The sequence below is a fragment of the Acomys russatus genome, chromosome 7 (assembly GCF_903995435.1).
Source record: "Acomys russatus chromosome 7, mAcoRus1.1, whole genome shotgun sequence".
Lineage (NCBI taxonomy): Eukaryota > Metazoa > Chordata > Mammalia > Rodentia > Muridae > Acomys > Acomys russatus.
The window spans coordinates 12,081,598-12,225,776 of NC_067143.1; positions in this window are offsets into that span (position 1 = coordinate 12,081,598).

The following is a 144,179-nucleotide window of genomic DNA, read 5'->3' on the forward strand; positions in this document are numbered from 1 at the left end:
CATATTACTGTTGAAGCCATGAGCACTCCTTGTCTGTAGTACTAGTTACTCAAGACGATGGCCAATGACTGCTATAGTTCATATTCAAGGATGTAGTGTCCCTCTAGGAACTGGAGCTGCTGAGAAGCATGCTGTTGGTAAGGATTTACTTTATAGGCAAAATATGTTCTTTAGAAAGTCTCAATTCTATTGACTCTAAGACATCTAATTGAAAAAAAGTTTTTCTTCTTTGTAATTAGGAGCTCAAACACCTTAGAAGAAGTATACACAAAACCATCCACCCTTTACCTCACCCAGTGACACAGAAGCATGGGTTTCCTGAATCGGGAGTATAGATGATACCATCAACCTAAAGTCTGTGACATAGAATCATGATTCTCCTGAATCAGGAGCTGTACTGTTCAGAATTCAGAGGATGGCTTCTTTTGTATCTCTTAGCTTGGAATCTGCAGTGAAGCAACCAATAGTAGAGTTAAAAGAGAGTAGAATATCCTGTAATTATGAGATGGATGATGACAGTTAAAAGTATAGTGGATGGGTAAGGAGCTAGGTCAATTAGAAATGAGAGGATGATCCAGTTTGAGCACCATGCAACCTTTGTACCATTCTGAAACTGAATGTGTTTGATCGAAACTGTGTGTGTGTGTGTGTGTGTATGTGTGTAGCCTGTGGTTAACATGGCTTATTTTAGGGGCCAAGAGTTGTGGGACATACACAGGGCAACTGTCCCTGAGGAACTGGCATCTTTTCTGTTGTCTTTAAAGACGCTTCCTCTACTTGTGTTTACAATCTGTACCTATGTCTTCTCTGCTAGAAAATTGTGCTAGACAGGAGCTTCCAAGACGCTTTTCCACTCACATTCCATGTGGTTGGTTCACTGTGGTAATGATGTCATTTCAGGCCTATGTAAATGTGGGTTGGCAATCATCTGCTGTGGTCCCTAGCCGTGTTGTCTTCCTTCAGTAACCCAACAACTACACTGACTTTTGCTTCATTTATTTTATGACTTAGTGTCTCAGCTAGATGAACACAAACATGACACATATTTAAGTACACATGCATAGACATCTCTGTATCAAGCAACTATACTGTTCTCTATCACTGAGACAAGAACCTTGCTTTATACAAGTTTCAAGAGATAGTAGAAGACAATGTGATAAAAATAAGTTTACTATTATCCTAAGAAAGGAATGTTTCATCTGAGAGTGATGGTGACCTCTGTAGTTCCAGAAGTTTGGATGTTGACAGAAAGCTTTTAAGCTCCATGGCATCCTGGGCTATATAATGGAATCCTAATTGAATATAACAGCAAAAATAAATAGTACATTTACTTATGTCTTTGTAATTCTCAAAGGTAACTACATTTGAAGTACCAGTCACTGATAATACTAATACATAAATGTTGACATAATGTTTTTGCGGACTGTTGTAACGTTACCTGTGCTCATTCAAAGGCTGATTTCTCTATCCCCACCATCTGGTTTCAATCTGGACATGGCACTGTGATGTTTCACGATTCTTCTTGCTGTAGGTAGTTTATTGTATATATGTGTAATAATATGAATGTATGTGTAAAAAATAAAATAAAAAATAAATAAAATTACATAATGTTTAAAAAAAATCAAAGTGGGAGGAGGCAGGGACTTTCCAAGCATATCAGGTATACTAGCAGTATGCCGGCCAGTTCTCTGTTAGGAAACAGAAGCCTAACTGGTTTTATCATGATGTGCTCTTTGTCTCTAGGGGGTTGAGAAAGCCCAAGCCTGATTTGCTAGGGAGCAGCCCCACACCTGCTGTGCTCTCTGAGAACTATGCTGGGTATGAGTAGCAGTCCCACATCTGGCTTAGGAACCTAGAGTGATGGATGGTAAGTAAGTACAGAAAGACACTCAGTATGGTTATTCATCAAGGAAGCATAACTGACAGCACTGCACACCACTCAGAAGAAATAAAATGACACAGAGCAAAGCCACTCGCTGGGAAAGGTACAGGGAAACTAGATCATGTGCCCATCACTAATATGAATATTAAGTGCCACAACTCATGCATATAGATTTTCATTTCTTAAAAAAATTATCTGTGCAGTTGTTATTTTTGCTATAACTCAGAAATTCTACCAGTGTGTCCTGAGCATATTGCACACAATTTAGGACTCCTAGGAACAAAAGCCCTGTGCATATTTGCTAATAGAAGCTTAATATGAAATAGCCTCAAGTTAAAATAATCTTCAATGATTACTGAATAAATGAAAAGAGAAAAGCAACGCGCTGGAACAGGAAGGATCTAAGGTGGACACTTGTGGACAGTTGTGGAGACTTGAGTGCCTCTCCAGGAAGTTATGAGGGTTGAAATGTGTCATCTTCTTCGGGATTTATATTCAGTGATAGATGGGTTTCATAACAATAGGAATGGTTTTTTTGTTTGTTTTTGTTTTGTTTTTAAGGAAAGCATAGGGAGATAAACGGTATAGGCTTGACTTGCAAATGGACCTCAGCTGAAGAAAAAAAGGAAAAGAAAAGGGAAACTTCAGAAGTGTTCATACTCCATACCCATCATTTGCATTGTTTTTATTTTTACTGGCGTGTCCTAGTCAGTAGCCCGAAATATTTCTGTTCTTTCTCCCTCCCCAATCTCGCTGTCTATACCTTTCTATTCCTGGAGGACAAATGTCATTTAAGATCTGTCAAACATTGTCTTTGAGTTGGTCTACTTATTTTGATTTCCTAAGGCAATTGTTTTGCTATGGATCCTTCACTTCCTTGAGGGCTCTAAAGTTACTAAATCAATTAACACCAATTATGTAGCTGTTGACACTGAGAGGGAAGGTAGCTCACAAGCACTTATTGTATTGTACTTAAATAGCATCCTCTGCTCCAGCTTAATTCATTCAATTTTTATTCAGATGTTTCTCCTGGGCTCAGAAAAACTGGTTTTAGATAATGTTTAAAAGGGTTATTTCATGGTTAATCAAAATTTAGTTTCCTAATCAAATGCTCTTGAATGAAAACACTATGGAAAGACAATATATGAAGGATTAATTATAGCTCTTTGTTTCTTATTTTGATGTTGGTTACATTTTATAAACAGCTTTACACTTTCCTCCTTATTTGTCTTTTTTGTATATGATTTTCTTGGAGCTTATCGTGCTTAAAGAACATTCAAGAAGATAATCTTATTTTGTGATGGTAACTGTAAGGAATTAGATGTGTGGGATAAACCTGGGCTTCATCAATGACAGAGGCAGTGTGTCACTGCAGGTGGATTTTGAGGTTTCAAAAGCCCAGACCAGGCCCAGCCTCCCCATCCCACCCCATCTGCAGAGCAGAATGTAGCTCTCATCGACTTCTTCAGCAGCATCCCTGCCGTGTCTGCTGCCATGCTCTCCACCATGATGGTAATGGACTAACTTCTGAAGCTGTAAGCAAGCCCTCACACAGATGATTTGTTTCATAATAGCTGCTTTGGCCATAGTGTCTCTTTGCATCAATAGAACACTGACTATAATAGGTGCCAATTATGAGACATGTTCAATGGCTGCATTATATGTCACTAGGTGACATTTTTTCTTATTTTATGTAAGAAATTAACAAAATCAAAAACAATCCCTGGACTTGGGATCCACAAAGTTCAAGCTTATTTTTTATCAGAAATAATAAAAATAAACTAGTTAAATTGCCATAAAAAAGAAGTGAGAAATATAGTCTGAAAGTTTTTTAAAAATATATTTTATTAATTTATTCATATTACATCTCAATTGTTATCCCATCCCTTGTATCCTCTTCCTTCATGTGTCTTATGTTCTTGAGAAATTGTTAGAAAAACATACAGGCAATAGTCCAACTTCATTAATGTTTCCATAATAATATAAAGCCTTAAGACTTAACAAATGGGAGGTAAAAAAGCATTATGTATTAGTTAAATTACTGTTACTTATAAAGTATTTCCAGTTTTCAAAGTTCAAGCATAAAAGTACATAATCAATTATGACATATTTTATGGTTTTAAGAGAAAAGTCATGTTTGTCTGTGCATGTGTGCATGCACTTGTGTGCACACTCCTGAGTGTGAGTTCATGTGCTTGAGGAAAGAGTCAGATGGCCCAGAGTGGGAATTAGAAGCAGCTGCGCACAACCAAACAAGGGTGCTCAGAACTGAACTTCAGTTCACTACAAGAAGAGCTCTTAACCCCTGAGCCATCTTTCCAGACCTGTATTTGAGAACAATCTGAGTATTTGACTGTATAATTGGTCAGTTCTCACGGTGATTTTCTACTACTGAATTAGAGTATATGTGTATCTGTGTGTGTCTTTTCCTTCTGCTGATGGAAGATCTACCTACATGACTATTTCTCCCACGTTCCAATTCCTAGGAATCTTCTAGAGTGTCTGGGTTATTGGACAGACCCTGTGTTATGGTTCTGCCTTCCTTCCCACACACAAATGCACACAAACCACAGAGCTTTGAGAAATACGGACATTATCAGGACATGTCTGCCTTTCCTTGGGAATTGGGCTGTTCAGCAGTTTTGCCTTGGGGCCACCACTTCATTTCTGCCACAAATACATCATCTCCTGGAAATTTTCCCAGAGAAGAGTCTTAAAAAAAACTTTCAGACACAAACCTGTGAGTACAAATGTAGCTAAGTACAGGGTGATTTATTATTTGTCAGCAGTGGAGGTTTAGGCTTCTGTCTATAGAGAACCACAACAGGATTTCACAGATTGACCTGGCTGGGCTCCCATTCCTGGATGCATGTCTTAGCTGAGGTCTATTTGACTGTGATTGAGGACATAGCTCAGCCTGCACTTCCTCCTAGGTGCAGGATCCTTGTGTTTGTTAATGAAATAAAAAAAAAAAAGCTCCCTCTCATAAAATATCAAGTCTAATTTGAATGTAAATAATAAAAAGAAAAAAGAAACAACAACAAAACACCAAAAATAATAATTCCTTACAGTCAAAGCCATTTTTCTCAGTTCATTCCAAGTCGATACTATTTTCTTTGAGAACATGAATTGACATATGAGTGAAGTAATTCTTATGAGGTCATTCTTGACTGAGACAAGAAATTATTCACATGAAGACAAACCCATTCTTCATCAATCCTCATTAGAATGATGCACTGAATTGTGTCCACTACAGCTGCCGCTTGGGAAGTGTCTACTACAAGGCAGCTTGGACAATCTACTTCCTGGAAAGACAAACTAAAGTGCACTGCAATTTTCACTAATAGTTCCCCTGCTGACATAGACCAGTACCTCACAAAGCCTCTCTGCTGATATTGTCATATCTGCACAAAAGCTGTCAGTAAACCCCAACTGCCATAAGGACATATGCAGAAACAGCCTCTTTGCAGGATGTGCATCTGCTGCCTATTGAGGTTAACTTTGCTCTTGTGTCATCTAAAGTGTTCCTGGAAGGCCTCTCTGTTAAAAGTTACTTCCCTAGGATTGTATGGAGGGGAAGCTGTGGGGCCTGTAAGGTGTGGAGCCTTCAGATTTAGCCTTGAAATGACATAGTGAAACCCACCCTCTCACTCTTCTCTGTTCCTGGCCATCAAGTGAGAGTATTTGCTTCTCCCTGGGATTTCTAAGAACCTGCTGTACATAAGCCACAGGGACATGTGATTCCAGGCTCAGACTTCTGAAAGTCTAAATCAAAACCACCCCTATCTTCCATAAGTTACCAAGCTATTTGTTCAGTAACAGAATAATGACAAGCATTGATCATTAACATTTACATACTCACTGAAAAGTTCCCAGAATTCCAAATCTCATACAATGGCAGAAACTATCTGTAGCTGGCCAAAATCATGCCCCTGCCAGAGCACTAGGCAAAAGATAATTGGTGGCTACGAAACAGCTCCATATTTTCATAGCTGGGATTAAAATGAAAACATTCTTATAATATTCCTGTATTTGTAAAGAAACCAAAATTCTAAAATTTTCACTACATTGTACCATTTAATTGATTAAGTCAAAAGTACTCTGACTGTAATATGCAGGTATTAAAACTTTCAAGTGCAACATATATGCTGTTAATTTACCATGAAACATCTCATCCCTTTGGAAACGCACAAGTTAAATGTCAGTTCTCAGCATTAGCATACAGTGACCTTTTTCTGCTTTGATACTTGCTGCAATGTCAGGCAAAACTGTGGTTTTTGTTTTGACTAAATTATCACTAATGTAGGAAAACACAAGCTTACTACATTTTATCTCAATCTGTCTGTCCATCTGTATATGCAGATGTATATTTACATATATTTCTTAAACATGCATCTCTACACACATATGCAGATATGAAATAGAAGCGTACTGCATTTTTTTGTATTAATTTATTCTTGTTACATCTCAATGTTTATCCCATCCCTTGTATCCTCCCATTCCTCCCCCTCCCATTTTCCCCTTATTCCCCTCCCCTATGACTGTTCCTGAGGGGGAATACCTCCCCCTGTATATGCTCATAGGGTATCAAGTCTCTTCTTGGCAACCTGCTGTCCTTCCTCTGAGTGCCACCAGGTCTCCCCCTCCAGGGGACGTGGTCAAATATGAGGCACCAGAGTACGTGAGAAAGTCATATCCCACTCTCTACTCAACTGTGGAGAATGTTCTGACCATTGGCTAGATCTGGGTAGGGGCTTAAAGTTTACCACCTGTATTGTCCTTGGCTGGTGCCTTAGTTTCAGCGGGACCCCTGGGCCCAAATCTGCATATTGTATTTTAAATATAAGCACATAGTATTTACAAATGCTATGTTTGGGTCTTAGATTCTAGCTTAGGCTCCATTTAATCATATTTTATGAGACATTTATGAAAAGAAGTTTCTCTATTTGGTTTTCAAACAATTTCCATTCTCTGCTGAGTCTGGGAAGGGGTTTCCCTCCATGGTCAGGTTCTATACAACTGGGACTCTGGCTGTGTCATCACCACATTGTTAAGGATCACCGTTGTTTCAGTGCACTGAGTCTCCGCAGCAGCTGATCTGTAAGAACAGGTTGGAAACCCCATCTCTCTGTCCCCTCCTGTCTCCTCTGGAGCTTTTCTGACACCAGATGTCCTCACTTGCTTTGTGCTGGCAGATTCTTGTTCATCATGATTCACTGGTGTTTCTCTTTCAGTGATTGCTCTTGGTATCTTGGCAGTTTGGTTTAATTAATCCAATCTATACTTAGCTTACATAGAATCTATGTTCTAGATGCTTCCACAGTCAATTTTCCATGACTCTCTCTTTGTCCACATGATGACTTATCATCTTAACCTCCTAAAACTCCAATTTGGATGCTCTTTAGGAATTCCCAACATCACTTCACCCAAACATGCTGCCATTTATAGAAATTACACCGGCAAGGACTTAGGTTGTTAAGATAAAACCCTTAGTCATCACAGGTATCTCCTTGATACATGCCAAATTCTTGTTCAGTGCATTAGTCAGCATCTTCAAAAAGGCTCCCCAAAGTAACCCCAAAACGCACAGTCCCATTCTGACTACTACCAAGATAATCAAGACACAAACTTGGAGTCTTAATGATGAGTATTAACACTATGACATTCAGAACCTAAGATGACGTCAATGTATAATGGCATTTGTCAATGGTCTCCAGAGGTACAGATGCAGTAAGTAGACGAGCGAGAAGAAGATAGAGGAACTGGCTCAAATCGGCTGATTATTTGCAAGTCAGGCACTACAATCTTAAGAATGTCACACAGCCAAGTTCATGGCTTCAAGACCAAGGAAGCTGATCTTGCAACTTATTAGCTCACAAGAGTGCCCAAAAGCATGCGGTTAATATATTAACTTCAATAACTACCTATAATTTACAAGTTTTAACTATATTCATAAGTTTTCCACATGCACTGCCCCTTTAAAATCTTCTGTGATATTTAATGGCAATTTCTAGGTGTTAAATGTGATTCATAAATATTCATGAGCTTTAAAATACACAATGCAAGTGTTAACAGCAGTGCTTTCATATTATTAAACATATAATCTCAATTTCAGGCCTTGAAGATGAAGATATGGAAAGCATGTATATTGATGTGTTAGTCAGATTCAAATATTACACTTGCTTGTTATTTATTAAATACTTTTTAAAAACTATAGTAGCTCTCACACATCTAATTTTATATCCATATGATGATTATATTGTTTTATTTATGAAAACACCTATATCACCTAACTGAGCTAATCCTTAATGTTGATAAGAATGTATTTCTTCTAATGAAACTTATAAAAAGATAAAATGTTGTAACCTATTATAGGCAAGGTTTTTTTCTGGTGTCTGGGCTGTATTTCCTGAAGTCATGTCTTGTACTATTTCTTGGATGTAATCATTTGTCAATGGATTTTTAGATGATCAGATTAACATATTCATTGTGTTTTTCTGTAAACGTTATCACAATTGAATCTTCTTGGATCAGCTGTTTCTTTAGGAATAAAAAATGATGGTCTTTCAAGTAAGTTCATGGAGAGGTTTATGAGGATTTTCTTTAATTTAATTATTTGTTTTATAATCAAAAAATGGAGGATGAATTATTGATTCTCTGTCATTGTATTAGTTTTTTTCCTAAATTATTTTGATTCCCAAGCTTCTAAAATGTTCCAACGAGGATAGTATAAAGACTATAGTAAGGGTACCAGTCACCACTTGTTCAGTAGGTTTTCATGTGACAAAATGATTGTAGTTTTGCTACTGTAACTTGTACCCTGCCATTGGGCAGTTTTAACAAGTATCAAATTGTTATATGAGTTTCTTAATCATAATCATTACATCCTTAGTAATACTATAACAGTGGGTGTATGCTTTATTCATCTTTCTATTAAACAATTACCTTTCACTTTCATTCAATTGCTATTATGCTGCTTTGACATTGACATTTTTCTGTTCATTTATTTTTAAATACTTACCTACAGTTCTTATCCTATGCTTTATTTAAAAAGAAATCTATACAATGTTCATCCTACCAAAACCAATTTACATATTGAGTGTAATCACTATCAAAATGCAAACATAATTCTTTACAGACCTTTAAATGACAAATCTGAATTTCATAGAAAGAAAACAAACAAATCCCAGGATAGATAAAAATATTCTGAACCTTAAAAGAACTGCTAGATTTCCCTCCATTCCCAATTTCAAGTTGTACTACAAAGCTATGCTGTAAAAATTGCATGATTTTGCCATAAAATCATACACACTGATCAATGGAATCAAGCTGAAGGTCGAGACATAAATCCTCACATATATGATTTTTTTTTTATAAAGAAGCCAGAACTACACTGGAACAAAATACAGCAACTTCAACCAATGGTATTGAGCAAAGTAGATGGCTGCATGTAGAAGAATGCATATTTATCCATATTTAATACACTCCACAAAACCCTCAGATACTGTAAGGCAGAGTAAAAAGTTAAATAGAGCCAACAACTCTAAATACATCACTGAAAAACTTCACATTACATGCTATAACCAGTCTGTTCCTGTTTATCTAAGAAGCAAACACATCAATTTGTTTAGATGATCACATTAAAAATTCCTGCTACCAACAACCCATAATAGCTGCCAACCCAATGAGGCCTTTGAGACACATGAGAAGCATTGGGCTTGGATCTCTCTCTGCCTGCTCCTTACCTGCTTGGCCCATTTGGGACACAGAGTGATCTAGGAAAGATGAGTTCGGCATAGGCCACAAACCACATTAGCTGCCATTCTGAGAAGGACTGAGGGACACTACTGACTGCTTATGTGCATGGCCCATCTGGGTCATAGAGTGTTAACAACAGAGGTGACAGGTGCTGGCCACAACTCACATTGTCCACCATTAACAAAGAGGGTTGAGGGACACTCTAGCAGCTTTAAGCTTGGACTCTCTAAAACCACTGCTCTCCTGCCTGACCCATATGGGACACAGACTGGGAACCCAGAAGAACTGAGCTTGGTGCAAGCTCCAACATCCATTGTCCACCATCCTGAGAAGTCTCTAGCAAACAGCCTTTGTTTTGGAGATCTCTTTGCCTGCTCCCAACCTGCTTGGCACACATGGGGCACAGGTAGCAACCTCACTGGAAGAACCACAAGGCCTGCTAACACCAGAGACAGCCTGATAGCTAGAAGCCGGTACAAGAACACAAGCAACAAAACTAAAAGCCATATAACACCACCAGAACTGAGAGATCGAACCTCAATACTGCTAGTAATATAAATTAGTACAGACACTACAGAGTTTACTGAAAATGCTAAGAATAGAAATACTACAAGACCCAGCTATACCACATCTGAGAAAATACCAAAAGACTCTCAACCTTACCGTAGAGAATTGCACGTCCATTCGCATATGTAGCAGGATGAGTATGAATGGCACCAATTTGATTGTTGACCAACAGAAGAATGGGTAAATAAACACTAACTGCACATAAACATAATGGATTTGTATGCACCTTTAAAGAAAAACAAAACCATGACATATTCAGCACACGGAAAAGAACTTGAAATCATTGTAATTAAAAAATAAGCCAGACTAAGAAAGGTATAGCCTACTTAATTCCTCTTATACAAAGCACACATATATATTTAACACAAGTTTAAAAAACTATATGTAGGGTCGGGCGTGGTGGTGCACACCTTTAATCCCTGCACTCAGGAGGCAGAGGCTGGTTGATCGCTCTGAGCTCAAGGCCAGCCTAGTCTACAAAGTGAGTCCAGGACACCCAAGGCTACACAGAGAGACCCTGTCTCAAAAAACAAAACAAGAAATAAAAAAAATAAATAATAAACAAATGAAAACTATATGTACGAATATACATATAGTTTTTCAACTTGCATGCATATACATTGTAGGGGATATGGTTCTTTAAAAACAAAGGATGCTGTGAGAGGGAAGAGAGAGACCTTATTGGAGGCAGAAGAGGCATAGAGATCAAATAACATTGATGTCACTTACACAGAAAGAGGAAGCTACCAAGGAAAAGGAAGAAACCAATAGAAGGGTGTCATACAGATGAGAGGAAAGAAGAAACAATAAAACAAGATAACAAAATGCACCGTAAACCCCAAATTACTTTGTGTGTGAATTTTAAAAGAAGTTTTGATGTTTACTTTGCTCAGATAACTCATTCTCCTGAGTGACAACTTTCCTTTGCTCTCTGGGAAAAATGAGGGAAAATGCCATTTTCATGAGCATCTATCTGCTCTCCTGGGACTTGAAATGTTTATCATTTCAATTCTGACAAAGAAAGTTCGTTCAAAAAGGAAACTGTTTGATTCTGGCTGTTTTGTTGTTGTTGCTTTTTCTTTTTTATGCTTTTCAGTGACTGGGGCTTTGTTATTTTTGTCTCTTTGTACTTGTGCTGATGTGTGTGGTAAGGCTGAGTTTTGAATCCTATGTGCAGCAGAAGGTACAAAGAGAAATGATTCAAATATATTGCAAGAGAAGATTTATATCTTAGAGGAAGATAGAAGCTTATTTGCTATTATGTTGTGTTATCCTTTAATATTCTAAGCATATATGTATAGAATATGGTGCTAAATATTTTCTGTGGAGAACAATGCCAAATAAAGAAAATACTACTTTCCTTTCAGAATACAGAATAAAGTTTAACAATTATCATATGGAATTAAATTACATTCTTAGTTTCTAAGTATATAAATAAATACATATTATGTGATTTTTCTGATATGTTAAACCTGAATTATGTATGGTTTTTCTCTCACATTTGATGTAGGTGCTTAAAAATAAAATGTATCCTCAGATATTTAAAACTACTGACAGAAGTTCCAGACTTAAAATTCTCAATCATAAATAAATAATGATGATTGATTACATGAAAAAATTAAGAAATTCATGGTTGTATTACACAAGTCATTATACGTATCCCTAAATGTTTAGAATGCTTTAAATTAAGGGCTATCAGAATATAAGTCAAGAATATATACAGAAAGCTACAGTGAAAAACGAAACAATTTGAAGTCATTCCTGGAATTCATTTTAGTTTAGTACTCAATTGATATGTAAGTTATTTAGAAAACTGGTGAGAAGCGCCTTGTAATAGAAAGTCACTGATAAAATCTTTAACTATAGCCATAAATGTAGTAAGACATTTAAGTAACCTGGACTTTTGGAAAATCCTGGTGTAATTATGAGACATGGGGAGCTGTGTTCAAAGTAAACTCAATGGCAGACACACTTGTCCTTTAAGCTGTCACTGGTGTGATGTGTGGATCTGAGCAAAGCTTATGTGCCTATAGAGGAAGGCTGGGGAATCCTCATTCATGTATGTAAGGCTTGCCAGTAGATATTTGAAGAGTATAGGTGAAGAGATACTTAATATATAAAATGTCATTCTAGATAGAAGAAACAACACCTACCGATAAAAGATCTTTGTTACCAACTTTTCTTGGAGAAGGTACTGAAATAAGTGGAATGGAAAATAACACCCACTCAGTAAAATGAACATTTACTGAGACTTAGATTGTATCACTATCGTTATCTGTCAATAAATATTTTTAACATCAAAATGATCATATAGCTGGAAGAAGCATTAATTTCGAGAATAAACAGTACCACAAAAACAAAGACAGACAATCCCAACAGGGAAACAAACCTAACAGCTATTTCATTATAAACTAGTTCAACAGTCAATGCTCTAATTTCCTACATGTGAAGAACTATGTGTTAAAAGTCATCCTATCTGCTGGAGGAGACCCCAGCAAACTGAGATGCTATAATATGTTAAAGGTGAAAAGTAATAGATATAATTTTATAGCTAATGAAATAACTCATAGACGAAGTGACAATTTTATGATCAAAATGCATCCGAATAAGAAAAGATTAGCTGATACCTGCTACTTAAGAGCTAAAATATCGAATAATGGACTATATTATATTATATGGAATTAAAGAAAATATACGGCCCAGTTTAAGCATATAAAGTCAGCTAGAAAAACTTTTCTTAAAATGGGGACAAAATATTGGATTTAAAGGTCAATGAATTTCATATCAAAAGTTACACTATAAAAATAGTAAATGTAGGTTCTGGGTATGAAATACCAAGAAAATAAAAATTGCTATGTTGATTGAACAATGCCTTTGCAAAATCAACCAGAAAATATGGATACGGAGTAGTAGATATTACTAAATATTAATAACAGGGAAGAAATAAGATTAAGAAAAAAAGGTAGACAACACCAGTCATCATACCAGCAATCAAATGGTACCAGGAGCAAAGAATTAAACAAGATTAAAAAAAATACCTGCAATCTTAAAATTTGGATGAAAATATTCAGTGATGAGTAATGTTAATGTGCAGGTGGAGAATAAATCCACTTTCCTCTGCATCCAGGCACATAATCTGAGTGCTAACAGCCACAGATAAAACGTGAATCCTGGAAGGTAAAAAAGTAACTCAACACATAGTTCACATATGTCAATAAGGTAAGAAATACTTTCACCAAACGTAGTTGTGAAGGTTAGTGCTAACTGCCAACCTGACAGGATCTAGCATCACCTGGGAGACAAGCTTATGTGTTTACCTGTGAGGGATTACCTAAATTAGGTCAACACCTGGGCGTGCTCACAAGGGATGTTCTTGACTAGGCTAACGTAGGTGCAGAGACCTGCCCACTATGGGCAGTGCCATTTCCTGTACTGGGTCCCTGGACTCTATCAACAGAAGGAAATAGCTAGAGCACACAGCCTGCACCCATTGACATTCTGATTGTGGATGCAGTGTGGCAGCTGCTCTGGACTCCAGCTCCTCAACAATCCATCTCTAGGCCAAAGTAAACAGTTTGTCGATGTTTTATCACAGAAACAAGACGAGAAATTAACATGATAAATAATGACAGAAAATACTCTAGCATTGAGAGTATAGATTGAGAATAGATTTTTCCATAAAATATATTCTGACTATAATTCTTCCTCCCAGATCCTTCCCACTTCCTCATCCATACTCTTTCATTCTTTTTTTTTCTTTATTAGGAAACAAGCATGAATCTGATGATGATGATGATGATGATGATGGGTGTGGTGGTGGTAGGAGGGGTGGTGGTGACTATGATGAAAATAATAACAAAATAAAAACAAAAAAGCAGAATAGGACAAAACAAGAAAAGAGAAAAATGGAGCCAAGAAAAGCAGAAAAAAATACATATAGACACAGAAACACACATTTGCACACATAAAAATCTTATAAAAACATAAGTTAGAAACCAAAACATATAATAAAAACACTTATAAGGTAATAAGAAAAAATCCCCAGACAAAAGCAGTAGGAGAAAAAGAATCTCTAAAGATGACTGGGTTCATTTCCCGCTGACCATCCACTGCTGTGCGTGGGGTCTGGACTTAAGTGTGGTTTGTATTCCCACAGTGATGCTGTTGGAGAAATTAAGTTTCCTTTGTGGTTGATTGTCAGTTGGAGATAGCTTCTGGGTTAGGCATGAGGGCTTGTTTTCACTTCTTCTTTCAGCACCGGAACTCCATCTGACATAGACCTACGGAAGCCATGTGCATGCTGCCACAGCCTCTATCAGTCCTATTGTTTCTTGAAGGCCTGTCTCCTTGGTGTTATCTAGCCTTCTGGCTCTTGTAAACTTTCCACCTTCTCTTCTGCAGAGTTTCATAAGCCCTAAAGGAAAAGAGAATGTGAGACCATGAAACACTCTTACATATTAGAGTTATTGTAAAACAAACTTAATTATGAGCATATACAGGGGGAGGTGATCCCCCTCAGGAACAGTCATAGGGGAGGGGAATAATGGGAAAATGGGGGGGAAGGAAGAAAGGGAGGATACAAGGGATGGGATAAACATTGAGATGTAACAAGAATAAATTAATAAAAAAATTTAAAAAAATAAAATAAAATATGAATCAGAAAAAAAAAGAATTTGTTTCAACAAAACTCTTTAAAAAAAAAAAAAACTTTCAAAATGAAGGCAAAATAAGAACATTCTGTGAAGAGACCCCGTGAGGTCTTTATCACCAAATCTGCCTTTAAGAATTCCTGAGGTGTGGCTGCAGAGTCTGCTTTTCATTACCAGCAGAGAGCACACTGGTCCAGTACCTTCCAGGAAACATCAGCTAAGCTTAGCAGGTAATCTGACATTCATTCAATTTCTCTAATCATCAGGCTAGAATGACAAAGGATGTGGTGAGATGAAGGATTCTCTTTTATAGTAAATATGGTTTATACCATTTTTTGCTATCTTCAATATAAGTATGTTTCACACTTGGACTATAGTTTGTCTCCAGAAAGAATGTGCTGTAATATCCATTCCAAGGCTCATGACATCTACATCAAGCCTTAATGTGGGAGTTCATTTCAGTTTTGCACTGCTAAAAATTCTCATATAGATTCTAGTATTTTTGTGTATTCTGATAACAGATTCATTATAATTGATATTGTAAGTCAAAATAGTAGATTAATTCTATTAAATTAACAATGTTTAGTTGTTGACATTGCATATAGTCTCTTGTGATGAAGGATGAAAAGAAAAAGGAGGAGGAGGAAGAGGAGGAGGAAGAGGAGGAAGAAGAGGAGGAGGAAGAGGAGGGGGATTCCCCTTCCCTCTAGGGTCTTTTATCTTCCCTGGCACCAAGTTTATAGTATCAGACTTGAGTTCATTCCTGTGGAGATCACTGCAAACCCACACCTGCTTTAATGATACATATTTTCAGACAAAGGCAAACACATCATGTCAAAAATGATGTAGATAACCAAATTAATATTAATTACATAATAAGTGAAGTTTCTAATTATTGATGAGTCTGATATTAACTTGATGAAAGCCCTTATGTATATGCATTTTTTTCTTATATTAGAAGATAATGGCTGAACTGTCTGTTTGACTTAGTTACTTTAACTTTGCTCTGGGAAAATGATTAAATATTGATTTCTTTCATATCATCTACCCCAAGCTTATATTTGTATTATTGCTAGTTCAAGCGTAACTTTGTTTACACCTTAAGCATTGATCTCTTTTGGAATGTGACAAGAAAAAAAATTATCCAAGTTTTGATTAATCATCTCATTCTGCAATGCCTGAGATACTTTAGCATTGAGAAACATCTACATGGCAGGAAGTGATGAAAGCTATCCCTAAGGAGAGTCACTGATGAGCCCTAAATAAGCTTCTGATGGTGTCTCTGTGTTTCCAGACCCAATCCCCAGGGTTACCCCTAGAGGTGCAATAGAATACCATTTTCAGTCTCCCTTGCTTCTACCCACACCTCCTGCAGATCCCAGATAACACAGCTCCCTGCCCTTCCCTCCATTCGTACTCCCTGTGTTCCATAACCCAAATTGGAAGGATTCACCTCTCAACCACAGGCAATGCCTGCCAGATGACAAGATACATTGATAGCAGACCTTCTATTCTCTCTCTCTCTCTCTCTCTCTCTCTCTCTCTCTCTCTCTCTCTCTCTCTCTCTCTCTCTCTCTCTCTCTCTCTGTTTTCCCAGACCCAATTCTCAGACCCAAACTGCTACAACAAACCTTTGCAGCTTGGCCCCTTCCTTTTCTCTAGTCTCCAACACCATCAGTTATTCCCTGTAAACATTCCATCCAAGAAATACAGTGAAAGGGGCAAAATACTCTCTAAACATCCAGAAAGGACTCAGAAATCAAGGAATAAACAAAACAGAGATATGCACCTAGAACAATTACCATCCCAAACCAACGTACTTAGATGCCAGCATAATAACACAATCAACAACAGACAGGGCCATAGTTCTCCAGCACAGCACAACTATCCTACCACAACAACAACCCTTGAATAGTCAAAAATAGCTGAATCACAAGAAAAAGACCTTAAAACCAGCTATATGAAGATGATAGAGGTCTTTAAAGAGGAAATGAATAATACATTAAAGATGTCTCTCAATATCAATGGTCCAATAAAAATCAATATCGATTACCCAGTAAAAAGATACAGAGTAATAGAATGGATGTAAAATCATGATCGATCCTGCTGCTGCATCCACAAAACACATCTCAACATCAAAGATAGATATAACTTCAGAATAAATTGTTGGAAAAACGTATTCTGTGCAAATAGACCTATGAAGCAAGCTGGTATATACATTTTTGATATCTAGAAAGTAGACATCAAATCAAAATTAATCAAAAGAGATAGAAAAGGACATTAGAGTTGCATGAAAGGAAAAATATATTCCAAGATGACATTTCCTTATTTTTTTCCTTTTTTTTTTAGCTTATTGTAACTTATTCACATTACACTCTAATGGTTATCCCCTGCTCATACATTCATATTCCCACCCCTCTCTGTCTCTCCCTATTCCCCTCCCCTAGACCTCTGACAGATGAGCCCTCCTCTCTCACCTTCTAACCACAGTCTATTAGGTCGCATCAGGACATCCTGCATCCCCTTCCAAAGTATGCCCTCACGTCCCCCTTCCAAGGGGAAGTGATGGAATCACAGGCACCAGAGTTTGTGACAGTGGCAGTCCCAGCTCTCCCCTCAAACCATGAAGAATGAGCTGTTCATTAGTTATATCTGAATAGGGGATCTAAGTTCTATGCACTCATTGTCCTTGGTTATTGCATCTGTTGGTGCCCCCCTGGGTCCAGATCCACTTGCCTTAATAGTCTCCCTGTGAGGCTCCTGATACTTCCAGGGCTTTCCATCCTCCTATTGTTCCACACAACTCTCAGTGTTCACCCAGAATCTGGTAGCAAATGCCAGCATCTGCTCCAAACTCCTGCTGGGTGTAGTCTCACAGAGGACATCTATGTTGAGCTAATATCCACTTATAAGTGAGTATATACCATGTGTGTCTTTCTGGGTCTGGGTTACCTCACTCAGGATGATCTTCTCTAGTTCCATCCATTTGTCTGCTATATTTCAAGATTCCTGTGTTTTTAACAGCTGAGTAGTATTCCATTGTGAAAATATACCACAGTTTCTTTATCCATTTTTCAGCTGAAATACATCTAGGATATTTTTTCTAGATTCTGACTATTATGAACAGAGCTGCTTTGACCATAGTTCAGCAAATGCCCTTATTGTATGGTGGAGTATCTTTCGGGTATATGACCAGGAGTATTATGGCTGGGTCTTCCTGTAGCACTATTCCAATTTTTCTGAGAAAGTGCCAGATTGATTTACAAAGTGATTGTACAAGAATGCGCTCCTACCAGCAATTGAGGAGTGTTCACCTTTCTCCACATACTCGCCAGCTTGTGCTATAACTTAAGCTTTTGTTCTTAGCCATTGTGATGGATGTAACATGGAATCTCAGAGTCATTTTGATTTGCGTTTCCATGATGACTAAGGACTTTGAGCATTTCTTTAAATGTTTCTCACCCATTCAATATTTATCTCTTAAGAATTCTCTGTTGAGCTCTGCACCCCATATTTAATTGCATAATTTTGTTTGGTGGCGTATAATTTCTTGAGTTCTTTTTATATTTTGGATATCAGCCCTTTGTCAGATGTAGGGCTGGTGATCTTTTCCCAGTCTGTAGGCTGTTGTTTTGTTCTGACGACCCGGTCCTTTGCCTTACAGACCCTTTTCAGTTTCATGAGGTCCCATTTATTAATTGTTGACCTTAGAGCCCGAGCTATTAGGATTCTGTTTAGGAAGTTGTCTCTTGTGCCATTATGTTCAAGGCTCACCCCCCCACTTTCTTCTAACAGATTTAGTGTGTCTGGTTAATTCACTTGGACTTTAGTCTTGTGCAGGGTGATAAGTATGGATACTTGCATTTTTCTACATGTAGACAACCAGCTAGACCAGCACCACTTGTAGAAGATTCTATCCTTTTTCCAAAGTATGGTTTTGATTCTTTGTCAAAAATCAAATGTTCACAAGTATGTGGATTCATTTCTTGTTCTTCAATTCTATTCCATTGAAAAAGCAAACAATTTCTGTAGCAGTATTATGCAGTTTTTATTACTCTTGCCCTATAGTACAACTTGAGATCAGGGATGGAGATTCCTCTGGAAGATCTTAATTATTTGTACAGGATTGTTTTAGCTATTTTGAGATTTTGTTTCAATATGAAGTTGAAAATTGATCTTTCAAGGTCTGTAAAGAATTGTGTAGGTATTTTGATAGGGATACCATTGATTCTGTTTATTGCTTTTGGAAAGATGGTCATTTTTACTATACTGATACTCCTGACCCATGAGCATGGGAGATATTTCCATCTTAATATCTTCAATTTCTTTCTTAATACTTGAAGTTATTTTCATACAAGTCTTTCACTTGCTTGGTTAGAGTTACACCAAAATACTTTATATTATTTGTGGCTATTGTGAGGAATGTAGTTTCTATAATTTCTTTCTCAGCACATTCGTCATTTGTATACAGGACAGCTAATATTTCTTTATATTAATCTTGTATCTGGCCCCTGTGCTAAAGACTTTTATCAGCTGTAGGAGTTCTCTGGTGGAATTTTGTGGTCACTTATGAATCCTATAATATTATCTGCATATAGTGATACTTTGATGTTTTTCTTTCCAATGTGGATTCCCCTGATCACCTTTTGTTGTCTTATTGCTCTAGCTAGAACTTCTATGACTATATTGAAAAGATATGGAGAGAGTGGATAGCCTTCTCTAGTCCCTGATTTTAGTGGAATTTCTTTGAGTTTCTCACAATTTTTTTTTTTAATTTTGGCCATCAACTTGCTATATATTGCTTTTACTTTGTTTAGGCATGTGTTTTATATCTCTGAACTCTTCCAGACTTTTAACATAAATTTTAGACTTTGTCAAATGCTTCTTCACCATCTAGGAGATGATTATGTGTCTTTTCTTTCAGTTTGCTTATATGATGGAATATATTGGTGGATTTCCATATATTGAACCATCCCTGCATGCCTGAGGTGAAGCCTACTTGATCATGGTAAATGATATTTTTGACTTGTTTGTTGATTTGGTTTGTGAGTATTTTATTGAATATTTTTTGACTCAATGTTCATAACAAAAATTAGTCTGAAATATTCTTTGTGTGGTTTAGGTATCAACGTGGTTGTGGCCCCAAAGAATGAGCTTGGTAATTAATGTTTCTTCCACTTTTATTCTGTGGAATAGTTTGAATAATATTGATATGAGCTCTTTTTTGAAAGTCTGGTAGAATTCTGTGCTGAAACTATCTACCCTGGACTTTTTTTCTTTTTCTATTTTTTTTCTTTTTTTTTGAGACGTTGATGATTTCCTCTATTCCTTAGGAGTTATAGAACTATTAAATTTCCTTATCTGATCTTGATTCAACTTTGGTAAGTGGAATATATGAAGAAAATTGTCTATTTCATTTAGATTTTCAAATTTTGAATTGTATAGGCTTTTGAAGTAAGACCTAATGATTCTTTGGATTTCCTCAGTGTCTCCCTTTTCATTTCTGATTTTGTTGACTTGGATAGTATCTCTCTGACTTTTAGTTATCTTGGCAAAGGATTTGTCTATCTTGTTTATTTTCTCAAGGAACATGATCTTGGTTTAATTGATTCTTTGAATTTTTCTTTGTTTCTAATTCATTTCTTTCAGCCCTGAGTTTAATTATTGCCAGGCATCTACTCCTCTTGGGTGTGTCTGCTTCATTTATTTTCTAGGGCTTCCATGTGTGCTGTTAAGATGCTTATATGATGTGTTTCCAATCTTATTTTGAAGGCACTTAATGCCAAAAACTTTTCTCTTAGCACTGTTTTCATTGTATCCCGTAAGTTTGGATATGCTGTACCTTCATTTTCATTGAATTTTAGGAACTCTCTAATTTCTTTATTTCTTTCCTCACCCAGTTGTCATTGAGCTGTTCAGTTTCCATGCGTGTGAAGGTTTTTTGTTGTTGTTGTTGTTGTTGTTATTTCTGTTCAGGTCCAGCTTTAGTGCCTGGTGTTCTGATAGAATATAAGGTCTTCTTTTAGTCTTCTTGCATCTGTTGAAGCTTGCTTTGTGACCTACTTTATTTTCAAATTTGGGAAAGGTTCCATGAGGTGCTGAGAAAAATATGTAATATTTTGTATTTTGTTGAAATATTCGGTAGATATCTGTTAAGTGTATTTGATTCATGACTTCTATTAGTGTCATTATTTCTTACATTTCAATGACCTATCCTTTGGTGAGAAGGGGTTTGAAGTCTCCACAATTAATGCATAAGGATCGACAGGACCAGATTGAGAGCCATCCCATGAGAAGGACCTGACCCCTGGCACTATAAATGATATTCTACTATACTTGCAGACAGGCTCATAGCATCAATACTATCAGAGAAACTTCACCTAGCAACTGATGGAAAGTGATGCGAGATCTATGGAGAAACACTAAGTGGAGTCTGGGGAATACTGTGGAAGAGGGGAAGGGAAGATTGAAGGAGACAGTAGGGTCAACACCACCACAAGAAAACCTACAGAAGCAACTAACCTAGGTCAATAATGTCTCATAGAAACTGGCACCAAAGAGCACAAATGGGATGGACGTAGGCCTTCTGTACATAGGTAACTTTTGCACAGCTGGGTCTCTTTGAGACTCCTGAAGAGGGAGCATGGGCTGAATCTGACTACACTGCCTGCTGCTGGATCTCTTTTTTTTAACTGTGTTGCTTGTTTAGACTCAAAAGAAGATGTGCCTTATCTTACTGCCTTGGTTTCGTGTCACCTGCAGTGTGAGTATTGCAGGTCAGGGTCCCTGCAGTTGGGCAGTTTTGCCGGTCAAGGCAGCAGGAGGTGAATGTTAACCAGGGAGTCTGGGCAAGACTCAGTCTCAGCAAGTGCTTTCCCAGAAGCGTGTACCTTAAGGACAGAGCCCTGTTCCCTCCCTCTCCAGACGAGTTGCACAATGAGTGTCACAGTCATCTCACTGACAGTCAGGGTAGATTCACTCTCCATGAATGCTTCTCTAGCAGTTGGCTTTGGGCAAGCCCCAATGGAATGGCTACGTTGAGCGTCCATGAGCAGATAGAAGCCCTAGGAGCCTGATGAGTTTCAGGAGCCCTTCAGGAAATCACATACTTGAGTCAGGCATATGAATTGAGGAGTCTAAGGCCATCGGCATACAGTGATACAGTGCAATAGTAACATGGGCCTTTATTACAGGAAGGAAGAGGGAACTTAATTGTCCTAAGTGTAAGGGGGTGTAATTAGAGGCTGGAGGCTGGAGACTAAGATCTCAGCACAGGGTGGAGCACTTTCTGGAATTCTCTGGGCTTGTTATCAGAAAAAAAATCAGGCCTTCGTTTTTTATATGACACTCCTTACAAACTTATGGGGTCATCAGATCATCATGGGTGAGAGGCTGCACTGAGAAAGGGAGTCAAGCTTCATGGTGCAAGTGTGAGGATTGGCTATCCAAAGAAAACCCAACTTCTACCCTGATCAGCAGAGTCCCACATACTTCCACTTGATATATCAAGGTTGGCTGATATCCATAGTATGTCGCCCCTTTTCTGAGAAGAAGCAAAGGAGTTGTCACTCTCCAAAAACATAGGAAAACCTCATTGCAGAGGACAACATCACTTAAAGTATTGTATGTAGAGAGGGCAAGCTGATATCTGCATAGACTCTTTACCCTTAAGTTCTAGTTGCTTTGGCATGGGAAGGTACTATTCAGGCCTTGCAAAGAGTATCCTGGACACTTACACAGTCACAAAGCACCCAACCTACAATATGTCCTACCTACAAGAAGTTCTGGGACAATAGTGGCATAGAACTTGTGAGAATAACCTACAAATTTATGGATCAACATGAGGCCAACTCAATGAGAGCAAGCCCATACTGCACAGTGGTGTATGGCAAGGAAGCTGAGAGACCTATGGTAAAATCAACATGACTGGACAAAGAATTAAGATATTTTAATCAATAAAATGATTTCTAATGAAATTCTGCTATACACATCATCATAAAAGATGTTTCCGCCAGCAGCAGATGAAGAAACTCAGAATCATAGACAGAAATTATTCAGAGATAAATAAAGGAAGAGGAGAAGGAGGAAGGAGGAGGAGGAGGATGAGGAGGAGAAAGAGGAGAAGAAAAAGAAAAGAAGAAGAAAAAGAAGAAGAAGAAGAAAAAGAAGAAGAAGAAGAAGAAGAAGAAGAAGAAGAAAAAGAAGAAGAAGAAACTGTCATTTTGTCTCTGATGGAATCAGTGGGCTTTGAGAAGGGAGGTTCAGCTCTGAAATTCTTTGTAAAGAATTCTTTTCTAAATTTTATTAATTTATTCATATTACATCTCAATGGTTATCCCCTCTCTTGTATCCTCCCATTCCTCCCTCCCTCCCATTTTCCCCTTACTCCCCTCCCTTATGACTGTGACTGAGGGAGACTTCCTCCCCCTGTATATGCTCATAGGGTATCAAGTCTCTTCTTGGTAGCCTGCTATCCTTCCTCTGAGTGCCACCAGGTCTCCCCATTCAGGGGACTTGGTCAAATATGAGGTACCAGAGTATGTGTGAAAGTCAGACCACAGTCTCCACTCAACTGTGGAGAATGTCCTGTCCACTGTCACAGCAACAGGCTGGTTGAACAGTGCAATCGAATTGAAGACCCAGATATGAATCCACACACATACGGTCACTTGATTTTTGACAAAGAAGCCAAATCTATTCAATGGAAAAAGGATAGCATCTTCAACAAATGGTGCTGGTCTAACTGGACGTCTATGTGTAAAAAAATGCAACTGGACCCATATTTGTCACCCTGCACAAAACTTAAATCCAAGTGGATCAAAAACCTCAACATAAAACCAGAGACAATAAGTCAGATAGAAGAAAAAGTGGGGAAGAGCCTGCAACACACTGGCACAGGAGACAACTTCCTGAACGGAGCACCAACAGCCCAGGCCTTGAGGTAACAATTAATAAATGGGACCTCATGAGGGTGAGAAGCTTCTGTAAGGCAGGAGACACTGTCAAGAGAGTAAAGAATTCTTATGATAGAAATAAGCATAAAATTATTCATATCAAGCTTAATTAATGAGGAGCTGAACCATGCTGTAAAGACTTTATGCTGGAACTGAAATGAACAGGTGCTGATGCATCCAAAAGTGTGATGACAGAATAGATCCACAAAGGCAAGAGCCCTTATTTTCCAAATGTGTTTATGATGCATGTTTAACATTATTAACTGCTACACAAAAACTCCTTTTTTGTTTGTTTGTTTTTTGAGATATGATTTCTCTGTCTAACCTTGTCTTTCCTGGACTCACTTTTCTTTTTATCAGTCTGGCCAAGTGTTTAAATGGGGGAAACAATAGCACCACTTACTAGGGTGTTGATCAGATTTGAATGATTTAAAATGTTTTGATGGTGCTTGGTACAGAGTGAACTTTATGTAAATATTAAATGTTACTGTTGGAAACAACTTTAGTGACAATACGAATCACATTTTAGCATATAAATTCACATACAAGAATCAGAGAGTTGGGAATGCCAACAAGAACCACTTACCTTAGAACACAGAGAAATGAGCAAAATCCAGTCCCCAGCTCCAATTCCATGAATAAAGCTGAACAAATATGAATCTTGAGCTTAATAATGAAGGTATTATTAGATACCATGTGATAGAACTACTACCAGCAATGAGTGAAGTTATAATAGCAAAATTGAAATCACTATACCTAGTGCCAATTATTGTTATGAAACTCAATAAAACAACAATCTCGATATTCTCCACAAAGTCGTGAGTGCATGGTTAGTGTCGACACCTTGATTTTTATATATTTTAAAATATTTATTTATTTTTAGTTATGTGTCTGAGTGTGGATATGTATACATAAGTGCAAGTGCCTTGGATAGAAGTCTGATGCCCCTGTAGCTAGAGTTACAGGAAGTTGTAAGACCCCTCAGTTACATTGAGGGGACTTTGAGTACTCTGCAAGTGCAGTGTGTGCTTTTGAGCTATATCTCCAGCCCTTATCTTTATTTTTTAATGTAATGATAATGGATGAAAGTATTAGCTGTGAGCTGCTAGAAGAAAGATTATACCATTTGTGTTGTTGACCTATTCTCAAACACATTCACAAAAAGCACACACACACACACACACACACACACACGCGCGCACACACACACTCATGCACACACTCAAACACACACAAGCACACACACACACAAATACAATAAAATTATTGAAGCAATGTATAGTATAAAATAGACATGAATTAAGAGCAAACCAGATTCATCTCTTGGAAGATTGAATAAGATTCCAATTAGACAGTGCTATCAAAAAATGGGAACAAGAGAAAAATAAGAAGTCTGAAAGACTTCTGGGAAGAATTAAAGTTTCAATGTAGAAGGTCAGTAGACTGAACACATCTTCTAGGAATTGTAATAGTTATTTCATTGTGTATAAAAATTCTTGCTTGAGAGCTGCAAAATACACTCAGATTCAAACAACTTCTGTGTTTGTCTCTGTTTGTCATTGCCAAATTCTTATTCACCTAATCTTCAAGGACCCTCATCTCAGAAACCCCCCACACCAGGCTGTGGTCATCTGTGCCAAAAGATCCAATCTGAGTGAGAGAAACTTCCACATGAAAGGTACAACTCAAGGAAAAGAAGGATAAAGAGAGCAATAAGTATGATGTAGGAAGTTGATCCCCTCTGCAAGGGATCTCTGAACAAACCAGCTGAAGAAAGATAGACTGTTCCAAAGACTGGCAAACTGATAATCTTTATACAGAACCTAGTTGAAGGACAGACAAACATGACTGCAATTATGAAGGATCATTGCATCAGTGGATCTTCATAAGGACATTCAGACTGTTAATAATAAGGATCATTGCATCAACCAATCTACATAAGGACATTTGAACTGTTAGGTTTATGGGATTGATAATTGTTTCCATGTAATAATTAAACTGTGTAAAAATTTTGAGCTGAAACAGAAATGGAGAAGATGTAAAAAAATTTTAATTGAGCATGTAGGCTGCTCTGGCAAGGGAATCATGTCCAAAGTCGGTCTAGATCTATGTGATCTGGCTGGAATACACACCTTTAATCCCTTTGGTTGGAATAAACAATGGTGTTTAACTGAGTAACAGACAAAATGAGAAATCAGAGAAAGATTTGACAAAATGAGTCACAGAAAGGATATGCCCAACTCTCACAAGAAAAGACAGGAGAGGCAACTTAAGAGAGCAGCAAGGGGAGAGAAAGAAAGAAGAGAGAGAGAGAGAGAGAGAGAGAGAGAGAGAGAGAGAGAGAGAGAGAGAGAGAGGAGAAGAGAAGAGAAGAGAAGAGAAGAGAAGAGAAGAGAAGAAGAAAGACTTGAATCATTTCAATCAGTTCTGGCAGTTCTGCTGAGTAGTCAGTTAAGTTGTGGGCAGTCAGTGAGGAGTAAGTGCAGTGGCAGTTTAGTTCCTGGGAATTCAGATTAGTTTAGTCAAGTTGAGTTCACTTGAGTTTAGAGCAGTTCAGCTGAATGAGTACAGTGCAGCTGAACTGAGTTTCTCCTTGAGTTTGTATAGAGGTATATGAAGCTAGTGAATAAAAAGAAGCAAGATTAGAAAAATTGCCAGCGTTAGTTTGAGGCCAAGCAGAGAAATTCAATGAGAAGCCAAGAGAAGCCAATTTGAATCAGTCAGCTTAGAGAAAAGATAGGGCCAGAATGGTTGAGTTGAACCAGCTAGTCAGAATTCAGAGGGAGCTAGAAAGGGTGAGCTTATTCACTCATAAATCTCAAAGGCTGAAACAATCTAGGCCTAGATTAGATTGTAAGTACACTAGAGGCTTCTAGGACGAGATGTAGGTTAGCAGATTAAGGTTTGAAGATTAGATTGTATGGAGACTAGAAGCTTCCAGGACTAGGCATCATGATAGAACAGAGATAGAAATGCTCTGGACTCAGATCAAGCTGTGTTTCACATAACTAGGGTACTGTTCTCATCTCATCCCATCATCTGAAGAAGTAAAAATGACAATTCTATCTGGCAAGTAAAAGTTACTTATACATGTACCCCTTTCATGGATAACAGTACTCTATCTTCTGTTTACATTCCACATGGCCTTCTCCTCTGAATGTGGCTAGTGTTTACTACAAGATGTGATAAATAACTTTATTAGTGTGAAGAGTGAGGTTTGTGTAAATATCACCAAAATATCTGACTGTATCTTTCAGTTTCTACTGTTTTTTTTTTTTTGTCCTACAAGATCATTGATTTTTCTTTCATATTGCTTTTTCTCCCACTGTACAGCTCTTCCTATTCTTATTCCTCCTTCCCTCCCTATACCCCTCCTTCCCCACCTCTCTTCTGTTTTTGCACTTAATGTCAAATGGAAACATATGCTTATATTGTTGATCAGCAATATTTTTCTTGAATGTATTATAATCTAGGTACCATCTGATCATTAGTAAGAGACAGTAATGGTTCCTTATTGTGGCAAAAACCATGATGTAAAAGGGTGGTTATTGCTTACCATCCTCAAGTTGTGAGGAGCAAGGTGTGTGTACAGGACCATGCAGCTTGTCTATCAGAAAGCTCAGGCAGTAGACAACAAGGAGGATGACACGACACAGGTATGTTTGTTTGACTTTTATATAAGTTGGAACATTTAAGGAGAGAGAATGTACTAGCATTCCTATTTTATATTTATAAAATTCATTAAATCCTTACACTGGAGAATCAGATAGAAACAGTTTTATTATGACTCATCTATGTGATTTGTGAAGTCTCTGAACATTTTCAATGTTACTTCTTTTCCTTTCCATAATGTTTGGATCTGAAAATTTTCAGTCTTATTTCTTTCCTTTTCTAGAATGTTTGGATTTGATTGGTTGGACTAGCTGTGAGATTCAATTTATGAGCTTGCGACTAGGATGTTCAAAGTCCACTTTCAAAATGGATATATGGTAACTGTAATAAAACATAATTTTTATAAGAGTTTCTTTGTATGCCAAGGTAACTTGACCTTGTGTGATTGTCTTTTCTTCCTTAATTTTTGAGATGGACCTTAGTATTTTGACTCTTATTCTTTGTATAATATTGCTTTCCTCTGAGCTAATATTGATTTTTCTTTGAGGTTATATTTTGTGTAAAACTGAAAGAATGTCTTTTCAGAGCAAATGAACTATTGCTATTTGCTATTACTAAACTTTATGAATAAGATGGATTGCTAACATGATGAAATGTCTCATAAAAGTTATGATCTATAGCTCCATCTCTGTAGCCCTATCATGATTTTGTGGAAATTCATTTCCATTGTCAGATTTCACATTTATCATTTATTTGTTGAAACAGTGAAAATTAAAAATCACTAAATTCCTTCACATATATGGGTGGCTACAAAAATTACTAGTAGCATCCACTATAGTTTGAATGTATCTCGTCTAAACACCTATGTGGGAAACTGAAAGAAAGTATTTCAAAAATGAGACAACTGTTAATTTATCAAATCATAAGAGCATAATTCTCATTTGTACCATTGATGTGCAATCAGTTCTTTGGAGGCATTGTGGATGTCATAGCTTTCTTTCTGTAGCTGTAGTAAAACACTACAACTAAACCCATCTGGGATAAGAAAGAGTTTATTTGGCTTATTCATCCATGTCACAAGCCACTCTTTAGGAGAATCAGGAATCAAGGCGAGAGCTTGAAGCAACAGTCATGGAGGAATGTTGCATTCTGGCTCCATCACTAATTTTCATTTAACTCATGTTTGGTTGGTTTTCTTATATAGCCAGAACTACTTCCCTGTGGATGGCAACACATACCACAGTGGTCTGGGCCTTCCTACATCAATTAAACCACACACCCTCTCACAAACATGCCCATAGATCAACCAGATAATGGTAATTACTAGATTGTGCTTTCTTCTCAATAACCAAGCCTAGAGAAGATAACAACCATGCTATGAAGCAATGGCCGGTCTGAATGATAGTTGCATATGGTTCTGAAAGTGAGAGGGCATGGTTCCCAGGTGTTAGTAAGGGACCTATGACGCACAAAGCTCAGAGGGAACTCCTCTTCTTTGAGTCTGAAGGAGAAACTGTACTGGCATCAGCTTCATATCTATTCACCAAGGCTTAGCAGTGTTCACCTGCTGCAAGTTTGCACTCTGCCAGTTTTCCTTCAGTAAACTGCACTGTGAGCTTGGATGAAGGCATTCATTTCGTTATATCCCTCAGTCCCCACATCAGAAAATGGGACATTATCATTCTTGCCTCTGGGAGTTATCGTGAAACCTAAACAAGTTAATATATTGAAAGTGCAGGATGGATTTTAATAACCGATAAGCATTGCTTGTTGAAATAGAAAATGAAATACCTTCTTCACGTGGAAAAATGAAGATAATAACAAGTTTGACTTTAAGATTGATGCATTGAATACACAATACAAATAAATGCTTTATTATATAAAAAGACATATACTTGAGTGTGTCAGTTCTAGTAGCTGCTAACAGTAAATGGACCCAAGTGTTAAGTGTTAAAGGAAATGGTGAAAACTAGAGCAGTTGGTCAGAAAGTTTTCTGTGAACACATGAGCATCAGAGTTCAAATCCCTAGCACTGATGTAAAAACCCAGACATGTGTGTGCATGCCTGTAAACACGACATAGCAAATACAGAGAGTCAGATTCTGAGAGTCTGCTGGCCAGATAGCCAAGCCCAAAATGAAAACTTCCTGTGCAATAAGAGACCTTTTCTCAGGATCAGAAGGCAGAGAATGACAGAGGAGGGCAGCACGCTGGATGTTCTGCTCTGTTTTTTGTATTCACAGATACACTACTCACATGGATACAGGATATATGCACAGGTATACCTCCCACATACATGCATACATGCACACACACACACATACACACATGCATACAAGGAATAAGAATATCTGTCTAGAAAAATGGAAAAAAGTGAATTGATTGTATTTATTAATTTTCAGTATTTTATATTATGTATGCTGATACTCTTTCTTTGACAATTAAAATTAAGTTTGTTTAATTTTGGATAAAAATTAAAAATAAGAACATGCCCATTTTGTAAGATTGACACAGTTATAAGCCTCATTTTATTCATTTAGTTGGGGTTAATCCATTCGGTTTGTGGATACTTTTTAGATCCATCCTCCAATGAGTGCTGTGAGTTCTGCTTCACAGAGAAACACAGTGATATAGGAAGTCTTGTCCAGGAAAGCACTGGCTCAGAACCATGGTTCTTAACGTAACCTTTCACCCAGTGAGTCAGATGCCCAAGACACACATTCTTCCCTATGGAAGGACTGACCATGCAGATTAAAGGATGCTAGGAAAACATGAAATCTTGTCCCTTAGTAAGCTGTAACTTGATTTACACATGAATATGAAAGTTGATCATTTTATTGCCATTAATCATTGCATTTTCTCAATGTTAAGAAATAGCAAATACTGCAAGATGTTCTCTGAGGAGGACTTCTCCTTTCTGAGGACAGGGGAAGATGAAGGGGAATGTTTGAGAGAGGGTGGGATTGGGAGGCAATGAGGGAAGGGGCTACAGTCAGGATGTAAAGTGGGCAAGTTAAAATCATAATAACACTTTAAAAGGAAAAAAGAAATAGCAAGTAATGGTAGATTTCTTTTCTTTCTTTCTTTTTTTTTGAGACAGGTTAGTAATATGCAACCCTAGCTGGCCTGTCACTCACTATATAGACTAGGCTGTGTTAAAATCACAGAGATTTGTCTTCTTCTGTCTCTGTCTCCTGAGAATTAGGATTTAAGATGTACACCATAACACCTGAGAGCAGACGATTTTAAATAGTGAAACTTTCAACTGTGTTTTCCAACTTTCTAGCATATTCTTTAAAATGTGTATATACAATAATATTTCATGGAATTGCATAGCCTTAAAATATTTCTTTACTATTGATAAATTAAAGTTACAATATAATTTTACTTATGTATTTATCCATTCAGCATTTATTTTCCAGACAGTATCATTTATCTCAGATTGCCTTGAAATTACTATGTAGCTGAGACTGTCCTCCAGAGACTATTTTTTTTTTTTTTTGAGTGCTAAGATGACATGCAAACGCCATGCCCAACTCTCATTTACAAGTTCTAATATGAATGACACAGTTACTGTGTCATTTTTAGAACCACTTTTATGGAAAAACCAGCCATTGAAGTGAATTTTGCAGCCATGCAATACATAGTGGCATGTTTGACTCAAATTTTCAGCCTTGGAGATTATTGGTACAGAAATTTTGAATTATTCATTAGACACATGCATATATACCCACAATGGTCTTTATGCATTGTGTTGTTGCTTTAGATGTTTTCTGAAGACAGTCACCTCTCTGTTATCGGAGTGTATGTATTTAAACAGGGACCCAGCTTCTTTGGAATCCCTCTGTTCAGAGGACATGTGTACAGGTCATTGAGAACCAGAGGTCTATAAAATTAGAATAGATTTGTTTGTGAATTTCTCATTCCAAGGAATGGACTGAATCCTATATGTGAAAGGCTGATATTTCAGAGACTCATAAAACATTTGCAGATGTTTCTTTGCTGTTTACCTTTTGGCTCTTTTGAGACTTAAACATTTCCCAATGTCAGATTTATTGCACAAAATATCCAATAAACCATGGTATCCTTCATTCGAGTTGGAGAACTAACTGCCCTCATTTGTAATAATTCACACTCAAAAGATGTGAGGAGCATGTCCCATGTTAATTCAGTCATCTGTACCTGAAATATGGCTGGGTGCATATGTAATCTTCTCCACTGTATGGAGCCTGCCCATCTCTTTCCATACAGTTCAGGACCAAGGTTCCATTAGCCAAGAGAGGAGACTATTTTCTGTTTGAAATGAAGTATTGATTTTCAGCGATCATATGTGTGGGTTACAGTATGACGGCTGGATGCATGTACACCCTGTCCAAAGCAAATCATGAGAATTAGCACTGCTGTTTGTGAACAGGTTAACAAAGACACCAGCACTCAAATATTGTGCATATTTATTAAAGATTGGGGGGGTGAATATTCTGATGGGCACAGAGTATGTATGAGGTGCTATACTTGAGGTAAATACTGGTTTATTTTCATAACAGCTTTTTAATATATGGAGATTTTGTGTGCTTCTCTTTTTAAGTGGATAGCAGGTAGGCATCTGTGGACCGCTGTCGTAGAGAAAAAAAAGGGAGATCCCGCCTGATTTCCAATGCATCCATTCACTCTCCCTAGAGCCTGGGTGAGTAAATGCCTTGAATATTCCTTAATCACCACCATCAAAAAGAAACTTGTGGAGGGGGAGACCTGGTGGCACTCAGAGGAAGGATAGCAAGTTGCCAAGAAGAGATTTGATCCCCCTCAGGAACAGTCATAAGGGAGGGGAATAATGGGAAAACGGGAGGGAGGAAAGAATGGGAGGATACAAGGGATGGGATAAACATTGAGATGTAACAAGAATAAATTAAAAAAAAAAAAGAAAAAGAAAAAGAAACTTGCGCTTACTTTATACAGTGATCCATGATGGCTGGTTTTCCCTACTCTGTGCATTTGCTGTTCTTTCTGAAGGACTTACTGTTAGAGCCTTGTGCTTAAAACTCCAATATTTCACATTCACCATGCTACTGTAGTGGAGTATTCAGCCCATTCCCAATACCCCTTCCAACAAACCACAATAACTACTGAGTAATTATGTTTTGCCTTGACCACTGAATATCACCCTTATATTTAGAGTTCTCTTTTGCAGTCTTAGTTTTTAACTATACCTATTTCTCTACCCTAAGTTCCATAGCTCAGGAAGCCGTTACAGAAGGAAGTTATAGTCTCCCAGAACCTTTTCTACAATATGTGCTCAGCATGAGAAAACTAGGGAGAAAGGTGAAAATCAAACTTTTCTGCTCTTTTTTGGCCCAGTTTTCATAAGTTAGCCAATTGATCTTGTGTATGCATTTCACCGAGGCTTCTTTTAAATTTCTTTTATAAAGAACTTGTCAATATTTTTCACTGCTATTCTTTTTTAATTAAATTCAAATTTTCATTTTTTCAGACACTCCTCCTTTCAATGCTGGTTCTTCCTACTTGTCTGGAAGACATTCCACCCACAGAGCCATACCAACACTCCCATTTGTATCTAAATCAGAGAAGTGTAGATGAGTCCTATTAGAAAAGATGTGATATGGTGGTGACCTTAAAACACCGATACATTAACTTTGTGTTTCCATGACTAGAGGTGTGTGAAAGTTAGATGAGCCAACTAGAACAGATTGTATATATCAAAAATATTTTACACAATTCCAAACAGTACAATATGTCAGGAGAAAGGAACACGTTGTTAGTATAAATATTTAGTATTTTACCAGGGAGCTTGCTCTCTGATCCAATTCATGCTACTGGCAGCCCATAGGGAAGCAGAAGATTCCCAGCCTTCCCTAGTCCATTATGGAATATTTAAAAAGTGTATCAAGATCAGAAGGAGTGATGGTGGATGCTGCCCCTCACTTAAATTCTTCCTGTCTGAATACGGAAGTGGTCTTGACCTCCATACTGACAGAAATATATCACATTAGATTAACCAACACAATCAGTGTGAAATCCATTAAATACCTTGTGCAAATCCAGAAACACAGGTTATCTCTTCAGTTTTCCAAAGTAAATACAAAAACAAAACAACAAATAGCAACTCCAGTGGTAAGAAACCTGAGAATGTTGCCTCTTGAACTGATTATAAATAATCAATAGCAGAGGTTTCCAATGATTTCTACTTTAATACTTCTCTCTACTACATAGGTGGGTGAGCTGGGTTCTGTGTGGGTGTCATTTAGTCTAAGGCTTCATTCTCTTGACTTGGAGATGTGTTAACCTTACTCCTTCACACTTCCCTTGTCGTTGCTGAGCCTGTTCTCAGACATGGAAGGCCCTAATTATATTCAACATCAGCCCAGAAAACCCCTGCTGTAACAGTACCATGATGAATATTACTTTAATACAGCAAGATCAGGCATAGCAATAGTAAGTGTGGGACAGGAATAACTACACGAGCACATAAAAAAAAAAAAAAACCCACATTCCTAGGCTCACCAGAGTGTGAAGATACACTTGACGAAATGTAACTCATACTTTTAAAAATTATTAAGGTGGCATATTATCTAATAAGAGGATAGTTTTCTGGAGAAATTTAATATTAATAAAGATGCCTGCCCATTGATTTCAAACAGTGAGTCCTAAAACTCAGGGAGCCTGTGTTGTCATTACAGGGACTCACGTTTCTGCCCGCAGTTGTCTGATGCTGTCACTACATAAGGTGCTTATGGGACAGATCTTAAACATCCAGGCGAGTTAATTGCTCACAATATTGGATCAATGCACACTGAAGCCAAAATGAGAAGTCCCTGGGAAACATGACTTCTTCCTCTATGCTTCAACGTTGCTGCATTACACATGTTGTCTTTATTTTAGTCTGAAGGCTCACGTTTTTAAACTTATTTTTTTTTTTGAGTTATATTTTTATCACAGTTTTTTCTCTCTCCTAACTTCCTTTTTGTTTGGTGTAAATTTTTTTTTGTATTATTGGAGGTTTATTTTGTACTCTCTAGTTCCAGTGGGAAGGAAAAATCTTTCTGAGAACTGAAAACAACTAGTGAGTGACTGGGGGATTCTAGCACGCGGTCTTTACCTCCATGCAGCTATGGAGGAGAGAAAACCCATGGGGTGTTCCAGGCAAGCCTTGGATGCAATGCATATGTAGGTGTGCTGTGCTCACTAAGACTTTTGAAGCTACTAATGTCGGAGTTGACTCTTTCCCCATAGTGTCCCTTCTTTTCTTAATGAACACATCTTTCTTTTGAAAGCTGAAGAAACAGAAAACATCAATGCTGAGTTCTAGAATTCTGCATGTAACCTATGATCCCATTACAAACCACAAAAAAATCATCAAAGTCTCCCAGTATAAAGTATAAAAAAACTAATTCCTGAGGTAAAAGGGGAGAAGCAAGGGCAAAGAGCGGAAAGTGTTTTCTTTTGATAGTTTAATAGGGTTCTTATGGAAGGACGGTGCACAAGTCACAAGAGATGGAGAAAAGACTCTTTATGATAACATCTTGTGTGTTTGAAAAATAAGATAGTGAGAGAGGTCATCTATAGTTTTGTGATCATCTATAGTGGAAGCAAGACAAGGTGAAAAAGCAAGAAAGTGTCAGAGAAAGCAAGAGAGAAAGTGAGAGACTGAGTGATGGGATTAAATACAAAGACAGTACATCTGAAATAAAAAAAAAAACTCCTAGAATACAATACAAAGGCGATGTTGCAGGATACTTCAAGGAAGCGATGATAATGATGGTGATGATTATCATTATTGTTATTTTAAGTTTAAACCCAGAAAGCTCAAGTCACAAAAGCAGAATGCATTGAAATCAAAATGTGAAAGACACCTTTGCTCCCCAGGTTCACTCCAGCAGCAAGCTATGGATGAGAAAGCTTTTACATACATACAAACACATAGATATTTGTGTATCTGAGTCCTGGCCAAGGAGAATTAGTTACGTATGCACAACTAGATAAGTTGCAGCCACCATAGTTTCAGTTATTTGCACAAAATGAGTAGACTTGGAGCATAATGCATGAAGTAAACTGAGGCACACATAGAAAGGGAAGGGCTGCGTGGAGTGAGGAGATGTTCGTAGAGTACAAAGTGCATGCAGTCCTGTGTGTGTGTGTGTGTGTGTGTGTGTGTGTGTGTGTGTGTGTGTGTGTGTATACAGTAAAGTCCTTCACACTGGTGAAGTTAGCAATGCTATGCCATGGGTGTTTTTATAATCACCAAAAACAAACAAACAAACCAGTATTACCTTCTACCCTAAAATATAAATAACTGTATAACTTGTCAATTTATTATAAAGGTACAATTAAGCTGGAATAATAAGCATGTTGCCCTCATTCAACAAAGAATTCCATCCTTGGAGAATATGCATTCTAGATGTTTTCCTTAAAGCGGCAAGCCTAAAAATGCAACATTTATGTGACCTATGGTTTACCAACTCTGCTAAGTAAATTGCCTTTCACATAGCAGGCACTGGTAATGAGTTCTTCAAAAAGATTTCAGGTTCTTCCAAAAGTGTATCTTGTAGGGATTTAACTATGACTTAAAGAACACATTTTTAAAGTATTTATTCCCACTTTCACCTCTCTCCTGGCCTCATTTTTCTGTGTTAATTAATAATTTGTTTCTTTTTACCTCTTGGAACTGGTAAGGGAAATGGGAATAGCATTCATACTTTTGGAAGAGATGTTCCATTCATCCGCAGAGACAAGGCACACTCTTTACGAGGGTGTGAAGTATTGGTCAGGTAAAAACAGAGTCAGCTGATACCTCAAACTGGAAGCTACCATCCAGTCTGGTGACACACACAAAATGAGGAAGTGTGGGCTCTTATCAGAATGCAGAGAGACACAATGACTGCAGAAATGCTAGGACATCATGCTTACTTCTTATGCCTTGCTCTTTAGATAGTTTCTGTACTCCAAACCTCAGTCATTCGACCACATACACTTAAATATAAACTTTAGAGGGGCCGCTGAGACACTGTGCTTGTGATCTGTGGCATACTTTCACTGAGAACATGAGAGAAAATATTTTCAGTGGCATCTTATACAGACTCAGATCCAGTCACACTACAATGGCCTGCTGTAGTCCCTTGTCAGAGCTTTCTTTTCTGCATTGTTTTAATACACAAAATAATCCAAAGTGACTAAGAGCCGGGGTTGCAGCTAAATGCTTCCAGTTTCATGTGATTCTTTTGAACCAGAGAGTGAACACTGTATTAAAGAAAAGATGTTTCATTCTTCATGTGTCCATGTTTCTCCTCAGGCTTTCTAAGCAGTCCCTCTTCTACAACGCATATCTTCTTGCCAGGTTCTACAACTAATAAATTAGCACACTTAATTAGTAGTATAAGTTGTGATCCAGTGGTATATGGATGAGTATGTACATCCATGTACATCACTCTGTAAGCACTTTTAGTGCTAGCAAAGATTAATTAACTAAACCTGAATCAAGAGGTCACTTGTCTGGGATTCATCCATATCTGCATTATCATGCTTTTAACACACAAACACATTTATGCATGATAAAAGTTGAGTGTTTTCAGTTGGTATTGATAACGTATTGAATGAAAGACACACGGACTAGAATAACTAATCAAATTCAAGAACATCAAATACATTTTCCTTGATACTTTTCATAATTTTTGTTTGTGACTATAAAACTCCCCTTTTATATATTGACCACATACCATCTGAGCCAGAAAAACAGTTCAAGACTAATGCATTTCTGTCATATTTTCCCACATGACTAGTTATTAACATCATCTGAAGGCTATTAGCCACAATTTCGATGTTTAGAATCCTATCATTAACTTCACTCTTATTTTGTTTTAATTCCTACCAAAACTAGGTCTTGCTAGGACGTTGATCCTTTTAATTACATGGAAACTGAAGATGCAGATCAACAAAGAAACAGACAAGTGGAAATCAAAGAATTTCCCTGTTACTGTGGGGCCCATTGATCAAAACCTTCAATGAGCTCAAAGTTTTAGGAAGGCTACAGATACCTTTTATACCTCCCTATGCCAAGTCAATTTAAGTTTATCCACAAAAAGAATTTTAAGTATATTATTCCCTTGGTAATATAATAGTAGTATACAAAACTCAATGTTTATTTGCTAAAAGCACACGATTATAACTTGTTATGGAACCAGTTTTATCAAATAAAGAAAAATAGGATTTATGTTCATTTAATTGGTCTTGAGAAAAGGATGAGGAATTAATTTCCTTATTGCTGATCACCAATGGTTTAAATATGTCTGACACAGTATCTTGACAACTTGGATATGTGCTGTGTTATCACAGAAAATGATAACTCATTTATAGCACCAGTAATTTTGCCAGAAAAATATTGAGAAATTTTACTTCCTTCTATAGGTTAAGTTATAGTCCATGAATTCTAAAAAGAAAGTGCACTTGATTCTTTAAACCTCTCTAAATTTTGTAATGCAATACTTTTAACATATATTATTATCATGTTCCTTTGATAAAGTATTTAGCTATAAGTTTTAATAATTTAGTAAAAATGAATACTCTTCATTTCCTCTGTATCAGTAATATGTTTGCTAAAGGAAACCCACAGTGGAAGTCTAGTTTTGTGTCAAATATTTCAAGAAATTGAGATTGTGCTCTGAAATATTAAGGAATCATACAAATAACTATCTGGTTAAAAATACTATAAAACATGTAAGTCTGTGCATAAACCCATACACATCTGTACATATACAAGAAGCATCCCTAATTCTTTCTTTCTGTCATTTTATTTTATTTTATTATTTTATTTTTTTTATTAATTTATTCTTGTTACATCTCAATGTTATCCCATCCCTGTATCCTCCCATTCCTCCCCCCCCCCATTTTCCCATTATTCCCCTCCCCTATGACTGTTCCTGGGGGGGATTACCTCCCCCTGCATATTCTCATAGGGTATCAAGTCTCTTCTTGGCTACCAGCTGTCCTTCCTCTGAGTGCCACCAGGTCTCCCCCTCCAGGGGACATGGTCAAATGTGAGGCACCAGAGTACGTGAGATGCATGGGAGAATAGCAAAATAAAAGGATACAGAGGGTCCTAGAAATCTACAAGTAGAACAATATGATAGGCAGATTTGGGCCCAGGGGTCCCGCTCAAACTAAGGCACCAGCCAAGGACAATACAGGAGGTAAACTTTAAACCCCTTCCCAGATCTAGCCAATGGTCAGAATATTCTCCACAGTTGAGTGGAGAGTGTGATATGACTTTCTGTCATTTTAAACAGACGTATTATGATAATGATAAAAACTAGAGTTGGGAGCACATATGCCTTAGCTCATATTTGGAGGTTGGAAAAGTGATTTCTTTCTCCCTATGCACCTCTATGTGGGTTCTGGGGATTGAGCACAGGTTAACAGGTTTGAAAATGTCTCTACCTGCTGAGCCAACCTGCTGGCCTTCATTCCTGTGTATCCAAAATCTCCCACATCATTGTGTGGCTCCCCCTGCTCATATTTCAGTCCTCAGTCCTAGTCATATTTCCTTAAATGAGGTTCTCAAACTCCATTTTGTAATTTACCCTATACTCACTTCTTTGTAGTTTTTGGAGGACTCAGTTTCTTTATGAATTTATTTGCTGATGTTGGACCTGACCCTTCATCACTACAGATCTTTCTGATAACAACTCTAATAAATATTGTATTGAACTTTAGAATCTGATAGCATGCATTTATAATTTTTGTACTTCTTTTTACATATAAGTATGTAAATAGCAATTTATTCCTATTACATCCCTATTGTTATCCCCTCATTTGTATCTTCCCGTTCCCACCCTTTCTCCTTCTTCCACCCTATCCCCCTCCCCTAGATAGCATGTTCTTTATATAAATGTTTAAATATATGACTCTGGGTTTAAAACAACTTTGATAAACACTATATTCAAACTAGAAAATAGTTTATTTTATAAATGTCTTTATACACAGTGCACAATTGGGAGTATCCTGGGGTCTGAAGCCTTGCTTTTCTCCCTTGTTTTTGCTATCTGAGAGTATAACATTGCTCCAAGTGCAGAGGATCACATTCGTTCACAGGTGTCCATCTCCCAGTCCATTATCAGCTCATCATCACTAAATTTTGAAACTTGATGGGCCCTTGAAAGTGATTCTCTTAGCAATATATTATAAGCCTGGAATGTTCTTAATTGGTCTGAACCATTGACTTATTTCAATTTCCTTTGTCACTGACAAATTCAAAACATTAAATAGAATAATAATAATTAGAAAAAGAGATGCATTGAAAAAATATCTAATGTCATTTAGAGCATGTCAAATACTTCCTGAACTTTTATATTGCTAATGACAGATGTGACTACTGACTATTTGATTATTTTCTGCCCCAGCTATGTTTGTGTATTCCCTCCAAGACTCAATGCTCAAATTTAATTTTCACTGTAACTCTTTGAAGAAAAAGACACTCCCTGAGGTCATGAAGTCCTGAGAGTGCCTTCCTTAGGAATAGAATCAGCCTACTGTTATTGGAGAAAGTCTGATTTGGTAAAGGGAAAGGGATTTCATTCTCTGTCTCAAGGGCACCTCTCTGCCACACGACACTGTCAACAAATCTATTATAGGCAAGGGTCTTTGTCAGCTGCTTGTGTTACTCTCTTGGACGTTTCACCTGCCTTAGCTGTAAGAAATAAACATATGATCTTTATAAATTAATCAGTATCAAAAAATGTATTATTTCTATAATGAAGTAGTAAGTTGTTTCCCAATGTTGAAAGTATAACTTCCACAACTGAAAACAGAAGCAGGAAAATATGCTTATATGCTTGACTCTGAAAATATTAAAATGGAAGTTTTATCAAAATAAATCTAACTTTAAATTTAATAATTTATTTGTAGTAGAATGACAAGCTTCTCAGCAGGAGAGAATAAGAATGTGTCATCTCACAGACACATTTTTTTTTATCTCCATTCTAAAATGATCCCTTCGGGTTTATTCTTTTAAATCCCTACAATACACCAAAGTCAAAATTGCTGTTTCAAGAGATAATGCACTGTGACTATCACAGCCCTAACCCATGAGCATTTTAGGAGCGATTTGCATTCAGTAACACATTAATGTCACCATTTGTAGAAAAATCTGCCATTAGATGAGAACATAAGCTGTAACCAACATCCACTTTGCACACAGATGACAGAACTACAGACATGAAGACACAATGATGGCTTCCTCACTGACTGCTTGAGATGCTTGGGAGTCTTGTGGCCTCTTGCCGGAGTGGTCCTTACCAACATGATTTAGAGACAGTAAAAGTTTTTGGCACAGGGAGAGATATGTGGATACCATGCTTCTGTTGTGCTGACTCAATTATCCAAGAGACAATATTTCTCTAAACTATTTTCTCTTGAAAAAATAAATGACTCCATCCAGGCAGGACATCTATGAGCTTCTGTGAGACCTTGGCTGATCTCATCATATTGGAAGGATATATCCATTTATATCCAGAATCTACAAGAATTCACCAGAACAAGAGGCTTGTATTCCTCTGAATTACCTCTGAAATACCAATTATAGGACCACAATTGCAACCTAGGTCTCTGTATAAATTAATGGACACTAAGATATCAGTAGGGAAAGAGCTTGCTCACAAGGTTTGGATAAAGGAAATGATTCTTTGGTCTCTTCCATTCTAGAACCTGCCATTCCCAGTCACTGGAAATCATGACCATCCTGACAAGGTCACCCAAGTCTTTCTGCTTAAACATTACTTGCAGCAACTTAAATTCTCAAAGGGAAAATATGTCATATACAGATTTTTTTTCAAATAATTATTGCATAATTCTCTTTATGTTTTTACTGTTATAGACAAACCATTTTCAAAATTGAGTGTACTAGTTAATTCAGCTCTTTTATCTGTTGTAATTTCAGTGCATCAGTGCAGTAACTAACAAGCAGCTCAACAAGAACTTGGTGTGATTTTGCTATTGGATTTACTTTTGCATGAAGACATATCAGGCCTTTTCTGATTGTGGAGTTACTGTATTTTTCAAATGGGATTGGTCCATGAAGCATGAAAAGAATTCTGGGTCTAATCTAGTGGTAAGCAAACTGCAGATCACCTGTATTTTTTGTAATTTCTCACCACATAAGAAATCTTACTGCAAATGTAAATATGCGTTCATGTAAAAAATCAAAGAGACATTAAAACATGCAACAAAGAACCCTGTGGCAGCTTCATGTTGTCCAAACAAGGGAATTCAGGGGAATCCTCTGGGTATCCAGCATTTCAAATACACTCCTAAGGTTAGCTGTGCTTATCCTAACCCTAATTCCCTTAACTGAATATGAAAACATCTTCTTTAGTAACTCATTATAGACAGATTCCTTGTGTGCGTTTTCTTGTGTTTTTATTTTATAAATAAAACAGCAAACCTTTTTTTACCTAAAAACTTGAGATAATATTACTTTCCATATAGCAGTGTTAGAAGGATGATATATCAAAAGATGTTGGTGGGGTATTATCAGTATTGTCAGGTTTAAAATATTTTCCCATTTCTATGCAGACGTGTCCACACTTATATAGACACAATAAACACTTGACACTTTACTAGGTTTGTTTTTTTATTGATTGCAGATAGTTTTATTTAATATGTTTACCATTGCTGTTTTTCCTAAGGAGTTTCTTGTATTGCAAGCTGGATTTAAACTCACTGAGTAGGCAAGTATGACCTTAAGCACTTGATCCTCCCATTTTTACCTGCTGGGTGCTATGATTATAGCGGTGTACAATCACACTGGCCCCAGAGATGCACTGTTATTTAGAGAACATGGTATAGTCCTAGTGGAACAAGGAGGACAAGTTTTATCAATGTATATAGATACCTTCATATTTGTTGGTTTAATTTGCTGTAATATCTCTCTGCTGAGTTTGATATTTGACATATGGCAGTTCCTCAATAGATATGTTGGACATTAAAAACTGGATGATTAGCAAGTTTTATACCCCATTGTATAATAAGTCCATTGGCTACCCCCTAAAATGGGGCAAACACTCTCCTTGGAGGTCCCTGTAGGCTTCCCTGGGTCCAGATCTGTCAGCCTTGATAGTCTCCTTGAGGAGCTCAAGACAAACCCCACCCCAACTCCCTTTCCTTCCAACACTTCCATACAACTCTTAGCTCTTAATCCAGAGTCCTGCTATAAGTTCAAGTATCTGTCCCAATCTCACTCTGGCTACAGTCACTCAGAGGACATCTATTTTGGGCTAATATCCACATATAAGTGAGTATGTACTTCTATATTGAAAGAGCTCAAACACAGAAAACACAAAGAGCCCTTAGTTGTTGAGAGAAATGTAAATGCATTAGTCACACATGACGGTACTCTGGATTATAAATAAAATATTTCATCTTTACAGAATTGAGACTTTCTGAGTTGTTTTTCCTGAAAACTTGAAATACTAGGCTAAGTGCAAGCTTTTCATATTTAATTTTCAGCTACCAAGACAGTGTAAGACCACTCAGAGACTCACCTGACTCTTGGGTTGTGCATTTGCATCTCAAAGTAGAATACTGATGTAGAGCTTGGAGACATCTCCAGGCCTTACAACCTGGAACATCACAGATGCTCTCACGCTGAGAGAGATTATTTACACCTTAAAGGCTGAGCTGGAACTGAGGAGTTTTACTTTCTAGTGGAAGATTATTTCTCAGACAAAATAAACATCAGACATTTCTGTCAGGGACCTAGAGAAAGAAAAGAGAAGGTGGGAGAAAGTTTATTCCTGGAGGGAAGAGAGAGGTTGGCTGAAGCCACAAAGAAGCAAAGAAGACAAAGAAGTATAGAGGGAACAAAAGAAAGGAGACCCAGAGGAAATTGACCGGTGTTACACAAGGTTTCATCAGAATTAAAAATGCACTCAATTGCAATTTATTAGTATAAATATGCAGAGCAAAAACTAAGTAAATAAATACATAAATAAATACTAAGTAGATAAAATTAATGTTAAAATTCCTGGAAAAGCAGATGGCAGGGGGTTGATGGAAGAAGGCGTGCCCTTCCCAGGAAGGTACCAATGTGGTGCAAACAGAGACAGTTTCTTCATCAATGATCAGAAGAGACCCAGACCCAGGAGACCAAAGAGCAGGAGGGACTCCACAGAGCTGAAGCCCAGATCAGGCTCCACGTGCACTCACTGCTGAACTCAGGCTGAAACTGATTGTGCAACACTGTCACTAGTCCAACGTGTAGCTTTTCAGTCTCTACATGGACCCAATCCCTTCCTTGGGTCAAACACAGACTTCTTAACTTTTACCATCATATTTCCTATTCCTAACTTGGAGTTTGATGGAAGATTAAAAATTACACATACAGGTGTCACTGAATGTGTTAGTGCACGTCTAAAACCCCAGAATACAAAAAGTTGAAGTAGAAAGATGGCTGTGGGTTCTAGGACAGGCCACATAGTGAGTCCCAGACTATATTGGGCTGTAGGTCATGAGTCAGACTCAAAGGTGACAAAACAAACAAAATCTACAAGTTCAAAATAGAAGAAGAAAAGAAAAAGGAGGTTGATAAAAGACATTCCATTTATCTTTCAGTGGCATTATAGGCAATCATGTGCAAAGGGCACATTTGCATGTCTCACTCCATAACCTCAAGCATCCCAGCCTTCACAAAGTTATTCAGACTAAAACATCAACAGCAAGTAGCCAAGAAGAGACTTGATACCCTATGAGAATATATAGGGGGATGTAATCCCCCTCAAGAACAGTCATAGGGGAGGGGAATAATGGGAAAATGGGGGGGGGGAGGAATGGGAGGATACAAGGGATGGGATAAACATTGAGATGTAACAAGAATAAATTAATAAAAAACAAGAAAAAAAAAAAGAAAAAAAAAAAAACATCCCTGTGACCATTTATCGTATTGTTAGAAACTGCAAGGAATGGTTAGTTGGTTTCACAAATATCATCAAATATCAAACATCCAAGTCTTCTATGCAGTAACCCCCTCAAGTGGGATTCATTTGTTTGTATTTTTGTAATAATGTTGTTTTTAATTAATATTTTTATTGAATGTCACGCCATAACCTTCTAGGTAATAGCACAGTAATGTACCAATGAATACAAACTAGCCTAAGTCAGTCGCTGCTGGCCACTTGCTGTGAAATATCAGTTAGTTGTTTCATATTCACTCATTCCAAGTTCTTTAAAGCAGGTCAGCACACAGGTGGCACCAGATACAACAGCTGTCTTTTATACATTGATGTTTGGATTTTAAAATATACTTTTGGATATCTGCAATCTTTTTTATTTTATGTGTGGAGGTCAGAAAAGGGGATAGCATCCCTTGGAGCAGGAGTGACTGATGATACTCAGCTACAATGTGCGTCCTGAGAATCAAACCCAGGTCCTCTGCAAGAGCAGAAAATACTCTTAAACACTGAACTATCTCTGTTCCCTATTTGTTAATTTCACTCAAATGGTTGGTAGGCTGTTTTGTAATCCAGATCCTCAGCCTTTCTTACATCAGCCATCACCACCCGCATATCCTACAGAGTCACAAAAACAGTCCTGACTTTCTGTTACTATATGGCTGAGAATGAGCCATTCCTTTGTGAGTAAAACTTGCAATAACTGTTTGTCTTTGGAAATTTTATAATAGCTTTTCACATCAGGAAGGAGACCGGATGCCACTTCCTAGCTGGCCAAATAGCACTTTTCATTTTCAAACCAACCTTAAAAGGCCTTTAGGGGAATCTGTTCTATTTGCTGAAGCTGCTTCAGTAAGGGCCTTAGTAACCTTTTGACAAATCTATCACAACATCAGAAAAAAAAATATATGCATCCAAACATCAGGTAATAACGGATGCAAGCCTAGGGAACCATGAGAGAAATTTATTGCAAATAAAGTCCTGTGTAATTTATTTCCCAGCAAATATCAAATTCACCTATCAGAAATGGAAAACCGAAAATTAGTCATGTAAGCAACAGCCACGGGTTCCATCATTTGTGCCCTTCACATTTCCTACTAAAAGTTTAATAAGATTTATTGAAATATCAAAGATATCAAACTATATGATTTTATTTGCCTCTTAGATCAGCCCACATACTGCTGTGAGTGCTAACAGTAGAGACAGAATGAGGCCTCTATCTCACTTGTAGATTTAACTAAGGGCCTTTTAGATGTTTAGGCTGGGGTGTTGAGGATGAAACCCAGGGCCAGGTGCATGCTAGATAAGTGCTCTGCAACTATGCTACATCCCAGTTTGACACGTCATTTCTTAAACACTAAAATATATCTCCTTAGTGGAATTTATAAAAACCATCCCCACTTTGAACTAAGCCACCTTGAGCTAATAATACCATGTTCCATTTGGATTCCCATTTTGGATTAAGCCACTCGGAGTTATTAATATCATGTGCTTACAAGTTAAGATTCCAGTGTGCTCATCTTGCAGTCTCCATATACTTCCTATCACAGATAACTGAACAAAAAAGAGAAATTTTGTGCAAAGAAAAGGGACAGGAAGCTCAAAAGAAACTATATCAGGGGTAGAATGAAATGAGAACAAACTCAGAAACTTCACAACTTAAAGTAAGACAGTGATTGAAACTGCAAGCCTTCGGGTGGAGAACAAGAGATAGCGAAAGTCCCGGAAGACACCTTTTCTTAGTGGAATATCCATGAAGTCCTCACACCACTGATTGGTAGGTGACACTGGATTCCTTAAGTTCTTCCAGTCAGAAACCTAGATCTTGGTACAGTGCTCTTGGGGTTTTAGGATAGTATTTGAGACCTTCTAGATTTTAGCAAGTATATATATATATATAATTTATTCATGTTACGTCTCAATTGTTATCTCATCCCTTGTATCCTCCCATTCCTCCGTCTCTCCCACTTTCCCCCTACTCCCCTCCCCTATGACTATGACTGAGGGGGACATCCTCCCCGGGTATATCAGGAAATTTTAAAAATAAAAATAAATCCAGATAAGTTGGAGTTTGTTAAAATATTTCTGTCTCTGTCTCTCTGTCTCTGTCTCCATCTCTCTCCCTCACTCTGTCTCTGTCTCTGTCCCCACCCCGTGTATTTGTGTGTGTGTGTGTGTGTATGTGTGTGTGTGTGTGATTTTATTTTTATGAGAGATCCCATTCTTGTCTAAAATGTCTTCTGTGAACATGAAGGTCAATAACAGTTATATGCTATCTATATTTACTAATCCCCTTCTTGTTGTTACAAAAGCTGCCTTAAAAGGGTAGTGTTAATTTTGCCTCATAATTTGAGAGCATAGGTCATCATGGTGAGGAAGATGTAATGGTGGATCATGAGATGGCTTGTTGATCTGCAGATGTTTTAAGGAAGAACAGAGAAACAAATGTTGATGGTGATAAACATCTCTCAGATACGAAAATGTTTAAAATGTGTGGGAAAATGAGACTCAGACATATTTGGGCTTTTGGCTAGAGTAGATATAAAGAAACATTACCACATGTTTTCAAACAAGAAGTGCAAATATAGATAAAATTGATGTCCATAACTCCACTGTGTACTAGCTAAATGTTTTCAGTAAACTAAAATAAGAATCTGACACCTATTCTTTATGCCTATAAGATGAAAATGATGCATCATTTCCATGGAATTTTAGAGACGGCATTCAATCCAAAATAATTAATATGCCATAAAAAAATCTTACAGGCTGAGTAGTTGGGATACAAAATAAATGACAGATACTTTTAAACTTAAATTTATTTTTTAATTTATTCACTTTACATCCAGATTGTAGCCCCTCTCCTGTCTTCTCCCAGTCCCACAGTCTTTCCCTCTTCCCTCCTATACCTCTCCTGTAGTCCTCAGAGAGGAGGAGCCCTTCTATCCTACCAACTGACACCAACCTATCAAGTTTCATCAGGATTGTCTGTATCCTCTTCCTCTGTGGCCTGGTAAGGCACTCTACAAGGGAGAAGTGATCAAAGAGCAAACAACAGAGTTCATGGCAGAGAGAGACCTTGCTCCCCTTACTAGAGGATCCATATGGAGACTGAGCTGCTTATCTGAGCAGGGGGCCTAAGGTACTCTTCATGTATCCTTGTTTGGTGCATCAGTCTCTGCAGTCCTGTACCCCACCCTGGGTCCAGATTTTTTGGCTCTGTTGGTCTTCTTGTAAAGCTCCTATCTCCTCCAGGTCTTATTATCCTCCAGTTCTTCCATTCTTCCAGAAGACTCTCTGCATTCTTGCTAAAGTTTGGCTGTGAGATGAAACATTAGCTTCAATCCCCTTGAGGGTAGAGAGTCTTTCAATGGACATTGATAGTCATCTCCCATCATATTCCCTCTCTACAACTGCTTCCTGTGCCTATACTATTTGATCTTTGGAATGAGAACTAAGTATCCTCTCTAGAGTCTTCCTTGTTACTTAGCTTCTTTAGGTCTGTAATATGTTTCTCCTGTATTATATGGATAATATCTGCTTATAAGTGCATATATTCCATACACATCCTTCTGGTCCTCGGCTACCTCACTTAGGGTGAATGACAGATTTTTACTAATATTAAATACAGAAAAATGTGTGCATGAATGAGACAGTTTTAACTCCTTCCTCAACAGAGTATCATCCAGCCCTAGCTGACTTGTTATCAACCTTGACACAAAGAAGAATAGAAGATAAGACAATTTGAGCTGAATATATTCCTCCAAAGTAGCTAAGCTCTTTAAAGATGAACACATGGCAAGAATCCCAAGACCTTTTCTATTTTCTCTCTTCTAAATGAAGGAGAGAGGCAGGATGAGAGGACAGAAAGAAGAGAAAGAAAGGGGAAATTAAAACTGGAGCTATAGAAATAAATGAGAAAGTGGGGAAGGAGAAAAAGTAAGAAAGAAAGTAGAGAAAGGGAGAGGAAAAGAGAGAGAAGAGGGAAAAGAAAGTAAAGCAAAAATAGATCATTATTTAGCATTTATTTTATTTACCTTCTCCTTCCTAATCCCCAATTATGTCTTTAGTCTTGTTAACTCCAGGAGAGGGCTTTGGAGTCAGTTGAGGAAAGAGAAACATTGACATTTGAAGTGGAACGATTTTCATTCTGCTTTCCAAAGCACTAAAGAATCTCTCTAAATTCACTGCTTATGATGAATACCTCTCACTGCTTGAGCCAAATCAAGAAATGCTCACAACTAATAATGAGTAACTCTTTCACTTCTAAACAACTCAAACTTCAAGGAGCAGTGGTAAACCCAAGCACATAGACATCTACTGATTTTTTTTTGTAGATGTTATCAACAAATCATCCAATGTCCACTTGATCCAAAATTAAATTTTTGCCCTTCTACTATCTGTGAAGCATCTGAGTAATCATCAGCTTCTTTGCACTGTTACTATATTGAGACATTCTACTGAGGACTGCCACAATAACTTTTTAATGAAGACATAATTTATTAGGTTTTATATCAAGCTGGGTGGCCACAAGCATTCATTACAGGAAAGCTGACTGGTAAGGAATGGGGCAGTTAGGGAAAGTGCAGGCTGATTACTGGTGAAAACCTCAGTTTCACATCACGTAGTCAGTTAGAATGCTTGCAATGGAAGTTTAGGGGTGGCATTGTGGAAAAAGAAAACAGTAGATGGTGTGTAGGGACTGGAAGTCAATACGCTCTGAGAAAGAAGGTCCTTAGATAAATGAACACATTGAAGGAAGCTATACTCTGAGCAAGAGAGAAGAGAGGAGGCAATTTCATATCTTTAGTCATACCAAGAATGTGATTCCAAGCAGGGTCACCAGGATTTATAAACATATTGGAATAGAGAAACAGAGGAAATACAGTGACTCTTAGAAACAGGACTAACCAACTAGGTGGGCAATGGTGTCATTTGTTCATAAACTAAAGACAAACACAAAGTGAGGTTTAAACAACACAGAGGCCACTCCCAGAAATTAAACTGGTAAATTAGAAATTACCCAGCTAACTAGTGTCAGGTCACATAATTTATTGCCCTGTATGCTACAAATCCTCTGCACCCAAGTGGCAGATTTCCAGAGCACTTTCTATGAGGCATATAGGTCCTTCCATGCCATGTTCACTGCATATTTCTGTGACCCAGTACAAACTCTTAATTTCTCCATTCATTATTTTCTTCACTCATAAAATAAGAATATAGAACACATTTCCTGGGCAACATAAAATGTGTAATAACTAAAACTTCAGAATCCTCCCTTCCAGGATGTATGTGAAATGTTATTATCAATAAGAGAGATTTAATTGTCTATGCTTTGCAACAGGCTACAAAAGAAATAGTGATATAATACCTTGTCTTACTTTGTTCAGATGATAGAACTCAGGATCTGTCTTATTCTGCCTAAATCAGAGTTCCTGAGGCCCCCTTCTCTACAGCATCCTCGTTTAATTATGAGAAGAGCTGGTACTGAAGAGCAACTCCCCCAACCCTCCTTGTGAGGAAGGAATCTTTATCCATCATTACCATCGTTAATTTAGTTTTTCTCATTAATCCTAGAAAAGTTTGTTTTATGATTCTTGTTTTACAAATAGACACAAATCACCAGATAATAAAAAAAATTCTCCCAAATACAGACACAACCAATAAATAACTAGAGGCTGCATAGAATTCTGAACTAATTGAGTGCAAAATTGTTATTTAGCTCGTGCCTGTGTTCAGCCACACTTGCTTCTGGAAGCGCACACCTCACAGAAGCACTGTGCTGTTATAACACACTTAGAGTGCACTAGGATTTGGTTCCTCTATCATAATAGCAACCCCTATTTCTGAGACATGTCTCTGAAGGTGCTGGTTGCACACCTCTGGTTCTCTCAATTACCTTCCTTTTCTATGCCTCTGTCTCTACGATAGAATTTCCCACTATGCCTTTGGCATGTTAACGTCCTTTGTAACCTGTTATTTTATCCACAAGGGATCAAACAGATTCCTCTACTCTAGGACTCTTTCAAATATTTCAGCCATAAGACTAGCATTCAAGAATGCTCAGCTTTCCATAAAACCACATTACTTGGAGGTCTCACAGCTTCCTTGACCTTACATTCTCCAAGTTCCAGCAGAGGCAATTACTCACAAACTACAAAGTCACTTGTTTGTACAGGGATGGGAAACTGACGACAAAGGAACCTATTTCCTGCAATGAGATGTGAAACTGGGATTGCTGCCTTCCATTCCTTCCTTCTTTGCTTTATTTTTTGTAACTTTGTAATAGAGTATGAAAAATCAGTTTCATGGAAACCACATGGACTCAATTGGCTTAGTTGTTAGTTTTCTTGTAGAAATAAAAGAGTGTGGTGGACAGGGTTTGAGTGCTTAATCTTTAATGTTCTGTATCCCTGCCTCTGTATAGACATGACTAATGGAAAAGTGGTTTTTCTAGCTGTATGTCAGAACACTGAATAAAACTTGACAAATACAATAGCTAGCCCTTTTATGAGAAAACTGTTTAAAAGCTGTAAAATTTTGAAAGACGTCATATGAACAGCTGGCATGAAGCACAGGATTGAAAGATGGAAAGTGGACATTTGAGGTGTAAGAGTAAATTAAGGAATAGATAATTCAGTTGTTTAAAAGACCCCTCCTGTTAAATGGATTTGTAAAGAAAGAGAGAAAGGTGGGATAAGCGATGACAGCGGGAATACTGAGTTATCATGAGATTGAGTGGCATGCACTTTAAAGACATTTTCAACATTAGGATATAATTTTATATGTAAATTATTGACATTCCAATTTTCTTTCTTCTTTCTCCTCCCCCACCCCAGATTTTAATTTTAGAATGCAGAGCACAGAGACATCTTGGCCCAGGGTTAAATGATTTCAGCAAATGTTAAATAATGTTACTTTAGAAAATTCTATCTGTTTGGCTAACTAAATAGATATGCAAATAAGTGATTTGGTTTAAAGTAACCATAAAGTACTCTTGCTGATCATAGCAGAAAAGGTTTTAAATTGCCTAGTAGCTTATCTTTGATAAGTTATGAAGGGAATCTAGAATATGAGGTGAAAGTGTTTAAAATTCTCTTTTCCTTTACCGGCACTCATTCTGGTGCACTTAGACTGGTGTGAATGGTGGCTGATTATATGAATGACATCAACTGAACAGAAAAAGAAGGCAATTACCATATCTAGATGCTTGCAGTGTCTCTGACTGAAGAACTGGGATTTCAGTCATGGTTCACTAATGGTTACAGAGTAACCATTATGACCCTTAAAGGTAATGAGTAGTAAGTTCAGTCATGGCTCATTTTCCTGTCTAAGGCACAGTCATGTGTTCCCTAATTGTCATTTGTGTACCCTAATTGTCATTTGTGTACCCTATTGTCATTTGTGTACATCTCCTGGGCTAGAACTGTTAAGATGTGTAGCCTGAATGAGTCTGCTCGGCTCCTAGCGCTGAAGGGAAGGGAGGGATGTGCTCATGATTTAGTAATTGTGTATACAATTGTGCAGATCTCACATCACCTGAGGATGAATAGAGATTGTGACTACTGGACATCTAGGGGAACCTTTAGGCTCAGCAAATCCTAGACCTAAAGCTTAGCAGTCACAGTAGCATAGGGAAGTAGAAGACATCCCAACCTGAAGAATGTAATCATTACTGAAAGGTCTAGGGTTAACTAAAATGAGTAGGGATGAAAATTCAATAACAAGAAAAGCAATTTAAGAAATTTGCATAAGCAATGTTTTCGGTTGTATTATGCCAGCAGGAATGCCATGCTAAAACATCAACACCTCTTCTTTTCATATATAATGTTCTTTAAAAAAAAAAAAAAGATTCTTAAGCATGAGATCAGGTTAAGGACATTTTGGGAGAGTGGGCAGAGAGCAGTCCTCTGTACTTGTAGCTGTTGAAATAAGAATAGATATCTAGCTGGATCCATTTTCATGTTTTAAGTGATCATTTTGCTTGGTAATCAAAGGTTTTTGATTACCCTCTGATGTCTCAGGAGATAACATGTGCAGGACAGTGATGAAAGTCAGTGTCTGGTAGACACCACAGGTCACACAAAATATATGGTGGAAGCAAATGCGGTTAGAAAAGATGTTCCCATTAAAAGAAGGCAAAGATACATCCCAATTCCAAATCTTAGATTTAATAGTTTATATTGCAGTATTAGTTCTTTTTAAACTTCTCTAATTTAACTTATAAAAGAAGACTGGAGAAGATTTTCTGGGCAGTGCTGAGAAGAAAGTATATTCTTTTGTGTTTTGGTGAAAAATTCTGTAGACATTTATTGGGCCCATTTGATTCACGGTGTGTTTGTTTCATTATTTCTCTAGTTAGTTTCAGTCCCAATAATCTGTTCGTTGGTGAGAGTCAGGTGTTGAAGTCATCTCCCCCTATTAATGTGTGTAGATCAGTGTATGCTTTAAGTTTTAATAATGTTTATTTTACAAATGTGAGTGCTCTTGTATTTGGGGCATAGATGTCAGGAATGAGACATCCTCTTGGTGGATTTTTTCCTCTCATACTTACAGTTGACAGAATTTAGGGTAGAATAATGCTACACATTTAGAATTCTAGAGAAGAAAGCCCTATACGTTCAATAAATAAGAGAAATATTGGAGAAGGGAAATTGGGTTATAAAAATGTCACTGGGTATGGATCAAATGATTAAGATGATATGATATAATCTGTCTTGACTATTGGAAACATTTGTGTAAAATGTTTCCCAGATTGCCTTTTCATCATGGTGAGGAATTCAGGACAGCAAGTGTTGCAGGAGGTCATATTACGTTGTTAGCAGTCAGAGGAGAGCAGGTGATGCTTACTTGATTCCTAGGGTTAAGTTCAACTCTCCATCCTATGCAGGTCCTGATTCCCTTTTTAGGGAAGAGTCCCACCCACATTTGGAAGGGTCTTCCTCCATTAATTCCCATAATCAAGACAAAGCCCCCACAGGCGTGCCTGGGGCTAAGTAAAATGGACATCCCTCAGAAGTGAGTGCAAAGGCCTCTAGCCCACTTGACTGTAGATCCTGGCATGCTGATAATTAAGAGCACACACTTCTTTCTCTTTCATAATGAGATAGATGGCTGCACATGGACCTTATTTCTTAAATAACATAAGTTTACATGTTATGACAAGCATATTTGCAGTATAAGTCTGAGATACTACAAAATCCTGCTCTCTCAACTGCTCCTCTTAGGATTTATACTCTCCTGGCTTCTATTTAAAACTTAGTATTTCTAATTATCTGAAACCCAGTTTGTTTCACAGGGATTTTTAAGAGAGATTAATTTCTCAGAATTCCGACAAGAAAAGATTAAGATTGGTCAAACAATGGGCCTGGACATGGGGATCCTAACTATAGAGAATTAACACCAGATTCCAAGAAATCTGCTCAGGGCTCAGATATTCTAGGGCACTCCCAAGTGACAGGCACTAGATAAGGCATCATGAGGGATCTCAATGACTCATGACAGATCATCCCATTAGTCAAAAATCTCTCTGTAATAGCACTTCGTAAGAACACTTGATTTGATCTACTTGGTAGTTTTCCATAGTGAGGAAGGAAAGTAACTTTGCAGTTGACTCCTTTTCCTGTTTGTTTTCCTGTTCTGTCTTAGTGAAGAACCACCTACTCATACCACCTAACTGCATCTCTTCCTGATGGACAGAGATCCCTGCCATAAAACTGAGTAGGACAAGATCTGCAAGCAATTGGCTCCCTTCCTGTAAGAAGGAAGATGGCTAAATAGTGTGATAACAGTTAAATAAAACACCTGCTAGTTAGGGCATTGTCTCAGCATCTAGTCACCACCCACAGTCTCTTTTAAACCATCCCACAGGCTCACATGAATTTTTATAAACAATGTAATGTGCCATTACATAAATGAAGCTTTGTTATTTGTCTACAAAGGAATATCATTATTGACCTATTTTTCTTTAGCCCAGGTTCTATCCAAATTTTACTGGGATGGTTTTGCTGCTTGAGTCTTCCTCCTCCTCTCCCTCCTCTTGTTCCTCCTCCTTTTCTCAATCCTCCTTCCCCTCCTTTTCTCTTCCACCTGTTCCTTTTTTTCCCCTCTATCTTAGTCAGAGTTTCTATTTCTGTAAAGAGAAAACATGACCACAGCAACTTTTAAAAATCCCAATTGTTATCCCCTCACTTGTATCTTCCCAGTCTCACCTTCTCTCTTTCTTTTGCCCTATTTCCCCTCCCTTAAACCTCTGACAGAAGGGTACCATTTCCTCAACCATCTGACCATAGCCTATCAGGTCTTATCAGGATAGTCTGCTTTCTCTTCCTCTGTGTGCCACTGGGCCTCCCCACCAAAAGAAAGTGATCAAATCAGGTGTCCTGAAGATCATGTCAGAGGCAGTCTCCTCTCTCCCCAGGGAGATGGAGAATGAGCTGTCCCATTGGCTATATATGAACAGGAGGTCCAAGTGTACTGTACTGTGAGCATTGTCTTTGGTTGGTGCAACAGTTTGTGCAGGACCCCCTTGGTCCAGATCCTCTGGCCTTGAAATCTTGAAATTTTCAGGCAAATGGTTGTAACTAGAGATGTTCATCCTTAGTGAGGCAATCCAGACCCAGAAAGATACACATGGTATATACTCATTTATAATTGTATATTAGTCCAACATAGACATCTTCTGAGATACTCCTCCCAGCTGGGCATCAGTGCTGCTCCACTCCAGGTGAGAATGGTTTGGAAGAGTCAGGGGATGGAAGGACCCAGAGAGTCCAGGAGACTACAGCAACTTTTATAAAGGAAAACATTTAACTGGGAATGGCTTACAGTTTCAGAGGTTTAGTTCATTATTATCATGGCAGGGAGGATGGCATGTGCAGGCAGCCATGGTGGTGGAGAGGTTGTTGAGAGTTCTACATCTTGGATTTGAGGGCAACAGGAAGTAAATAGGGCATAGTTTCCCCAACAGGGCCATGCCTACTCCAACAAGACGATACTCACTAACAAAGCCACTGCCACTCTAATAAGGCCATACTTACTAATTATGTCAATCTCTAGGGGCCTATGGATGCCATTTTTTAATTCAAACTCCTGCACCCTTCTCCTGTTCCTGACTTTGCTCACACATTTTACGAGACAAGGTTTTCGCATGCAGCACAAACTGGCCTGGAACTCAATGTTTAGCCCAGACTTGCTCAAATTCTCAGTTACCTGTCTGTCTTTGGCATGCACCTACAAGTGCTGGGATTACAGGTGTGCATTATCACATTCAAGTTGTGGTTTGCACATGATCATCTCCTTGGATGCAGAGAAAGCATTTGATAAAATTCAACACCCATTCACGTTTAAAGTTTTAGAGAGATCGGGGATACAAGGCACTTTCCTAAACATAATAAAGGCTATATACAGCAAGCCAATAGCCAAAATCAAAGTAAATGGTGAGATACTCAAGGAAATTCCTCTAAAATCGGGAACAAGGCAAGGCTGCCCACTCTCTCCATATCTCTTCAATATAGTACTCGAAGTTCTAGCCAGAGCAATAAGACAACAAAAGGAGATCAAAGGTATCCAAATGGGAAAGGAGGAAGTCAGATTATACCTATTTGCAGATGATATGATAGTGTACATAAGTGACCCTCAAAATTCCACCAGAGAACTCCTAAAGCTGATAAACACCTTCAGCAAATTGGCTGGATACAAAATTAACTCAAAAAAGTCTGTAACCTTCCTATACACAAATGACAAGCTTGCAGAGGAAGAAATTAGGAAAACCACACCCTTCACATTAGCCACAAGCAATATAAAATATCTAGGAGTTACCCTAACTAAGCAAGTGAAGGACTTGTATGAAAAAAATTTCAAAACTCTGAAGAAAGTGATTGAAGATGACCTGAGAAGATGGCATGATCTTCCTTGCTCTTGGATCGGGAGAATTAACATAGTAAAAATGGCCATCCTACCAAAAGCAATCTACAGATTCAATGCAATCCCTATCAAAATACCTACACAATTTTTTAAAGACATTGAAAGTTCAATTCTGAACTTCATATGGAAAAACAAAAAACCCAGAATAGTTAAAACAATCTTGTACAATAAAAGGTGCTCCAGAGGAATCTCCATACCTGATCTCAAACTGTACTATAAAGCAATAGTACTTAAAACAGCATGGTACTGGCACAGCAACAGGCTGGTTGATCAGTGGAATCGAATCGAAGACCCAGATATGAATCCACACACATATGGTCACTTGATTTTTGACAAAGAAGCCAAATCCATTCAATGGAAAAAGGATAGCATCTTCAACAAATGGTGCTGGTCTAACTGGAGGTCTATGTGTAAAAAAATGAAACTGGACCCATATTTGTCACCTTGCACAAAACTCAAATCCAAGTGGATTAAAGACCTCAACATAAAACCAGAGACACTAAGCCACTTAGAGGAAAAAGTGGGAAAGAGCCTGGAACATATTGGCACAAGAGACAACTTCCTGAACAGAACACCAACGGCCCAGTCCTTAATGTTAACCATTAATAAATGGGACCTCATGAGGCTGAGAAGCTTCTGTAAGGCAGGAGACACTGTCAAGAGAACAAAGCGATGGCCTACAGACTGGGAAAAAAATCTTCACCAACCCTATATCTGACAAAGGTCTAATATCCAAAATATATAAAGAACTCAAGAAATTAAACACCACCAAACCGAATAACCCAATTGAGAAATGGGGCTTGGAACTAAACAGAGAATTCTCAACAGAGGAGTATCAAATGGCTGAGAAACACTTAAAGAAATGCTCAACCTCCTTAGTCATCAGGGAAATGCAAATCAAAACAAGTCTGAGATTCCATCTTACACCCATCAGAATGGCTAAGATCAAAAACTCAAGCGACACCACATGCTGGCGAGGATGTGGGGAGAGAGGAACACTCCTTCATTGCTGGTGGGAATGCAAACTAGTACAGCCACTTTGGAAATCTATCTGGTGCTTTCTCAGAAAAATGGGAATAGGGCTTCCTCAAGACCCAGCTATTCCACTCCTTGGAATATACCCAGAAGAGGCTCCAGCACACAACAAGAAAATTTGCTCAACCATGTTCATAGCAGCCTTATTCATAATAGCCAGAACATGGAAACAGCCTAAGTGTCCCTCAGTAGAAGAATGCATAAAGAAACTGTGGTACATATACACTATGGAATACTACTCAGCTATTAAAAACAAGGAATTCCCAAAATTTGTGGATAAATGGATTGAGCTAGAAATGATCATAATGAGTGAGTTAACCCAGAAGCAGAAAGAATCAAATGGTATATACTCACTTATATCTGCATACTAGCCCAAGGGGCATGTCCCACGAAAGCCTTCACTTACCAGGAAACTGGGACAGAGGGGAAGGCATCCTATTGGGACTCTAAATGAGAGACGCATGGGAAAATAGCAAAATAAAAGGATCCAGAGGGTCCTAGAAATCTACAAGTAGAACAATATGATAGGCAGATTTGGGCCCAGGGGTCCCGCTCAAACTAAGGCACCAGCCAAGGACAATACAGGAGGTAAACTTTAAACCCCTTCCCAGATCTAGCCAATGGTCAGAATATTCTCCACAGTTGAGTGGAGAGTGTGATATGACTTTCTCACGTACTATGGTGCCTCACATTTGACCATGTCCCCTGGAGGGGGAGACCTGGTGGCACTCAGAGGAAGGACAGCAGGTAACCAAGAAGAGACTTGATACCCTATGAGAATATATAGGGGGAGGTAATCCCCCTCAGGAACAGTCATAGGGGAGGGGAATAATGGGAAAATGGGGGGGGGGGAGGAATGGGAGGATACAAGGAATGGGATAAACATTGAGATGTAACAAGAATAAATTAATAAAAAAAATGTCAAGTTGTGGTTTGTATTTCTTTCTTCTATACTTTTATAATCTCTTTGGCTTTGTTGCAATTAGTTACATATTTAAGTCGTTTTGAAAACAGTTTATGCTAATGGGTACAATGATAAATACTTTTAGTATTAATTCACAGTACATATTTCTATTTTTCCAGCATAATTTTTTCTTATACAAGTAAGTAAATATTTATAGTCTCTGTTTAGGAAAGACAAAGTAAAATATGCCTACATATTAAAAAAATAGCTTTTTCATTACTTATTCATTAAACTCAAGCTATAATTTAAAGCAGAAACACTGAAATGTGTTTCATAAATCTATAAAGCTATATGTAACTACTTTATCTCATATTTTCCCAAAATAAGTGTTTTATTTTAACAAGCAAGTCTGAGACCTATGATTCAAAATTGTGTTATCATGATTTATTCATTCTCAAAATGACTTTTGTTGAATTATAGATGCCAGTATTCACACATGTCTCACAAGCCTCTTTCAACTGACCAGAACACACACAGCTCTTCCAGTCGTTTGGGTGGGCTACTAAGAAATCCTGGGTCACACTGCCATGCCTGCTGACTGAGCAGTAAGTGCTATGGATTCAGGAGGAAATGTCAAGCTCACAGCTGGGGATGCCACCTGAACACAGCTCTCTGCTTTAGCTTATTTGCAAGCTTGGAATTTTCATCAAATGTGTTTGGGTACAATGATACAAACTTCTCAAGTGATATTTCCCTCTACTTCCTAGTTGCAGACCAATCTAAAAGTAAGCAGCAGCCACAGAACATAGACACAGACAAGAGTAATCTTACCTTTAGGGCCATCATTTGGTGAAAGTTTAAATATCTACATGTTTCTGAGAAAGCTTCTCTGTAATTTGCCTGTACTTCTTGTTCTCAGGAGTGACTAACACAATGTTGTACAGTACAGTCCCACCTTCCCATGGATGCTACTGTTCACAGTGCTGTGGATCCTTCTCCAGCAGTTAGAAATCAAAAAACTGTCACACAAGCATTCCCATAGGTCGATGTCATGGGAACATTTTCTCAATTGATGTTCTCACTTCCTAGATATGTTAAGTTGATGGTTAACATTACTCATCACACTGATTAACTATGAAAGTTAATGTTTTTCCACAACACTACCTGACTCTTTTTTACAAAGTGTCATGTGTTCTTTATCAGGACTGTATTTCATGGAAATTACAATATTTAAACACTATTGCCCTGTGTCATACCCAATGAGACCCAAGATAGGAAAGGCAGTTTTGTCTGCCTTCTGGAATTAAAAACTATCTTACAGTTATTTTTTTCTCACTCTCTCTGTCTTTATATTCTTTTGTTCCATTTGCTAGAACATTTGGGAGCATAAATGACATGACCAGGGTAGGTTAGGTACACACTGAGAAGTTATGAAGTTCAGGGCCGTAGGCTGTCTTCTGTGTGCATCCCCACATGTCTGAGCATGGGTTTTTGTTGTTCAGTGATCAATAAGTGAGCTATTGGGGTATATAGATAGCTCAGCACTTAAGAACTCGCATTGCTTTCCCCAAAGATGCAAATTCAATTCCCAGTACCCACATTGAGCTGCTCACAGAGTTCTGTGTAACTCCAGCTGCAGGAAATCTGACACCCCTTCTAGCCTCCCCAACTACCTGCAAATTCACGTGTATGTGTACATACACACACACACACACACACAAACACTTTTAAAAAAATAGAATCTGTAAATCTCTGACTTTTAGGTATAAATGCTTTCTATTAAATCACAGTACTTTGCCAAATGAATAGCTTAATTACAAACACTGTATAAAATGTTACTTATGTTTAATTCACTAATTTCAAACTTGGATTATCTCATATTTTCAAATATTGCCTGATAATAACATAATTTGTTCTCAGTAGTCAGAGCAGTACGTCCTATACTTCTCAAATCTCAAGAAAAAATGAAATCAAAGTATATAAATGATTCAAAGTGTTCTAATATTTTAAAATCATTACAAAGTAGATAGACTGGTAATTACAGTTTGGCCCAGAAAAAAATCATAGTTATGATTTCTAAAGAAATTAGTAGCATATCAGATTCACATGTGGTTGCCTGCCATCAAAATTATTTAAAATGGACTCTTCCTTCATGACACTGTCTCCAGAGACCTTCTTCATATTTAATTTCCAGTGAAAAAGAATTATCCAGATAAATTGTTTCAAATTAAAGGCTGTGATGGTGTTTATTAAATCAATGCAGGTTTCAATAATTTTCCTCAAATACTAATTACTGACTAGGTGTGGTGTGGAACTGACTTAGAGTCTCCAGAGGCTCACTGGAGCACAGGTCAGCCACCGTGAAATAAGCTCGAGCATCATCCCATCCTCAGTTCACATCTTAGCTCCCAGAAGCACTGTGAGAGGCTTTCAAGCAAATATCCATAGTCCTCAGTGATGTGACGCCTGCATTCTACTTCAGTTCTTTACCAATCATGCATGACTTTGAGTGGTCCTCTGAGGCTTCTCATAGCTTAGTGAGCCAGCAAGCTGGGACGGCCGTAAATAACTCCAGAGGTTGTGACGCTGCAACACTAAACAGCACAGCTTTACTGCACATAGGCATTAAGCCACAGTCACTGTTTTTATGAATTAATGACACTAAAAATTTCTTGTTTTTTTTCTGTAATATCTTTTTTTGTTTATATTTAACTCATTACACGGAACAATCTCTCTAATAATTTTGGGGGAGTTTCATAATAAAATATGATATAAGCTTTGGGCACACTGCTAAGTCTATGTTCTTAGCTTCTTTTTGAAAGCCTTATATTTTTCATTTTATGTGTATGAACATTTGGCCTCCATGTATGTCTGTACACCATGTAAATGCCTGGTTCCCACAAATGTCAGAAGAGGGTATCAGATTTTCTGGGACTGGACTTGAAAATTACCACATGGGTGCTGGAAAGAATCTGGATCCCCTAGAAGCGCAGCCAAAGCTCTTAACCACTGGTCAATTTTTCTTGTCCTCGATGAGACTACTTTTAAGGATGCCTGCTATCTTTTGTTTAGACGCCTTGTGTTTAGCATGCTTCATGTAATAAGCCTCCAACTGCGTAGTGAACTGAATGTCACTGGCTATATGAGGGAGGGGCTTCAGTAAGCATGTGGGCTTAAAAAAAAAAAAAAAAAGATAACCAAGATTTTACATAGACAATTCAGGGTGTATACAACATTGATGAGATTTGATCTAAAGCCTTTTAGATACTTAAATACTGGATTTTTTAAATGTGACAATGAAAATATACAGTACACCCTTTTGGGTCAGAATTCCTCTAAAAAGGTCTATACAGAAAGGATCCTTTGAGGTAGCAAGCAGTTACTGCTCCCCCAGCCATATCATACAATACAGTGACTGCTCAGAGGGAAGCAGGCTAAGGGCTTCTAGTCATCACAAAACACTGCGTCTATATCCTATCCTTAAATAGCAGACACCTAGAACACATGTTGGTGGGCTAGGCACGGGGCCAAACATCTTCATTACCATGTGGAAACATTTTCAGCCATGTTAGTTCTTAAACTGCAATGCATATTCAACTGAACAGATATTACGGCATCTATATCTGGACCATACTCACAGATATTACCCAGTGTGTGTGTTATTGGGTTGAAGGTGTACATATGACTGAATATTTATGCCTTTGTTGAGGGCCAAGGTCAATATCTGATGTCTTGTTGTACCATTCTCCACCTTATTTATTTTTGAACCATAGTCTCTGACTGCACCTGGAACTTACTACTTCAGATAGACTTGTTGGCCAGCAGCTCCAGATTCTATCTGTTTCTGGTCCTTTAGATTTGGGGTTACAGATGGATACTCTAGAACTCAACTTTGATGTGAGTTAGGAGATGAGAAACCAGATCTTCTTTTTTTTTATTAAATATTTTTTATTTTTACATATACATTTATATTTTACACACACACAAACCTATATATATACACACATACTACCTACAACAAGAAGAACCATGAAACAATCAGGAATTATATATTACATCCATAGTGTTTTGACTATTTGTATTTGGCAGCCTTGAAGAAAACATCTTTCCTATATTGGTGAGTCTAAAATTCGGAAGGTAAATCTATATCTATCATATCTCATCATTAATAATTTAAAACATATATCTACGCCTAAAAACATCCTAACCCCTAAACAACTGAGTTTAATTGTAAAACTCAACTATCTGTCCTTCAATCCCACCAGAGATGTGATAAAGAATAAAATTAATTACTTGAGCATGCAGGGATTACAGGTTAGCAGCTTCCCAAATGGGAAGATGACAGTGACAATTTACTGTCTAAACAGTCACCCAAAACTCGCTATAACATCAGAGCATCATCTTCAGCCCTCTGTCCCAATATACCTGACAGACATATTTGTGAGGTATGCACTATTAAGGACTTGTTTACCCTGTCTTGGCAGAGTTCGGCCTTTGACTCTGCCAGCATCCCTACTTGCCCATTGTCGTCTGAATTCTGTCCATGCAGAAATGAGGACATTTTGCCCAGCAGCTTGTTTTCCACCTTTCAAACCATCTTCATAAGGAGGTTCTTTGATACTCATCGTCTTCTTTGAGGTAGGCTGGGTATTGCCAGGAGTTATCCTGTCTCATTGTAAATGAATCTTTAAAATAATAAAAACATTTTAAATGCCATATTCTGCATGTCTCTGAAGTTTTATGAACATCTTATCTAACTGCTTTACATTTTCTTTCTGTTACACTTAGAATATATATTCTTGTCATAAAAATAGAGTAGTAATTGATATGGCCGTGATTTGATCAATTAACAATTAACTTGTATCACTTATTTATTCTAAGGAACCTGCAATATCACTTTCAAAGCTTTGGATCTCTTTAACCCACTGAAACATCTTCTCCATGATTAAACCTAAGTTACAACGTAAGGTTTTGCAATGCCATGGCAGACAGAACTAGTAACACTCAGCCCCTTCCCTTGCCCTGAATTTACAGAAGACCACTTTTTTCCCATTCTAGTTACAGACGGCTCCAGTGTCAGGATCTTTGTGAAGGGGCATGAAGGTCAACGTGATAGCTTTGAAACATCAAAACCATCAATTCTCTGACATCTAACACCTTACTAATATTAAAAAGGTATAAGTTATCTTATCTCTATCAATATGTGGATAATCATTCCATTTCATCTATAAAATTTTGCATTTACAAAGTCATCCAATTGATTAAAGTGTTAATAAAATAATTTCATTATATACATATATTTTCTCTGGATAAAAGTGAAAGTGGTACAGTTTGGGCCCTCATCCCCCAGCAATAGTTCAGTTGATAGTTGTGACCATTAATGTTGATGACACGTGGATTTTCATCAAGATTAGAGTTGCATCAGATTATTTCCTAATTCTATTGCTTTTTACATTAATTTTTATTGTATTCTCATCTTTCGCTTTCATTCATTAACTGAAACATTGATAAACAATACAGGTAGGTGCTTGAGAGATGAGAGATTTAGTTTATTCGTTTTTGAAAAGGATGCGGTTTTGATTTCAGCACCCACATAGTGGCTTACAACTACCAATAACTCTAGTTCAGGAAATGTAGTTCCCTCTTCTGTGCTCTCCAGCATAAGACATTCATGTGGTGCACTGGTAAACCTGAGAGCAAAACACTCATCCACACAAAATTTTTAAAAATATATAAAAAGGAAATATGGTTAATATAAAAGTTACTATTTTTTTCCCCTTGATTGATAAATTACAAGGACTGGAATTCTCACAAGGTGTATTAAATCAGCTTCAAAGGAAAAATAAAAGATATTAAGGCAAAACCTTGTGTTCCTCATCAAAACCTGCCTACTGCAGAAACAGTGTTAGAGATAAGGATGTGGGTGGAAAAAAAGGGAACACGTACTACATGCATTTCCTACTGGCTGCTACTAGAAATGAGTGGCAGCCTGTTAATTTGTTTGGCATTTGAAAGTCCTCTTTACTCACTACTTAGGCTCGAAATCATTGATCCAGGGAAAGAAGGGATAATTTATCCATCAGCTTCTTGCTCCCATTACTGAAAATCTCACTGCTTAGATGAGACTAATTCACTTCCACCCTTCCACCGTGTCTAATTACTGCACAGCCCAAAGATCATCCAGGAGAGGAAACAAGAAACACAGGCATAGAAAAATGCACTCTTTGTTGGTTGTGAACTCATGGATGTGTTGGCAACAAGACAAAGCACAAGAGTTCTAAGGTTTATGAGGCTAAAAGGGTCAAAGTGGACATGAAAGACTGACACAAATGTTCTTCCTCTCCAGATGACTCATTCTTTATCTTTCTTTGCACATCCTCTCTCCCAATGAGTCTTTACAGACCACTGTACTCTTCAGACACAGTAAGAAATCATATAGGTACCATTCTTCATATTAACTATAATTATTATTTAAAATTTAAATTGCTACAAGGTTTTTGGGTTTTGGGTTTTGATAGATATCTGTTTATTTTATTTTCTGTTACAGACAGGTTCAGTTAGGTTCTTTTCTCATTTTTCGACACAATATCACAAGTTTTGGAAAATTGCTTTTAATAAAAAAAAGAGCCCTAATAATCAGTATGTACCCCCAACCTTCACATTTATAATAAGCAATTCTTCTGAGAAAGTCCAGGTCTTTCAATGTATATCGACATCAGGAAATCAATCCTTTGTGTTAAAGTTGCTGGTAGTGTAGGAATGACCACTTTCAGGATATTTTAAGGGTTCTAGACAATAGACACTAGACATTTATATATTTGGTTCATTTTTAGTATGTAATCTTATTTTGATCTCTGCTGCTATGATAAAACATTCTTACCAAAAGCAACTTGGGAGAGAAAAGGTTTTATTTGGTTTACAGCTTAGAGTTCATCACTTGGAGAAGCCATGGGAGAGCTCAAGGCAGGAACCTGGAGGCAGGAATAGAGGCAAAAAACTGTGAAGGGATGCTTTTACTGGCTTTCTCTCTGTGGCTTGATCAGCTAGTTTTCTTACACAGCTCAAGGTCATGTACCTAAGACTAGACCTACACACCTGGGCTCTTACACATCAATTGGGAACTAAGAAGATGTCTGATGGAGGTAATTCTCTAATTGAAGTACCCTCTTCCCAGTTGGCTGACTCTAGGTTTGTGTCCAGTTAACAGCCAAAGCTAACTATGAGAGCATGGCAGTGGGGACATTTAGTACCTTTATGTGATATTAATAACACAGTTATGGTTTTACTTAGCATATAAAAAGAAACATTTAATATAACATTACTAACATTGCTAATAATTATATTACTGAGATGGAATTCCTTTCTATTTATTCTTTTGTTTTAATGCATTTGACTAGGAGGCTGTACAATTAGGAGTTAAAGGCACAGCTGCCCAATACCCACAAAGAAGTACAAAACTGTTTCTATCTCTAGTTCCAAGGGAACTTCTGCAATCTTCTGGCCTCCAAGGATACTTTTGCAATCTCCTGCACTTACATGTAGATTAAACATTCACAGGCATAAAATGAATAATTCTACTCCCACCATTAATGGAGGAGTTTTCCCCTTTCTCCACATCCTTGCCAGTACACCATTAACAGCACTCTGCTTTTGGCAGACAGGAGCCTAGCATAGAGAAGAGTACCTGATTATAAGTGTGAGGGTTGGGAGCATGTAAGGATTCTTAGGACTCTTTTTATTAAAAGCAAATTTCCAAAACTTGTGAAGTTGTGTTAAAAATGAGAAAAGGACTTCTCTGAACCTGTCTGTACCAAAAACAAAACACAACAAAAGAAAATAAAACAACAACAACAACAACAACAAATATCTACCAAACCAAAAACCCAAAATACTTGCAGCAATTTGAAAGTTAAATAATAATTATAGCTAATATGAAGCATGGTAACTGTATGATTCCTTACTGGGCATGCAGAGTCCATTCCTCTGAGAGGCTACATCCAGCAGTGGATTCAAACAGATGTTCGAGACTCAGAGCCAAACATTGGGCAAAGCATGTGGAGTTTTGTGGAAAAGGGGGAGAATGGATTGCATGACTTGAAGGTTACAGGATCTCCATAAGAAGACCAACAGAGACAACCAACCAGGGCACAGAAGGGCTTGTGGAGATTCAAGCACCATCCAAGGACCATGAATAGATTAGACCTAGGTAGGCACCCCCTACACAAATGTAGCAGATGGGCAGCTCAGGCTTCATGTGGGTCCCCTAGTAAGGGCTATCTCTGACATGGACCCAGTTGCCTTCTTTTTTATCACTTCCCCCGGCAGAGCTAACTCCTTACTAGGCCACAGGGGAATAGGACATGATCAGTCCTGATGCAACTTGATGACCTGGGGCAGGTGGGAAGGGGGGGATCCCCTTTTCTGAGGAATGGAGAAGGGGAATAGGGGAAGATGGAGGGAGGGTGAGACCAGGAGGAAAGGAGGGAGGTGGCTACTATCAGGATGTAATATGACTAAATAAATTAATTGAAAATAAGTAATGTTTTAAAAATTGTTTAAGCATATCTGGCAGAGTATGCACAGAGATTGGTTCTACTAGAACTATTCATTCTTGTGTAGTTAAGTCTATACTGATGTAGGTTTGTTGTGTTTCCTTTGTTTCTAGTTGCAGAGAATTATCTACATTGACTAAGGACACGTTTGTAGATATCCTGTTAAATCAGGATGACATTGACAAGTGGAAAGAGTTCCAGGCTTTTTTCACACCTGGCCAAACTCTCTTCCCTTCCTTCACTGACTAGCAAATGCTTCCAGTAATAGTCTAGTTCACTCAGCAGGTCACATGGGAGAACTTGGGTGCTTAAGTGGTTCCGGGACTCTACTGGGTTCTCAGGGCTTGGGCACCCTCTCCTGTTAAATCTCAAGCTGTTCATCTTAAAAATACATGCGATCTGTCCTTCAAGTTCCCTGTTCTTTTCCTTTGACTTTCCAGGCTCACCTGTCTTTCTCTACAGAGTACACTCTCCTGGAGGGAACTATTTCTGAGTTTTCCAGTCCTGAAACCACTCTGATTGATTCTAGATTTCCCCCAGCTGTTACTAACACAGCTACTCTAATACTTAAACCAATTCTCCTGCCCCACAGGGGTGACTCCCAATGGAACCTTGTTAGCCTCCCCACATATAGTCTTTTAATTTGAAGGTGAGTTGATGGGTTTGGGCTCCCTGAAGGAGGAGATTGCTTTTGACCACTGATATGAATCTTGTCCCAAATGTAAATTATTTCAGTTCTGTGAGATTTAAGAAAAGAAAAATGTGAAAATTCTAGCCTGCAGAGATGAAGAAATTACTAGCAAATAGTTCTTCTCTCTCTCATTCTTTCCACAGGAACACAAGCTGGTTGAGTGAGAGGACTGGGTACAGGAGGCCTCAGGCATGTTTGAAGCTGAAGGCTGAGATCACAACACACAGCTTTTCATGCATTATCTTCAGTTGCCACCTTCAGAGAACTTTGAACTCTGCAGAAGTGCAGCAAGTGTCTGCTGGGTAGTGAGGCACAGGGTACCCAAATGGCTTCAGAAGTGTGAGGGTGTTAGCATGAAGAATACTTTAAATTCAGCTTTTAGTTCTGTTATCTAAATGAATCAGGATGTAAGGAGTTTAAACAGCAGAAAGAGCAGGTAACTTATACTGCTAATCCCCATACATGGGAGTAGCTCTGAGACTGGCTGAGACATGAATGTGTGTGAATAGACAATACTTCTTGTTGGTTACAGAATCCCTGTGACTAAGGATTAGATGACATTCTTTGTATGGCATGAATGAAGATTTACAGATGTCTTTCTTCTGCTCATACAAAGAACAGAAAACTAGCCTTAATTCTTCTTTGCACCCTGCTCACCTCATACATTTATAATTTTAGGAATGTATTATGCTTGTGATAAATTATATGTATTCAAAACAAAAGGACAGACACTGAAGTTGGATCAGACCTGACAGGATTCACTCCTCTCAGCATGCTGGCCACTGACAACCTGCATCCTCCATGTTCCAGCACCAAGTACTTCAGTTGCTCTTCCTCATCAGAACACAATAGATCTCAGGACAGCTTTGAAGAAAGCTTCTGATCCCAATTGGCCCAGCATTTCAGACTGTCACACATAGGACTTCTATTAAGCCCGAACTTTCTCAAAATTTAGAAGCTGGACACAAATGCTATTCCTAGCTTGTTTAACCATTTTCTCCAATTTTATTTGGGCCCCTATAAAGGTATAATTTGTCCCAAATTAGACAGAAGAAACATTAAGAGAATGACTCCACATTTCCCTTAAGGTGGTTTGGGTAGGTTTTTGGTTGCTTTTTTTGACTTCAGATGTTTATTTTCATTGAGAGTTAGTTATATGTTGCTACTGTCTTATTCGGAGAAAAAATGAGGCTGGACTCAGGGATGTTTCTCTTCACCTTCATCTTTCTTGTTTGTTTGGAGATAGTAGTTGAAAAGAAGGGAGAAATATATAGGGTTGATAAGACAAAAAGTAGACTATTGAGTCTATTCTTCAATGTAAGGCCTTAATTGTTGCTCACAAGGTTAATTTTAATTCATTGGTATAAAATTCAAATTTAAGATTATTCTTCACCCACATTATATATTTTTCTACTCTAATAATATATATTGTACCCATACAACTCAAGTAGAATATAGAGTTTACATCCAATACTTTGAAAGTGCTATCTCAAAAAAAGATTTTCATAGTTTTAAGAAATGTGGGTGCCACACCCACTCCACTAGAGTCTGTGTGACATGCAACCTTATCGGCTCGGAGGATGCTCCGACATCGATCAGGTGATGGGCAACCAGATTCGCAAGGGTCCCTAGCAGAAGCCCAGGTATTTGTTGAGACGAGCATCCCGAGTCCTGGGTGTACAGAGCCTGGTTATTGGCCTACTTCTGCTTTTCCTCCTTCCTTGCTCTATAATCACTCATGCATTCTTATTAAGTCCCCCTCCAGGGCAAGGCCGTTCTTACCCTCTGAACATCTCAGTAACTGAGAAACCTGATGTGAGTCCCTCAGGAAATGAACCAATGGTGGCCATGGATGACGTAGTTCTGCAGAAAGCTGAACATCTCATATTAAACAGTACCAGAAGCATGACTGTAAATGAAACTACACCTTGGGGGTGAAGGTGTTTGTGCAGTTGATACAGAAAGAAAATGCAACTGTACAGGAGGCACTTGACAAATGGCAACAGCTGGAGCATAGGCTAAAGGATTCTAGGAAGAGAAGGCATATCCAGGAATGCGAGGATAGCGAGGAGAGTGAAGCAGTCCCGGGAGTTCCCAGTAAAACAGAAAATGGGATAACTTAGGACTGGATTGAAGGGAAATGGTGGCAGAGACCCAAATACAGAGGACCATAGCTCTAAGAACCACTCCCTACCCTCCATTACCATATATAGGAGTGTATGATGAGGATTTAACACGATGGGTTACTAAGGATGGTAAAAAGATAAGATATTAGGACCTGAGTCCCTGGGAAAGAATCTTGAGGGCCAGACCTCCATGGTGCACTTTAACTGCAGCAGAGAAAAATGACATAATTACACAACTCACCAAGGTGGTAGTAAAGTATGGCACCCCATGGGATTGTTTTGGTTTACAATGTATAGGACTACCAGAAATATTAAGATGTGTAAAAGAATATAACAACTTTATCTAAGTATGGGCTACAGATGTGCAGACTTGTACTTCTCTCATGGGTAAAAACTGTTAATAATAATATGCCTGAAAAAGGAGCCAGCTTCGCCTAGCTGACTGCAAATTCTAAGAAAAGCTCATGCCACCTTCTGAGGTGATTAACCACAGTCTGTCTCTGGCCCTTGTGCATAGCCAGAGGACCTTGTTGTGCTTTTAGTTTCTGATTATTGCTGTACTTTACACTTTGTAACCTGATCTGTATCTCTTAAACTGTGGTTTGTAGCTAGCAGAAGTTCCTGTCATGACTGTATAAACCACTATGCTCAAGTAAAGATTTTGGCAGCAGCATTGAACCTCCCTTATGTTTGTGTCTGTCTGTCACGCCAAATCCGTCCCCACCTGATATCCTAGGACCTTTGCTCTCTACGGCTAGAAGCCCCCTCGGTGGTCCGTGGCATGTGGGAACCAGTGAACTGTTAAAAAGATTCTCTCAGTGTAAAACAGATTATAATCTTGTATACCCTAAGTAGTTATTACTGATATTGACTTATTTAATGGTTAAGAACTAAAAGGTTCCCACATATAGAACAGAAACAAAGGGATATCTCTATCATAGTAAAGAAATTATCATGTCAAGTTTGTGCTGAGCTCATTTCTTGTTTGAATATCCAAAGTGAGGGCAGATTCACTTGACAGTTTATTAAAAGAAGAGCCAAAACTGCCAAGAGGGAGTGCCTATGTGGCCAGTGTGAATCCTGTATTTTAAGAAATCAACAGCAGGCTCTATTGTTATCTGCATCCTCTGAGAAGCAGACAGCTGGTGTGCAATGGATACATTAGGTGACCTGCCTCTGAGAACTACAGGGACAGAGGTACAGGGAGCAGTCAGTTTCTATTTGGTTCATAGATAGAAGAGAGAAAAAGGTTTTATGAGTGTATACTGAATGCAGTGCAGTTAGAAACATCTTCGAAGACATCACACATTCCTTTAGAAGCAGCCTGCTATGCTCTTTGCTGGGCTCAGACATGGCTGTAACAGATGACTGGAAGGGATGTTGGATTCAGAGCTCAGCCTCTAGGGCCCTGAGGCAGTTACTTACCCCTGCCCTCAGCAGGCTCATTTCCTGGCTCCCTCTTATCTACAGTAAAGGAAGCACATTGCTTCTCGTGTAGTTAAGATGGCAGCTTATCTGTCTTTTATGCAAAGATCCAAATTTAAATGCAGTGCACATCTTCTTAGAGCTTGGTGTTTCTACCTGGATAAGAGTTGGCAAAGAATTGACCATGTTTTAAGCAACTGAACTATTCCAACTGTCAAGCTTCATGAAAGAGAGAAGACTGTGAACTCCTTGGATCACAGAAACACTGTTTCAAAAGGGGGTATATCTAAAATTCTGAATGTAAATCAATGTCTGTCATGTCTCATCATTACCAACTTAAAACATCTGTCTAGACCTAAAAACATTTTAATGCACCAAGGTAGGAAAGACGTTTTCTTCAAGGCTGCCAAATACAAATAACCAAAACATTGGAAATGCAACATTTATATAATTCCTGGTTGTTTCGTGGTTCTTCTTGCTGTAGTGGCTTTTGCTCCTAGGCAGGTTTCCTCTGAGTTCTGAACTCCATATGTTTCTCAGCTATGTGCCTTCTTATGGTTCACCTTGCTCTTGTCTGTGGCTGCACATACTGTGGACATGGCCTTCACAGCAGTCTCTGGACACCTATCATACTTCCTAGAAATACCAGAAATTAGTCAGCATTAGTCAGGACAATTTAGTCAACTAAAGCCATTTTCACTTCTGACATCCACATATCAAGTTCTACGCTCGTATACATCAGAGTCAGTCCCTTCCTACGTATACAGAGGTAGATGCTGTTTCCTAAGCGACTCATTTCAGATTAGCTGATTTCAGGCTTGACCTTCACGTCTGGGGCTTCTGGGATTTTCTCAGCCGAGCCAAAGGAAACATGATGAGACATAGGAAGGCTGATTCATCATCTCCTCCTGCTTCCCCAAAATAACAAGACTAATTAAGTGTTGGAAACTACTTTTTCTTGAAGTTTTGTTAAAAAAACATTGTCTCTAAAACTGTCACTGGAAGATGTGTCATGGTCTATTTAAACTGCAATTCAGTAAAGAAAAAAGTAACAACTCCTAAACAAGGTTGGAAAATTCAGCCATAGTGTGTGTGTGTGTGTGTGTGTGTGTGTGTGTGTGTATGTGTGTTTGTTCCCAACACCTGTGAGGTTGGGAAACAAAGATCATGAGTTTGGGGCATAAGAAATATAATAGAAAGAGAAAAAATGAAAACATTAAATCATGCAGTCAGCTCATTAGGCAGCAAGCAGCTTTTTGGGTGACCCTTATCAGATCAGAACATATCCCTAGCTCTAAAATCCCATAGAAAAATAAAAGGCAGGGCCACTGTCTTCCTTAGGGTAATTAATATCAGAGAAGTGCATGTTGGTGGTTTGGATGACTGGAAAGAAACTCTATAGAATGCTTCTTCCTTACTGAACAATTCAATGTATCCACCTCCCTGACACACAGGACCAGAATGGTCCTCTAGATCCCATAGGTCCCAGTAACCATCTCCTTAGCACATAGAATGGTATCCAAGCTGGCCTCTCTGGCTCCATCAGCCACTGATCCACACCTTTTATTCACAGAATAGTGGCCATGCTCAGTAAGTCTTATTATTTTACATTTTTGTTTGACAGTTTCAAACTTTATATAATAAATTTTAGATTTCATTACCATTGCCCTCCCTCATACCTTTCCCACTCTTGCTAAAACCCCATCCCCTCCTACTTTCATGTAGTGTGTGCCTTGCCGAGTTTAGTTAGAATTTCTTGCCCAACTGTGTGTGTGTGTGGGCGGGGAGGTTATTTACTGGGGCAGAGTCAATTTGTCAGTGGCTACCCCATTGATGCGAGTGATACACATTTCTGAGCAATAATTAAAAACCAATTTAGTGGCCTGGTGAGACTCACTCCATCCATGATGAATATTGACAAGCCTAGTCCTGTGCAGGTCTTGTGAAGGTCTCATTTGCAATGATTTCATCAGTAAATAGATATGTTATGTCCACATATTTTTGCTGTTGTTGCCCCTCTCCTCAGTCTTAGCTCTTACACACTTCCAGAGCCCTTTTCTGCAATGTTTCCTGAATCTTGAAGGTTTGAAATAGATGTCTCATTTAGAATCCAATTCTCTGTCATCAAGCTTGTTTTCCATTAACCAAGCATCTCCTGTGTCAAGCTTATGTCAAAGAAGTCTCAGACACCTTCCACTGAGTACTGGAAGTCAAATCGTCACATGTGGGCATGCCAATGGGAACATAAATCCTAATGAATTATGAAAAACATGAGAGGTTTTTCAGCTTTTGAAGAAAGTGTCATGCATATTTTTAGTGCTATAATTTGATTAAAGTGGTCTCATTTGATTAAAATGGATTTATTTATTCCAAAGGCACTTTTTAGAACAAATACACAGTTGTTGAATTTAATAGGAAGCACTGTGGTGTCAATACATATCAGGTAGCACTTAATATCTCGTGGTATGAGATGTCTAAGTACAACATAGAGAGTGGTTTTTTATTTGGAAAGAAAATGCTGAAGGTTTTCTTAATTTTTCATTTACCTCTGATGAATTAATAGACATTAACTGGCCACATGATAATCTGAGTACAAAAAGAAAGATGAAGAGAATGTATTTTGCAATTAGAACCTAAGTCTGAGGCTTATCTGGCAAAATATTTGATTTTTTTCTATATACATACAACTTATGTTGAAGTTATATAAGGTATTGGCAGATCAGTATTCTAAACCATGTTTTACTTACCATAAAATGACGATTTTTGTATAATTAGTTAAAATGACTTACACAGTGCAAATAAGTTGTTCTTAAAGTTATATTTCTCATCTTTGTCTTTCATGACTATCACCATAATGATCTCTTGTTCCTTCGTATTCCTTGTATTTACCTTTAAATCTTGTGTGACTCTCATGTGACAACATAAGTATTGAAAAGGAGATAGAGTTCAGCCGTTGCTCTGAAACTTCATATTAAAGTATTTATGAGTCCACCAGCATTTATGTGATAACAGACATTGTAGCAGACTCTTAACTGTCTGATTGTCCATCTGTTCATACTGAAACTCACATCTGAACAGGAAAATAATCTCAATTGGGAAAGATAACCAATATTAGGTGCCAGACTCCATATTTTTCCTCTTATGCCTTAGTTTTGTCAGTAATAATACTTATACCCAGAGTGAGAAGCTTAGAGAGGACAAATGAATCTAAGTGCCTTATTGAAAGTTTTAGAGACTCAGGATGGAATTCTTCGGGCATTATTCATTATCTAACACACGTTATGAGGAAAAAAAAAAAAAAACAAGACTAATATGTAACCAGAAGTTGAAGTATTTAAAGACTGAAACAAATTCCAAATTAGAAAATTTTAAATTTAAAATTGATTATGCATGTACTATTTACAAACTGTTTATTGTTGGGGCTGAGACTTGGTTGACTAGTTTAGAGTAGGTAGTCCTCTTGCAAAGGACCTGAGTTCAGCTCCCAGAACCCATGTTGGGCAACTCATACAGCCTGTAACTTCAGCTCCAGGGTATCCAGGAGAACCATGGACAACCATACTCGTGTGCATACCCACAGCGAGAAACACATACAGGCACATAATGGTAAAAAATACGTCTTATAAAATTAATAATAATTACTGTTACATTTCTTAGTGGTAAAGAAAAACTTGTTTTTAATAAAATTGTCCGCTTCTCATGATCCTAGGGCAATCTGCTTCTACAGCTGTGCCAGCATCATATCTAGTTTGATAATTACAAAGTTCACTGTCTTTTGCTGCCTTTAAAACTGACAAAACACAGGGTTTAAATAGTAATTACATACTCAGTGAGAATGATTTCTAGCATATGATAATATACCAGAATATATTTTATGGCGCTAAGTATAACCGGAAGCAGATATAAATATGTAATTTCAGGTTGCCATGATTACAGAAAAATACTTTGCTAAAACTCATAGACCTTGGGTCAGCTACTAATTTTTGCAGTCATGTTTCGGTCACAGAACTTCATTTCTGTAATGGACACCAACAGCTTACTGTGGGGATTTGGTCTTACAGTTTCCAAAGCAGTTAAATACAGGGAATGCTGTCTCTTCACAGTTTGGTCCTGTAGCCTGAAGTCACGTGAGCTGGTAGAAAAGGACAAGTGGAAAGAATGAGGGCAGTGAAAACTGGCAGGTAATTCTGAGGAGGAGTGAATCCATGTGAACACACAAACTCCAATAAGTCTAGGACCATGATTCTACAGTGAAGTTGTCTCTCGAGAGAAGGCGGTGCCCTTAACCATAGGGAGGAAAGGCACCTGCTCCATAGAATACACCGGAAATCAACGTTACTGAAGTCCAGATACTCACAAGAACAAAGAGAACTAGCAAGTAAGAGATGGTTCATGAAACCTGACTCAGGTCTTGGCCACAGGACGTATGTGGAGAAAGTTTCACTGAGTCCCACCAGTGTTTGAAAGAACAGTATCTTCTCATACCCATAGGAATGGTACTAGCAAATGGTTTCTGGAAAACTAAGTTCTATATTTGTGAATGGACAAAACCAGCCCCACTACAACTCTCTCTTTGCCATCTTCACATTTCTGTATACTTTATTTATCACAACTAATATAATTTTGAAATTAAAGCAAAAGTAAAATATAACATTACTTTGACTTGGAGACACTTTGCCCCCACAATAAGATTCATCTTTCATGCACCCAACCATCCATCCATATGCACATCCACCCACCCATGCATTCATCTACCTACCTCTTCCTCTATTCATTCACTCATCCATTTGCCTATGCCCATCAATCTATCTATTAAACTACCCAGTCAACTCACTAACGCACCCACAAGTTAATCCACCCACACACCTATCTTATCCATCTAACCTTGTATCTGCCTATTTACCCATCCAACATCCACCCATCCATATAACCATACATCCATTACCTAACCATCATCCAGTCATTCAATTACCCATCTCCCTCCATCTACCCATCCTTCATCCATCCACCCACCAAACCATTTATTCAACCACTTACCCACCTACTCACACATCCAACCACTCAGTCTCTCATAAAGTAATAATACAAAACATGATTTACTAATGTTAATATTTTGTATGACTGAAAATAGATTATGTAAGAGGGAACGAGAAATGTTAATTATGTGAAAAAATATGTCTCAAGGTAAGGAATTTTTCTCTTAATTATTTCCATTTTTATTTCTTGAACTGCTCAAGTGGTCATCTTTATACTCATTCATACCTGGATTTACTCTCCTCCTTTTTCAGCAAGCACTTTGAAAAGCTCATGTATTTCCCTGGCATGTTGTTTTCTTACTTCTTTCTTTCCTCCCTTCCTTCCTTCTTTTTTTGCTTCCTTTTATTCATTCATTCATTCATTCATTCATCTCTCTCTCTTTCTTTCTTGTCCTTTGCCATTGGTTTTGGTTACTACAGGTAGAAATACTAAGAGCTTCTGCACTCCCAAGCATGTTTCTGTCTCCTTTTTAAAATACATTTAAGTATAGGTTCTACATATATGAGCAAGTATAGCATTTATCTTTTTGAGTCTGGCTTGTTCCACCAGATCCAAACGGATTCTAGTTGCATCTATTTTCATGAAAATATTACAACTCCACTTTTATTTTACCTGCGTATGCCATCGTGTATGTGTACCATATTTTCATTATGAATTTGTCAATTGCTTTCCGCATATCATGGCTGTTGTGAAGATTGATAAACAAAGATGTTCAAAACTATATCTGTACTAGTAAATAGAGCCCTTTGGGTATGTACTCTAGATTAGTATAGCTGACTTTGATTAGTTTCTTGAATAAATTACATATTTATTTTCATAGATGCTGTACCAGTTTCTGCACACACACACCAGGATTGTATTAATGTTCCTCTGCATATGTCTTTGCCAGAATTTAGTGTTGTTCATTTTCTTGATAACAGTTTTTGCTATATTCAAAGACAAATGCATGCTAATGAATACTCCTATTTTTCTCTGTTTCAGCCCATCACACATCTTGTGAAAGTGTCTCGCTATGTTGCCTAGGCAATTTATGAGGTCAAGAACTCCTCCTCCTTTAGTCTTCTGGGGGGGCTCTAGCTACAGCCATACAGTATGGGACCTGGCTATATCCACCACAATATGTTCATCTTTCTTAAACGACTTATTTTTAGATATTATAGTTCTTTAAATATTTTTCTGCCCCAGCAAAATGATCACGTCCTACTGAGAGGGATTCTGGCTCATGACAAATTCTCTATCCAAATTAATGCTTTTAGAAGAAGAGTGATTAGCATTGAATTATATGTTAGAGTCTTTCCACTTTACATTGGATACTCAAGTGCTGGCTTTTTTTTTTTTTTTTCGTTTCTACATTTAAAACTCCCCTTACACTTCAGTAGAGGTATAAAACACGTATGTATTTTAATGTAGAATACTTTCCCTCATTCTTTTAAAACATTTCTAGCTGCTTCTCTGCATGACAACACTTACTCATTTGCATTGAAGTGGAAATTCTCTATGGGGCTAATTTGAATTGATATTTGGAAAGTGTTTTTTCCTGGAAGGGATAACTTTAAAATAACTTTGTATGCCCCTTGTGTTGGCTCTGTTTCTTAATAATTAAACTTTATTATACAACCCAACTAGCTTACATAAGAAATAAAAAAGGTTAAAGGGACAAAAGAGTGAACCTTCCGGTATCCTTTCCACGGGACGGGTCCTTAGGTGTCTCTCTGGCCCGTGTGCTGGTCCAGCCGGTCTGCTGCTCCACACGCTCTCCAGCCCAGGCTGAACTTGTTGTTCTCTCCTCTCCAACTGCCCTAGTCATGTGGGAAGGGCCGGCTCCTTAGTCCAGGTGGGGTTCCCAGGTCTGCTTCCTGAATTCCAGACCCAGGATGGCTCCACACAGTCTGTCACAAGGTATTCATGGGGTGACCCAAGGGTAAAGCCCGCCAAGACTGCTCTCACCTGTGACAAGGCTTAATCTTTCCCACACCCTTGCACATATGCAGCAGACAGATTTCTAGCTTGATCTTCATGTGGATCCCCCAGCAACCTAAGTGAGGGCCCTCTCTGAAGCTCATGCCTACCTTTGGATCTCGTTCCCCTAACTGAGCTGCTTTGTTTGGCGTCAGTGGTAGAGGGTGAGCCTAGTTCCTCAAGGGACTTCATCCACAAAGGTGGGTTGACATCCAGGGGGAACCTCCAATTTCTCTGACATGGGAAAATGCAGGGGGAGATGTGAGTGTGGGAGAGGAGGGCACCTGAAGAAATAACTGTGTAGAGCTAACAAGTCAATAACTGTACTTACTATTTAGATTTCTTGTGAATTTTACCGAAAAATGTGCACTTTTGGAAGGACAAAATGAGCACTCTCTATGTAGAAATCATAACTATGGTAAAACAGTTAGCAGGTCATAAAATAATATATTCATTACATAATTTTAATAAAATTTCTACTTTGGTCCCAGCAGTCTATCTTTAAGTGAAATGTGTTTGATAACTTGCCAAGTGGTCTTGTCATTTGAAAGAATGAAACTTCTTGCTCATTCTCAATTCACTGATTTACTCCAAGCAACGAAAGTCTTCTCACAGGCTCTGCTAAGTGCACCAGTGTGACATATATAGACACCATTATAGCAAACACAAGTTGCATCTCCCTTGTGCACTTCCTGACGTTCACACACCTACTGACCAAAGAATATCTGAAAGCTGTGACAAACAAGAGCTGCAACTGAACCTGAGAATTACTAGAAAATTGGGCTAGTGGACTCATGTCAACTGAGGGAGTAAAGCCAGACTCATTTTAAAAGTAAAAAATTTGTTAAGAGGTTGTGCACTTAAATTAGTTTCAGCTGATCATAGGAATTTCTCATATAAAATTTGGTCCTGATGACTTGCATCTGCAATACTAACTAGTGCTTCAAAGGCAGAGGCTGGCAATGAGACTGTGTGTGTGTGTGTATGTGTGTGTGTGTGTGTATGTATGTGTGTGTGTGTGTGTGTGTACACATATATGTATATACACATGTTTTCATTGCATGGCTAAACCACAACCTCTCCCTGTGTACTGAAGAAACTCTTACTGACTCCTTTTCAAACACACAAATTTCTGTATGGAGTCTGTATTTAAATATTGACTAATGTGTATAGATGATACTTAATCATTATAATTTTTAGACATTGACAGTATCATTGAATAATGTAAGACTTGTCCTTGGTGATGGGTAATGGGTACAAAACAATGTTAATATACAGAAACCTTTAAATTGTCAATTTAATTGTCTTAATTTCATGTTATGTGAGTCATATGTCAATAGGATTATTGTAGAATTAATGTGATACCTTTTCCTCTCCTGTACCCAGTGGATAGATAATCTATAAACCTTCTACTGTGCCGCTAATCTCTCTGGTACCTTTGTTTGCACCACTTAGACTGAAAACACAAAAGCAGCTTTTTCCTTCTGAGATGGTTTTATCTATTTCTGCCTCTAAATGAAATGTCTCCCTTGCACATGCCCATTAATCTTTTAGTCATGACATAAAAAGGCTGAGTCTGAGGTGTGCTCAGTCCTGAATGCAGCATAAGGGACATTTTAAAAAAACAGGAATATATGAATAGCAGAATAAAAAAATAAATTCCTTTCACCACGCCAAAAGGAGAACCTCTCTGCTTAAATTTGTATAGCACCTTATAAGAGCCTGACCAGCCTTTATACCTTCAGGACACCTGATAATTGCTAATTTCCCATAGAAAGTTCTAGGTACTCTGTGCTCTGACATGTGATATAGAGACTCCTTTATTAAATCAAGACACACATCTAATTATTTTATATAACTGCTGAGAAATAGAAACATAGCAAAAATATAAAGATTGCAAAAATGGAAATTGTAATATCCTTGACATATCCAGCCATTCCTTAGTGTGTTCATTCTTGAAGTGAGTTATTTTTGAGTGTGAACTGTATCTATCCCTGGATTACATACTATCAGAGTGGAGAGGATTGTAAAAGCCATTCAATTTTAAGATCAATAAATATAAATTAATATATATGTAAATCCATGTTGACGGAAAATATTAACAAAGATCTTGCAAAAGAAAACAATTACTTATTAAACAAAGATTGATTAAATTTGAGAGGCAATATACTGTTGGAAGCATGACCATCATGGCATGTCTATATCACTCAAGTAAGATGGAATGAACAGACTCAGAATAGAGAAAAGCTGGTGCAATGACAAGCCTTAAGACACATGGAATTATTGAATTCCAACCCTAAAGGAGGTGTTTAAGGAGATGCTGATGGAGGAGGACAGAGGAAAATATGGGGGCTGTTTCAATGAGAGATTATACTATTAGAATGAACATATTTTAAGACAAAAATCTGAATTCATCCTGAAATATGAATTCCTATGAAGCTAATTTTTCCATCAATAATGTGGGGAAAACAATATAGTGCCAATATCAAAAATTTACATTTTTGGCTACCAGCTGTCCTTCCTCTGAGTGCCACCAGGTCTCCCCCTCCAGGGGACATGGTCAAATGTGAGGCACCAGAGTACGTGAGAAAGTCATATCACACTCTCCACTCAACTGTGGAGAATATTCTGACCATTGGCTAGATCTGGGAAGGGGTTTAAAGTTTACCTCCTGTATTGTCCTTGGCTGGTGCCTTAGTTTGAGCGGGACCCCTGGGCCCAAATCTGCCTATCATATTGTTCTACTTGTAGATTTCTAGGACCCTCTGGATCCTTTTATTTTGCTATTCTCCCATGCGTCTGGTAGCCAAGAAGAGACTTGATACCCTATGAGAATATATAGGGGGAGGTAATCCCCCTCAGGAACAGTCATAGGGGAGGGGAATAATGGGAAAATGGGGGGGGGGAGGAATGGGAGGATACAAGGGATGGGATAAACATTGAGATGTAACAAGAATAAATTAATAAAAAAAAAGAACTCCCTAAAAAAAAAAAATTTACATTTTTTTAAAAGGTCCAAGGATATATTAGTCTTCTGTTTTACATCAATTTCAACGCTAGACAGACAAATATAAATATCACATCAACAATTTGTAATGTGTTTCCTGCAATAATTTCTGTACACTTCTTCTGCTTCAGTTTTGAGACTTGCAAATAGTGGTAAAATCATGTATGTAGGATGGATGATTTATGGTTTTAACTTAGTGAGTGCATATGGAAAGATTATTGAAATAGAATATAGTGAACATGTTGCATTGCAAGACACTATCATCGAAGTGGTATTTCTCCCTCTGATGGCAAGACACATTTATAGCTTCTTATTGACAGCCTTGAAGAACCTCATAAGTCACTCAGCGCTGCACATGACAGCTGTTACTCGGTCTACTTGGTGAAATGTGTTTCAGAAAGCCTGAAGGTTTTCAGAGCACATATACCTTATTGATTTTTTGAATTAAAAGCATACTTTATGATCAAGGGAGAGATACAAGCCCTTAGCCATACTATGCTGACTCTAATTGGGATCTAGACATTGTTTTGATTTCTTTTTTAATTTTCGTTTTATTATAATCTATTTGCATTACATCTTGATTGTAATCACTTATCTCTTATCTCGCTGTTCCCACCCTCCCTCCCTCTTCTGCCCTGTTTCTCTCCCTGAGACCTCTGACCAGAGGAGTCTTCCTATCCCACCATATGACCACAGCCTATCAGGTCTCATCATAGTAGTTGACTTCTAAAGCCAGCACCTGTTTTAAGTGTAATATAGTCTCCTTCTTTATTTCTCTTTTCAGCATTGTGGGTAGCCAATGTACCCAGGTTGCACTATCAATAGTCATTTATGTATGTTAAAAGGGTGAGCAGAGAAGGGCCTTGGTGTGTACCAGCTCCTGGGGGCGTGGTTATTATAGACCAGGCAATACAAGTAGCTGTAGAAACTTTGTGTTTTTTAAATACTGCATTTTATTCATGTGCACGTATGTGTCTGTATGCCCTGTGTATGAGTGCCTCAGAGAACAGGAATAAAACCAATGAATACCCTGTAGCTGGAGTTAAGAATCTCACTTAAGAAATTTCCTAGTTCAGACTGGCCTACAGACATATCTGTGGGGGATTGTTCTCTGCTAATTGATTGAGAAAGGTCCATCTCACTGTGTGTGGCACTATTCCCTAGATAGGTAGTCCTTGGCTCTCAAAGAAAGCTAACTGAGCATAAACCTGTGAGTGAGCCCACAGGCACACTTCCTAAATGGTTGTTGTTTTAAATTCCTGCTTGAATTCTTGTCTTGACTTCCTGCAGTGACAGCCTGTGCCCTATGAGGTGAAATAGACCTATTACCTTTCTAAGTTGTTTTTGGCCATGGTGTTTGTCTCAGCAACAAAAACCAACCAGAGCACTGGTATTTTGTTTTGCCTTTTTTTTTTTTTTTCATCTCTTGGAGCAGCCCCATCAGCCACTGAGCTCAGCCATAACTGGAGACCTTCCAAGACACACTTCTTCTCAGTGATCTTGCCAGTAGCCACTGTCCTTAACAGTTCAATATCTACTGGCCAGGCCACACATAAAAAATTCTCACTTACGTTTTATCGTGTTTTTCTTGGTAAGGATTATAGTTGGCCAGACTCTAGTCCATTTTACTTTGTAAAACTGTATAACCTGAAAACTTAGCATTCAAAAACAATCTTACTTTTTTCTTTCCTTCCTTTCTTTTTGGGGTATTGGAAATCAAGCCTTTGAAAGACAGGCTTCCTCCCTCCCTCCCTTCCTTCCTCCCTTCCTTCCTTTCTTCCTTCCTTTTTCCTTCCTTCCTTCTTCCATTTTTTGAGATAGAATCTCAGAAATTGTGAATGTTTCATGCAAGCTAAGCTGTTGATTACATCTCAAGATTACATAAATACATAAGTTCAAGAAGTGGGTAAATTTGAGTTTGGTTGCCTTATTTTACTATGCCTAATCACTACGCTGCTCACTAAATTCCATATAGCTTATTCTGTTTGACGATTAATTTGCTATCATTATACATTGGCATTTATCATTGTGTCCCTCAGTCTTCAGATAGCTTGGCTGCTATAGGTGGCTCAGTTATGTCAAATACAGAGCAGAATTTCAAGAAGCCCTTTCAGTAAACACCATATTTGGAGAAAGGGTATCTATAGAAGTTTGGCTTATTGGTTTTTCATTTCAACATTATAAAAAATTTACAGCTAGGTATAGTAATTATTTGCTCAAGGGGAAGTTACAGATGCATCAGAATATTGAGGCCAATCTGGGCATCACAGTGATATCATATATGAAAAATTCTAAAATAACAGAAATATTAAAAGAGACAAGAGAGCCACAGGTGTTTCAAAAAATTTACCAGCATGTCTGACAGTTTGACTAATAAATGCAGAGTCTTACAGATACTGGACAAGTGCTTCTACTTTTCTATGTACTCCATTGTGTCTTTTATTTTAAAAAAACTAAATTATACAGTATGAAATATGCTAAGGAGACCACAGTGACTATTGTATTAGCGTAAAAGAATAGAAATGAGATTTGAAGGAAACGTTTTAGAATACTACTATCAAACTTTTCTGAAAAGCTGAAATATCAGCAGGGAAAATACAAACTTATAAACCATAATAATGCAAAGTCACAGAAGTTATATTCTCAAATGTATATCTATTTATACAGAGCTAAAAGGTATTAGCATATTTCCATTTATATAGAGTTCAGGAGCTTTGAATTAACCTCAAAATCCATCCTTATAATCATATGGAAATGCTTTTGAATTTGTGTAAAAATAGAATATTGAAAATAGCTTCAGATGGCTGTAAAAATGTGAGGAAAAACTTCACAAAGTCATTTGCACAATGAAATCTAGCTTAATAAACACTGAAAACATTTTAAAATGGCCTAAGTAAGAATGCTTCCAAAATGATTTATTTCATGTGTATGTAATGATTTTTTTTATTAATTTATTCTTGTTACATCTCAATGTTTATCCCATCCCTTGTATCCTCCCATTCCCCCCCCCCATTTTCCCATTATTCCCCTCCCCTATGACTGTTCCTGGGGGGGATTACCTCCCCCTGTATATTCTCATAGGGTATCAAGTCTCTTCTTGGCTACCTGCTGTCCTTCCTCTGAGTGCCACCAGGTCTCCCCCTCCAGGGATACTAGCCCAAGGGGCATGTCCCACGAAAGCCTTCACTTACCAGGAAACTGGGACAGAGGGGAAGGCCTCCTATTGGGACTCTAAATGAGAGACGCATGGGAGAATAGCAAAATAAAAGGATACAGAGGGTCCTAGAAATCTACAAGTAGAACATTATGATAGGCAGATTTGGGCCCAGGGGTCCCGCTCAAACTAAGGCACCAGCCAAGGACAATACAGGAGGTAAACTTTAAACCCCTTCCCAGATCTCGCCAATGGTCAGAATATTCTCCACAGTTGAGTGGAGAGTGTGATATGACTTTCTCACGTACTCTGGTGCCTCACGTATGTAATGATCTTTATGCCTAAAAAGTGGGTTTTTTGAAGCCGGGATTATATATGGTTTTTATGTTAACTTCCATGTGGGTGCTGACACAGGTCCTTTAGAGGAGAAACAAATGCTTTTAACCACTGAGTCATCTCTCCAGCCTAATGCTTAAAGAAATTATATGCTTTTACATACCTCTCTCTCTGTCTGTCTCTCTCTCTTCCTCCCCCCTCTTTCTTGAGTTGCTATGGAAATTTCTGAGGAAAACATAATGAGAACAACTTACTTCTTAATAATATAAAACTAGTTTGGCTACTTAAAAAAAAAAACAGGAATGTACAAATGAAGAGCATTACCAGGTTTTTAATGCTTAGTTTAAGAGCTTCAAAACATTTTCAGCCTTTCACACCAATGGCTATCCTCAGTTTTCTGCTGCACAGGATACAAAAGCTACCATTTCTATCTTACTACAGTAAGAAGACAAATGGATAATGTCTAATATGAAAGCATAGAATCATTTTCAATATAATTCCTAGAACTTGCATGAGTCCTATTGCTTATGTAACCTAAATTTGGAAAAGCCATTAATAAAAATCTATCTGGAAACCATGTAATGTGCGCTAGGCTGTAGAACAGAGTGAGCAGACATGGAGTTGGTCCCATACAGGCTGAAGGCTGCATAGCTTCCCCTCTGGCTGAGGATTGCCCACAGGAAGCTCTAGTGGTCTTGACTTCACAGTAGTTAAGAACTGTATAAGAATCATCAGAAAAGAAAAATATATGAATATATGGACCTTATGGACTTTTATATCAATTAAATGCTTAATAGGTTTCTTGGAAAACCCAAACTGATGGACATTCTCAAACATCCTCTCCTTTCTGGCTTTCTGCGGTGGTGCTAGAATGAATATCAGTTTCATTTAAAATAAGACACGAAGCCTTCTTGCCGCAGACACCTCACAATAGTAAAGCTCACAACAGGCTCTCTGCGTCAGTTCCACTTTTACAATGACCTGATTCCATTTCATACAGGTAAGGTCTGCAAACATGGATTTGACGTTTTATATCATTGTTCCAGCAAAAGCTAAATTGATTTGGCTCTCTGTGAAAGCTCATAAGAAAGCTGAGCTCAACCACTGTTTCTTTTCATTTCTGTGGATGAAGATAATTGGCAATAGAAAGTGCCTGATTTACAAGCCACAGGCGCATGCCCATGCTCATATTTCTGTTTATGCCAGCAATAACCATCTATTTGGACTTATATGCATCACATTTGCACCAGCTTCAGAACTCTATCCCCGTAGGAGAGCTAATATTTCTCTATCATTTTTATCTGAGTCTAAATTTACTCTGTGTTTGCCCCATTTGTGAGATGTGGACTGTGAATTAATTTTCAGTGTCAGATAACTCATCTGGGGCACTGTGTGACAGGGTTATTGTGTGCAACAGATACAATTAATGTCCTGGTTTGGCCTCTTAGTACAGTCTTATTTCTTTTTATGAACACTCACCACACTGCAATTAAATGTTTTGTGTAGCTCAGTCTTTCACCATTCTGGATTAAACCAGGCAATAGCATAATTACATGCTTTGTTTTATTGTCTGCATGTAAAGTATCTAACACAGTTTATGCCATGTAAGAAGAGCTCATTAACAAGAGTTATGAATATTTTTGTCCCTTCATAAATTCATGAATTAGGTAAAATTTGCTTCCAGGAACAATGACGAGATAGTAAGGAGAGAGTTGTTATCTGAAGTGATACTTAATCATCGTTATCTTTCATCCTTTCTGCTGAGCTGATTGAACACTTTGTTTATTCTATTCAAGAAGTGTTATCTTTTCTAGAACTACCTGATTGACAAGGTAGGTGGACAGGGGATCCTTCAACTACATATTATTTTCTTGAGCTAATTATTTAGTGTGTGCTGAAAATTGGATGAACTTTGCAAGTCATAATGCTAATATTTTTTACTTTTCAGACAAAGCTATTTCTTAGAACAGTGGATGCAAATAGGCGATGAGGGATAAAGAGAGGCTTATGAAACACAGGAATGCTGTTGCTAAGAGACTCCCAGTTTCTGCTTCCAATGTCCTTTAAGAGCAAGACGTTGCTCTCTTCTTATGTTCTGTACATGCCTTGCACACTTGAAACACTGTGATAGATCCCTAATCCAAATAGTCTGTATTAAGGGCCTGTTTCTAATCAATAGTGAAACATATATTCTCATTGACTTATCTTTTAAAAATTATGCATTACGTTTATGATGGTGAATGTCACTGCTTCTCAACTCTTAGAAGCTCCACACCACCATGTACCATGATGAATAATAGGCTGTAAAAGATCTTCCACGGGATTCTACATTTTTAAATCTCTGTGATGTTATTTTGGGTGGCTGTGGATCCTTTGTCCGTTAGAGCTTTGCTGCAGAAACTGGTTGAGGGGAGGTGAACTTGAAGTTTATAAACACCCTGTTGCTTACTGAGGCTAGGTGTGTGGCATAGCGTCTGCCACATACTCTCATCGGAACCATGGAACTACAGCTCCTATGCTTTCTTTCAATGATGTACTAGGTACCCTCAAACCATGGGCAACAATAAACCTCCTTTAAATAGCTACTTAGCAGATGTGTGGTCCCAGTCATGAGAAAAATAACATGATATGTCTTCATTCATTGCGCTTAATTAATGTGCGTGTTCTTAAAACACTAAAGGTTATTTTGAGCTCTACAAGTATATTCTGAATTATTATACAAAAACTTGAAATTGGAACTTTTGACATTTGGAATGTTATTGACTTTAGTAAAAGCAATCAAGATGAATATTATTTACTGTAAGTGGAAAATTTTAATTAATACCAATGCTAATATTTTGTTTGTGTAAGCTGAGAGAGACTTTAGAATACAGAAAGCATTTTTGAACTTATTCTAACTAGACAGATCTGGAGTCATGGAGGAATACAAAATTTTCATCACTTAACATGTGTTGCACAACATTATGATTACTGTTTACTTCCCTTATTTGGTAAATGTTTTAGGCATGCATTAACCATTATAGTAGGGTTCAGTATTTCCTAAATTTGTCTATTCTTCATCTACTAAGATTAACAATAATGGAGGAATTTAAAATTCAATAAAAAATTAAGAGCTTTGAAATCTGAAGATATTGCATTTGATAAAAGCAAAAAGTTAAATTTCTTAATATACTCATAATCAAATGTTACTATTAGTTTTTTATTATTAAAATTTTCTACTAGAACCAACTCAGGCAATGAAAGTGAAGGTGGATAATATGTAGCATGAAATTCAACTGAAGGCTACCATGTTAATTATATTCAATTTATTATTAAATATCCTCAGAAAGGACCATTACAGGGTATAGTTGGTGGGAAATTAATGAGCAATGAACTGTGGGGGCTGTGATTGAGGTATAAGAAAGAATGATTTAGGAAACATTCAGCAGTGTAAATGTCTTTGACATTGTGGACAAAGCAAATTTCCGAGAAGCATGAACACCCAAATCCTCACTTGTTAGTTAAAAATGGTACAATGTTATTATTTCAGACATTATATTCAGTTTTACATCCAACAACTATATGTTCACTGAAGCAGTATTAAATTAGACGAAGTGGCTTGGATTCTTTTATTTCCAGTTAATGTAACGGTGCACTGAAATTAAGCACTGACATTTTGACACTGTGGTTCAGTCTACTCATTTCTCAATGCTAACACACCTGCACTTGAGCCGACAGATCTTCCCTTCCAGAGCTCTCTTAACTGCATCAATTAGAGTTTTAAGTTTAAGTTAAATGTAGTTCCACAAGTGCACTTAAAGCTATATAATGTTAATTTGCTTGCTTTATATAGTTCCTCTTTTTCTTAATTAAAGAGTTCAGGCTATTTTGAATGAAATCTCTATAAAATGATCATGCTTGTTAAAATTGCACTTATATAATTCAACAAAATTACTGTAAAGAAACAGCATATCCCACGAGTTAAGTGATTTATTCTGAGCTATTATAGACCTTTAAAATTTATATAAAATCACATGAGGTCTTAATACTTGTGACACAAAATTCTTTTAGAAAACAGAATCAGCCATTCACACAAGATAAAGTTTTATGCTACTATGAGTGTTCTTTAACTTCTCAGAAACAAAAACAACAACAACAAAAGAGTTGAATAATTTGACTGTAAACCAGGATTTAAGCGATGTCTCAGCAAACCTGAAAACCTAATGAATCCCATATACCGTGTTGAAGAGAATCAATATCCAAAATGTTATCCTCAGACTTTAACATATGTAACTCCACACGGTATATGCACACCAGCACACCAGCGCGCGCGCGCACGCGCACACACACACACATACACACACACACACACACACACACACACACACACACACATACACACACACACACACACACACACACACACACACACACACACACACACACACACACACACATACACACACACACATACACACACACACATACACACACACACACACACACACACACACACACACACACACAGGCCCACATACACATCATATACATGCGCATATACACATATGAGTAAATAATAAATAAAAACCACTTATGAAACTACTAAGATCTTCAATATATATATGATATACTTAAATGTTGTGCAATCTACAATGTAATAAATTGGAATTTAGAGGAGAGTAGTTTGCTATCAATATTTTCTTGATATTAACGATATTCTTAGGATCAAATATAATCCTGAAGTCAATTTAATAAAGATAATATGCTTGAGTAAGAAACAAGTGTTGTACTAGTGGCCATGATGACCTTGAAACATCATGACCATAATATTTTATATTTTTAAAAATCTTGCATTTGTATGCACTTTTTTTTTTTTTTTTTGAGACAGGCTTTCCCTGTATAGCTTTGTCTGTCCTGAACTCACTTTGTAGACCAGGCTGGCCTCAACATCACAGAGATCCACCTACTTCTGCCTCACTAAGTGCTACCGTTTGTATGTTAATTGCTTCACAACAATTAAATTTGATATTTGGATAAACAGAAAAGTTTGGTTTTACACACACACACACACACACACACACACACACACACACACACATTTTTTAATAATGGAACCAGATCCTGAACTAATTTTCAGTATCATTTAATGAACTTTCTTTCCTTAAGGAAGTTCATTTCCAAAGAAAAACAAGTGAACAGTTGGAAACACTTTACTTTTTAATATACAATAAAAACAGTAAATGCCTTAAGTTATGCCACTGTATGGGAATCTCGTCTTCAAACCCCAGTGAACTGGTTGTTGTTGCTTGTGTTTTTTTCATCATCTAGATTTTGGGGTTATTATATGTTTCAGTACTGATTTCTGGGTTTATCTTAGCTAGATTTGTGATTTTTGTGTGTGTGTGGTTTTTTTTTTTTTTTTTTTTTTTTTTTTTTTTTTTTTTTTTTTTTTTGTTGTTGTTGTTTGGTTTGGTTTGGTTTGGTTGGGGGAGATGTTTGTTTCCATAATTCTGTTTCTTCTTGGTCTTCTTGCCTGATGGTCCAGGATTCTGGTGACCACTGAGGCTACAGGTTGAGTAGTGTGGCTCTACTGGGATTTTTGGCATGTATGACATCTAGGATTTTGGGTACCATTTTTGTCTCTCTGGTCCATGGATCTAGTATGGGTTCAGGAAAAGCAGATGTCTTCAGCTGAAACTCTGGGTCAGAATATATAGTCCAAGACATGGGGTGAAGGTCTCAGTGGCTTGGTCTGCTTTAAGGAGAATTGGCAGGCATAGAAAGGAGTCTTACATGGATTTCCTGGAGCCAGCACAGCCTCCTGGAAAGCAGGCAGAGTTGTGGGCTGGAACATGGAGTCCAGGGGATAGGGTTCAGTTTACTGCTCTTAGATGTGCTTTAAGGGGAGTTGCTGGGCATAGAGCATAGGGCAATGTTTTACATGAGATCTCTGAGGGCAGTGTGGCATTTGGGTAAGCAGGAATAGTTATGGCCTGTCAAATGGAGCCCATGGTATCAGGTGTAATTTACAGCTGGTAGGTGAGTTTCTTGTCAGTGATTACTTCATCAGTCAAGACACCTTCTTGGTTTTAAGCTTCTGCATTTGAAGGTTCATTTGAGCCAGCACAACAAGATTCAATTTAATTATTTTTCTTCCTTTCTCTCACCTCCCATTGCATGTGGAGCTCTAGTAGTGTCTTTGCTACTCAATGATAAGATAGAAATATCCCGGATTTAATTTTGCCTGAATCGAAGAGCTCTGTCTTGGGTATCCATTTATTAGTTGATGGGGATTGTCAGTACTAATGGTATTTGACACCAGGCATGAAACATCTGTCTCTAAATGCAATGATTACAGAAGAATAGAGGTACAGAGAATGAACTCAGGAAGCTTTTAATGCATAAGTTTCCTTAAAATGAGGGACTGTGGAGGAGAAGTACCTGTTTTGATAGATCGACTGTCATTCTTCAAGGGAAGGAACACTTCTTTTTTTAATATATTTTATTAATTCATTCATATTACATCTCAATTCTTATCCCATCCCATTCCTCTCTCCCTTCCATTTTCCCTTACTCCCCTCCTCTATGACTGTGACTGAGGGGGACCTCCTCCCTCTGTATATGTTCATAGGGTATCAAGTTTCTTCTTGGTAGCCTGCTATCCTTCCTCTGAGTGCCATCAGGATTACCCATCCTGGGGACATAGTCAAATATGGGGCACCAGAGTTTATGTGAAAGTCAGTCCCCACTCTTCACTCAACTGTGGAGAATGTCTTGTCCATTGGCTAGATCTCTGTAGGGGTTCAAAGTTTACTGCACGTATTGTCTTTGGCTGGTGCCATAGTTTGAGCAGGACTCCTGGACCCAGTTCTGGCTGTCATAATGTTCTTCTTGTAGGTTTCTAGGACTCTCTAGATCCTTCTGTTTCCCCATTCTCCCCTGCTTCTCTCACCTGGAGTCTCAATAGCATGTCCTCCCCTCTGTCCCACTTTCCTGATAAGTGAAGACTTTCATGGTACATGCCCCTTGGGCTAGTGTGCGGATATAAGTGAGTATATACCATGTGAGTCTTTCTGCTTCTGGTTTAACTCACTCATTATGATCATTTCTAGTTGAATCCATTTGCCCACAAATTTCGAGAATTCCTTGTTTTTAATAGCTGAGTAGTGTTCCATAGTGTAAATGTGCCACAGTTTCTTTATCTGTTCTTCTGCTGAGGGACACTTAGGCTGTTTCCATGTTCTGGCTATTATAAATAAGGCTGCTATGAACATGGTTGAGCAAATCTTCTTGTTGTGTGTTGGAGCAACTTCTGGGTACATTCCAGTACATTCCAAGGAGTGGAATAGCCTGGTCTTGAGAAAGCCTTATCAAAAATTCAAGTGACACTACATGCTGGCAAGGATGTGGAGAGAGAGGAACACTCCATTGCTGGTGGGAATGCAAATTAGTACAACCACTATGAAATTCTATCTGGCGCTATCTCAGAAAAGTAGGAAGGAACATTTCTTTTTCTTAATCAGGTTGATGGGTATGCTTGTTTTTCACTGGGTGAAGAATGTTACTGTGAAATCATCCTTGCAGTTTAAAATAATTCTTTCATTAGATGTTTTAAGCATTTTTCATTGGAAAAATTGTGCAAAGAAACACTCCACAGCTGATTAGCTTTCCTCCTGTGGTGAAAGAGAAAGAGTAAGGAAGAGAAAGTTTTGTTGTTGACAAGGAAGGGTGGGGACTTGACATATGGTGGATAGCAACCTAAGGATTAGGGCAGAGAGTCTGTCATCTTCTTAAGCCTATGAATGATATAGATAATCCCCTCTCATGTACTTGTTAATTCTTAGATTTATATATGCCTGTTTGGTAAAGTACTATTTACTCAATTCATTCTGAATTGCTTTTCCACTGTGTCTACCCAGTTTTGCACATTTGTATGAGTGCATTTCTGATTTGTGTATTTCACTACATATTCCTGCCTGTTTCTCTGTTTGTTAGTAATATATGATATCATTCATACATAAAGTAATAGAAATTGATTCTTCCTACTATATTCTTCTCTTAATATACTCTACTAATCTGTCTCTTGTCCTTCCACAGAAACTTTATTTAGAAAGCAATAAAACTGTATATCTTATATAATTCAACATAAACATATCTTGTTATGTCTTTTTATATTACACAACATAATTGCAAAGAAATAAAAATAAATTCAAGAGTAAAATAATTAAAATTTGTTGATAAAAATGTACTAGGAAACCTGGGTTGATTATGTAAAATGTTTTAAGGTGCTTGCCTCTAATTTGATAACAGTCATAAACTTGATCCTTCAAGTGCAGTTATCTTTTGCTTTGTTTTAAAGATAAGAACTGATGCATCTGAGGCAAGTGGCCAAGACTAGGATTGAACATCTAATCATCCCATCTCCACGTTCAGATGACTGAAATTACAGGCATGTACTGCCATCTGCTTCCTAGTGTTTTTCATATGGCTGTAACTGTAGGAAGCTTGTGGTTTGGCTACACAGTCACTGGCCATAGTGCTGTTTAATCGTGAAGCTGGTTAAATGACACATGGATACTAATACAACAAAATACCATGATTTAATGACAGAGAATAAGGAATATATATTCATGTGTTTGTGAATAGACTCTAGCAATAAATGGCTGGAAAAGAAGAAAGTAAAAATTACTATAGTGTGTGTTCAATATAACATGTATTGTTAAGGTATGGAGGGAAGATTATCCAAACGAAAGGCTCAGGTTATCTTTTATTTTTCACTTCATAGTTTGGTAATATTTGAAAATCCCCATTAAGTACAACTCTCTGAATAATGCTTTAGCATGAACATGCTGGAGACTAAAGGTTGATGCTAATTGTATGGTAAGATGATAAGGTAAACTGATATGATATTGTCATAAACCCATCAAAACCTTCTCAGTGGAGTGGGTGGCAGGGACTGAACCTGGTAGGAACTGGAAAAGAATGAAGTGAATGTGATCAAAACATATACTCATATATAAAATTCTCAGAGTTTATATAACATTAAAACCAAAACATATATCATCAGCAAATATTTTTATTTCAGAGTAGATACAAAGAGAAGAATGCACAGTTTACAAGATTGTCACAAGAAAGAAAGAAAACAAATGTCAAAAATCACATACTGTTTTAACATTATTAGTAATGGGTAACTGCCTCACTATATTGGCTTTTACAAATGTTCTGTGTTTTGTAAGTAACTCACTGAAGGAGCATGGCCAGTCTTACTGAATGACTTATTTCAGAAGAAACTGTTCATGCTGCCTGGAGCAGCCAGAGAAACAATGGAGAACAATGGAGGAATGCTTCTATCCCACCCACCAAACAAAAACTAAAGCTAAACAGAAAGTGAATAAATATTCATGTATGGAGATGAAAACTCGGCTCTTTTGCAACATCATATCAAAGTCAACAAATAAGATGTTTCAGGAATAGATTAATAAGAAATATATACAAAAATACATCTTAATGCCTTAAAATGACAGACTCTGAGCAATACAAGACAGTCAACTTCCCCGAGGGGAGGAAAATGCACCCAGATTGTGAGGCAGCTTTGTCTGCCACAACACACAGAAGCTGAGCTGCACAGAAATCACACACTGAATACTTAGAGCCACATGCTGATCTAGCCATTTACTTCTTCTCTATCTTCTTAAAGGTCAACTTAATCTCCTGTTGGGTAAGTTATAAAAAATGAATGTTTAATCTGTTCTTAGCCATGTAACTATTATCTCTGTTCAAACACTGCTTGAAATAATACAGTGTATCACTTGTATTTATAGAACTAGTTTTACATTGATATCTTCAGTATATAAACTGACTTGTCCCAGAAATGAAACAGATAAAATAACCGGTCACTTCTTTCTAAAAACATAAATTTTCTGTTCTGCTTTGTTGAAGTTCTTGTTTGGGGATGTGGGGTGGGCATTGTCCTTCATTTCATTAGCAGTTACAGAATAATGATTATATTTTTGTATTCTAAAAAACATTTAAATATTAATGTCCTTAATGTCTTGGATGTTTTGTGTCAGGAATTTTTTAATTTAACATTTTCTTTGATGGATGCACTGATCTCTTCCATTGTGTCTTCTACACCTGATATACTTTCCACCATTTCTTGTGTTCTGTTGGCAGTGCTTACCTCTGTACTTCCTGTTTTTTCCCTAAGATCTCCTGCTCCAGGATTTCCTGTTTGTGCTTTCCTTTTTGTTTCCATTTCCATCTTCAGACATTGAACCACTTTCTTGATTCCTTCATCTCTTTGTTTGTATTTTCCATTTCTTTATATGACTTGCTCAATTCCTTTACCTGTTTGTTTGTATCTTCCTGTAATTCTATCAGTGATTTATTCATCTCTCTCTAAAGGCCTCAAACTGTTTGCTTGTACCTACTTGTACTTCTTTAAAGATTTTCTTCATTTCCTCCATTATCATTTTCATCATTATAGATTTAATGTAGTTTCTTGAGTTTCAGTAGTGTTAGGGCATCCAGGGCTGCTTGCCTTAGGATAAATGGATTCTGAAGATTCATATTGTTCTGGTTTTGTTGATTTTGTTTTTATGCTGTCCTTTAGTCATCTGGTTGTCTATGGTAGTGGCTGGTAAATCCTGTTCTCAGAGTGTGCAGGAAGAACCCTGAGCATGAAGCTTGATGCTCCTGAAGGTGCCCTCTCCAAATTGTTGGGAATGGTCTCTGATTGGTGGGTGGTTCTCAGGGACTTGCCAAGAGCTTTCCTCAGCTATATGATCCAGGGGACCAAGTGAGCTCCTGAAGAGTATGGGGACCCTCCTTTCATGAAGGGAAGTCTTGGACTTGGCTGTTCAGCTAGCTTCTGGCTTTCTTACTCCAAGGTTAATGAGATCTCTCTGTCCAGACGTCAGTCACTGTGCTGAATTGGGGAGCCATAAGTTGGATCTTCCTGCCTGGGTACCAGAAGGTATCCACTTCACAGGAAATGCCAAAGTTGAGGCCCCAGGCTGTAGTACTGAAATTCTCTAACACGTGGAGGTGAGTGGGGGCATCTGAGAATAGATCATTGTGCCCCCATCCTGCAAGGTAACCACTTTACATGAGGGTCCGAGGTTGAGGCCTCAAGCTTTGTTGTCTGCAAAGTCTCTGCTCAGTGGGAATGTGCAGCTGTGGTTGAAGCTGACCAGCCCATGTGCGAGAAGGGCTGAAGCTGAGCCCAGGCTGGCAGGAGCCCTGGAGTTTGTTTTCCACATGGTGTGCTCTCATCTCACCTGGGAAATATAGATGCTTGGGGTTTTGGGGTCCAACACAAGCCTGGCAATTGCTGTTCTCTCATTGCTGTCCTGCTATTCAGACACAGTGAGTACTTGGCACTGCCATCTTGACTATAGTTTTTATTCTTAAACATCTATTTTCTTGTTTGCCTATCTTGCTGGTCTACCTTAGATAACAGATTGTAATCTCAGGAGGAAATTAACATTTCTGGAAGTCACATAATGATCAAGTTCCATCAGATAATTTGTAAACATAATTATATGTATCTTTAAGCCTCTTCACTTTGAAAGGCTCTTAGAAATATTAGAAAAAAAAAAACACTGAATTCTAAGCTTTCATTCACAGTGTAGTTCTAATTATGATTTTTCTTAATTAACTTCTAATTATGATTTTTCTTAATTAACTTCTAATTATGATTTTTCTTAATTAACTTCCATAAAAGTATTATAATTATCCACTATACTCTGACTAGGGAGTTAAAATGTAGCACAGTGAGTTAATAAGTAAGAAGGAAAGATTACAATGGTCACTCTGAAGTAGAGATTTAAGTCTTTTAATAGCAAGGCATTCAATTTGATATTAAAAATAAAATAATATTATATCTTGGTTTGAATAAGGCCTTGTACACTAGTGTTGATGGTTGCTGGAGAGATGACTCAATTGTTAAGCATACTGGTTGCTCTTACAGAGGACTTGTGTTAAATTTTTAGCAACCACATGGTGTCTCACAGACAGCCATGTCTAATTCCAGTTCCAGAGATTTTAGTTCTCTCTTCTGTTCCTTGTGAACATGGTACATACATGTTGCAAATACACACAGGCAAAATGTGCATAATTAAAATAAATAATTTTTAATATTTTCTTAAGATATTTAAGTACATTCAAAGGGGGCACTGAAATGACCCTGATAGTCAGGTATATGGATGATACCAGTGATCAAATTTCCAACAGTAAAACTGAATGAGAAAAGAGTTTTTTTAAAGAGACGACAGCGACAGGCTTAAGCAGTAACACACACAAAAGTCAAATGTGTAAATTTAGGGAGATTTTCCTTTTGTTGTTTTGTTTCATTCAAGAAAATAAGAAGTCATGGCTGGAATTTCTTTTTAAAGATACATAATAAAATCTTGTGTTCTATCACTTCCATGCTTCCAAACGGGTAGCAAAAAGAAAACAAAACTGACTTATCCTGAATCAACAGAGCACTGAGATCACAGCACATTCTGTATCAGAGAACGAGACATTGGTAAGATCTGCTCTTGTGACACAATCTCTGAGGACAAACACAACGACAAAAACAGGACATGTAAACTATGCGTTTGCTTAGAAATATATTGTAGTTTGTGTGGCAGGCCTGGGTCCATGGGGTTCAAAAGATGAGTTCCTCAGTGAATTCTGAGGAGGATGGTTGTGTTTCACAGCTACACAGAAATGTTCACCCGAGAGAGAGAGAGAGAGAGAGAGAGAGAGAGAGAGAGAGAGAGAGAGAGGCCTGGTTGGGAGGAAACAGCGCAATGTATTAGAAATACCTAAACTGAGATCATCTAAGATGGCATAGATCGCACACTTTGTCTGATTCATGTAACAGCAGTGACTGCACAGCCACCAGAGGAGCACACTGAGCTCCAAAACACAGCACTGATGTTTCCCAGAAAGAAGGAAATCCTGTCATGTGGATCGTCCATGCACACACCACAGGCCTCATGGACCTCCTCTCAAGTTGTGATAGACACAGGAGCACTTGCAGTCTACCCCAGCCTGCTAACAAACCCCAAATATAACATTTAGAAGGAGCCCACGTAGACAATGTCAAATACTGCAGTTGGATGCCAGGACCAGATTGAATCATGGTCAGAGTCACCCCACTTAAAACCTCTTGAGAGTTGCTCTGGACTCATGGCAGCCTTTCAGGTAAGTAGTATTTGGGTAAGTTACAGAAACTTAAAAATGATGTATTTTTGGCACTTTGGCTTTGGGTTTTGACTGATAATAAATGGATAAATGCCTCCTCTATAATACGGTGTATGCTCATATTTATGTTCTGCTCAGCTCTGTTGTTACCATAGTTACATTGATCACTGCTAGGCTTACTGTGTTGAATGAGAGAAGAAAGCACTATAAAATAGGGTAATAAATGTATGAATAAGTTTCTCAGTTATCAATTGGGAATTGATATACACACAATTATGTGTATATATATTCACGTAAAGAGGTACCGTACCCATACAACTCAAGTTTACCTATAATACTTTAAAAGTGATATTGGAGGCTGTTTAGGAGAGTAAATTATACAAGTTCATTGTCAATTGATCAAATCATGGTCATGTCAATTATTAGTCTATTTTTATCACAAAATATTATTCATCCTAGGTGTTAAAGATAGGTATGATTCTATAGACAGATATGGTAAAATAGTTAAATAAGGTCTTCAAAAACCTCAGAGTGCTACAGATTTGGCATTTAAAGATGTTTTATAGCTTTAAGGAGGCTTTGACAATAAGACAGGTTAACTCCTGGTAATACCCAGCCTATGTCAAAGAAGATGATGAACATCAAAGAACCTCCTCATGTAGATGGCTTCAAATGTGACAAACTAGCCACTGGGCAAAATGTGCTCATTTTGATCACTGGCATAATTCTGCCTAAAAATAAGCAAGCTTGGATGCAGGCAGAGTTGACAACCAAACTCTGCCAAGACAGGGTAAGCAAGTCTTCAATAGTTCCTGCCTCACAAATATGTCTGTCAGATATACTGGGCCAGAAAGCAGAATGTGATGCTCCAATGTTATAGAGAGTTTTGGGTGAATATTCAGGTAGCGAACTGTCTCTGTCATCTTCTCACTTGGAAAGCTACTAACCCGTTCTCCCAGTACACTCAGGTAATCAAGTTTATTCCTTCTCAAGTCTCTGATGGGATTGAAGACCAGATAGTTTAGTTTTATAATTAAGCTTAGTTTTTTAGCGGTTAAGATGTTTTTAGGTTTAGATAGATGTTTTAAGTTGATAGACATGAGATTTGTAGATATTGATTTACATTCAGAATTTTAGGCTCATCAAGTTAGGAAAATGTTTTGTTCAAGGTTGCCAAATACAAATAGTCATTGTAACATTAATATAATTCCTGCTTGTTTCATGGTTCTTCTTGTTATATGTAGTTTAATTTATATGTGTGGAATTTTATGAATGTAAATGTAAAAAATTATAATATTGAAAAAAGTTTCCTAATTATGGCAGGAGGTCTCTGACTGTTCATAGTATATGTATCAGGAGAATCACAAAGTAGGAAATTATGTTTTGCTGGTCCGTGTGGTCATTGAAAAATATAGCCTCTGTGGAAATATCTACAGAGCATCTAGGCAGGCTTTGGTCCTGTAAAAGGTACGGTCTGACTGCCAAGTGAGATGATGTGAAAGGCTCACAACTGAGAGAGACAGTGAGTTAACATAAGAATAATTGACTGTATTTAGAAAAATTTTTAAATCTTTGCTTATATTTTAACATTGATATTTAAATTTGAATTGATGTATGATGTGTGATATAACACACACACACACACATACACACACACATACACACATACACACACACACACACATACACACATACACATACACACACACATACACACACACATACACACATACACACACACACATACACACACACATACACACACACACACATACACCACACACACATACACACACACACATACACACACACACACACACATACACACACACATACACACACACACACACACACATACACACACACACACACAGAGGAGTATTTTGGTTTACAGAATGTACAGCACCAGGGTACCCCTTAAATTCAAAGGTTATAACAGGTAGTCTACTATTGGGGAAAAGTTTTTAAGACAAAGACAGTTGAAGACACATGGGGTCAGGAGTAATATGTGTCTCTGCATATGACTCTTGAGTTTTCATTTTAATTTAAACTTGTTTTTCTGACATAAAAAATATTTGTAATTTGAAAGGAAATCAAGAGCATGTAATTTTGTATATTGACACAATAAGGCTTTACATTTTCTAGAATGCTCAAGTAAGACAAATATGAGAATCAGAGGCATGCACTAGGAATTATCCCTCAAGATTACAGAATATTATAATAGATCAATATAAAGTTTCCTGATAAGAATGCTTCAGACAGATGTCCCTTGTTCCCTTTTAGAGAAGAGATTTCACATTTTGTGATGGAACGTAATTCAGAATAAATACATCAATGACATGCTCAGAACTCTTATTTCAGAGTGCAATTCACTGGATGCAGTTCTTTCCAACACCAAAATGGGATACTCTGTTTGGGCAGATTTACAATGAGTTAAATATTTTATAACAAAAATTAAGAGTTTCTACATGATGTATTTTTGAAATTGTGTTAAAGAAACAACCTAAAATTCATGGGAGTAGGGGCACCAACTTTACCTTTTATTAAAGGTTGATTCATTATAAAAACTAATTTTGTGGTAGAAGAAACATGGCTAACATATAGTAATATGCTAAATATGCTCTGAGCCTAATTGACAAAAATAATGGTGATGTTTAAAGAAATTTCTCTCTGTCTGTGACAGGTTCTTTGTTGTTCCCACAGACAGCCAAGAATACCAGCTCATTACCTACTCCAGGGTGACATCAAGGGAATGCTTAACATTATTATTTTCCATGTAAGAGTTTGCGTGTGACTTACAGTTCACTGTTCCCACAGTTATCAGCTTTTACCAGGACAGGTCCAACATACTCGCCTTGCTGCAGCCAAGTTGGTTTTAAAATTACCAATGATGAACAAGTGATATCCAATGTGCACATGGAAGAGGACTTCAATGTAGAACACAATACACGGATTGGGAGTATGGTATTCAGAGCATAAAGACTTTGGAAAGCAAAATCATCAAATTTCAGATTTCCTGTTATATGACTTATAATAATATCTATACAAAAATTTATGGCAATTACTCATGACAGAATGCTGCAGTAGTTCTTGGGCACCTGCGGCTCTTACACATTCAAAACAAACTCTCAAATTATATGCATTCTCACTCTATACTAGCCACTAGACTTTGAACACAGAGTAAATACAAAAAGAATATACACATAATAATTTTGTATGGCTTGAACTTTTTTAATGATAGAATTTTATGGATGTTTTGTAAGTGTATGTAAGGTTTATTTCAAAATATTTTATTTAATATTCAAATGTATGTAATGTGTTTTGAGCAAATCCACCTCCCATTCTCTCCTCACCAATTGCTCCCTATGCCCACCATCATATTTAACTCCCCATGTAATTCCCTCTTTCTCTCTCTCTCTCTCTTAAAGCTTAATACCTACTGAGTCCACCCAGTGTTGTCCGTGGTTGTATCTATTGCAAAATCTGGGCCATAATGAGCTCAGATCATGACATCAGTTCATGACTGGACTACAGTTTCTAGGGAGAAGCATGAAAGGTACTGAGTCCAAGTGCAAAAGGAACAGGTAGGCATAATGCTCACTCCTAGATTGATTTTCAGTGTGTGAAAGCATGCATGGCCAAAAGAGAACCATGGGGCACCATCTAAAACAAAGTGAGCTGACAAAGGTATCCCCTCCCTGATTGTAAAACTGACAGAGATATAGACAGACACAAAATGATAGATGGAAGACAGACAGAATAAGTACAGGTGATAGATGACAGATACAACTAGATGATATAAAGATAGATGATAAGTACAAATTGATGACAAACACATGATACAAAATAGACATAAAGCAGGTGATAAAGAGGAAGACAATGGTGATGAAGGTAGGTAGATAGGCACAGATATAGATAGATAGATAAATAGATAGATAGATAGATAGATAAATAGATAAATAGATTGATATGATATGATATGATATGATTTGATATATGATTGAAAAAAGATAAACAAACAAAGTGTTTTAGGCAGCCTTTTTATATAGCCAAACCTGACCTGTGGCTTATAGTCACAGACTCAAACTCATAGCAATTCTTCTGTATCAGCTTCTAAGTACAGAGATAACAGACATGCACTACTAGATGCATGTGGACTAGCAGATTCATATGCCATACTTAAGAGTTTAGATGAAGTCTGTGTGCAGCAGGATCAATGAAGATGGTCTGAGAATTAGTTTGAAGATTACTGTTTACACAATTATAAGTTAGGGTGAGGCACAGGTAGGAAAACTTTGTTCTTTGGGTAGTGAAGCTGTTTAGATGGCCTTGTAACAAAGTTTGCAAGACCTCACTTTTGAGGATCTATCCTGATAAACAGAGTTGGCAAACTACATTCTGAGCTATCATTTATCAATTACAATGTTTTGTTATTTAAAAGCACTCCTGGTTGCCATTCATGACTATGGACTTAATAATTTCTGTGTTCATGCTGAGTGATAGGAGTGGGGAATTTCTGCAATAGAGATCTGTAAGTGTCAAGACTGGATCCCAAAAGAGTTCCTGAAAATTAATATAATGAGATAGAGACAAAGGTGCAGACTTGGGAACTGAGTCTAACAGCCTTCTTATCCAGCAATTTGATCTAATTGTTCTTTTATTATGTTTTATATTTGTAGATTAGGACTATGCACAGAACCTCTGGGTATTCTTTTGTTCAAAACTATAAGATGTAGAAGAATGCTGTTGAGATGTAAAAAGTGCATGAATTAGCCCAGCACACTGGGATAGAAAAAAAGGGTGCAAGCACCATTTTATGTGGAATAGAAAGTCTCCTTCCCAAGGTGCTAGAATAGGAACAGATACTTTATTTTTCAGAAAATTTTGTTTGAAATAACTAGTGTGCTGGTGTCCCATGCCCTTCCCAGAAGAAGCCACGCTGCTTTACAGGGTCTACCATTCTCAGAATATGGAGGGCATTGTCCAGAGCAAAACTGCCTTTTCCCAGTCCAGATGCACCGTTTGTACAATCCTGTTTCCAATTCTTCCAACCCAGGTGCTCTGATTTCACGTGGACACATTAAAACTCTCTTCACCAGACAATTGTCTCAGAATCGGCCTCCAGAGAAAAGCCAGAAATGTACACTCAACTAAATACCTTGTAAAAATGTTTTCAAAATAAAAAAAGGGGTAAGATCCAACTTAGGAACTGTGTGTGAAGCCAATGTCTTCATCTGACCTATAACATTACAATTCTATAGTTAATTCGTTAGAGATTTCCTGATTCCAAGTCTGAAAGCCCTTCCTCTACTGCTTTCTTGGATAATCCCATGAGAAATGTAATGTTTTTAAATGCTCATCATTCCAGTATTATGTATGTCATATTTTTGAATCATAAGTTACTCCCTGGGACAATCTATTTCCTTAAGACACTATAGTTATCCCTCAGAAAACAAACGTTCAAGAAGCTAGCACACCTGACTCCTCATCTTCAGACTTTGGTTATAACACCCTTGGTCAAGTCTGTATCCACCTGATTGCCATGAAGGTTCAGGGCATTTACTATGTCACCAACTAAGAGCAATTACCTAGAGAAGGTGGCTATCATTTTTTTCCAGCAGAATAGAGGGCGATGGTGACACAGTATGTAGTAGGCCATGCTGTTGTGCTGACTTCAAAGAAGACAAGATTTCTAGCTCTCTCTTTAACTGGGATGCAGCATGTGTGTTTATTGAGTACATTTCTTAGCCCAATACACAGGTACAGCAGGTAAGGGAAGCCCCGGGTAAGAAAGCCTCCTACCTCTTCCAGTGTTCAGGTTTTTATGTTTTAGAAATCTCAGATGCTTCTAGTCATGGTGTCCCCTGTCATGAGCAGCATTAATGAACTGTTTTTCCCTTAAGTTGCATTTGACAGGTACTTTGTCATAGTAGTAAGCTGGCCCAGTGGCTGATGGGAGCTATGGGACAACTGATCAGGTTAACATGGGTCATTTTCAATGAAGTGAATAACAACTGGAATTTATAAAGTTTTTTTAAAATGTACTGTGAAGAAGTAATTCTCCAGAACACACACACACACACACACACACACACACACACACACACACACACACACACACACACACTACATGCTTTTTGCTGTAACAAAGCATCAGTCTCCTCAGTGATGGTCATCACTGTATGTATCACAAACTATGAGGAAAATGCTAGCATCTCTGGAGTTGGGCTACCTTGCTCCTGGTTGTGATGCTCACTGCCTATGGTGCCTTATCAGAATGAGGGATTAACATTATCTGTCTTTACCATTGGTATCCAAATTAACAAAATAGTTAGTGTTTTATGTAAACTTGAAGTGGTAACTTTCCAATAGATATTGGCATCAATAGTGATATAAATGTTTGTATTTAAGAGATTCCATTTAAAGTTTCAGCTGGCAGAAAGCAACACCTGGAAAAATATGAGTATTGATACATTCCCTTAGTAGTGGAAACAGAGCCTTGAATAGAGAAGATAAATATATGGGTCAATTTTTTTGGAGCCAAGGCAATGATAAATGAGTTGGGATGGATAAAATATATATTGGAAGTGACTCATATAAAAAGGATAGCCTGGTGTAGAAGGTGATCCCAATTTTTGAAGTTTGGTCCAAGGAGAGATTTAACAGTTTAAATAGATTTGTACAAAACTTTATCTTTTTGAGGCAGATGAAAATTTCTTCTCTAGCACTCATCAACTTAGCCTGATTCATGTGTCAAGCTGTGTATGACATAGCATAAACTGAATCTATAGCTCAGCAGTGACTAGATAGTTAATTTTATACTCACGCACAGCGTTTACCTCTTTATCCAATAAAATGTTAGTTTATTCTTATAGGAAAATTACATAAAATATTCCTGAACAGTAGTAAATTGCACCCCATGCCTTGTGCTCCATTTCTCACCTCAAAACTCTGTAGGGTTTCCTGGAGAACAGGCATCACCAAATACACCAGCCCACAACTCTTTATCTGCTTCTCAAAGACCTGCTGATACTGGGGACCCCAGCCCACACTGTTACTAGGGATCCCAGACTAAGGGTTAGCACCCAAAATCCATGAGTATTTGCGTTTCACAAAATCCCAGGAAAGGACTTGCTAGTCACCAGATCCCCAGTACATTCAGGCCAGAACCCAGAGAGAAAACAAAAACGAAGGGGAAAAAACACCGATCCCACACAGTTAAATTAAGCAAATCAACATTTAAACCTATATTAACCACAAACCCAGATGGCTAAAGCCCAGCATAAAAACATAACCAACAACAGCCAAGGGCAATAAGGCACAATCAGAGGCCAGATTTACTACAACAAACTCTGCATATACTTACAGGTGTAAACACAAGAAAATAATCTTAAATCAAACCTTATGAAGATGATAAAAACCTTTGAATAGAAAATAAATAAGTTCCTTAAAGAAACAAAGGAAAATACAATCAAACAAGTTAAGGAAATGAACAAATCTAGTCAAGACCAAAAAATGGAAACAGAAGTAATAAAGAAAACATAAATGGAGGGAATCCTGGAGATATAAAACCTAGGTAAGAGAAAAGAATCTACAGATGCAAATACTACCAACAGAATACAAGTGATGAAAGAGAGAGTCTCAGGTGTAGAAGACACAATAGAAAAAAACAGTATAAAGGTCAAGGAATGTGTGAAATCTAAAAAATTCCTTACACAAAACACTCATGAAATAAAAGACACATGAAAAGACAAAGTCTAAGAATAATAGAAATAGAGGAAGGAGAATATTTCTAGCTCATAGGTCCAGAAAATATTTTCAACAAAATCGTAGAAGATATCCACACTAGCCTAAGACATACAAGAAGCTTTTAAAACACAAAAGAGATTGCACCAGAAATGAGAATCCTCCATCATATAATCATCAATAACTAAATGTATCAAACGAATGAAATATATGAAAAGCTTTAAGGGAAAAAGAACAAGTAACATAAAAAGGCAGACCTATCAATTACCCTTGACTTCTTAACAAGATCCTAAAGTGCATAAGGGCCTGATTACGTGTCTTGAAGTCTCTAAAATACCAGAGTTGCCAGCCAAGACTACTGTAGCTAGGAGAATTTCAATCACCATAGAGGAAGAAAACAAGACATTACCTGATAAAACCAAACTTAAACCATATCTATTCAATAATGCTGACATATAGAAGATACTAGAAGGAAAACTCCAATGAAAGGAAGATAACTGCACCCAAGAAAACACAGGAAATAAATAATTCCACAACAGTAAAACAAAAGAAGGGAGGCAGGACAGTGTGAGAGCCAATGAGCGCATGCTCATGTGTGCATGCTCACACACACACACACACACACACACACACACACACACACACACACACACACACACACACACACACACACATACTCACACACACACTCACACACACTCACACACACACACACACACGCACGCACGCACACACTACCAATATCAAAATAACAGGATTTAACAGTCATTGGCCTTTAATATCTCTCAACATCAATGGACTCAGTTCCCCAATAAAAAGACACAAGTTAACAGAATGAATAGAACAGCGGTATATAATAGGAGTATAACAAATTGTGGTGGTTGAGGAACAGGGATTTAAAAACGGAAAGAATGAAATACTGTATAGATATGCTCATGTGATACCTGAAATTAATAAAAACAAGCAAACTTTTCTGAGATGATTTATGAGGCATATGGCACTTATTGATTTGAAAACATATTTCTGAATATGTTTTTCTAAGACTGAAACAGAGAATTCTCAACAGAGGAATATCAAATGGCTGAGACGCACTTAAAGAAGTGTTCAACGTCTTTAGTCATCAGAGAAATGTAAATAAAAATGACTCTGAGATTCCATCATACACCCATCAGAATCACTAAGATCAAAATTCAAGTGACACCCCATGCTGGTGAGCATTTGGAGAAAGAGGAACACTCCTTCATTACTGGTGGGATTGCAAACTTGTACAACCATGTTGGAAATCTATATGGTACTTTCTCAGAAAACTCGGCAAAGGGCTTCCTCAAGACCCAGATATTCTACTCCTTGGAATATACCCAGAAATTTCTCTACCACACAACAAGGACATATGCTCAACCATGTTCACAGCAGCCTTATTCATAATAGCCAGAACCTGTAAACAGCCTAAATATCCCTCAGTTGAAGAATGGATAAAGAAACTGTGGTACATTTACACTATGGAATGCTACTCAGACATTAAAAACAAGGAAATCTTGAAATTTGTGGACAAATGGATGGAACTAGAAATGGTCATACTGAGTGAGTTAACCCAGCAGCAGAAAGACCCACATGGTATATACTCACTTATAATTGGGCACTAGCCCAAAAGGCATGTCCCTCGATAGTCTTCACTTACCAGGGGATTGGGTTAGTTGTAAGGACATCCTACTGAGACTCTAGGTAACAGAAATATAGGAGATGGGGAAATAGAAGGACACAGAGGGTCCTAGAAACCTACAAAAGAACATCGTGATGGGTGGATCTGGGCCTAGGGGTATCTGCTCAATCTATTGCACTAACCAAGGGCAAAACATCAAACCACTACTCTGATCTACCCAATGGACAGGACATTCTCCACAGTTATGTGGAGAGCAGGGATTGACTCTGACATGAACTCTGGTGCCCCATATTTGACCACCTCCCCTTGGTGGGGAGGCCTGATGTCATTAAAAGAAAGAATAAGCAGGGCACCAAGATGAAACTTGATAGCCCATGACCATATAGTAGAGGAGGAAGTCCACCTCGATCTTCAACCTAGGGGAGAGGAATAGGGTGAAAGTGGGAGGGAGGTAGGAACAGAAGGACACAAGTGATAGGATAACAATTGAGTTGTAATCTGAATAAAGTAATTAAATAAAAAATAAAATAAAAGGACGAAAATATAGATGTAGTTTTGTTGCCATTTATATATTCACTCATTTAAAGAAATTGTTCATATACTCATGATTTGAATCTCATCTGCTTGTATCCTTTCAGATTCAGTGCACTTTGTAACCTTCCATGCAGGCCTAGCCTCACTGCAAACTGAGTTTGAATTCCTGATCTCCATCGGGGACAGTTCTTGTCATCTGTGTTTGTCACTTGACCCCGTGGCTGCTTTCTCTTCATTCTCACATTACTGATGCAGAATAAGGGGCATTTTTATACTCTACATTCACGCTCAAGGTAGGTTAAGCTCTAAAGAGAGCAGCCTCTGGCCTATGCTTCCACACCGCACATCAGTGTCTGTCTACTCATGCCTTACCTCTCATATAGCTGAATATATATGAGAAACTATTCGGGGTGCTTTCAAATGTAAGTGAAAGAAAAGTCGAGACGTCAAGTCAAAACACTAGTAAGGGTCTACGGTGGTGTATTTTGGGAGAAAGGGTTAGAACATACATTATATGAAGGGGGGAAGAAAATAATGGATCATGAATGGTTAAAATGGGTAAGGAAAGAGAATAGAGGGATTATGGGAAGGGATAATACTTTACAGTCTTCCTAAAATATGTACATATATGCTTGAAATGGTTTTCCTTATAATGTGTGACAATCTCTCTATCAGGTACTATAAGTTATCAAATAAAATCCAAGTGTCAGGTGTAGATTACCTCTGTTCAAGTCATAGCTCAGCGTGGCCCTTAGATCCACACACATACTATATAAGATATTGCTTATCCTACTCTCCAGAACTTAATGGTAAAACCGTATTGCTAAAGAATGCACACGCTTGAATCATAAGACATTAAAAAATCAAGCTGGTAACAGCCTGGAAGCTTCTTCTCTACATACTGGCTTCCGGAGTAGTGGAAGGTATTACTTATATTACCAGGGATGTAAAGTAATTATCAGTCACACCCAACTGTTAACCTTGCAGGTCTTTATAATGAACGGTCCAAGAAGATATGCCACTGATGCAATAGTGGCTTAAATTTTTCGGGAGAGACATTCTGGTCAGATTTAAAGTACACTCTACAAAAAAGAAAATTAGACCTGTTACTATTAACTGAGTCCATAACTTATCACTGACTGTGTGCCAGATCCCAGAGGGGGAGCCTAGAACTACTACTCTGGGAAATTAAGAGTAATAAACTACACCCTAAGCCCCATCAAATAAGCTACATTTTCAACACACGGTGATGAATACAGAGAGCCAAACTGGTAAATGCGCAGAGAATAAGAGACTATGGAGTGTTCACTTCTAATTGGAGGATCTACGTCACATTCCCTTTACCCAAGGCTCAGGGTTCATCACAGAAGGTGACACAGAAAGACTGTGAGAGTCACAGGTAGTGGACATGTATGTATAGCCAAACAGTATTTTTCCAAATATGACAAAGCATTTGCAAGAATGAGCCCACTGCAGCTGTGAGTGAATGCACAAGACCTACAGAAGATCAAACCAGCAGAGATCCCAGTATGAAAAGAGAGGCACTCATAAGGCCCACCCCAGCTAAGATGCTACTGGAAATTGGTGAAGAATTGATTTCCTCTACAATGTGACCCTTGAGAGGTTATTCATATTAGAGGAAATAGTCCCATACCTATGCACATATAACCAGCACTATTTCTGGCCAATGGGTTTTGAAAGATAAACTTAAAAATTCAAAAGGAAGAGAGGTGGGATAGGTAAGGGAGAAAATGAGGAGTACTATTGATCAAAATACTGTGTGCATGTATAAAATAAACAATCAAAAATATAAATGTGAAAGAATTATTGAAAAAACAAAACAAAGTAAGGAACTCCTACAGCTGATAAACACCTTCAGCAAAGTGTCTGTATACAAAAATCACTTCAAAAAAATCAGTAGCCCTCCTGTATACAAATGGCAAACTCACTGAGAAAGAAGTTAAGGAAACTACACCCTTCACAATAGCCACAAATGTTATAAAGTTTCTTGGAGTAAGTCTAGCCAAGAAAGTGAAAGATTTGTATGAAAAGAAATCAAGTCTCCAAAGAAAGAATTTGAGAAAGATTTCAGAAGATGGAAAGATCTCTCATGCTCATAAATTGGGAGAATCAAAATAGTAAAAATGGCCATCTTACCAAAAGCAATCTACAGATTCAATGCAATTCCCATCAAAACACACAGACAATTCTTTACTGACCTTGAAAGATCAATTCTTAACTGCATATGGAGAAACAAAAAACCCAGAATAACTAAAACAATACTATACAATAAAAGATCTTCTGGAGGAATCTCCATCCCAGATCTCAAAGTCTACTATAGAGCAACAGTAATAAAAAACAGCATGGTACTGGCATAGAAATAGGCTAGTTGATTAATGGGATCAAATAGAAGACTGAGAAATAAACCCACATATTTCTGGATACTTGATTTTTGACAAAGAAGCCAAATCCATACAATGGAAAAAAGATAGCATCTTCTACAAATGGTGCCAGTCTAACTGGAGGGCTACATGTGGAATAATGAAAATAGATCCATATCTATCACTCTGCACAAAACTGCAGTTCAAGTGGATTAAAAACCCCAACACAAAACCAAACACAATAAATATGTAGAAGAAAAAGAGGGGAAGTGATTTGAAGTCATTGGCACAGAAGACAAGTTCTGGAACAGCATTCCAACAGCTCAGGCTCTAAGACCAACCATTAATAAATGGGACCTTAGGAAACTGAAAGTCTTCTGTAAGGTGAAGGACACTGTCAACAGAACAAAATGACAACCTATAGACTGGAAAAAGATCTTAACCAACCCTACATCTGACAAAAGGCTAATATTCAAAATATATAAAGGACTGAAGAAATTGAACACCACCACACCAAATAATCCAATTTAAAAATGGGGTACAGAACTAAACAGAGAATTCTCAACATGGGAATATCAAATGGCTGGGAAACACTTAAAGAAATGCTCAACATCCCTAGGTATAAGGGAAATGAAAGTCAAAATGACTCTGAGATTCCATCTTATAACTATCTGAATGGCTAAGATTAAAAAAAAAAAACCTCAGGTGACACCACATTTAGGCAAGAATGTGGAGAAAGGGCAACACTCTTCCATCGCTGGCAGAACTTTGGAAATCAATCTGGTGCTTTCTCAGGAAACTGGGAATAATTTTACCTCAAGACCCAGCCATAGCACTCCTTGGAATATACCCGAAAGATGCTTCACTATACAAAAGGGCATTTTCTCAACTATGTTCATAGCAGCTTCATTTGTAATAGCCAGAATTTGGAAACAACCTAGATATCCCTAAAGTGAAGAATGGATAATGACATTGAGGAACATTTACAAAATGGAATACTATTCAGCTATTAAAAACAAAGAAATCTCTTGAGTTCTTTATATATTTTGGATATTAGACCTTTGTCAGATGTAGGGTTGGGTGAAGATCTTTTCCCAGTCTGTAGGCTGTTGCTTTGTTCTCTTAACAGTGTCTCCTGCCTTACAGAAGCTTCTCAGCCTCATGAGGTCCCATTTATTCATTGTTGACATTAAGGCCTGGGCTGCTGGTGTTTTGTTCAGGAAATTGTCTACTGTGCCAATATGTTCCAGGCTCTTCCCCACTTTTTCTTCTAACTGACTTAGTGTTTCTGGTTTTATGTTGAGGTCTTTGCATACTAGCCCAAGGGGCATGTCCCATGAAAGCCTTCACTTACCAGGAAACTGGGACAGAGGGGAGGGCATTCTGTTGGGACTCTAGATGAGAGAAGCATGGGAGAATAGCAAAGTAGAAGGATCCAGAGGGTCCTAGAAACCTACAAGTAGAACATTATGATATGCAGATTTGGGCCCAGGGGTCCCACTCAAACTCAGGGACCAGCCAAGGACAATGCAGGCGGTAAACTTTAAACCCCTACCCAGATCTAGCCAATGGACGGAACATTCTCCACAGTTGAGTGGAGAGTGGGATATGACTTTCACACGAATTCTGGTGCCTCATATTTGACCATGTCCCCTGGAGGGGGAGACCTGGTGGCACTCAGAGGAACGACAGCAGGTTACCAAGAAGAGACTTGATACCCTATGAGCATATACACGGAGAGGAAATCCCCCTCAGAACAGTCATAGGGGAGGGGAATAAGGGGAAAATGGGAGGGAAGGAAGAATGGGAGGATACAAGGGATAGGATAACCATTGAGATATAACATGAATAAATTAATAAAAAAATTTAAAAAAAACAAAGAAATCTTGGAATATGCAGGCAAATGGATGGAGATAGAAAAGACCATTCTGAGTGAGGTAACCCACACCCAGAAAGACATGCATGGTATATACTCACTCATAAGCAGATATTAGCCACTTAAGACAGGATAACTACACTACAATACAGAGACTGATACATCAACCAATGACCATGTATAATGTGGACCTAAACCCACTGCTCAGATGTAAGAGCACAACACTCTTGCAACCAAACTTTGATCACTTCTCCCTGGCAGGGTGGCGCTGCCAGGCTACGGAGGAAGAGGTTACATGTAGTACATATGAGACTTGATAGGCTGAGGTCAGAAGTTAAGGGAGGAGGGCTTCCCTTTCTGAGGACTAGGGGAGGGATGGAGTGGCCATGAGGGAGAGAGGGGGGATCTGGAGGAGATGAAGGAAGAGCATATAATCGAGATGTGAAGAATTTAAACTGCAGAACAAGCAGGTAATTTATATTGATAATTCCACTATATGAGAATAGTTCCGAGGCTGGCAGACACATGAATGTCTAGGCATAGACAATACTCCTTGTTGGCTACAGAATCCCTATGAGTTATTATTAGATACCATTCTTCCTATGGCATGCATGAAGATTTACAGATGTCTTTTTTTTTTCTGCTCATACAAAAGAGCAGCCTTAATTGTTCTATGCATTACACACACACCTTATAGAATTATAAATATAGGACTGTATAATGTTTATGAGAAATCATATGTTTTCAGAACAAAAGAATCAGACACTGACAGTGGATCAGACCTGACAGGATTCATTCCTCTCAGTGTACTGGACACTGACATCTTGCATTCTTCATATACCAGCAACAAGTGTTTCAGTTGCTGTTCCCCATCAGAACAAGACAGTTCCCTAGACACTTTCAAAGGAAGCTTCCAATCCCAATTGGTCCAGCATTTCAGACTATCACACACAAGACTATAATTAAGACTGGAATTTCTCAACATTTAGAAACTGGACCACACATGCTATTCCTAGCTATTCCTAACCATTTCCCCAATTTTATTTGGGTCCCTATAAAGGTATTATTCATCTCAAATCATCTGGAAGAAATCTTAAGAGAACAAAGCCCCATTTCCTTTAAAGCAAGTCGGGTAAATTTTTGGTTCCTTTCTTGGGCTATAGAGGGTTATTTTCAATGGGAGTTGGTTATAAGTTATTGTTGGTCTTATTGAGGGAGAAAACAAGGTTGGACTCAGGGATGTCTCTCTTTTCCTTTCTCTTCCATTCTTAGGTTTGGAGATGGTGATTGAAAAGAAAAGTGGGACTATAGCAGTATATAGGAAGATAGAACAAAAGGTAGATTAGTGAATCTACTCCTGAACTTGTTGTCACTCACAAGGTTATTTTTAATTCACTGTTATAGAATTTTTATATAGATGCAAACTAAGTTTAATTTTAGATACATTGGTATTGAATTCAAATACAAGATTATTCTTCACACACATTATACATATCTCTACTCTAATATGAGGTATTTTACACATATAACTCTGCCAAGACAGGGTAAGCAAGTCTTCAATAGTTCCTGCCTCACAAATATGTCTTTCAGATAATATTGGGCCAGAAAGCTGAAGGTGATGATCCACGCGTATAGAGAGTTTTGGGTGACTATTCAGGTAGAAAACTCTCATCTTCTCACTTGGAAAGCTACTCACCTGTTCTCCCAGCATACTCAGGTAATCAAGTTTATTCCTTCTCAAGTCTCTGATGGGGTTGAAGAACAGATGGTTTAGTTTTACAATTAAGCTTAGTTGTTTAGGGGTTAAGATGTTTTTAGGTCTATATAAATGTTCTACATTGATAAATGGTGAATATGATAGATATTGGCTTACATTCAGAATTTTAGACTCACCAAGATAGGAAATATGGTTTCTTCAAGGCTGCCAAATGCAAATAGCCAAAACACAGAATATAACATGGTGTGTGTGTGTGTGTGTGTGTGTGTGTGTGTGTGTGTAATCGTTGATTGTGTCATGGTTCTTCTTGCTGTCAGTAGTTCACTGTATATATATTTGAAAATATAAGTGTATACGTAAAAAGTAAATAAAAATTAGGTCTTTTTTGTAGTGTAGTTATCCTGTATTATGTGCCGAATGTCCGATTATGAGTGAGTATATACCATGCTTGTCTTTCTGGGTCTGGGTTACCTCACTCAGCATAATCTTTTCCAGTCCTAAAGGTTAATTTATGAAGATAGAGAAAAGTACAACGGTAAGCATACCATGCTGGCGAGGGCAGCATGGGATGTGAATGTATGAGTCTGCATTCTCAAGACATGTGCCCCGAGACAAGTCTTTGAGAAAATTAGCAAACATAATTGGAAAAGCATATCTGAAATTAAAAAAAAAACCAAACTCTAAAATCTGTCCTCCAAATGTTTGAATAGATTATCTCAGGGCAAGGAAGAGGAGTTGAGGGCTTGTCTAAACTTGCCATCACAGTGCATTTCTTGATCAGGAGTGAAGGTGTTGTTTATGCTCTGAGAAAACCTTGTGGTTTTTTTTGTTTGTTTGTTTGTTTGTTTTTTGTTTTATTTAAACTGGTACTTTCCAAAGAGTTCTTCTTTCCTTTAAAATATTTTTTTGTTATTTGCAATGAAAAATATCTGCATTTTCTTAATAATGTGGTATAGGCTGAGATATAATCTATAGTGACAGTTATTCCTTCTTATGATCCCATCTGTGTCCTTACCTGGACATAAGCTTTCCCCTCACCCTATATTGCTGTTTCATTCTCACGACAACGTAAGTTTAGTAGTATGGATATTCTTTGAAAATACACACTCCTTAGTTATGAAGTGACATATTTTCCATAGATATGGAATGCTTTGGCTATTGCTTGATGGGAAAGGAAGACATCAAGACATAAGCCTGAAGTCTTATGGTACCAACTGCCAGTTTTGTGACATGAATAATCTATAAGGATACAAGGCTGTAGCACATATGCCAGTTTTTCTTTTGGAAACCTGGCTATCCCTTCAAATATCCTGAGAAAAATAACGAAGATAATATGTGCCCAGTTTCTGAGAAACAACCAGTGCAAACTAAGTACTTTACGTTCTCCTAGCCTCATTTTGAATCTCTTCACAATCTTGCTTAAGTTTGCAAAGATGGATATTTCATGAACAGCAGGTGTTTAAGAGACAGAGGTGTCAGGAAGAGGAGGCTTCTTCAAAGCTTAGGTGTAGAGTACAAGGTGAGACAGTGGAATCTGGAAAGAGACATGGGTGGGTTTATTAAACTCAGGAGTGCAGAGCTGAAAAGCTTTCGATTGAAGGCAGAAGAAAAAGGTGAAGGAGACAATCAACAAAAAAGCCAACTTTATAAATGGAGATAGCTGTTTGGTAGTAATTTATTCATTTGATTCTCTTCAAGTTTCTGTTGAAAATCCTCTTCCTTAAAATATATTGAAAGTTCCTTAACCCACAGACTGAGGTACAGAATCATTTAAATTCATACACTAACTATTTATTTAAAAAAAAGACAAGAAAAGAAAATGATACTCAGTCAATATTCAGTGAAGGAGAAAATGCTTGCAGAGCATCCAACAAGGTCTGAGACCTTCCGTGCTAATAGTCAATCAGTTCAATCCCATTAAGCAATTCCAGCACTTAAGTGCAACTCCCATGGTGCATCGAATTGCTTTCCCAACATTTCAGACATATGCCTCTTTGTTTTACTCATCATAATTCCATCTCCTAGAGAGTTACTAAATTAGAAAAATTAGTGGCATAGATTTTATTTTCAGTATTTTTCTATTAAAGGCAAGCTGGGGGGAGAAAAAAACTAAATACATGGGTAAATAGTAAGAAAGAAATACAATAAAATACTTTTATATAAGAAACTATTTTTAGAAATTTACTCACATTTTATGAAAAACTGAAAATAAATATCCTTTTACAAGGTATTCTGTTTCATGTTTATAAGCATGTGCATAAAAATGTAAGAAAGCACATATATTTAAATACCTAATTAAATTGCAAAATTATTTAATTCCATTGAAGATTGAGAGCGGTTTTTTAAAAAATGGGTTATTTGGGGAATGGCCAGATGGCTCATCAGGTAAAGGAGCTTCTCTGCAAGTTGAATAAACTGAGTTCAATTCCCAATAGCCTTACATTATAAAATGACAGAATCCTGAAAGTTGTCCTCTGACCTCCACCACTTTGATGTTATGGCATGCATGTGTCTGTACAAACACATACACATACACACACACAAAACACATATCAGCATTCACACACATATGCAAACACACACTTACACGCATATATTACTGTACTGAAATAAGTATAAAATAATATTTTCAATCCTCCCTTTCACAAACAAAAGCAGATGATTGTACATAAATATCTACTAATTTCTAGTTGGAATGTATGACAAGTCTCTGCAATAGCAGTGGGTGCTCTTACCCACTGAGCCACCTCTCTAGTCCCAAGAAATTATTCCTAAAATTATTCCCTTCTCCATAACAGGGTTATTTGACTTCACAGTACAAGTTGCACATGTTATCTTAGCAGCAGTGGGGCTTCTTGCTTAGAGTTGTGTGGAGTGGTGAGATATGTAGATTTTTACATTTTCATCTCCTTAAAAATCAAATAAATAAAATGAAGGAACAAAGCAATAGGATATCAAATTGAATTATTTAAAAGAGGTCCATGAGTTAATTACATTTTCATGGTTCGAGTGTATAATATATTATGCCATAGAGGGATTTTTTAGGTTAAAACTGATTCATGTTAACATATAATTTAATAGGCTAATGGAGTTATTTTAATAATAGTATTATATTATAATAACAATAATAAGTCATAAGTAACACAGTTTTCTTTTGAAATGGTGTGTGATAGATGGGTTATTGATAAGCACTATGGAAAGTTGTATGTTAACCCAATAGTAAATCTAAAAAATGTGATTTACATAAAAGACCATATTGATTACCTTGTATGCTAGAGCAAATATAGCTCAATATTTGAAGCAAAAGTGAAACTCATTTTATGTTAATTTGAACATAAATTAAACTGAATTAAAGTGGATTTGATGAGAGCTATCAGCATCCTCTCTGAGGCTGAGGAGCAGTGGGGCCATGAACTAGACTCCCTCCCTTCTCTTGGGGATATACTAAGAAAAGGCAGGGAGCCAGTTGCAGTGAAACAATGAAGTGCTGATGCAGAGGCAGGGGACTTGGTGGTCCTGAAGTGCCCTTCTGGAATTTAGTACAAGCACAGGAAGCAGAGGAGAGACACATTTACAAAAGGATCTAATGGGGAAGGCCATGGGCACACCATCCTTGGTCCTGGTGTCTTCATAAGGTCACATTGGATCCAGTCAAGTTTATACAGCAGTTACAATGCAGAGAACTTGGAGATCATGAGGAAGTCATGCTCTGTGAACATACTTATAGCTGACAGAAATTCTAAACATAACTTTGAAAAGCAATTACATCCCTTAAAAGTAATTCTAAAAAGAGAACTCACTATGAATTCAACACAGGTATGACACCGAGAAGCATAACAAAAAATACATGCTGTCCACACACAGGCTCAGCTTTGAATGTTTAAAAGATATTCTTGGCTGTGACCCAACCCAAATGTAGAAACAAAAGCACTCTGAGGTGATGTAATGTCAAGTAATCACTTAAGGTGCAAGGAAGTTGCTACACACATGCCAGTCAACATACTCTTGCATGTATACGTTCCACCATGATGCTTTCTGCTCTGCTTTCATCTCTAACATCTCAAAAGCTTGCTGCTGCTGTGAGAGGTCTGTGCTACTATGTGGGGGCAGAGGTGACTGTGTTTACAGTGTTGCAGCCTCAATTTTCTCAACATTTGTGTTTACAGTGTTGTAGGCTCAATTTTCTTAACAATTATATTTTATTATGAACTCACTAACAGAGCATACCTTACTTATAACTTGACTAACCCAAATAATAGGAAAAGGAGATTAAAGAAGACTATAATGAAATCTTAAAGATATCAGTTCCAAGGAAGGATTCCCCCGGCATAGTAAGCCCTCAGCAAACCCGCAATTCAATCAAGATTGCTGCTGGAACCTGGAACAGCAGCTGAGGCCCAGAGCCTCAGCTGGAGTCCAAAGCCTAGAAGCCTTCCCTGGAGCAGTTCTCTCTAGGAGCTTCTCTCAAAGTGTTGATGAACAGCCAAAGCAATCGCATGTCCTCTCTATGCCTCTGCAACATCCAAGCTCCCCCACAAAGTGGTTCAGCTTCTGAGTGGAAAAACATTCTGCTCTCTCACAAGTCTGTTCCTCATCCCACTCTTGGGATCAACAACAACAACAACAACAACAAAAACATTTTTATCTCTCCTGCACAGTGTCCATCTCTATACTTTACTTCTGTTAGTATTATTGTTTAGATGTGAAGTAACACCTCCCACTCAAATATTCACTGTCTTGAATATCCCCAGCTGGTGGTGCTGCCAAGAGATGATTATGTCAGAGGACAATAACTTGACCAATGGATCAGTCCCTGGAGAACTTTTTTTTTTTTTTTTTTTTTTTTTATAAATCAGATACTATTAGAAGCTGGGGCGGTAGGAGAAAGTAGGTTAGATGTCACTGTGTAGGTTATATTTGTTACCCTTTTCTCCCTCTCTGGCTCCTGTCTGACACCAAGTAAGCCAACATGCACTACCATATACTACACACAATTGTGTTCTGCCTTACTATGCACAGTTACAGAAATTACAATGACAATTAGCATGAATTGAAATCTCTGAAATTGTCAAAATGAATAAATATTGACCCTTTCATTGTATTTCCACAGGTATTATGTCCTAGTTTTTTTAAAAAGTTACTTGAGCAGTTGCCATTCATATTCTGTGTTTTCTGCATACTCGAAGAGTCCTGAAAACAGGTTTAATGTCAAGATAGGACCAGACAAACCAATGACAGAATATGTAGCATTTCCATTATTGATTTAAGGAACTAAGGCTAAATAGGATAGTGCATGAAGAAAACATGAGAAAATGTCCAAGCTTTTGGATGTTTAAATTCATAAAATATGTTTCTTGTGTCACTGAAGAAGGGTTAGAAGAAAAGGAACCTTGAAACTAGCAAGCACTATGGGTGAGTGTACCGAGTAGGACTCTGGCCCTGTGTTATTTTTGATAAACTAATAGAGGAACACTTCTCTAGTTAAATAAATGTACAGAAAGAAGAATTGTTAACCATGCTGCTTTTCATAAGACATACTATATATTGTGGCAGTTAGAATGTGAATGTCTCCCATAGGCTCATAGATTGGAATACTCGGTCACCAAGGACTGATAGGATTCGGAGATGTCACATTGTTGGAGGAAGTGTGTCACTAGAGTTAAGGTTTCAGAAAGACCATTCCCTTAGAAGGAATATCTTGTGCCTATGTGGAAGCATCACCTATCAATAAAAACTTAATGACCTACAGTTGAGTCAAGAATTGGGAGATGGGAATCCAGCTATAGAAAGGATTCTGAGATTGATCCAGGAGCAGAGAAAACCACCTGGGACGTTATGAAAAAGGACAGATGCATGGCACCTGAGCAGAGGCAACTAGCCTTGTGGCAGAATGCAGATTAGTATAAATAAGTTATTTGCAGTTATGAGGTAGTCATAGAAGAACCTAGCTATCTGGCCTAGGTAGCCTCATGAGTTGCTATGCCTTAAGCATAAAGCCATGAGGAAAAACCACCAGAAAATATTGGCGCCCACTGCAGGACATGTAATCTAAGCTTGAACACAAGATTCAGGCATTACACCAAGAGTTCCGGACACAGGAGCTGGACCAGAAAGATAGACAAACCCCATCCTTTTTTTTTTTTTCAGATGTCAAAAATGTATTGTAATCAAGCCACTTCTGATAGATTAGGTACACAAAACAGACTGAGGAGATGAAATGACCCTGAAAGAGGGACATTTCACAGTATATTTAAAGAGTTAAAGCAGAGACCACAGGGTTGAGCAAGGGGGTTTCATTCAGTCAGGAGAAGATTAGGTCCCTGGGCCTGAGAACATGGACTTGTTTGACCCTGTCAGCAAGATGGAGATGTCCCCTTTACCATGGCCTTATAGCCTTAGCTATTGGTATTCTGTTCAGGAAGTTGTTTCCTGTACCAATGAGTTCAAAACTCTTCCCCACTTTTTCATTTAAGAGATTTAATATCTCTGATTTTATGTTGAGGTTTTTCATCCACTTGGACTTGAGTTTTCTGCAGGGTGATGAATGTGGACCTATTTGTAATTTTCTTTATGTGGACATTCAGTTACACCAGCATCATTTGTTGAGGATGCTATTTTTTTCTATTGTGTGTATTTGGCTTCATTGTCAAGAACAAAAATTAATAAATGGGACTTCATGAAACTTAAAAAATCCTATGTAAGGCAATGGACACTATCTATCAACAGAACAAAATGACAGCCTTCAGACATGTCTCAACACACAAATGTATGATATCTTTGAAAAGTTAGTATTTTGCAGAGCAAGAGGACCAGACAGCAAAGAAGACAAGGCAAGTAGCCCAGGTGATCCAACTTCACAGATGGCCTCAATGACAATGTTTTCTCAAAAATCTGCATTGAGGACTATTTCAAAATGGCTAACTAGATTTTCCAGCATCACAGACTGTTACTGTCTGGACTTCAGTTAAGCACTGAACTTTCTTAGCATTAAGATACCAGACATCAGAAATTATAGCAAGATTTCTTAAGACTGAACTGTATCCCAAATTTGGAGGGTCCAAAAAAAAATTATGTTCCATTCTCATTGGGGGATTTGTCATTCTATGGGTTATAGATGTTTCTTATTGTTTGAAAGGGATTGGCTGTAGAAATGATAAGTAAAATGGTAGACTATTGAATCAACTTTTAGACAAAAGAACATTAATAAACCAAAAATATTACATTCTTATAGATCTTTGCATGATAATATAGATTTAATATGATGTTTCATTACAACATGCTAAGCTATTGTACATATATAATTTTTAAAACTGCAGTGTTAAGTTCCAGTCATTTGGAAGCTACTATTAAAAACTATTTATTATAAATCAAAGTCATAAGTCTTGCTAGATACTAGTTTAGTTAATTAAAAACATACGTTTCCAAGATTCACAGATAAAAAATAGCTAGAAACAAACAATTCAGATAAAAATTTTATATATATATATACATACATATATATACAGGTAGATAGATAGATAGATAGATAGACAGACAAACAGACAGACAGACAGATAGATGGTCTTCAAAACCACCAGAGAGCTACAACATATGTCATTTAACATTTTTAATAGCTTAAGGCTTTCTTAGCAGCAAACCAGAACTCCTGGCACCACCCTCATTTTACTTCAAAGAGCATCAAAGGCTTCATATGTGCCAAGCAATCTACTGGGTGAAAATATGTTCTTATGTCAATTACAAACAGAGTACTGTGCAAACACGACAAACTGGAGACAAGAGAGTCTATTTCTGAGCTTTACAAGGACAAAGTAGACAAGTACTTTATAATTCCTGCTTCACAGAAAACTCTGTAGAATATTTTGGGCTAGAAGGCTGGAGATGAGGCTTCAATGCTATAGAAAAAAAATTTTTTTTGTAGATTTATTTTTTTTATTAATTTATTCTTGTTACATCTCAATGTTTATCCCATCCCTTGTATCCTCCCATTCCCCCCCCCCATTTTCCCATTATTCCCCTCCCCTATGACTGTTCCTGAGGGGGATTACGTCCCCCTATATATTCTCATAGGGTATCAAGTCAGAGGAAGGACAGCAAGTAGAAAAATTTTAAGGACTTATCCACCTAGCTAAATATCTCAGCTATGTCTATACTTTTGGAAAATCTTACCTTGCACTTCCCACATACTTATTCCTTCTTAAGTCTCTGATGGGGTTGAAAATTATATAGTTATTGTCTTACAGTTACACTTAAATAGTTTAGGGTGATTTAAATTGATTGATAGTAAATACTTTATTCAGAGATACCAAACATATAAACTTAAGTCTTATCTACTAATTTTCATAATTGACATTTTACGTATAGTTTGTTATTGTAAGAGAAAGAACCTTTTATTAGACTAAAGGGGTGAAATGTTGGCATAAAGCTATTGTGTAATTAAAATGCTAATTTCTTTATACCCCATTTCTGGTTACAAGCCTTGTTCTGAGAACTTCCTGTCTAAATATTATATAAACTCTGCTGCCCAATTGTTCCCTGATACGTCAATAAAGCTGCTTATAGCCAATCAATGAGCAGGGGAGAGAATAGGGCTGGATTTCCTTTCAGACGGTGGGGGGGGGGGTGTGGGAAGAGTAGGGAATAGAGCTGAAGGATTAAGCCACAGGCAGAGGTGCAGGAGAGATGAAAAATATTCAGCTGGAGCATCTAAAGAATTAAAAAGCAAATAAATTGGGGATTGTGGCAAAAATGTAGTCAGGATAAAATGGAAGGTGAAGAACAGACTTATACTGCTCAAGATTGTGTTGTAAGGCCTTATAATATGAAAGAGTTTCAATTATTTGTAGGATAGCAAGAAAAGAAACTTCGAACCCCTACCCAGATCTAGCCAATGGACAGGACATTCTCCACAGTTGAGTGGAGAGTGGGGACTGACTTTCACACGAACTCTGGTGCCCCATACCTGACCCCATCCCTCAGGTGGGGAAGCCTGGTGGCACTCAGAGGAAGGATGGCAGGCTACCAAGAAGAGACTTGATACCCTATGAGCATATTCAGGGGGAGGAGGTTCCCCTCAGTCATAGTCATAGGGGAGGGAAGTAAGAGAAAAATGGAAGGGAGGGAAGAATGGGAGGATAAAAAGGATGGGATAACAACTGAGATGTAATATGAATAAATTAATAAAATATATTTTTAAAAAAGAAAAAACCTAGATAAACAAACACAGTTTTATAAAAATAACACCAACAACAAGGAAAAAGTTTCGATCATTCTATTTTGTGATAGATACTTATCATTTAAAGGGGATTAGTTACAAGTTATTAATTGGTCTTGATCATGGAGGAAACAAGCTATAGGGATGTAGACTCAGGGGTTTCTCTCTTTCCATTTGCTTTATCTATCCTTCTTTCTTTCTTAGTAAGGGCAAAGAATTTGATAAGAAAATGTGGGGAATATAGGAATAATATGGGATAATAGGGGAAATGGTAGATGATTGAAGTTACTCTTTAACCAAAGAACATTTTATAAGCCAATTACCTACCATTGGTATAGATTGTATGTATTAATACAAAATAAGGTGATTTTTGATACATTGGTATCATTTCATATATTAATAATACAAACATATGATTATTTTTGCTTATATTAGTGTAATTTTTGTATATAGATTCATAATTAAAATTATTTTGATACAATGTGATGGATTATTATATATTGATACAAATTTATGGTTAATTTTGATACACACAATGTATACATATTTTAACTCTTGTATAAGGTATTGGACCTTTGCAATTCATTTGTAAATATAAGATGCATTTCCAATCCTTTTTAGAGTTGCTGCATCAAAGAACCTCCTTATGGATATGGCTTCAAATTTAGCAAAGCACCCACTGAAAAAAAGTCTTCATTTCTACAACAGACATAATTCTGCCTAAAAATGGGCAAGCTTGCATGCAAGCAGAGTCAATGACCAAACTCAGCCAAGACGGGGGTAAGCAAGTCCTAAATAGTTCCTGCTTCACAAATATGTCTGTCAGATATACTAGGCCAGACAGTTGAAGATGATACTCAAACATTATAGAGACTTTTGGGTGACTGTTCAGGCAGCTGTTCTGTCTTTTTTTTTTTTTTTTTTCCATTTTGGAAGCTGCTAACCTGCACTTCCTGTCTACTCAGATAAATGATTTTATTCCTTCTCAAGTCTCTGATGGTGTTGAAGATTAAATAGTTTAGTTTCACAATTAAGCTAGTCCTTTAGTGGTTAAGATGTTTTTAGGTCTATATAGATGTTTTAAGTTAATAATGATGAGATATGATGGATATTGATTCACATTCAGAATTTTAGATTCACCAAGATAGGAAAGATTTTTTTCCTGTTTGCCAAATACAAGTAACAAAATACTATGAATGTGACATTTATGAAATTTCTGGTTGTTTCATGGCTCTTCTTGCTGTGTGTAGTTTAGTGTGTATATGTGTAATAATATAAATATATATGTAAAAGAGAAAAAGATACAAATAAAATAAACAATTGTTATTACAAACTGTTAAACAAAATTAAGTATTACAAATTAATAGTCACTCAGTCAGATTCATGGTCATGTCAGATGCTATTCTAGGTTATCACAGAAATATACATTCTAGTTTGAGCAGATAATAAACAACTAAAAACAACAAAGTTTGCCAATTAAGACTCATTATAGAAAGCTAGATAATGATTATGTACTATGTAAATGTGTAGAGATAGATAGATGGTCTTCAAAAACCAAAGAGACATAAAGAATATGGCATTTAAATATGTTTTTTTTTTATTAAATTAAGGCCTTTTGAAATTGAGAGATGTCAGCTAATGGTAGCACCATATTGAGCTTGAAAGAAGATGATGAGCACCAAAGAATTTCCTTTATGAGCTTGCTTCAAAACTGGTAAGCTGTCACTGAGCAAAGAAATGGCCCTCCTCCCTCAGCATACAGTATGCTGTCCAAAATGAGCAATAGTTAGATGCAGACAAAGTCAACTGCCAATCTCTGCCAAGGAAGGTAAGCAAGCCATCACAATTTCTGCCCCACAAATATGTATGTCAGATATTCTAGGCCAGTAGGTTGAAGACGGTGCTCCAACAGTATAGAGAGGTTTTGAGTGACTGTCCAGGCAGCCAGCTGTTTGTCAGTTCTTAGTATTGGAAGCTGTTTTCCTGCACTTCCTACACACTTAGATAACATTTATTCCTTCTCAAGTCTTTGATGGTGTTGAAGATTAGATAGTTTCTCAATTAAATTTAAGTTGTTTAGGATTTAAGAAGGTGTTTTTAGGTCTAAGTTGTTTTTAGTTTGGTAATGCAAGTAAATATAAAAAAAATAATTTAAGTACAGAACTCTGAACGCACCAAGGTCGGATAGATAGTAGAGTACATTCTCCAAAGTTGTCAAACACAAATGGTCTAGATATTATGAACGCATATCATACCTCATAGGTTTTACAATTGTTCTTATGGTATATAGTTTATTATTGTATGAGAAAGAGCCTTTTAAGGAGCTAAAATGGAGAAATATAGAAAGAATCTCAGGTGTCTGCACAGAAGTATAACCTGTCAGTAAAAAGCTAATGGCCTATAGTTGAGGCTGAAAGTAGGAGGTGGGCTATCCAGCAAGAGAAAGGATTCTGGGATAGAGCCAGGAAGGGAGAGAGTTCACCAGGAAATTCACAAAAGGGGACTGACACGTGGTATCTGAACAGAGGAAACTAGCCATGTGACAGAATGTACATTAGTATAAATAAGTAATTTTATGTTATGAGCTAGTTAGAGAGGAGCCTAGCTATATGGTCTAGGTATTTGCAATATATTTTGAGTCTCTTTAGTCATTATGCCAGGAACATAAGGTTGGGTGAAGTAAAACACTGTGACACATTCCAAGGTCAGAGTCTTTCTCTTCCTACAGACTGTGGATCTGCATACTGACGCCTGAGGTACATTTCCACTACCACCCTTTCTATAAAGTGCCATGCCCTCCACCATGTGGATAATGGGCCAAATCTCTGACACAATAAGCAAACCTCAACTAAATGATTTCCTTTATAAGAGTTGCTGAGGTCATGTTTCATAAAATAGAACATGTACCAAATTCTTATTAGAATACATTATTCAGCCTGCACTTCTTCCTATGTTTTTACCAAAAGAAGACATCTGTTTAGTTAGAAAGTGAACTGTTTGAAAGAGCTCACTTCAACAGCCTCGTGGTGTGATCACTGTGGGTATAGACTATGGGTTCTTCCTCTGATATGAAGCACAATACAGGATGAAGTACAACTTGAAGATCATCATTTAATGCTATCTTCCCTTCTCACATCATGACTCTACATCCATAGGAGTCATTTTCCATGATTCACTGCTGACTTAGGTCTGATCATGCCAGACTGTTTTCCCTAAAGTCATTTTCTCTTGAATACAGCTGTGATTTTTGAAGCATCCAATATTTGGATGATGAACTCAGATACCTAACGAAGAATATTTTCATGAGGATACAATGTACATTTATTTTGTCTGAACATTTCTTCTCTCTAAAGCTTGGTTTCTCACTCTCCTCCCTTAGCATCTCACTTCTTCATTTTGTTCTGCAGTCATCACTGCGGTTGTAAAGACGTGGCTTTATGTTCTGAATTAGATCCAAACAAGAATCATTGGATTCTGAGCCAAGATCTTCTGCTACTTGGTTAATTCATTTTCCATCTTGGCATTTATAGATTTTTTTTTGTCCAAAATCATAGGATCTATAAATGTAATGAGTCTCCTCACTCTTCTTTTCTCAGGAATACCTTAACTGTCAGATTAGCTTCTCCCAAGTTCAATATCTTTAAATAAAATGTTGTGAGGATTGTGATGATTTTCTTGTTGAGCTAAAGACTTGCCAAATGTAGATATGGATAATAAAGGCAAAACTATAATTATTATCAGAAAATAGCATAGCATGGATCCCTTCCTCATAAGACTCTGAATTTCAGCTTAATCAGAATAGACAAGTTTACTTTCTTTAAGTATAAAAATGAACACATTAATTGTAACATTTGCACTGCTATGATGAAAAAAATTTAAAGAAGCACAGTGAAGCACAAACCAAAAATAAATGATGTGTACATATTTCTGAGTATTTAAAGATTAAAATAATGTGTTAGAAAGATTTTTGCCATCCATAAAAATAAAAAAGGGCAATTTACTCTAGTAAATTGCTCTTTAATTTATCTGGGAGGTGTGAATGAATTGGTGATCTCTGATTTGCTGCTTTAGATTTGGATTTGGATTTGGATAAAGAGAAATATCATTAACATCCAGTTATTATGAAGTAAGTTTTAGATTTCACTGTAGAAGAAATGTATCTGGGTTTCAGCTGCAGGAATATTACATGAGGACAGATTAAAACATCCAAATACAACTCACTCTAAAGCCTGATTATGTGAGTAATAGCTAGTCTAATTTTTTTTAGCTATCTGTGTTAGGAAAACCATGTAAAATCTAATTATACACAAAGAGTAGCCTTGAATAAGAGAAGACAAGATATGAATTTTGTTGACCAGAAATCCACAATGAATGCGGTGTGTATCGAAGAGGAGTCAGTGGGGCTAAGGAGAGAACTCAGCAGTCAAGAGCGATTGATGTTCTTTCAGAGGACCAGCATTTTCTTCCCATAATCTACACCTACACACACACACACACACACACACAAACACACACACACACACTTTATCCATTGATGCATATGAAAATTGTGTTCCAGGCTTAAGTCACATTCTTTGAAATATTAAAATGTATCACTCTAGCTTTCTGTCATGTGACCACACTAGTAACAGACTGCCTCTGTGTTTTGTGCATTAGTTTCTTCAGTGTGCTGGTTTCAGCATGTGTATGCTCTGTGGGTGGAGTGGGACAGCTGTCCTCATGTTTTAAATCATCTTATGGATGAATCTTGGTGTTAGTGTATTAGACAACATGACAGACTTTTAATAGTACAGCTTATGTCTTATTTTGCTTTTGATATTTATTCTTCTATGACACTTGTACTCAATTTTTGCTCAAACATTTTGCTCAAATGTTATGGTAATAAATTGCCATACTTTCGTGCACAAGAATAAAAAAATGTATTCTCTATGAATCTTTATTAAACACTCATTTCTTGTTTTTAATCAACTGATATGTCTTCCAATCCCAGGCACTGATTAAAATTATATGCACATTTATAGATTAATTAGTGAATGTTAATTCATGCACCATAGGTACCATTCACAATCTTCTAGGCTCTGAAAAAAAAAAGACAATATCTCAAGTCTCAATTATTTTCAAATTAGTGAGGACACTGTTTGTATTATCATTTCTAAGTAAATGTCTGAGTTATAAAATGGTAGTTGAGGGAGAATGGATCTTTTAAAAAACACAGAAGACTGGATAGCCATGAGAAACTCACACTGAAACATTTCAGGAGTATAACAGTGGAATTATCATACAGAAGTTTTGGGTCTGTCTTTTATTTGTTCCTTACTTCTTTGTCAACAATACCCTCACTCAAACACATAAGCCTGCAGTTCTGAAAAAGAGCACATGCTACACATGATTCCATGCCTTCTGAGGGCATCCTGTACATGTAAATTAATATCTTAAGACTCCAAGGAGGGAACTCTTTCAAGCATATGTTGTGTAACTGGTTGGTTAATTTATCCAGTGTCAATAGTGAGTGTAATTTTACAGAGACAGAAGCTGAGAATGGGTTTATTGGGGATCATTATAAATTACATTTATAAAGCTTCCATTAAAAAATTAAAAGTAGTGGGGCAGCAGTGTCACATGCCCTAATCCCAGCACATCAGGGGCCAGCCTGGTCTATAGAGTGAGCTCTAGGACTGCCAGGGCTTCAAAGAGAAAAACCTTGTTTGGGAAAACCACTCTCTGTCTCTGTCTCTGTCTCTGTCTCTGTCTCTGTCTCTGTCTCTGTCTCTGTCTCTGTCCCTGTCCTTGTCCTTGTCCTTCTCTCTCTCTCTCTCTCTCTCTCTCTCTCTCTCTCTCTCTCTCTCTCTCTCTCTCTCTCTCTCTCTCTCTCTCTCTCACACACACACACACACTTAAAATCTCCCTTTGGTTTTTGTTATGGATAGAAAACCAGAGTCACATGTACCACAGATGATCCTTCCTGAAGAACATCCCCCACTGTGCCGCCTATTCAAGGAGGTTAAAGACCCTCTCATATTGATTTCCTCTGTAAATAAAAGTGTTCTTTATGAGGATGGATCAATCACAAAACTCTTTCAGCTGCCTAGCTTTGTGGTGCTTAAAATGCATGAAATTGCTCTCCGAGAATTGATCTCTTTCTAGTCTGTATTAGTACGTCTGGTGGATTAGTGTTATGTAAAACTATAGCTTTTAAATCACAGGATAAAGAAGACTTCTTAGCCCTTTCAAAGTCCTCAAAGATTTATATGAGTCTTTTTCAGTAGTGTCATAGTGGGAAGAACTAAAGTGTGCATTTATTCTTCTCTGTGTGTGTGTGTGTGCATATGTGTTCAGGCATATGCATGTTTGTGTATGTATGTAAGAGTGAAGCATGCAAATGCAGTTGTGTGTGTGTGGGAGGGGCAAGTATATGTGTATGTGTGTGTTTGTGTATGAGTTAACTATTTTTAATGTTCAGCTGAAAAGACACAATAATCTTTCCTCAGACTCACTTTGTCTTATCTCTGACTGGGTAGCAAATGTCTTTTTTTTTTTTTTTTTTTTTTTACCAATAAATGCTGATTTAAAGAGAAATTATCTTTTCTTCTGAGTGTCTCTGATGCTTGCACTGAGGAGCTGATGATTTTCTTGCGGCTTCCTCTTTACATAGTCCTGCTGGGCACCATTTTATCCTCAGTGTGAAGTGAGAAGCACAACTCAGCCACATCCTGTGACTCAAGGCTGTGCAGCAGACAAGAGCTGGTGTTCGGATAATCGTCCTAATCAGAGACTAATCCTCTCTGACACAAAGATACAGCCACAAGCATAAGATCAGGTCTGTACAAGGCTTCTGTAATTATTTTTTGTCATATAAAACACATTTTAGGTGGTAGCTTCCTCAATTATGGGACAATTTCAACTTGATCTGGCTGTGGAAATGTGTAATGAGTTACTATTACCTAAATATTTTAAAGCATATTTTCTGGTTATATGCAGAGCCAATAGTTTGCTATTCTAAATCATAGGCTGCAGGGCAAAAACTTGCCTGGAAATATTTGCAATGCCCTATTTGAGGCCCTGCTGGAGGTCATAAACAAACAGTCTTAGCCTTTATTATCATGGTTATTATCATGGTTTTCTTGAAAGTATCCATGTATGCCAGGAACAGTATCTCCAAATCAGCAGCTTCAGAACAAATGGTGCTGGAATCTTGGATTCTCAGGTGTTGAGAAGTGTCACCGGTGAGAGCAACCTTTTTCTTCTGACCCCATAATTTTCCCTGTCTTTATACCTTGTTATTGTAGTACAGTTGTTTAATTAGAAAAAGGAACAAAAAAAGGGATTTCGTTAGATATATGGAATATGGGGAAGCTTTGTGAAAAAACGTAAGACAAAGTGATGCTCTCCAGGGGAGACTGAGGAAGAGGGAACTGGACCAGTCATTTTCAAATGCAGTTTTGGCAAGTGATTACTGATGACTAACTTGTACCTTCATCATTGAAAAGGGCCTCCTGCGTCATGAAATCAGGTATTCCCCTCAGAGAGAACTGACATTGTACTGTGAGGTTTGGGTTCATCTGTTTCTTCCGTCTAGATTGTAAAGGTTGTGTTCCAGGAAACGGACAACTACAGAAGAATAAAAGCCCCTGTCTGAGAGGCCTAAGATTCTCTACACAGCCCAGGTTGGCTTTGAACCTGTGCTCCTTCTCCTTCTGATTTTCCTGTCCAGGGATTACAGATCTCTGTTGACATGCAGGTTGTCAGCCGTTCACAGCTGAGGAAACTGACCACTGAGTTTCAAGGTCACTAAGCTGGCAAGACTCATCTATTCCTGACAGTTGCTCCCTTCCTTTCAGAGACAGCTAGGTACCTTAGTTCTGCACTCTGATTACCGTGTTACTGCTGTGTGGTTCACTCTTTATCATTTAACTTTTTAATGAAGAACATGTCTAAATCAAAGCACTGCTTCCCAAACTCAATATCTTTTTTTCTGAGATTCACAAGTTAAGTTGCATCGTGAGTCTTGTCAGCTTAGTGACCTTTAACCACAGAAGAATAAATGTAATATGAGAATAAATCCTCACAAATAGTTCAGAATAATTGAAGCCTTAGTGATCTTCTTATTCTGGTTATTTGATTTTATATTATTCCAATTATATCACATCAGAGGCAAGACAGCTATGTCTATATATCTAGCACTGTATCATGTATGTACCTGTGGTAATTTGAATAAAAATTGCCCTCATAAGCTGATAGAGAGTGGCACTATTAGGAAGTGTGGCCTTGGTGAGCTTGATGTGCCTTTTTTGGAGGAGGTGTGTCACTGTGTTCCTGGGAACTGAGGTCTCAGAAATTCAAGTGAGTTCACCTCTTGCTGCCTGCCAATCTTGATGTAGAAATCTCAGCTCCTTTTCCAGCATCATCTCTGACAGCATGTGTCCACGTTTCCCTCCATGAAAATAATGGATTAAACTTCTAAAACTGTAAGCCAACCTCAATTAAATGTTTTCCTTTATAAGAGTTGTCATGATCCTGGTGTCTCTTCACAGCAGTTGAAACACTGACTAAGAGAGTATGCATCATTTGTCTGTCTATCTGTCTATCTATCTGTCTATCTATCTATCTATCTATCTATCTATCATCTACTTATCTATCATCTATCTATAATATATATATAATCTATTTTTCAATCTATCATCTATTTATCTATCTATAATAACTCTACTTTTCCACCTCAAAGTGAATTTGTCAGGTTTAACAGGTGAGTTGAATTTTTTGTCTCTGAAATGAAAAGAGACAGTAAAGGATCTAAGCTCTCATCAATACTTAATTATTTCCACTGTTTATTTTAGGACTAGATCATCACTACCTAAGTAGATATTCAGAGGATGAAGTCATCTTCACCTTCCATCTTTATCATCACTCTAGGGATAGTGAAAACATTCTGAGCTGCATCACTGCTTGCTCATGCTGTGAATATCTGTGAGTCGTCCTCACAACTCCGCCATTCCTACTTTGCTTTTCTTGTAATTTTAAAGCCCATGATACTGAAGACATAGTCACTGGAGCCATAGAGAGAGGGTGTTTTATTGTCACCTGCAGGCAAGGAGAGGAAAATACCAGTGTGTTGGCTAACCTAGGTATTTACACTTCTCAGATGTTGTTTGTGAAATTGTCCAGATAGTAAATGGACTTTCAAACTTCTCTGTTTTAAAGTGTTGTATTTCAGAAGGCTCAAGTGAATGTTAGATATTATATTCCAGTTCTGCCTATAAAAAGTCCCCCAGAATCCTTTAGAAAGCAGAGATTTACTGTATCCTTCATAAAATTCTGAAATTCAGCCCAAAGTAGCTAACATTTCCTTTCTCACATTCAGCCAAGTTTTCGCAGAAATGTTTTTTCTACTTTTTGTATGATTTTTATGTGATTAATTCTTTGTAGATGTTCTTTGTGTGTTTTTCTTCTATTTCTTGTATTTTTCTATTAATCTTAAACTAACACAATATTGATTTTTTAGTCATGTTTTCTTTTAATTTAGATGTCTCTTTCAAACTAAATGATGCATTAGTTTTTAATGGTCAGAGATTGAATGAAGTGAATTATCAATATAGTCCACAAAGAAAAAGCTTAGAATACATTATTGTATTAACAGCCATGTGTACAAAGAAGTAATTGGTGTCAAAACTCCCCAACCTAAAACTTGTAAATCAAGTTCAATGCTTACTAAGAATTCAGAAGTTTCTTCACAGTTATGAAGGGCTTTATTCTAATCCTAAGTTCTTATCAAATGTCAGACATTGTTCTCTGTGCCAGGTAAAAATAAAAACAGAACCCAAAAATAAGAGCTTTTAACCTCAAGGATCTGTTCACATTGGCAAGGGAACTGAGAACTTAATCAGCAGCCACAGACTGTGCAGGTGGTGATGCAGTCACAGCACTTGAGCTAGTGATGCCAAGGGAAGCACAGGCTCCTCAGCAGCATCTCCACTTTTCCAAAGTGAATTATTTGCTTCTGTACAACCTGCTACCACCACCAGCATTTTTAAGAAATATTTTTTTTGAACATCAGGTAACATTATTTTGATGTTAATTTCTACTTACCATATAAAGTTGACTTTCAATTTTTCAGAAGTGTTTATACTATAATTTATATTTTTGTTTGCCATTTGAAAATGAGACAAATGAGACTTTCTTATGGTTAATCTAGAAGTGGGACTAATAAATGTTTATTATTGGTATATTAATTATTATTTTGGTGGTATTTTCTAACCCACCGGCAACCAATGAGAACACAGACATGTGATGTATTTTAAAATGAGCCTTTACCTAGGGCAAGCATTATATTACCTCCTAAACTATCCTCTCATAACTCCCATTCCATTTGCTTTTAATAATTTCTATCTGTGCTACTTCTCATCAATAATCCCCAAATACTTGCTACTGTTGTACTTTTTTGCTATCACTTTCCATGAGCAACTTCAGAGTCCCTTCTCTGGGCCACCTGGATCTATACCTATCCCACAGCGAGTCTCTTCCTTGCGCTTCCTCCATCCCATCGCCTTCTTTTTCCCAAGATTCTCTCTGTCTTCTAAAGTTCGGTAACCTTAGCCACATCTATTCAATTTGCCTACCCAAGTGTGTCAGCTTTTTATTGGTAAAATAGGAATAAATTATTAGACAAGGTTACACAGCAATTTTTGGGCACAAAGACAGCAAGTAGTAATTAGCATCAAAATGCATCAGACCAACTTCCAACAAGAAGTGAATTAAGCTTACTGCTGACAAGAAAGTCACAGGTGTTGACATTTCAAAAACAATTTTAAGTAATTTTTAACAAACATAATAATCTCCACTATAAATGAAGTAAAAAATTCATTTTGGGATGTGAATTCACTTTAGAACATTCCTGTGTGAAGCAAAATAAACTCTTGCCTTTTCATGTTTTATTTCAGCTTTTGTGAAATTCAAGCCTTCCCTTTGCAGGCTTCCATTAAGAGCACAAAAAACAAAACAAAACAAAACAAACAAACAAACAAAAAACAAAACAAAAGTACATTGTAAAACCAAAACTGTACAAAGAACACATTTTAACTATAGGGTTTTTAACATGATTTTATTTGTTTTTAAATAGTTTTTGGTTTGTAACATGTATTTCACTACTTATAATTCAGGCTAGTTAGTGACAAGATTTCATACTGTGAATGACATGCATAGTTCTTGAGGATTCTGACTAAAGAGGTTAGAGACAGTTGAGAAGCCACTGACCTCATTCATAGCTTACACTTAAGAGCAGACTACTGCCAAGCTTGCCAAGCAGCCTGGAAGCAGAAAATATGCCTAATGGATCCTTTAATTTGCTACTGTATGACAAAATAATACACAGTGTTCTCAGAGATAGTGACCTTCTGATATTCCACAACCACCACTAATAACAAAGATGTAGAAGCTAAGTAACTCAACCATATTTCTGGGTATCAGAAAGATACAGGCAGGTTCAAATTCGTTGGGAAAACAGGCATAACATTTTGAAAAATACCCTTTTCATTATTTTTAAATTGCAAGACACAGTACATGCCTATTATATAACTGCCATTGCAGTAGAAAATAATAAAAAATGATGCATTTTTTCATGCCTTTTATCTTTTTATGTGTGCTTTTATTTGTACATTTTGCAATTGCATATATGCATATATATGTACATATACATGTATGTACATATCCACATGTATTATGTGTGTGAGTGTGTGCAAGTGAGTACACATGCCGTGCAAAGGTTAGAAGAGGGTTTGGATCTCCTGGAGCTGGATTTGAGGCAGCTGTGAGCGTGAGAAACTGCATGTGAGTCCTTTGCTAGAGCACAAGTCTACTAAACTGCTGAGCCAACTCTTTACTCTTCTGTTCACACTTGTTGGGTTTGCCCACTTCTGCATTATTGTTCCCCCTTTCCTTTCATATTAGCTTGTTCAGCTGCCCATGTCCCTGTGATGTCTTTGCCTTGCTAACCCTAGATCCTTTCTGTTTCCTGATTTCCACATATACTTTCCATTAAACACATCAATATAAAGATTCAATGGTGAGACCCACATATGAATGAAAACATTTGTTTGCTAGATCTTGGTTACCTTTCTCAGTATAATGTTGTTCAGCTTCATACATTTATGTTTGAATTTTCTGCTTTCATTTTTTTCTTTTTGGCTGAATACAAGTCCATTTTCATTATCCGTCTTCAGTTTATGGGCATCTAGGCTGTTCCTATGTCCTAGCCATTGTGAATAGGACAGACATGAATCAACACGTTTCTATGGACAGAGATAGATTCTTTTGTATATCCAGGATGGCCACAGTGTGGTCATATGCTAGGTAGATCAGTGTCTAGTTTTCTAAGGAACTACTATATTGCCTTTCACTAGCTGTAACAATGTGTACTCCCACCAAGTGTGGACAAGGATCTCAGTTCCCCACATATTCTTCAGCATTTGTTTTCTTTTGGTTTTATAATGTTGATACCATACATATTGTTTACTTATCAGGAAGATTGTCCCTGCTGGCTCACTTTCATGGATGTGGAAGGGGTCATGCAGTCTGCTGGAAGGAAAATTCACCACAGTCTTAGACAAATTGTGACCTCTATGAACTTCAATAATTACCTATGTTATAAGTCTAGCCTGCATAAGAACCACCACACTTATTTTTGCTCCCTTGGTTTTTCGTAGTTGTGAGGTTTCAGCTGCCTGTGTTTGTATGAGATCTCTTTCTGTTTGCAAACCAAGCCTCATCGTGCCCATGAAGATGACTCTGGCAAAGTCAACACAGACTAAATTCGTCTATCATACAATTCATTCATGGCAATTGACATTCTAAAAATTAATATATTTTACTATTATGAGTTGATAACATTAACAAGTAGGCTTAGCAAATCAGAAGTCACAACTTATACTTTTGCATCATAGCAAGGGATTGGTGTTCTGTTGTTTCAGCTACATCATCCTGAAATGCAGTTGATGAGCTTTTATCTGTCTTTCTTGCTGGAGTTGATACTACAGCTGAACATACATATTATAGGGAGACTGCAGTAACACCAGTTAGAGTAACAGACTTTACCCCAGGACACATTGGAGCTGTTGCCATGGGCACAGCTTATGAGTTTTTGAGACTCCTGCTCCTCAGGATACACAGTGGCATCCAGTCTGAGTGGATCACATCAGATTTGGGGCCCTTCCTTTTAATACATACAGTGAACTATGAACAGGTCTATTTGTAACTCAAGGGCCATGGACTCATCAGACCCATGGTTATTTTATATTCTCACTGCATCCCAGACAAGATAATCTAGAGATATCGAGGACATGTAGGAGGCCACGTGGATAGTCAGGACAGGGAGTGACTTCTTAATTGATCTCAAAATTCCTGCCAGGCTCTGCATCCAAGGAGCAGCTGTGGACAAGTTTCTCCAACTACAACAGGATTCTCAAGTGACACTGACAGCAAGAATGGTTTCACCACGTGCCAGTGCATATTTATTAGACTGAAACAAGAGAAATTACACACTATCTGCCTTTAGCTTCTATGGGAATTAAAGTAGAAATCATTTCTAGACAGACAAGCAGAAAATCTGTAATTTCTGGGAGTTCATCAGCACACAGTATATAACAAATGGCTTAAAGCAGACATTTGGGAAAACTTTAAAACATTTTGATGTAATGCTTACAGAAGGAAAATACAAATTGTCACCATTTCTATTAATGTTATAGATGCATTAATAAAGCTGAGATAGAATGCTATAATGGTTAGGATATAAAAGACAAGATATACTTATTTTCTTTTAATGTTTTATTTTGTTTTTTAATTAAATTTTCATATACATTTATATTATTACACATATATACAATAAACAACATACAGCAAGGAGAATGACAAAATGATCAGGAATTATATAAACTTTACATTTATAGTGTTTTCTCTATTTGTATTCTGCAACCCTAAAGAAATCATCTTTTATATGTTGGTGAGTCTAAAATTATGACTGTATATCCATAACTAACATATCTAATCTCTGCCATCTTACAAAATCTGTCAGACCTAAAAATTCTTAACCCTTACATAACTAACTCCCAGCAACACCCAGCCTACCTCAAAGAAGATGAGGAGCATCAAAGAACTTCCTTATGGAGATGGCTTCAAATGTGGCAACCAGCGACTGGGCAAAATATCCTGATTTCGGTCACAGACAATTCTGCCTAAAAATGGGCAAGCTTAAACGCAGACAGAGTTGATGGCCAAACTCTGCCAAGCCAGGATAAGGAAGTCCTCAATAGTTCCTGCCACACAAATATTTCTGTCAGATACACTGGGCCAGATGGCTCAGGATAAAGCTCCAACATTATATAGAGTTTTGGGTGCCTGTCCTGGCAGGAGATTGTCTCTGTCATTTGTTTTTTTCATTTTGGAAGCTGACCACCTGCACTTCCTATTTACTCAGATAATTAATCTTATCCCTTCTCAAGTCTGATGGGGTTGAAGTTCAGATAGATTAGCTTTAATGTTTTTGTTTGTTTGTTTGTTTGTTTTTAGCTTTAATGGTTTATTTTTATCTTCAACTATTGCATCAAATTTCATCTTTTAATTTCTATGTTTTCCCAACATCTGTCGAGCACCTGACATTATTTTAGCTTCTGGAAATAACATTAGGAGGAAACCACCAGTGTGTCTGGCCTCAAGGCAATTTTTTTTCATAAGGGTGGTAAAGAATACAAAAAGAAAGTAATTAAATCTTCCAGAAAAGGTTGTGTTTCACAGTGGGAAGCTCCTTGAGAGGAGGAGGCACATGATTCAAGAATTTCATTTTTTTATGAAACTGAGAGCTGTTAATGAAATTCTAGGAAGAGATTAGCAGGAACAAATGACATTTTTCTTAAAGACATATTTTTATTTTCAATTATGTGTATATGGTATGTGTGCGCAGTGTGTGTATGTGTGTGTGTATGCATGCATTTGCATGTGTGTGCACATATGAGTGCAGGTGCTTAGTCAGGCCAGAAGAGGGCATGGAATGAATTACAAGGAAATTGTGAGCTGAAAGTAGGTCCTGAGAACATATTTGTGTCCTCTGGAAGAGTAGTGAACACGCTGAGCCACAGAGCTATGTGTACAGTTCCCAAAGTATGTTTTGATAGACCATTCTTAGTATAGAAATTAAGGAGGGAAGTAGAGGCTGTGCAGGAATGGGTCCTGTCCCAACTTGTTGCAGATATAAATGGTATGAATGAGATAGTGAGATCCAGTGTGAACACAGGTGTTAAAGAAGTATGTTATGGGAACAGTGAGTGAATACCTGGTGTGAAATCCCAATGGCGTAATGGATAAGGTAAGGCCAAATTGCCCAGTGGTTTCATTTTACGATCATATTGTGGTGGCTGACTTAACTACCAATTTGACTGTTCTAAAGTCACATAGGCGTCAAGTCTTTGGGCATACTTGAGAGGGATTATCTTAACTAGGTTAAATTGGAATAGAAAGACCCATGTATTGTGGGCAGCATAGGTCCATTGGCTGAATGTCAAACTCAATAAAAAGAAAAGCCCTATTCCTATAACAGAATTCATCTTTCTCTGCTTTGTGACCATGGACTTAATGAAACCAGCTGTGTCAAGCTCCTGATGCCATGATTTCCCTACCATATTAGGACTCACCCGCAAATTGTGAACCAAAGTAAAGCCTTCTCCATGGCTTGCTTCCTGTCAGGTATTTCATCACAGCATCAGGGGAAATAACTAGATACCCACATTCTCCCTTTTCCCTCCTGGAGACAGAAAACTTGTTATGAAAATAGGAAACAGCATAGCTCTGTATACATTAACTGGACAGAAGACAAACAGAGAGGTACTGCAGATATGGACCCACACACTGCCCTCAGTGACATCATGTGCCCTGGCGTTGCCATGGCCGCGAGTGTCAGTGCAGGACTCACAACCAGGCGGTTTGTCACCACCCCACTTTCTCCTGCTCAGCCTCTCTTTATAGCACACAAGCCATTCTGCCTCTCTTTCTCTGTCTCCGCCACATAATTGTTCGTCATAGTGGCATCTCAAGGCAGCTGGTGGGCCTCTAGGTACTAAACTCTTAACTTATCCATATAATGTATTGAGGGATAATGCATTTGTTCAAAAAAGTAGTATAATGTTAGATATAAATCCACCTCACGGTTCTTTGGAAGAATAGGGTCAGAATAGCAGTGCAGTAGAAACCGTGTGGAGTGGAGTCATCTTCACAGGGATAGTTTACCTTATCAGAAGATAAGATTGATTTTTTTTTTTTTTTTTTTTTTTGGTCCCTTGCCTCCAGTCACTTAGCAATGGGCTATTAAATTCCCAATAGAGGACAGGATATTTGTCTTTTCTGTGTGATATAAAGAGTAAAAACTCCCTCCCCTGAAACTGACTCTACTTGGACAATGGGAAGCTAAACAATTAATTATAATACAGTATCTCCACCCTCAGGAAGGAATAATGAAACCTAGCCTTGATTCTCGGTCTGTTTCATTTTGCTGGGTGACTGTTCCTTTCATGGAAGATCTAGAAGGATTGCATAGTCCCTTGGGATCTCATATATCACAAAGGTCCACATCAAAATTTAATGACTGCTTACGAGTGTGCGCTGAAGTTTAGGTCCCAGTGTGGATGTGGCCTTACTGTATAAAAGAATAACATTGTTTTTAACAACCGAGTAACACTCATCTGTGTAAATGTGCCACCTTTTCTTTGTCCTTTCTTTTGTCGAGGGACATCTGGCTGTTTCCAGTTTCTGCCTATTACGACTAAAGTGGTTATGAGCACAGTTGAACTAGTGTCCTTGTCTTATTGTAGCATTTTGGGATATATCCCCCTAAGTGGTATAGCTGGTGAATCCATTCTCCGTTTTCTTAGTAACTTCCATATTGATTTCCAAAGTGGCTGTACAAGTTTTCCCTCCCACCAGCAGTGGAGTAGTGTTTGCATTGCTCCACATCCTTTCCAGTACAAACTGTCACTTGTTTTTTTTTTTTTTTTTTTTTTATCTAAGCTGTTCTGACAGGTGTAAGATGGAATCTCAAAGACATTTAAATTTTCATTTCCCTGATGTCTCAGGATGTCAAACATTTATTTGTTTCTCAGCCACTTTAGATTTCCCTTTTGAGAATTCTTTGCTTAGATCTGTACCCAGTTTTTAACTAAATTATTTGGTTTGTTGAAAACTAGTTTGTTGAGTTCTTTATATATTTTTTTATATTATCCTTCTGTCAAATGGGGAGTTGTGGTGAATACCTTTAATCTCATCACTCAGGAGGCAGAGGTAAGCAGAACTTTGAGTTTGAGGCCAGCCTGGTCTACAAAGTGAGTACCTGAAAAACCAGGGCTAGAGAGATAAACCATGTCTCAAAAAGGAAAGAAGCAAGTAAAGAGGAAAAGAGTTTTTAACAAAATATTTTTAATTTTGATTTTCCTGCCTTATCAAATTGTTTTTTAATATAAATTTTATTTGAAGTGCATTGGCATGATGGTGTTGGAGTTCCCGTGAAACTGGAGTTATAGACAGTTGTGGGTTGCCATGTGGGTGCTAAGTATTGAATTCAGATCCTCTGGAAAAGAAGCCTGTGCTCTTAGCCATTAAGCCATCTCTCCAGCTATTGTACAATTCCTGAAGTTGAGTGACAGACAGAGTGCTTAGACCAGTAAGACAGACAGCTCAACTGCCAAGTTCTAAAGAGAATTCTTTTGTATATATGACACCATATTTATTAATAAAGGGTTTATTCTTAAGCAAGTGTGTGCCATGTGATTAATGGTGCAACTTGTGACTCGCGTTACTGTCTCGCCAGCAAGAACGACACTGCACACACACGGGAGAGGCAGAGCACAACAAGTGGAAAGTTCCTTCGCACATGAGCAGATTACTTGTTTACCAGTTTGGTACACAGGATGTCAGCGCCATCTTGTAATGGCGAATGTGAGTGCGGCCTCTCACAGCAACTACCAATTTTTCTCTTGTATTTTATTTAATTTCATCCCCCCAGAAGTGGATAAGGAGTTCTCTGCTCCATTTACATTGCACAGCACATAAGGGCCTCCTCTGTTTCCTTAGAAACATCTTCAGTTGTGAAGAATCCAGAAAAAAATAATCACATATCATTAAGATGACTTAGAGACAGTGCCAAATCAGGGCCAGGACACCCTTGATGTCTGTTGTTTAAAAGGGAGAGGAAGTGTATGGCTATGCTGTCAGATGCCAGACACAAAATAGCCTGAGAAGCCTATTCAAATCTGCCATTCCTTGCGCATGTTTATGTTATTATTGAAAATATTTGTATGTCACGATTCATTGTATTACAGTACATTATTTGCAAAAGCAAACACGTGGTTCTGAGCATAAGAACCAACTTGAAAAGGAAATAATATAGTAGGACAACCAGTTGAAGTAATTTCTGAGCTATATTAGTATTAGATATGCAATAATTTTTCTTCATTGTTTGAATAAAAGCATGTCAATACCTGAGCTTCAGTTTTCTTTCCCCAGTGCTACAACCCATATTGGGGCAGGGCTCGTTAGCAAGTGAGTTGGTGGAAAAGAAGTTTTTGTGTGTTGTTTTTAGTAAACCATCAATTCCTTGCTAGGAAAAATAGCCTAGATGGGTGGTTTGCAAATGACTGTACCAGGCAGCTCAGAATCTTAAGGGTGAGTTATAGCCTCTCATCTCCAGAATCTGACCCTAACCCCAGTCTATGCCCTTAGTTGTATGCTTTGCTCAGATATCTCGCATTATTACAAACCACAAAGTAATCATAATTTGTGGCATTCAAAAGAGCATTTTGTATAAAATTAGTATACTTTTACATAGTACTTTAAATGGAATTTTGGAACGTATTAACCCACTTATTTCAAATATTATGCTGTAATTTACTTTAGACTTTTTAATTGAACATGTATGTACCAAGACATTTATGTCCATTTCATTTATTGATATCTTTAAACTCTTATATGCTTAATTATTATTCTTCTACGTAATAAATTAACTGTATATTATGCAATCCTTTGATTGACACCATAGATTTAAATAGAGATGTTGGGATTCCCCTACTGTACCAGCCCTGTGCTAAACATTATTGATTCTGTTTCACAGTAAAGGACAGCAGTAAGAGAATGTATGCAGATGTGCTTGCAGGCATGTCCCATGGCTTGAGGAAGGGTGCCATGCTGGTCCAAAAATCTGTACATGTTCAAGCACATGTCTGTTAACTCAGAAACTGGATAATGCTTTTCATTTGAAGGATAATATTTCGTTTGTGGTTCTAAAAATCAGTAATTATTACAGGGAAAAGTTTTGCTCTCTCTCGCTCTCTTGTCTTGACTATAAATTGTGGCTTTAACTCGATTAGGATGGTATGGTCAAGACAGTCAATGATTGTTAGACAGATAGCGATTGTCACCTAGCAGGTAGCAGCAGAAGGGTGAGGAATTCAGAGGAAATGGCTTTGTTGTCAGTATCAGTGTGCAAACAGACAAAAAAATTCCATGTCACAATCGGCTGATTGCCATTTCCCCATGGGCCCATGTCTATAGTACCTCTCTGTTTGTCTTCTGTTCAGTTAATGTATATAATGTAATGCTCTTTGCAAATGATCATACTGTGTGTCTCCTCAAATTAACCTGTAAATCTGCAGTGACAGTTTGAACACTCAAAAGATGGATATGTTAGATAACATTCTTTAATTTGCGTTTTAAGTGTACTTTATAATCAATTGTGTGTCTGTGCTGGATGTATGTTTTATGTTGTGCTGAAAATGTGTGGCCTGATGCAAAAAGATATTTATGAGGATTTCATATCAATAAGAAAATAAAATGATAAAATAGACAAATTTACTGATTTCTTTATTCCTGTGGGTGAAAAATTCGGCTTATATCGAACAACAGAGTATGACTTTAAATGAGTGTGGGATTATTATGTGCATCAAAGTCCAATGCATGCAGTGCTCAGGACCAAAAGCAGGACTTTGCATGTGCTTGGTCAGCCACTCCCAGGTGTGCTACATCCTCAGCCTTTGGATACAAACTTGAAAATATTTTGTTTATTGTTTTAAATTATGTGTGTGTATAATCTGTGGGTGTGTGGCTATGAGTTCGGTACCCACAGATGTTAAAGAAGAGCATCAGATTCCCCTGGAGCTGCCTGAGGTAGATGCAGGGATAAGTGAATCATCAAATCTTAACCGGTAAGTCATCTCTGCAGCCCAAGGCTGCATTTTTTAGTGTTGGTTTTAGACATGGAAGTGACCCTGAGGCACCTGAGAGCTGTGATTCACAAACAGAGTGTAAGGATGTCATGGATTTTATTTCTCCATTCTTTGTAGAAAAAAAAAACAGCTTTTGGTGGCTGAAAGGAATATTTTTCAAACTATTATCTTTAAACCTGAAGTTAGATTCACTTTAGAAGCTCATTCCCCTGACCTATATGTTTCAAAATATTGGTGCCATCTTCCTATTCATAGGGACAACATTGGTTTCATTAATAGAACAAATCTGTTTAAATTCAGATAAAAATCAACCCTGTCCATGTAGTGCAAAGTCACTGTTCATGAAAGTTATGGAGATGAAAAAAATCTCTTCCATTTTTCAAGAGGTTGAAGAAAATGGAACAAGAAGCCCCATATTCTTGAATCAGAATTTAAAATGGAATGTTTACGGATTGTACAACTGTGCCTTAGAATTTCACAAACAATGAAGTCATCCATTTTATCAGGTAATGAAAAATCCCTAGCTTGATAAGGTGTTTTAATAGATTAAAGCACCCGTTGTTGTAGTTAACACCAGAGCAATTGCACCCAAATCTTTCTTTTTAAATAATGCTTGAAATCTGTGTGCTATTGATGTTTAACTCACAGGAATTTGTTTTCATTATAGAATGACTGGAAAGAAGAAGTGAATTGCTTGCAATTACTGCACAAAGATTTTGTTTTCTGTTTCTTTTCCTCATCGACAATACTTTCAATTTTAGGATGATGTACCTACGAGAGAAGTTACCTGTCTGAGTAAACAACTTGAATATTAGAATGATACGCCCACAAGAAAAGTTGCCTGCCTATGTTAACAGCTTCAGATTCATACTGATTGTTGAGATGCAATGCACAGACTGAGACATGCCTGCCATCACTGAGAGGACACTCGGAGATAAGAGCTCCAGCCTAAGGCATTGGTTGTTCTTTTAAGTATTTTCAATGTGCATATTTAGAACATTTGAGTGTCTTGACATATATGATACATATATATATATATATATACATATATATGTATGTATATATAAATATATGATGCATGACTATCCATCATCATTAAAATGTTTCTCTGCGCTT